We start from the raw sequence: 144,179 nt of genomic DNA on the forward strand, positions 1-144,179 counted from the left end.
TTGTAGCTGGAAACGGCTGATTTTCTCATGGAATTTCTACACAGGCGTACAGAGGCCAATTATCAGCATCCATCACTCCTGTGTTCCAATGGCACTTTGTGTTAGCTAATCCAAGTTTATCATTTGAAAAAGCTAATTGATCATTAGAAAACCCTTTTGCAATTATGTTAGCACAGCTTAAAACTGTTTATTCATGTTGATTAAAGAAGCAATAAAACTGGCCTTCTTTAGACTAGTTGAATATCTGGAGCATCAGCATTTGTGGGTTCAATTACAGGATGGCCAGAAACAAGACCTTTCTTCTGAGAAATGAAGGATATTCCATGCGAGAAATTGCCAAGAAACTGAAGATCTGGTACTACTCCCTTCACAGAACAGTGCAAACTGTCTCTAACCAGAATAGAAAGAGGAGTGGGAGGCCCCGGTGCACAACTGAGCAAGAGGACAAGTACATTAGAGTGTCTAGTTTGAGAAAGACGCCTCACAAGTCCTCAACTGGCAACTTCATTAAATAGTACCCGCAAAACCACAGTCTCAACAACAACAGTGAAGAGTCAACTCCAGGATGCTGGCCTTCTAGGCACAGTTCCTCTGTCCAGTGTCAATGTTCTTTTGCCCATCTTAATCTTTTATTTTTATTGGCCAGTCTGAGATATGGCTTTTTCTTTGCAACTCTGCCTAGAAGGCCAGCATCCCGGAGTCGCCTCCTCACTGTTGACGTTGAGACTGGTGTTTTGTGGGTACTATTTAATTAAGCTGCCAGTTGAGGACTTGTGTGCCAACATAATTGCAAAATGGTTTTCTAATGATCAATTAGCCTTTTAAAATAATAAACTTGGATTAGCTAACACCACGTGCCACTGGAACACAGGACTGATGGTTGCCGATAATGTCAGGTTTTGGCCAGGACTGTTCTGGTTTTGGTCACTAGATGTCCCCATTGCACCTTTTTTGTACCTTTTGTTTTTTCCTTGCTCTAATTATTGTTTGCACCTGTGTGTCGTTCCCTTGTTAGTATTTAAACCCTGTGTGTTCCTCAGTTCTTTGCTCAGTGTTTGTATGTTAGCACCCAGCCCCAGCCTTGTTGTGAACATATWTTTKTCTTATTGGATTTTCCAGAGGTTCTCTGGTTTAGTGCTTGTGTATTTTTGAGTAGTCTTTTGAGGTTTGTTTTTCCCTGCTGTTTTTACCACTTTGTGGAGTTTCTTTGTATTTTGGAGGATTTCCATTTTGTGCCTCTTGGCTTTATTTTTGGACGTGGTGGATTTATATTCTTTGCCTGAAGATCTTGTCCTTTAATTAAACCACCATCTCTAATACTGCTGAGTCTGCCTCATCTTCTGGGTTCTTTTTTATTTTTTTTTAACCATTATTTTACCAGGTAAGTTGACTGAGAACACGTTCTCATTTGCAGCAACGACCTGGGGAATAGTTACAGGGGAGAGGAGGGGGATGAATGAGCCAATTGTAAACTGGGGATTATTAGGTGACCGTGATGGTTGAGGGCCAGATTGGGAATTTAGCCAGGACACCGGGGTCAACACCCCTACTCTTACGATAAGTGCCATGGGATCTTTAATGACCTCAGAGAGTCAGGAAACCCGTTTAACGTCCCATCCGAAAGACGGCACCCTACACAGAGCAGTGTCCCCAATCACTGCCCTGGGGCATTGGGATCTTTGTTTAGACCAGAGGAAAGAGTGCCTCCTACTGGCCCTCCAACACCACTTCCAGCAGCACCTGGTCTCCCATCCAGGGACTGACCAGGACCAACCCTGCTGAGCTTCAGAAGCAAGCCAGCAGTGGTATGCAGAGGTGGTATTCTGCCGACTATTAGTGACTGTTTCTCTCACCGGGTCCTGACAGATAATGGACCCTGTATGCCTATGTAGATATTCCAGAAAATAATCTTCCATTTCCAGCTACAATAGTCATTTACAACATTTACAATATCTACACTGTATTTCTGATCATTTTGATGTTATTTTAATGGACAAGAAATTAGCTTTTCTTTCAAAAACAAGACATTTCTAAGTGACCCCAAACTTTTGAATGGTAGTGTATGTCAAAAATAGACGATTTGAATGCACAAAACATACGTACATACAGTGGGGCAAAAAGTATTTAGTCAGCCACCAATTGTGCAAGTTCTCCCACTTAAAAAAGTGAGAGAGGCCTGTAATTTTCATCATAGGTACACTTCAACTATGACAGACAAAATTAGAGAAAAAAAACCCAGAAAATCACATTGTAGGATTTTTAATGAATTTATTTGCAAATTATGGTGGAAAATAAGATATTGGTCACCTACAAACAAGCAAGATTGCTGGCTCTCACAGACCTGTAACTTCTTCTTTAAGAGGCTCCTCTGTACTCCACTCGTTACCTGTATTAATGGCACTTGTTTGAACTTGTTATCAGTATAAAGGACACCTGTCCACTACCTCAAACAGTCACACTCCAAACTCCACTATGGCCAAGACCAAAGAGCTGTCAAAGGACACCAGAAACAAAATTGTAGACCTGCACCAGGCTGGGAAGACTGAATCTGCAATAGGTAAGCAGCTTGGTTTGAAGAAATCAACTGTGGGAGCAATTATTAGGAAATGGAAGACATACAAGACCACTGATAATCTCCCTCGATCTGGGCTCCATGCAAGATCTCACCCCGGGGGGTCAAAATGATCACAAGAACGGTGAGCAAAAATCCAGAACCACACGGGACCTAGTGAATGACCTGCAGAGAGCTGGGACCAAAGTAACAAAGCCTACCATCAGTAACACACTACGCCGGCAGGGACTCAAATCCTGCAGTGCCAGACGTGTCCCCCTGCTTAAGCCAGTACATGTCCAGGCCCGTCTGAAGTTTGCTAGAGAGCATTTGGATGATCCAGAAGAAGATTGGGAGAATGTCATATGGTCAGATGAAACCAAAAAATAACTTTTTGGTAAAAACTCAACTTGTCGTGTTTGGAGGACAAAGAATGGTGAGTTGCATCCAAAGAACACCATACCTACTGTGAAGCATGGGGGTGGAAACAATCATGCTTTGGGGCTGTTTTTCTGCAAAGGGACCAGGACGACTGATCCGTGTAAAGGAAAGAATTAATGGGGCCATGTATCGTGAGATTTTGAGTAAAACCTCCTTCCATCAGCAAGGGCATTGAAGATGAAACGTGGCTAGGTCTTTCAGCATGACAATGATCCCAAACCACACCGCCCGGGCAACGAAGGAGTGGCTTCGTAAGAAGCATTTCAAGGTCCTGGAGTGCCTAGCCAGTCTCCAGATCTCAACCCCATAGAAAATCTTTGGAGGGAGTTGAAAGTCCATGTTGCCCAGCAACAGCCCAAAACATCACTGCTCTAGAGGAGATCTGCATAGAGGAATGGGCCAAAATAGCAGCAACAGTGTGTGAAAACCTTGTGAAGACTTACAGAAAACGTTTGACCTCTGTCATTGCAACAAAGGGTATATAACAAAGTATTGAGATAAACTTTTGTTATTGACCAAATATATATGTATTAAAAATCCTACAATGTGATTTTCTGGATTTTTTTCTCATTTTGTCTGTCATAGTTGAAGTGTACCTATGATGAAAATTACAGGCCTCTCTCATCTTTTTAAGTAGGAGAACTTGCACAATTGGTGGCTGACTAAATACTTTTTTGCCCCACTGTATATGATGTTTTAAATTAAAGCCATCGATCAAAGTTGATCCTTATTAATTTCTTCCCCTCCCCTCCCACGCAACCACAGAGGTTGCAAGGCGGACACTTGTGAAGAGCGCAGCAGTTGAGGAGGCAAAGAGGTCTGGTTGGATGAAAGGGGGCATTGGAGGCAGGCCCTGCAGCTGTTAAAAAAAGGGAAACACAAATAAACAGGGCTTTTACTGCGTGCAGACACAGAGGCGTAAAGTGAACTCTGTTTCAAGTGTGCGTCAGGGGCAATGGAAGACACATGTGGCGCTCGTGTGCCAGTCGATCCGGCCAGTGGGGCTTTGTTGTTGCCCAAATTAAAAATTCCCCTTGGGAAGTTTATACTCACTCGTAGGCTCCGCGCTCCCGGACTCTGATTTTGCTCCCCACATGTCTCGCAAACCTTTTCATTTCCACTGACTTTGTAGTTTCAATGATTTTGTTTGATTATCTGTCACATCCTTGTAAGGAGGGGGCAGCTGTCGAGTTCAATATCAGCATATGGATAAGCTGTGAATTGTAATGTTTATTTTCCTATCGCTACCTCACTTAGTCATGTATCTTGGAGATTGAATGCCTTGGATTACTGTTTGGAGGTTGTTTTTTTAAGCTACCGTTTTATCTTATGTTCTCTGATCAGTTTTCCCTTCCATTATTACAACATGCCTAGATGGCACTTTTACAAGTGTTAATCCTTTACAATGTTATAGCAACTTTGTCAAGAGGTTCAGGGCCCGGTTTCCCGATAGCGATGGAATTTAGGCTTACGGGTGTTTTAACGATGCATCTTTCCTACAGCGGCCGAAGATGTAACATGTGTTTCCTTATAAAAATGTAAAATTAGCAACTGTACAGAAAGACTCATGTCAAGGCCAAATTGCAGAGGAGGAACTTCTTTATGGCATTAATTCCTTTCACTCCAGAAAAACATCAGGGCTTGATGGCATACCAGTTGAGTTATATCAAACCTTTTTTAATGTACTCAAAGATCCACTATTAGCATGTTTTAATTACTCCTATATTGGTAGACTATCAGATACGCAGCAAGAAGATCTGATTTCACTATTATTGAAACAGGACCCATGTGGTAAGTATAAACAGGACCCATGTGGTAAGTATAAACCCCCTAAAAAAAAAAAGGTTTAAAGATCCAGTCCATTTCAAAAACTGGAGGCCCCTTAGTCTTCAATGTTCTGATGCAAAAAATCCTGGCAAAAAGTATTACGCATAGAACGAAGAAGGTTTTATCAGATATGATTAATCCTGTTTACATTTTTTTTTACATGTACGATACATTGGAGATAATATAAGACAATTACTTGAAACAATAGAACACTATGAAATGTCGAAGAAACCAGGCCTTGTGTTCATAGCAAATTTTTAAAAGGCCTTTGATAAAGTACGACTATAATTTATATATAAATGCCTGGACTATTTTAATTTTGGAAAATATTTTATACAATGGGTAAAAGTTATGTATAGTAACCCCAGGTGTAAAATAGTAAATAATGGTTACTAATCAGAAAGTATTGATCTGTCAAGAGGAGTTAAACATGGTTGTCCATTGTCTCCAAATCTATCACTTCACAGTCTCATTGAGGTTCTAGATCATTTCTCTAGACTCCCTGGACTTAAAGCTAATGATGATAAGTGTGCCATATTATGTATTGGATCATTAAAAGGCACACCTTTTACATGATCCTGTGGTTCATCAATAAAATGGGCTGATGGTGAAGTAGACATACTTGGTATTAATTTCCCCCCAAAACTAAATGAACAACACATTTCAATAGAACGTTAGCAAAATTAGAGAAGATCTTGGAACCATGGGGAGGTCAATACCTGTCTCTTTAAGGAAAAATCACACTGATTAACTCTTTAGTCATATCACAGTTGACTTATTTACGTATTGCGCAGTCTACTCTAGACTAATCCTTTTTGAAAATATATGAGAAAAAAATACTTCACTTTATTTGGAACGGTAAGCCAGACAAAATTAACCGTCCATATTTATATAATGAATACGAGTTTGGGGGGATAAAATGATTAGATATTAAAGCATTAAACCTCTCACTAAAAGCTTCAGTCATACAAATTCTCGTTTTACATTCAATTAGTAAGAATGTCTCACTCCTTTTTCAAAAATGTAATTTTTGCCTTCATCCAGATTATAACCTCTCACTTTTGATTAATTGAAAATGAAACCTTGTTCAAAGTAACACTTTTAATAAAACAAGACATACAAAGCTGGTTTCAATTCTAGTTTCACCCCCCAGAAAAGACAGAACAAATATTTGTCACGGCTGTCTTCTTCCTCCTCGTCCCGATTCCATGGCACATAATTTATGAAATGATACACAAAACGACGCTTGATTTAAAACAACGTTTTTCAATAAAAATTATTCAAAAAAGGTTTTGCCACAAGTATTGAATGTTATGTATATGGGTCATACAGCCATCTAAGCTCTGCAGATTTTGCTGCGAAGAGGCAGAATCATTAGATCACTTATTCTGGTATTGCCCCTATGTAGCTTGTTTCTGGCCACAGGTTCGGGAGTGGCTGAAAAATCACAACATTTACCTGAAACTAACCTTACAAATAGCACTGTTGGGAGATTTGGAAAGCCACAGTCAATCCAAAAACACTATAATATACTCTTAGTAAAAAATATGAATCTTTAATTTACAATCTGTAGATACTATTCAATTAGAAAGAAATGTATGTGAAACCACAGTTGATAAATACGTACCACATGAACATCAAAAGAGGGTAGTTGGTAGAGATTGGTGCAATGGGCTGAGAGCAGCTGAGGGGTGGGTTTAAAAGCCAATGATCTATAATAGTTGTGACTGAAAACACTATATATAATGTATACCGGATGTGTTTAAGCACTATCATCCAGATGTAGTATACATCAAATAACTATATTTTGCTATGTAACTACTGTGTAAAAAAAAAGGCCCATCTGTGTAAAATGTGTGTAGAACGTACATGTAACAAAAAATTTAAAAAAGCTTTACAAACCAAGTAATTTTTCTTCTCCCAAGTGGGATTGGGCAATCGAAAAAAAAAAGAAAGAAAAAAAAACGAATAAAAACTTGTTCCCAAAAACACCACGCTGAGAGAATGGTCGTTGGAGCATGTGTCATTACTGACAGGATCAAAAGAAAGGGAGAGCTGCTCTCAGATCAACTTTATCCATTAAACTCTTACCTTAACATTATAGTTATGTCACAATACTGATGACGGATCAGCTCCTGGAGAGATATTACCACCTACGGCTGCAAACATTGAGTTGCTTATTCTAATGCCTACTCAATAAAAATGCACTAAATCATCGATTTGGCACATCACTGTGCACATGTTAGGCCACACATCATAAAATATATTGAGACAAATTACAGACAGTAGCCTTACATTAGCAGAATAGTACTTAATTGATTGAAATAAAAATATATTTCAATACGATTGAAATAGGCCTATAGCCAACTGTTTATATTTTAATGCAGTCATCTCGGTTTTTATTTATAACATATTTTTTATACGCTGCTTGTTTGTATCAATTGCAAAGTCATTGGCAACTTTGTTCAGAAGTTATCAGCGGTCACAGATAGACGGATAAACCATGTGATTCTATGTTTAGAAGAGATCGTCTGTGTGTAAAGTGACGCAAGAGGGCAAAAAAGCATCTTAAGACACACTTAGCTGTTCTACAAGTGGTCTGAGGCAGGCGTTAGATTACGAGCATTTTTAAGTGCAACGTTATTAACGATGGTTTTTGGAAACAGCTCAGTGATTTAACCTCTCTGGGCTAGGGGGCAGTATCCTGAATTCTGGCTGTCTGACATGCCCAAAGTAAACTGCCTGTTACTCAGGTCCAAAAGCTTAGATATGCATATAATTGGTAGAATAGGATAGAGAACTCTGTGAAGTTTCTAAAACTGTTAAAATAATGTCTGTGAGTATAACAGAACTTATATGGCAGGCGAAAACCCGAGGAAAATCCATCCTGAATTTTATTTTTGGAGGTCACAGGCCATTTCAATGCTAGCCTATGGGATATACAAAAAAATGACCCAGATTGCAGTTCCTATGGCTTCCACTAGATTTCAACAGTCTTTAAACAGGGTTTCAGGCTTGTTTCCTGAAAAACGAATGAGTAGTTGTAGTTTTTCCAAGGTGTCCCTCATTAGAAAAGTAGTCTTGTGGTGCGCGTGAATGAGGTGCGCGCTCTTCGTTATTTATCTTCCCTATTGAACATACTGTTCTCCGTCTTAAATTTGATTGTTTATTTAGATATTAGAGTACCTGCGGATGAATTAGCAACATCGTTTGACTAGTTTGGAAGAACTTTACCAGTAACTTTTTGGATTTGTTTCTATGCATGTTGAACGAGTGGATTACTGAAATCAATGGCGCCAACTAAACAAACTTTTTTTGGATATAAAGAAGGACTTTATCGAACAAAACGACCATTCATTGTGTAGCTGGAACCCTTGGGATTGCAAACAGAGGAAGATCTTCAAAGGTAAGTGATTTATTTAATCGCTATTTGGGATTTTTGTGATGCCTGTGCTGGTTTGAAAAAGTATTTTGATGTGGGGTGCTGTCCTCAGATAATCGCATGGTATGCTTTCGCCGTAAAGCCTTCTTGAAATCTGACAACGTGTTTGAATTAACAAGAAGTCACGCTTTTAAATGATGTCGGACACTTGTATGTTCATGAATGTTTAATATTACCATTTTGTCATTTGAGTTTGGCGCGCTCCAACTTCACCGGATGTTGTCGATTTTGATCCCGCTAACGGGATCGGATCCCTAACAAATAGCCTTATATCCTGGGGTCGAATGGAAAGGTTCTGAACACTGTCAAAATGCCAGATGGACTCCTATCACAGGTGGATGCTTTGAGACAGAGTTTGTAAACAAAGATGGCTGGTTTGATTGAATCAGTCAACTCCATTCTTCTTCAGGAAGCTGTCTTCTCCAGGTAGATGTCAAGAAAAGCCATCGTCTCTCATACCGTAGCTGTTTCACAGACTTGCCATCTTGCAGGGATAAAGTGAGATGAACAGAGCTACTGTCATGGCTCCCCCTGTTAAAGGAAGTACACACCATTCCACCATTCATCTTGAGGGAGTGACTCATCCTTCTGTGTTTTGAGTTAGGTATTTCCATCTTTAATCATTGTCCAATTTATTAGGGTTAACGGGTTTATGGGCCTAGATCGGAAATTCAGATTCAGAAGAGCTTTTCGGTATTACAGCAGTTGGAAGAGTAAGCTGTCTTAAAATTGGATATCAATTGCTAGATATAAACTGATTCAGCTGTCTAAAGAGGCAGGAGTACTTTTAATCTCTCTGTGCAATCTGTTTCATATTCATAAAACAAACACACAAGCAGGAGAAATTGGAACCAAATGTGGGAAAGTGCTCTAAAGAACTCAATTGTTTGGTTGACCCAACTGCTGGGTTGCAGGCCTTAGGTCACTTAGTAGTTATCGTCTTTAAAAACTGCTAGGTTATTGGTGCTGGGTTATTGATGCTGGGTTATTATGATATGACCCAGCGGGTCAGTTKTTCTTGGCCAACCATTAAAGTCAATGTCTTTCCGGTTAATCTGTTCTATTGTATTTTATATCATTTGGTCAGGTTGAACACTGACACTTTTGAAGCTTTTATGAAGTGTGCAAGTTCCTATCTCACTGTAGGATATGTAAATAATAATGTTATCAATTTTGTATTCAAATGTGTAATGTGCAAAAATATTCAGGGCCAATTAAAATGTCCAGTGTACAAACATAAGATGATTGTAACGTCCTGACCAGAGTTCTTATGTGTTGTGCTTGTTTTAGTGTTGGTCAGGACGTGAGCTGGGTGGGCATTCTATGTTGTGTGTCTAGTTTGTCTGTTTCTGTGTTCAGCCTAATATGGTTCTCAATCAGAGGCAGCTGTCAATCGTTGTCCCTGATTGAGAATCATATATAGGTGGCTTGTTTTGTGTTGGGATTTTGTGGGTGGTTGTCTCCTGTGTCAGTGTTTGTGCCACACGGGACTGTGACGGTTAGTACGTTTGTTGTTTTGTATTTTGTCTAGTTTTCTTGTTATTAAATCACGGAAACTTACCACGCTGTACATTGGTCCTCCGATCCTTCTCGCCTCTCCTTGTCTGAGGAGGAGGAAGAGCTAGACTGCCGTTACAATGATGAATAGGAATGACATTTACTCTTACGGGTGGCCCAAAATAATGATGTGAAAGCCACAGCCCTAACATCTCAGGTTATTCATGCAACCCAAATGGCTGGGTCAAGATAACCAAGTGTGTGTTCTGTCCAGTAACAACACATGAACAGTATGGTGTGGTGACTTTGCTGCACATTATCCTAAAGTTAGCCTGTCGTGACCCCTGCGAGTGTGGACCAGGCTGCTGTTTTTAAGCCTCACTCGTTTGCATGGTACTCAGTCTCCTGTGTTATTTTCAACTGAAAAGATCGCCAGAGAGATTCATTGTTATACCTGAAAATAGCCTGAGATATCCAACAGTAACTTCTCCATAAAAACCTCCTTCCCTCTCTCTCACTCATTGAATGTGCAGTAGACTGACGGTTTGGAAGCATTTGCATTTTAAGAACCAACGAGCAAGTGTATCTTATTTATCCATAAAAAAAAGATGGAGGTTCATACCAGAGTCATCAACGATGAATAAAAGGTGCCTGAAGACAAATACATAACATCCTTGTGTCAGAGAAGATTGGGATGGTTGGAATCCTGTTCAATCAAACTTGGCAACTAGGTCTTCAGGATAAACCACTGTTTCCCTTGCGCTTCAAGAAAGCAATTTTGGACAAGTACTAATTGAACGCATGATTTCAGTGTGCAACAAGAAGAGACTGCATATTAAAAGCGTTGTGTGTGCCCTAAGCTGGCATTCTGTTAAATATACGAATATACGACAAGGCCTGGGGCTGGGTACTAAGCTAACATATGGAATTGTCTTAAGATGGTCATACCAAGGATCATTTAGCTATATGATTTGGAATTTTAGGACCCCTTGAAGTATAAGTTTTGTTGTTGTTGATTAAACATTACATTTGGCCTTATTGCTATTAGCCCATAGGAACYCATTGAATAACAAATTCATACATAACAAAACAGATAGCAAAAAAAAATATCAAAAGGAAGTATGTTTTGAAATGTCTTTCCTATATCTGAGAGATATATAAGAAAGATCAGGATTTTTTTGTGGACCAATATATAGCCCCTTTGTTTTGCACTGAAGTACTTCCATATACCAGCTGGRACTGGGCTACCTTCAGACAAGGCTTGTGAGGCTTGTTAGGCTTGTGGGCGTCCTAGAGCAAAACAACCGATATGTATGTGTTTGTGAGAGTCTCGTCATCGTTCCATAGTTAGTTTCTAGCCCAAACTGTTCAGACGCTACAGACAGAAGTTGGCAGATCGCCGCTACCGACTTCAGACAAGTCCTGTGATCTTTGTGGGGGTCATAGATGAAAACCGTGAACACTATCCTGTTCGAGAGAGTCTCATCATCTTCACATAGAGGGGTACATATAGGTTTTGTAGCCCAAACCGTTCAGCCGCTAAAGACGTTTTCGTAAGAAGACCGACGTCTCCTGGTCGGACAAACACATCTGTAACTCRACCACTTTTCACCCATGATGCGGGGAAGGCTGACATCGGTGGATGTGGTGGACTGAGACACAGCCTATGCAGAAACATATCTCTATCTTAAACAGAAAGATGTTTTATGAACATTAGAGTTCCGTTGGGGTGTGGGCATTGACATCCTGGCATTCAAAGCATCTGCAACCTTGCGCTAAACTATAGCTGGTGGTGAACACACAGAGAGGCTACAGCGCCATTTGTGTGTGTGACTAAGRGGGCATTCTGGTTAATACACACGACTTCCCCCAACATGGAGGCACAGATACCAATGTGGAAGGAGGAGACGAAGCTAGAGACTCACGTCCTGACAGACTGACGTAAACCCACCTCTAGCTCATCAACCATGAGTTCACCGCCACATATTGGCTGACCCGTAGAGAGAGAGGAGAGAGAGGTGCCACGTGGATCAGCGCCGTGCAGCCTCTAAATGTAACACGACGGTGAGACGCACTCCCTCGACGCTATCGCCTTCGTGATCTGCTCCAAGGGCCTGCGAGTCCATGACGGTGAGCGAGTGTCAGTGTCAGAGTGTCTGGCTTCCTCCTTATGCAAGCTTCAGCTTGCCCACAATCTGATGTATAGCTCTACTAATCCTAAACTCGTTTGACAGACCGGATGGGGAGCCCTTTGATTCAACTGCGGGCAACAAGAACGTTTCTCGAACTGTATATGATATAATATATGCACGGTGAATAGAACAAACTATTCAGTGCATTCAGAAAATATTCAGACTCCTTCCCTTTTTTCAACATTTTGTTACGTTACAGCCTTATTCTAAACTTAATTTAATAGTTTTTTTCCACTCATGAATCTACATACAATACCACATAATGACAAAGCGAAAACAGGTTTTTAGACATTTTAGCAAAATACTTAAAAATAAACATTGAAAAACATAATTTACATAAATATTCAGACCCTTTGCTATGAGACTCTAAATTGAGCTCAGGTGCATCCTGTTTCCATTCATCTTCCTGAGATGTTTCTACAACTTCATTTGAGTTCATCTGTGGTAAATTCAATTCAATTGACTTGATTTGGAAAGGCACACAACTGTCTATATAAGATCCCACAGTTGATAGTGCATGTCAGAGAAAAAAACAAGCCATGAGGTCAAGGGAATTGTCTGTAGAGCTCCGAGACAGGATTGTGTCGAGGCACAGATTTGGGGAAGTATACCAAAACATTTCTGAAACATTGAAGGTCCCCAAATGAGCCCGGCCAAACTGAGCAATCGGGGGAGAAGGGCCTCATCAGAGAGGTGACCAAGAACCCGATGGTCACTCTGACAGAGCTCTAGAGTTCCTCTGTAGAGAAGGGAAAACTTTACAGAAGGACAACCATCTCTGCAGCGCTCCACCAATCAGTAAAAGGCACATGACAACCCACTTGGAGTTTGCCAAAAGCCACCTAAAGGACTCTCAGACCATGATAAACAAGATTCTCTGATAAACCAAGATTGAACTCTTTGACCTGAATGCCAAGCGTGGTGGTGGTGGCATCATGCTGTGGGGATGTTTTGGGGCGAAGGTTCACCTTCCAACAGGACAACGACCTTAATCACAGAGACAAGTCAACGCAGGAGTGGCTTCGGGACAAGTCTCTGAATGTCATTTAGTGGCCTAGCCAGAGTCCGGACCTGTACCCGATCTAACATCTCCGGAGAGACCTGAAAATAGCTGTGCAGCAACGCTCCCCATCCAACTTGACAGAGAAGAATGGGAGAAATTCCCCAAATACAGGTGTTCCACGCTTGTAGCATCATTCCCAAGAAGACTCGATGCTGTAGTCGAGGCCAAAGGTGCTTCAACAAAGCACTGAGTAAGTGGTCTGAATGCTTATGAAAATGTGATATTTCTAAAAACCTGTTTTTGCTTTGTCATTATGGGTTAGGGTTAGTGTGTGTAGATTGATTACGGGTGTTTTTTTTTAAATCAATTTTAGAATGAGTCTCAAATCAGTCTTATGTAGCAAAATTTGAAATTGTGTTTTTTACATTGGATAAAAGTAGAGACTCAGAGCTACATAATGGTATATCATACACTACAGTTGAGGAACAATGGGAAAGTAATTCTGCTTTGAAAGTTGATAAACTTGTAAACTCACTTTTGAGAAAATGGCCTTTGAATGTTTTGGCACCTACTGAAGGGCTCTTTGTCTACACCCATTCAGCATCGTTGACACCCTCTTAAGCTTTAGCCCCACCCATCTCTTTAAGGGTTGATCCGAGCTGTCTGTACTAACAACAGCAGTCAAGCACCCAAGCTAACTTGCTGGCTACAGACACAAATGAGAGAACAGCTCACTGAACATTACTCGCCCTAGCAGAGCTGGTTAGGCTGTTATGTTATCCAGAGCGTTGGTGACTGCAACTGTGCTGTCAGATTGTCCTTTCGTAAATTCAGAGCGTTTTGCTCTCGGAGCATTCAGAGTGCACACTGGACACTCTGCCCGATGAGTAAGGTTGTTCCGAACATTCTAACCTCACAACGGCAGTCAAGCACCCAAGCTATCTGGCTAACATTGTCTAGCTTGCCTGCTACGTTTACTCGCCCTAACAGAGCTGGTTTGTCTGTTTTCATGTTATCCAGAGCATTGATGACTGTAACTGTGATGCTGGCAACAATTTAAATGTTTTTTTGCCGACGTTACTGACATGGAACATACTCAACGGGTGTTGTGTGTTCGTAAATTCATCAGACAATAGTGGTCTGAAATCGGAGTAGATGACCAGACTGAATTTACGAACGCACCCAAAATGGTTGCTTTCATAGTGGAGACATTTGTTAAAACATGTAGCTAGCAACAGTACCTAGGTAAACAATGAACCATAATCCCAACACGTTACTACCTTGCATGAAGCTGCAGGTAGCTAACCAACCAGGTTCAACGTTAGATAGCTAACATTAGGCTGTAGTTAGCCAAGCAAATGGCTCAGTGGCCAGGGACTTTAATGCAGGGCAACTTAAGTCAGTCTTACCGAAAAATCAGTCTTACCAAATTTCTATCACCATGTTAAATGTGCAAACAGAGGGAAAACAACTCTGGACCACCTTTACTCCACACACAGAGACGCATAACAAAGCTCTCCCTCAACCTCTATTTGCCAAATCTGACCATAAATCTGTCCTCCTGATTCCTGCTTACAAGAAKAATTACAGCAGGAAGCACCTGTGACTCGATCAATAAAAAAGTGGTCAGATGAAGCAGATGCTAAAGACTTTTTTGATAGCACAGACTGGAATATGTTCCGGGATTCCTCAATACATACCCCAACCGGAAGCCATGGATTACAGGCAACATCCACACTGAGCTAAAGGCTAGAGCTGCCACTTTCAAGGAGCGGGACTCTAACCCGGAAGCTTATAAGAAATCCCGCTATGCCCTCCGACGAACCATCAAACAGGCAAAGTGTCAATAATGGACTAAGATCGAAAAGTACCACACCGGCTCTGACGCTCGTTGGATGTGGCAGGGCCTGCAAACCATTACAGACAACAAAGGGAAACACAGCCGAGAGCTGCCCAGTGACACGATCCTACCAGACGAGCTAAACTACTTCTATGCTTCGAGGCAAATAACACTGAAACATGCATGAGAGCACCAGCTGTTCCAGAAGACTGTGTGATCATGCTCTCCGCAGCTGGTGTGAGTAAGACCTCTAAACAGGTTAACATTAACACGGCCGCAGGGCCAGACGGATTACTAGGACGTGTTTTATGAGCATGCGTTGACCAACTGGCAAGTGTCTTCAGTAACATTTTCAACCTCTCCCTGTCTGAATTAGTAACATCACCATGTTTTAAGTAGACCAACATAGTCCTTGTGCCCAAGAACACTAAGGTAACCTGCCTAAATGACTACCGGCCAGTAGCACTCACGTCTGTAGCCATGAAGTGCTTTAAAAAAGGCTGGTCATTAACACCATTGTTCCAGAAACCCTAGACCCACTCCAATTTGCATACTGCACTAACATATCCACAGATGCTATTGCACTCAACACTGCAATTTCCCACCTAGACAGAAGGAACACCTATGTGAGAATGTTATTCATTGACTACAGCGCAGCGTTCAACACCATAGTGCCCTCAAAGCTCATCAATAAGCTAAGGACCCTGGGACTAAACACCTCCCACTGCAACTGGATCCTGGACTTCCTGACGGGCCACCCTAAAGGTGGTAAGGGTAGGTAACAACACATTCGCCATGCTGATCCTCAACACAAGGGGCCCCTCAGCGGTGCGTGCTCAGTCCCCTCCTGTACTCCTGTTCACTCATGACTGCACGGCCAGGCACGATTCCAACACATCATTAAGTTTGCCAATGACACAACAGTGGTAGGCCTGATCACCGACATCTACTGGGAGGTCAGAGACCTGGCCGATTAGTGCCAGGACAACAACCTCTCCCTCAAAGTGATCAAGACAAAGGAGATGATTATTGACTACAGGAAAAGCGGAGCGAGCAGCCCCCATTCTCATCAATAGGGCTGTAGTGGAGCAGGTTGAGAGTTCGAGTTGCTTGGGGTCCACATCACCAACAAACTAACATGGTTCAAGCACACCAAGACAGTTGTGAAGAGGGCACGACAAACCCTATTCCCCGTCAGGAGACTGGAAAGATTTGGCATGGGCCTCAGATCCTCAAAAGGTTCTACAGCTGCACCATCGAGAGCAACCTGACTGGTTGCATCACTGCCTAGTATGGCAACTGCTCGGCCTCTGACCGCAAGGCAGTACAGAGGGTAGTGCGAATGGCCCAGTATATCACTGGGGCCAAGCTTCCTGCCATCCAGGACCTCTATACCAGGCGGTGTCAGAGGAAGGCCTTAAAAATTGTCAACGAATCTAGCCACCCTAGTCATAAACTGTTCTCTCTGCTACGGCACGGCAAGCGGTACCGGAGCGCCAAGTCTAGGTCCAAGAGGCTTCTAAACAGCCTCTACATCCAAGTCATAAGACCCTGAACATCTAATCAAATGGCTACCCAGACTATTTGCATTGCCCCCCCCCCCCCTCTTTCACCAACTGCTACTCTCTGTTGTTATCAGTCTATGCATATTCACTTAATAACTCACAGGAGAGTGTACATGTACATGCACATATTACTTCAATTACCTCTACTAACCGGTGCCCCCGCACATTGCCTCTGTACCGTTACCCCCTGTATATAGTCTCACTATTGTTATTTTACTGCTGCTCTTTAATTACTTGTTACTTTTATTTCTTATTCTTGTTCATATTTTGTATTAACTGCATAGTTGGCTAGGGGCTCGTAAGTAAAGGTTTCACTGTAAGTTCTACACCTGTTGTATTTGGCACATGTCACTAATAAAATTGTATTTTATTTTTATTTTAAATAATAAGATCATACACATAACGTTAGCTAGCGAGCCAGCCAGCTTACATTAGCTAGCTAACAGTACACTTTAATTTGAAATGGAACCACTTTTTGTCAAAATTAGAAACGTGTAATATCTGAAATGTAGCAATCTAGACTATCTTACTCGTATACATCACTCATGGATGGACCCGTCTCCTGTTGGATGCCATGGTTGCCCTTAGTTTGAAGATGTAACCCGGAGACAGGTGTTTTCTCCTTCTCCTAAGCTATCATACTCGAATTCCAATGATTTCAAAACTTGGTCCTCCAGAAAGTGGAGAGCTACAAAAAGTCGCGTTAGACAGAATTACCTAGACATACTGACTAGCTCGAAGACAGAAGCGCTCTATACTGCCGACCAGTCCAAACTCATCTCTCGGCATGTCAGCCCTCTCGTTATCTCAGTCAATCATGGCTAGCGGAAATGTTCTCATCTTTTTCTGTGGCTAAACCAACTAGGCTCATAATTTATTCGTATTTACCGATGGCATACAAGTTTGTTATTAAGACACATGAAAGTTCACATGTTCGAGAAAGCAATTCTCCCAAAATTACCTTAAAACGGCTCTCCTGTGAGGTGGTGACCCGCGACATACACTTAGTTTCCTGAAACGGGTCACAAATGTGGAAAAAGTCAAGGGATCTGAATACATTCCTAATGCACTGTATATGTCAAATACATTCTTGAGCTGTACACCACATATATTTTTAACTTGTAGCTATATAGTGACCCAGGTCTGATCTCATCCTCGCTCTTCTTTTAATGGATGGAAAGGTGAATTAGCCACAGCATGCCAGGAAGTGTTGTGATGAGAAAGCTACCTTGCCCTAGTCAGACAGACCCTCATGCCACCACATTTTTCCAAATCTGGCCAAATAAATTACAGTAAAATGGCACAGTGTGGTAAAAGTTGGATCATCCTGTGTTCCACCAACTGACATGACATGACAGTGCGATATAATTTGCCATAAATGACAGTCGATATAATTTGCCATAAATGACATTCCTAATGGCATCTCGTATGTCTGTTTTCTTTAGACCTTATCACTAAGTGTTACCAAAATAAGTCAATAATGAAGAGTGATTGGTTCTGAATCTTACTCTTTTCATATTATTTTCATGTTGCACACAATGACCTTATACTGGAGATGAAACACCCGATGGTGAAATTACACGTGACATTGATTGTTTTGTGGACAGCCCCTGATAAGGCATTAAAAGGTGAAGCATCTATGTAGTGCTTATGGCAACTTTGTATGCAATATAAATGTATATAGTCTACAAAGTAAAATCTATAAAGCTATATGCATGTAAACCTATTGTAAATAAATCCTTTATTAGTTATAATTTGTTTAAAGTTATTGTCTTATTACCTTGGCATACTGCAATGTTGTTATAATGTCTTTGGCTTATAAGCATAGGCAACTGCTATTTAACCTTCTCCCCGCCGGCCCTTTTATAGAGTCTGACACCCAGTAGACCCGTTTGTAGAGTTGTTTTCTCATATCTTTAGTACGTGAGTGTAATGGTCTCCCCAACACAGATGCAAACAAATCATTGTTGGTCCCCAGGAGGTTATTGGTGCTTTTCAGCACTTTTTAAGTATCAGAGAGCCACATATTTCTTCTCAAAGGAGAAGACCCACAATATATACAGTTGAAGTCGGAAGTTTACATATGCCTTGGCCAAATACATTTAAACTCAGTTTTCCACAAATCCTGACATTTAATCCCAGTTAAAATTCCCATGTCTTAGTTAGGTCAGGATCACCACTTTATTTTAAGAATGTGAAATGTCAGAAACATAGAGAATTATTTATTTCATCACATTCCCAGTGGGTCATAAGTTTACATACACTCAATTAGTATTTGATTGCATTTAAAATGTTTAACTTGGGTCAAACCTTTCGGTTAGCCTTCCACAAGCTTCCCACAGTGAGTTGGGTGAATTTTGGCCCATTCCTCCTGACAGAGCTGGTGGAACTGAGTCAGGTTTGTAGGCCTCTTTGCTCGCACACGCTTTTTCAGTTCTGCCCACACATTTTCTATAGGATTGAGGTCAGGGCTTTGTGATGGCCACTCCAATACCTTGACTTTGTTGTCCTTAAGCCATTTTGCCACAACTTTGGAAATATGCTTGGGGTCATTGTCCATTTGGAAGACCCATTTGCATCCAAGCTTCCTGACTGATGTCCTGAGATGTTAATTCAATATATCCACATCATTTTCCGTCCTCATGATGCCATCTATTTTGTGAAGTGCACCAGTCCCTTCTACAGCAAAGCACAAAAACAACATGATGCTGCCACCCCCGTGCTTCACGGTTGGGATGGTGTTCTTCAGCTTGAAAGCCTCTCCCTTTTTCCTCTAAACATAACGATGGTCATCATGGCCAAACAGTTCTATTTTTGTTTCATCAGACCAGAGGACATTTCTCCAAAAAGTACAATCTTTGTCCCCATGTGCAGTTGCAAACCGTCATCTGGCTTTTTTTATGGCGGTTTTGGAGCAGTGGCTTCTTCCTTTCAGGTTATGTCGATATAGGACTCGTTTTACTGTGGATATAGATACTTTTGTACCTGTTTCCTCCAGCATCTTCACAAGGTCCTTTGCTGTCGTTCTGCGATTGATTTGCACTTTTCGTACCAAAGTACATTCATCTCTAGGAGACAGAATGCGTCTCCTACCTGAGCGGTATGGCGACTGCGTGGGCCTATGGTGTTAATACTTGCATACTATTGTTTGTACAGATGAACGTGGTACCTTCAGGTGTTTGGAAATTGCTCCCAAGGATGAACCAGACTTGTGCATGTCTACAATTATTTTCTGAGGTCTTGGCTGATTTATTTTGATTTTCCCATGATGTCAAGCAAAGAGGCACTGAGTTTGAAGGTAGGCCTTGAAATACATCCACGGGTACACCTCCAATAGACTAAAATGATGTAAATTAGCCTGTCAGAAGTTTCTAAAGTAATGACATCATTTTCTGGAATTTTCCAAGCTGTTTAAAGGCACAGTCAACTTAGTGTATGTAAACTTCTGATCCACTGCAATTGTGATACAGTGAATTATAACTGAAATAATCTGTCTGTAAACAATTGTTGGAAAAATTACTTGTTTCATGCACAAAGTAGATGTCGCAACCGACCTGCCAAAACTATCGTTTGATAACAAGAAATTTGTGGAGTGGTTGAAAAATGTGTTTTAATGACTCCAACCTAAGTGTATGTAAACTTCCGACTTCAACTGTATCTATTTAGTAAGGTCAGAGAGACCTACAAGAAAAGGTTATTGCAGCTCTTGATACTTAAAAAGTGGAAAAACCACCAATGACAAAGTATCTCTCCCAGAAGGGGATATTCTAATGAATGTCCTGATGCCATGTTCAAACAAATATTTTTCACTGACCATAATGATGCCTGGTCAGCAGCCAACGCACAAACCCAGACGATTCACCTATCCCCCATGGGCCCATGCATAGTGTTACTTGTCATCCCCTCTGTGCCTAAGGAGAAAACATTGAAACGCAATGACAAACAGCTTGGCCTAGCTTAATGAATTACACCTATGTACTGCACCAAGGAGTTTTGATCTGTAGAGCACATTTTAGCACAAATCTAGTTTTCTTTTTCCCAGTCAAGGAAAACGTTCATCCTTAAATGTAGTTGTAGTATAGTTCGCTGTTTTCATCTTAAAACCTGGTGTTCTACTCTGAGCTCTCTGCTGGAATGGTTATGTTTTGATGGCGATTTCTCAATGAATTCTAAACGCCCCCTATTCCATGAATTGAACACGTTTCACATCAACCAGTCCCTGGGGTGATTCGTCCTCCCCCGACAATCAGTGGTGGTCTTCGATGGTTTCAATGTGTTGTTTACCATTGTGTATCCTGAACATTGTTGTGCCCGTCCAAGCCAAATCAAGGATAATTGTGAAGAATGATCCACAAAGACAGGAAAACCACAACAGACACCTAGTCTCATGTCACGGCCCCCCGACCAAACATCATTCCAACATATACATTACATCTCTGAATACACCCATTCTCTCTAATCTTCCCCCTGTGATTCTCATAAAACCAAATAGTCTGAAGGGGGGGGGGGTATTTTGGGGAAGTTGAGCCAGCCAGGGTCCTAGTGCATCAGAAGTTCAGGCCAATTCAACATTTGGACGGCGGCCTCCTTTTCGGTCCCGCCCTAGTTGTTTATTAAACATTGAGAAGAAAATACCCATTGGGAAGCAAATTTGCCACATTAATTGGTGTGTTTTTTCTTCCCCTAGTCTCATGAGTGTGACAGTGTGCCCCTGAATGGGCACAATACTTGTGTTGGGTGTTGGGTGAATGGCGGTGAACACGTGCAGGGCTGAAACACTATTGTGTTTTATAGGGGGAAGCAAGAAATGGAATTCCAGAAAACAGAATCACAAAATTGACCATTAGCTTCTGAAGAGATTAGTAAACATTATGTCATCTGAGTTGGAAGGGAGGTGGGCCTTTTGGGTCTAACAGCAGTCCCTTAAAGTGCAATCAAATTTTATTTGTCACATGCACCGAATACAACAGGTTACCTTACTGTAAAATGCTTAACCAACAATGCAGTTAAAAAACAGATTTAAATATTATTACTAAATAAAATAAAGTAAAAAATAAAATAAAAAGTAACAATAAAATAACAGCGGGTACAGGGACCGAGTCAATGTGTGTGGGTACAGGTTAGTCGAGGTAATTTGTACATGTAGGTAGGGGTAAAGTGACTATGCATAGTTAATAAACAGCAAGCAGCAGCAGTGTAAAAACTAAATGGGAGTGGGGGTGTCAATGTAAATAGTCCGGGTGGACATTTGAGTGATTGTTCAGCAGTCTTATGGCTTGGGGGTAGAAGCTGTTTAAGAGCCTTTTGGAACTATACTTGGCACTCAGGTACCTTCTTGCCGTGCGGTAGCAGAGAGAATAGTCTATGACTTTGGTGACTGGAGTCTTTGACAATATTTTTTGCCTTCCTCTGACTAGTATATAGGTCCTGGATGGCAGGAAGCTTGGCCATAGTGATGTAGTGGGCCGTACGAACTACCCTCTTTACGGTTGGATGCCAAGCAGTTGCCATACCAGGCGGTGATGCAACCGGTCAGGATGATCTCGATGGTGTAGCTGTAGAAATCTTTGGGGATCTGGGTACCCATGCCAAGTCTTTTCAGTCTCCTGGGGGGGAAAGATGTTGGACCATGATAGTTTTTTGGAGATATGGACACCAAGGAACTTCAAACTTCCGACCCGCTCCACTACAGCCCCGTCGATGTTAATGGAGGCCTGTTCGGCCCTCCTTTTCCTGTAGTCCAGGATCAGCTCCTTTGTCTTGCTCACATTGTGGGAGAGGTTGTTGTCCTGGCACCACACTGCCAGGCCTCCTCCCTATAGGCTGTTTTATCATTGTCAGTGATTGTCATTGTCGTTGTCTGCATACATCATCATGACCACACAATGTTGTGTCACCTGAAACCAAAGCGAAGCGACACTGTTGTGTCGTCAGCAAACTTAATGATGGTGCTGGAGTCGTGCTTTGCCACGCAGTCGTGGGTGAACAGGGAGTACAAGAGGGGGCTAAGCACGCACCCATGAGCGGCCCCGGTGTTGAGGAWACATGTGTCAGATGTGTTGTTGCCTACCCTTACCACCTGGAGGCGGCCCGTCAGGAAGTCCAAGATCCAGATGCAGAGGGAGGTGTTTAGTCCCAGGGTTCTTACCTTAGTGATGAGCTTCATGGGCACTATGGTGTTGAACGTTGAGCTGTAGTCAATGAACAGCATTCTCACACAGGTGTTCCTTTTGTCCAGGTGGAAAAGGGCAATGTGGAGTGCAATTGAGATGGCCTCATCTGTGGAAGCGGTATCCGAATTGGAGTAGGTCTAGGGTTTCCTGGATGATGGTGTTGATGTGAGTAATGACCAGCCTTTTAAAGCACTTCATGGCTACTGACGTGAGTGCTACGGGGCGGTAGTCATTTAGGCAGCTTACCTTTGCTTTCTTGGGCACGGGAACAATGGTGGTCTGTTTGAAACATGTAGGTATTAGAGACTCGGTCAGGGAGAGGATGGAAATGTTAGTGAAGACACTTGCCAGTTGGTCTGCGCATGCTCTGAGTACACATCCTGGTAATCCGTCTGGTCCCGCTGCCTTGTGAATTTGACCTGTTTAAAGGTCTTGCTCACATCGGCTACAGAGAGCGTGATCACACAGTTGTCAAGATCAGCTGGTGCTCTCATGCATGCTTCAGTGTTGCTTGCCTCGAAGCGAGCATAAAAGGCATTTAGCTCATCTGGTTGGCTTGCGTTACTGGGCAGCTCGCGGCTGTGTTTCCCTTTGAAGTCCATAATAGTTTGCAATCCATGCCACATCCGACGAGCGTCAGAGCTGGTGTAGTAGGATTCAATCTTAGTCCTGTATTGACCCTTTGCCTGTTTGATGGTTCGTCTGAATGCATAGCGGGATTTCTTATATGCGTCCGGATTAGTGTTCCGCTCCTTGAAAGAGGCAGTTCTAGACTTTAGCTCAGTGCTGATTTTGCCTGTAATCTATGGCTTCTTGTTGGGATGTGTACTCACGGTCACTGTGGGGACGATGTCCTTGAGGAACTTATTGATGAAGCCGGTGATTGAGGTGGTATACTCCTCAATGCCATTGGATGAATCCTAGAACATATTCCAGTCTGTGCTAGCAAAACAGTCCTGTAGCGTAGCATCTGCATCATCTGACCACTTCCGTTTTGAGCATGTCACTGGTACTTCCTGCTTTAGTTCTTGCTTGTAAGCAGGAATCAGGAGGATAGAATTATGGTCAGATTTGCCAAATGGAGGGTGAGGGAGAATTTTGTATGCATCTCTGTTTGTGGAGTAAAGGTGGTCTAGAGTTTTTTTCCTTCTGGTTGCACATGTGACATTAGATAAAACAAAAGTGGAAGAGCAAGCCATGGCATTATGTAACATGCCAGATGATTCACCTCCCTCCCACTGTTGTATTTCCTTGATCCAGATTTATTTTATTTTATTGTGCTTAAATAAAATAGAAGTATTGTTATGTTAGAGGGGGAAGTAAATCATTTAAAAGAACCACTGACGAGTCTTGACAAATTCTACATTCCACAATGCATTTCAGTGATGGAGAATACGCTTCGGTTTTTGTGCTGTTTGCTAGAAGTTGCCTCTGTCATCCAAATGATGGGCCTTATGCATGGAGATCCTTGTGAGCTGGACTGACTGCATACCTGAAGTTCAGAGCTAGAATGGACAAAGAGCTCATCCTTGACTGATGGGATATCCCGTCTTATATTATTAAACTACATTTCTATTCTCCATGGTGTACTACAATACACTTTGTAAAAAGCTTCGCTTTGGTTTCAGGTGACACAACATTGTGTGGTCATGATGATGTATGCAGACAACGATCACAGGTTCCACACTGCACATTCAAAGTTAATGTAAAGAAATAGTTCAATAATTGAGTTGTTGTGAATACATTTAATTATAAAGGTATTATTCAAATTGGTGTCCTTACACTATAAGCAGTCTATGGAAAATGTATGACGGCAATCCATGTTTTGGTTTAGCTTTCCTGGCACTTTTTCCAAATGCATTTTTCACAGATCATGTCCAAATCAGCCGGAAGTATTTGAAATTGGTTGTGAAGCTCAACAAAGTCCCGTGTAGATCATTTGAACATGATGCCCGAAAAATGCTAGTAACCGAAAGGTTGCGAGTTCGAATCCCAGAGCTGACAAGGTACAAATCTGTTGTTCTCCCACTGAACAAGGCACTTAGCCTAGAAACACTAGGCTGTCATTGAAAATAAGAATTTGTTCTTAACTGACTTGCCTAGTTAAATAAAGAACAAATTAAAAGAATTATGGCTTACTGTGTGTAGATGCGTGGCTATTTAAAAAAAAAATCTATTTGATTTCAGGCATTACATATACATTTTTATCGCATCCTGGAGGCACCTTCACCCTCTGACTGCTATGTGAATAAAGCCTTAAACGCTTAAACTTAGTCAAAGTAAAATGAGAAAAATACTCAAAAAGAGATTATTAGAAACTGTCATAAATCAGGTCATCCCTGTAACTGAAGAGATTGAAGGAGATGATAACACAATGGAACATTTAGTTACTCTGTAATGACACCAGCTCCGTACCTAAACACCTGTATTTTCTGCCATGTTTTTACTCCTAACGGAGAAATGGCATCTCTTATTCATCCCAGGGACAGGAATTCAGCACAGACAGGAAGAGTAGGGCTGTGGCATGGGTTGAACAGATTCCACAATATAGCAAAAAAAACTCCATGTTTTCAGATGAAAAGGGCACCTCACAGGCCCCAGGGGTACAGGAACGACAGTACAAGGTTCTCGTTATCTACAAACAGCCTGCCAGTCGGTACACTAGGGCAAAGCGGCAGCGCTATTGACGTTAACGAGAGGGTCCCAGCGTGGGATGCCGGGGCTGAAACATCTCTATCTCCTCCCCACTGCAAACCCACCGGAGCACTCACTATCAAAGAGTTGCTCGGGGGTTGAGGGAACCACCGGGCCTCTTAACTCTGACATCAAAGTTATTTAAGCTGCGTTTCCTCCTCAGGCTATTTTCCCCATACAAAGCATTTAGGTCACTGTCTGGTGGATGTAGTTCCATAAATTAATATTCGTCGTGACGTCTATACGTACACACATTTTGGCTTTCTTAAAAGGTGCACTCAGCGAGATGACATTGCACGCACAAAGTAAACACGTAGTGAGTCAAATTCCGCAACAACTAAGAGCGTTGAAGAGAGACGCTAAAGTTATCCGCTATTTTGGTCCCGTACAGGAGCTACAACGTTGTAGCAGTGTGAAGTGCACCCGTGCATATGTGCATGTCACTCTGTGTGACTGTGTGAGAGCGAAGTCTTGCATCGCACTCATCTAAATGACATTTACGTTTGAGTTATTTAGCAGACGCTGTTATCCAGAACGACTTGCAGTTAAATATCTGCGGGGCTGTTCGTTGCAATATCATCTTGATTATGGTGGATAGTAGAATTGTGACGCACATAAGTTATAACATGGCAGGAATTTTATTAGGTGGAATAGACGTGCAATGAAACCTCAAGACAGTTTGATTTGATCTCCACTAATGGTTGCTCCACCTAACATGAGGAATGAGTCGCAAAGTAGAGTGTTTGATTCTCACATTAATCAACCGAACTAAGTTTACTTCTAAAGGTGTGTGTGTGTGTGTGTGTGTGTGTGTGTGTGTGTGTGTGTGTGTGTGTGTGTGTGTGGTGTGTGTTGTGTGTGTGTGTGTGTGTGTGTGTGTGTGTGTGGTGTGTGTGTGTGTATGTACACATATGGCTTCAAACACTACATGCATGTAAACAGTGGGCAATACGTTTTCTGTGACATCACCAACCTGACTTTTTCACCCAGACCACTCTGTGTCCATTTCGCAGAAGAGAAATTCCCATGAAACATGCATTACGCGTAAAGGGAAGCCATGGAGGCTGATTAAAGAAACGAAAAGGCGCGACTTGTTGTGTGGTTCAAAGCGTCGATGATGAAGATGTACTTCAACAGACAGCTCTGCTGTGGTGCTTCACACTGTGAATGACCCCCACACCCCACCCCATCTCCACCCTCCCCTCCTCCTATCTCCATAATTCCCTTTGAAAGTGTAATAAGATCCAAAGATAGTAGCAATATCTTGAATTCAAACGTGGACTCTCACATCACATGCCCCTTAATCAGTGTCCACGCTGTTATGAGTTAGTTTTTTTAAAGAAGATATTTTATTTTCATTGATAGAGATACACGGTAGCTAGGGCACAGATTGGAGAGTGGCAAATATTTTGGTATTTTATTGGTATCCCGATAAGCTGTCGCAAAAGCAGCAGCTACTCTTCCTGGGGTCCACAAAAAACATGAAACATAATACAGAAGGAGATAATACAGAACATCAATAGACATGAACTGCTCAAGGACAGAACTACATTTTTTTTTTTTTTTAAGGCACACGTAGCCTACATACCAATGCATACACACACACTTTCGAGGTAAATAGTGGAGAGGAATTGTGCCACCAGGTGTTGCTTTATCTCTTTTTTGAAACCAGGTTTGCTGTTTATTTTTATTTTTATTTATTTAACCTTTATTTAACCAGTAGGCAAATTGAGAACACGTTCTCATTTACAATTGCGACCTGGCCAAGATAAAGCAAAGCAGTTCGACACATACAACAACACATAGTTATACATGGAGTAAAACAAACATGATACAGTGAAAAAAAAATAAGTCATATACAATGTGAGCAAGTGAGGTGAGATAAGGGAGGTGAAGGCAAACAAATATATGTATAAATAAATAAAAATATAAAAAGGCCATGGTGGCGAAGTAAATACAACACAGCAAGTAAAATAAAACTAAAAACACTGGAATGGTTGGTTTGCAGTGGAAGAAAGCGCAAAGTAAGACAGAAATAATGGGGTGCAAAAGAGCAAAATAAATAAATAAATACAGTAGGTAAAGAGGTAGTTGTTTGGGCTAAATTATAGATGGGCTATGTACAGGTGCAGTAATCTATGAGCTGCTCTGACAGCTGGTGCTTAAAGCTAGTGAGGGAGATAAGTGTTTCCAGTTTCAGAGATTTTTGTAGTTCGTTCCAGTCATTGGCAGTAGAGAACTGGAAGGAGAGGCGGCCAAAGGAAGAATTGGTTTTGGGGGTGACCAGAGAGATAAACCTGCTGGAGCGCGTGCTACAGGTAGGTGTTGCTATGGTGACCAGCGAGCTGAGATAAGGGGGGACTTTACCTAGCAGGGTCTTGTAGATGACCTGGAACCAGTGGGTTTGGCGAGAGTATGAAGCGAGGCCAGCCAACGAGAGTGTACAGGTCGCAGGGTGGGTAGTATATGGGGCTTTGGTGACAAAACGGATGGCACTGTGATGACTGCATCCAATTTATTGAGTAGGATTTTGGAGGCTATTTTGTAAATGACATCACCGAAGTCGAGGATTGGTAGGATTGGTCAGTTTTACAAGGGTATGTTTTGGCAGCATGAGGTGAAGGATGCTTTGTTGCGGAATAGGAAGCCAATTCTAGATTTAACTTTGGATTGGAGATGTTTGATGTGAGTCTGGAAGGAGAGTTTACAGTCTAACCAGACACCTAGGTATTTGTAGTTGTCCACATATTCTAGGTCAGAGCCGTCCAGAGTAGTGATGTTGGACAGGCGGGCAGGTGCAGGCAGCGATCGGTTGAAGAGCATGCATTTAGTTTTACTTGTATTTAAGAGCAATTGGAGGCCACGGAAGGAGAGTTGTATGGCATTGAAGCTCGCCTGGAGGGTTGTTAACACAGTGTCAAAAGAAGGGCCAGAAGTATACAGAATAGTGTCGTCTGCGTAGAGGTGGATCAGAGAATCACCAGCAGCAAGAGGCACATCATTGATGTATGCAGAGAAGAGAGTCGGTCCAAGAATTGAACCCTGTGGCACCCCCATGGAGACTGCCAGAGGCCCGGACAACAGACCCTCCGATTTGACACACTGAACTCGATCAGAGAAGTAGTTGGTGAACCAGGCGAGGCAATCATTAGAGAAACCAAGGCTGTCGAGTCTGCCGATGAGGATGTGTGATTGACAGAGTCAAAAGCCTTGGCCAGGTCAATGAATACGGCTGCACAGTATTGTTTCCTATCGATGGCGGTTAAGATATCGTTTATGACCTTGAGCGTGGCTGAGGTGCACCCATGACCAGCTCTGAAACCATATTGCATAGCGGAGAAGGTATGGTGGGATTCGAAATGGTCGGTAATCTGTTTGTTGACTTGGCTTTCGAAGACCTTAGAAAGGCAGGGTAGGAGAAGATATAGGTCTGTAGCTGTTAGGGTCAAGAGTGTCCCCCCGTTTGAAGAGGGGGTAACCCAGCTGCTTTCCAATCTTTGGGAATCTCAGACGACACGAAAGAGAGGTTGAAAAGGCTAGTAATAGGGGTGGCAACAATTTCAGCAGATAGTTTTAGAAAGAAAGGGTCCAGATTATCTAGCCGGCTGATTTGTAAGGGTCCAGATTTTGCAGCTCTTTTAGAACATCAGCTGACTGTATTTGGGAGAAAGAGAAATGGGGAAGGCTGGGCGAGTAGCAGAGGGGAGGGCAGTGCTGTTGTCCGGGGTAGGGGTAGCCAGGTGGAAAGCATGGCCAGCCGTAGAAAAATGCTTATTGAAATTCTCAATTATAGTGGATTTGTCGGTGGTGACAGTGTTTTCCTATCTTCAGAGCAGTTGGAAGCTGGGAGGAGTGTTCTTATTCTCCATGGACTTTACAGCCCAGAACTTTTTTGAATTTGTGTTGCAGGAAGCAAATTTCTGCTTGAAAAAGCTAGCCTTGGCTTTTCTAACTGCCTGTGTATACTGGTTTCTAGCTTCCCTGAAAAGTTGCATATCACGGGGGCTGTTCGATGCTAATGCAGAACGCCATAGGATGTTTTTCTGTTGGTTAAGGGCAGTCAGGTCAGGAGAGAACCAAGGGCTATATCTGTTCCTGGTTCTAAATTTCTTGAATGGGGCATGCTTATTCAAGATGGTGAGGAAGGCATTTTTAAAAAATGTCCAAGCATCCTCTACTGACGGGATGAGATCAATATCCTTCCAGGATACCTTATTTGAGCAATATGAGATGGAAGGAAGTTTCATGCAATAAGGGTTCRATATAATACTGTACGCTTTGTTGAATTTGTCTGGATTTGGGGACTATGAAAAGACCCCTGGTGGCATGTCTGGTGGGATAAGAGTGTGTGTCAGAGCTGTGTGCAAGTTGACTATGCAAACAATTTGGGATATTCAACAAATTCATGTTTTTTATAAAAAGAAGAAGTGATGCAGTCTCTCCTCAACTCTTAGTCAAGAGAGACTGGCATGCATAGCATTTATATCATTTGATGACACACAGCTGTACATTTCGATGAAACATGGTGAAGCCCCAAAATTGGCCTCGCTGGAAGCCTATGTTTCAGACATAAGGAAGTGGGAGCCTGCAAATGTTCTACATTTAAACTCGGACAAAACAGAGATGCTTGTTCTAAGTCCAAAGAAACAAAGAGATCTTCTTTTGAATCTGACAATTAATCTTGATGGTTGTACAAATCAAATCAAATCAAATGTATTTATATAGCCCTTCTTACATCAGCTGATATCTCAATGTGCTGTACAGCGTTGCAGTTCTTGACACACTCAAACATTTGCGCCTGGTACCTACACAAAATGGCCAAAAGTATGTGTACACAAATTAGTAGATTTGGCTATTTCAGCCACACTTGTGGATGACAGGTGTATGAAATTGAGCACACAGCCATGCAATCTCCATAGACAAACATTGGCAGCACAATAGCCCGTACTGAAGAGCTCAGCGATTTTCAACGTGGCACCGTCATAGGATGCCACCTTTCCATCAAGTCAGTTCGCCAAATTTTTGCACTGTAAGAGCTGCCCCGGTCTGCCCAGTGATGAAGGGCGTAGCACGCAAAAATTGTCGAAACAACGTCCAACTTTGTGGCAACAATTTGGGGAAGGCCCTTTCCTGTTTCAACATCACAATACCCCCGTGCGCAAAGCGAGGTCTATACAGAAATAGTGTGTTAAGATCGGTGTGGAAGAACAAGACTTGCTTGCACAGAGCCCTGACATCAACCTTATCGAACACCTTTGGGCCAAATTGGAACACAGACTGCGAGCAAGGCCTAATTGCCCAACATCAGTGCCAGTCCTCATTAATGCTTTTGTGGTTGAATGGGAACAAGTCCCCTCCGCAAAAAGTCTATTGCTGTGCAATGGCATAGGTTTGCTTTGTTAATTTAGCAGTCAAGCTGCTCTTATTCCCTGATCACAGTCAAGACACCTATTTTATAGTAAAAAAAACATGATGTAATATAACAGAATATTTTTCCAAATCAAAATATTGTCAGTGCAAAGTGGTGACATCTCGCTCGGAACAGTTATACTCAGAGAGTGATCTTTTGAAACACATTTTTGTTAGGGTTACAAACCAAAATGTTTGACTTAGTTTATTCTACTTGTTCTTTGGAATGTTCAAAATGGATTAACAATTCCACATTGAACACTGCATGGTGATGAATTACAGCCAGGACATCTGTTAGGTGAGTAGGCCAATGCTTAATGATACTGATGACAATATGCTCTTTGTTTTTAGCAGCCTAATGTTTTTGCGTATTTTCAGTGTGGACCCTGTCTAAGTTTATGGGGGTTATAGCCTATGCTGACCAAGCCTAAATGGCATGAGCAGTTCGCAAAGTAGCCTATGTAGAAAATTGACCAGACGCAATTATTCCAAAACTGCAGSTCGTTGTTGGAACTCATATTTTCCTACTCCAATCAACCAGGCCATTTTGAATTTGTGATAAAACTGTCATCATTTGGCAAGGAATGTAGCTTGTGTATACCATCAGTTAGATACGTCTTTATAGGCATTTATTTATGGAGGCCTAAGGGGAACGTGTGTGTGTAGGGGAGTGTCGGATGGCAACTGACACAGAGAGGAAAGGGAATTTAGATAGAAGAAGTGTGTGTCATGCTTGGCTTGGTTTAGTTTTTGTTGTGCTCTGCAAATATACAGATGGAACACTAGAGTCAAAGCCAATGAACATTGTCTTCAAGCAAACAGGTAGTTTTACACTATTACAAAAAGCTATCTGTGGTTAAAGATCGAGCTTTGACGCCCGTTCGAGGACTTGAGTACTCAATTACTGATGCCCATCATTCGTCCAGAATTGTCAGCGCTACCACAAGACCGGACATTGGCACACTGCTTCAGAGTTTGAACCCCTCTCACTTCATCTCTTTCCCGGACGTGCCCCCACCACGCGCCACTTCCAGGGATGAAGAACCTTGAGGCCATGGGTTTGCACATGAGCACCACTCTTTTGTCCCATTCTTGGCCCTTTTGTGCCAACCCACTGGGCAGATAATCTTTTTTATTCCTTTATCTCAATCTCACAGGGTACTGACAGGGTTGGGCCAAACGGAAAGCTATGTGTCGACACCAAACAATGCGTCAGCCACTTATTTTTGTGTTTTCCTCGAATTCTCTGAACTTTTCCACAAATCCCTTTAAGGTCCGTAGGCCACCTCACGGGCCACTGAACTCAGAAACCTCAGGCTTAACGGCATGCTCTTTTCTCAGGAGGGCATGAAGCCCCGTTGCCCTCCTTCTCACTGGTTTTGTCTCCCTGTCTCGCTCCATCTCTCTCCATCCTGTCCCCCAAAAGGGGGCTTCCTGAATAGGACTGTCTGCACCGGACCAATCCTTCTGATTTACGACACTCTGAAGCTGAGCCAAGGGCAGTAATGAGTTGGCACTGACTATGTAACTGCTGGGCATTGTGTGTGTGTGTGTGTGTGTGTGGTGTGTGTGTGTTGTGGTGGTGTTGTGTGTCGTGTGTGTGTGTGTTTTGTGTGTGTGTGTGTGTGTGTGTGTGTGTGTGTGTGTGTGTGTGTGTGTGTGTGTGTGTGTGTGTGTACATACATATTTCAATAGAGGGAGAAATCCCTTTGCTTAGCAATGAGTGCTTGAAAACATACCACCGTAAATACAAACTCATGTTTCAACGGATTAATTGATCTCTAATTGAAATAAAAACAGAGAGGTTGGGATAGACTCAAGGGAGAGAGAGCAGTCTGTTGTAAGATGCAACAGAGGACCAGAAAAGGAGAGACCCAAACAGAAAGAGAGGGTTTTTTGTGGTGCGACTCTATGAGGAGCATCTTTTCCCGATAACGGGCAGCGAGAGGGAAGAGCAGATGTGGCCCTGCGGCCGCCCATCGGATCGAAGGAGGGGGGGGGGGGGGGGATAGAGGATGGTGAGGGCATCGATTCCTAACTGCTGAGTCATCAAAAGGCTGAGGGAAACCGCTTGCATCCACACACACGCACACAACCATGTTCAGGGTCCTGTTTCCCCCTCTTTTCTTTATCCCCATCTTTGCTTTTCATTTTGACTTGCACTGAGCTCGCGTTTCTCGGACTGGCCCCATCTTTCATTGAAACCAGACTCAGTCCTTCGGCGCTTTCTCTCTCAGATTTGTATTTTTTAACCATCCGTCTGAAAAGTTGGTACGGAGATTGGGGTGTTATATGGGGCATCGGTTTCAGTCCTGCTCTTGTGGTTTATTTGGACTGTATTGTCTGTCTGGCTCTTATTTTCAGTAATGTCTACATCCAAATAGTCTCTCATGGGGAGGTATGTCACAGTTCCAGCAGACAGTCAAGGTTAGATCAACTGATTTATTTACTTGCTGGGCCGGAAGGAGAAAACCACAAAGTGGAATCAAAGCAGTGATTGATTGACAACCTTCTGGCAGCACCCACCGATTGAAAAATGACTGTTTCAAGTCTGTCCAAAACGTATGTTCTTTTTTTTTGTCACATCAGAACATCAGAAATGCGATCAACCATGGAAAGCATAAGGAAATGGTAATAAATAGAGAGTCCAGGCCTCGATCAGATCCCTCTGAGGGTATGAAGATGTTGGTCTTTCTCCTCCAATGGCTTCTATTCTCTGATGTCCCCTGCGGTTCTTGGCCCACGAGTCCCTGAAGCCCATTGAACAGTGCAGCGACTGATATGTGGTGTAAATACCAGATGACAGATGTTACTTTGATCTGCATACAATAACTCTGCTTTCGGGTTGCTCTAACCGCAAAGTTGCTGTCCTTGTGTTGCATTACTCGCAATTGTTTAACTTCTGGGGTTGCATGTTGTTAGGTTGAAAAAAGCCACTTCCAAAAGGAGAGCCCCTTGGATAAMTGAAGAAACAAACCAATTAAAGAGACATTGCAGAAAGGCAGAGCGGAAGTGGAGAAAGTCAAACTTGCAGGTCCATTATGATATTCTGAGAGAGCAACTTGGCACATATAACAAGGCAATTAGAAWGGCCAGACGGGCTAATTTTTCTAACTTCATCGCTAATAGTCAGAATCAATCACAAGTGTTCTTCTCGACCATTGATGACCTGAGAAACCCTATCCCCCCAAACCCTATGTGAACTTTCCTCCACATCTAAATGTGATGAGTTTGCGGCTTATTAGGCTGGATATCAGTCAAGCAAGACCTGATGAGAAGTTTGATGACATGGGTCCTAGCCTACCACACAAAGGCACTACGCAGTTATTTTCCCTGGTTGACACAGACATGCTCAGGAAAGTGATATCACAATTTAAGACTTCTACCTGCCGTCTATCCTCACTACCTTCTTCAAAACTATTTGAAATGCATATTTACAGAAGTGCAAGCTCTTGTTAATCTCTCCCTGTTCACAGGCACTTCCCCCACTGTACTAAAAACTGCTATGGTGAAATCCCTTTTGATGAAAAGTCATCTATAATCTTCAGCTCTTAGCAATTTTTGGCCAATCTCTAACCTTCCATTCTTAAGCACAATTCTGGGGAAATTGGTTTTCAAACAGCTAAATATTTTTTGTGCCAACTGTATTTTAGAACATCTCCAATCTGGTTGTTTTGCCCACCACAGCACAGAGAAACCTTAGTTAAAGTGGTACATTATCTTAGAGCCAGCAAAGATGCCAAACAGCTCTCTGTGCATGTGGATTTAAGTGCTGCATGACCATGATGTCATTTTGGACAGACTGGAGAGGTGGGTTGTCTCCTCTGGTCCAGTTCTAAATTGGTTTATGACCTATTTAACCAGTCGAGAGTTTGTCGTCACCCTTGGTGAACATATCTCAAAGAAAATAAATAACATGTGGCGTACCACAAGGTTTGATTTTGGGTCCGGTACTGTTCAGTTTATATATGTTACCCCTTGGCAGCGTTATCAGAAAGCACAGCATTGATTTTCACTGCTACGCATATGATACACAACTTTACATTTCTGTGTCACCAGAGGATTTTAGCTCCACAGATACATTATTAGACTGTGCTAGTGATTTAAATACTTGGATGACTCACAACTTCCTCCAGTTCCACCAGACCGAAGTACTTATTATTGGAGCCAAAGCACAGAGAGAGAACATTTTAATTCACAGACAATAAATATTTTTGATTATAATTATAATTATTTTTAAAAACACATCATTGTAGATTCTGAACTCAACTTCAAATCACACATTAGGAATGTGACCAAAATAGCTTTTTACCACCTGATAAACATTGCCAACATGCAGCCGTTTCTATTTCAAGCTGATACAGAGAGACTCATCCATGCTTTTATTACAAGCAGGCTTGACTACTGTAATTCTCTCCTGTCTGGTCTACCAAAGAAAGCCATTGGTCAACTGCTAAACATACAGAATGCTGCAGCACGGGTACTGACCAAGACCAGACAGAAATCACACATTACACCGGTTTTAAAGTCTCTGCATTGGCTGCCTGTGAGTTTTATAATTAATTGTATGATTATTCTGTTGGTTTTAAAAATCAATCCAGGATTGTGCACCCCAATACATATCAGACACGGCTTTTGAGTTATGCACCCAGTAGGTCCCTGAGATCTTATGGCACTGGCCTTTTAACTCTCTCAAAGCCTAAGACCAAGAGGCATGGAGAGGCAGCCTTTAGTTATTTTTCCCACTGCCTCTGGAATAGCCTGCCAGAGAACCTGAGGGGGGCTGAAACTGTGGCCATAATTAAAAGAGATCTTAAAACACACCTTTTGAGCTTTGCTTTTCCTTAGGGTGCTTTTCTAGTCTTTCAGTTTTTATTGTTACTCTTTTGTTTTATCTTATGTTTGTTTCTGTAAAGTGCATTGCTTTGCATTCATGTCTGAAACGTGCTATATAAATAAAGCTTGATTTGATTTAGTCAAACAGAAGGGGACCTTTATTTGAAATTCACTGTTTGGTAACAGATATTTTGACCGAGGGTGCATTGTAAAGGATACTTATCGTTTAATCAAAGACTGGCTCATTGGAGCAATGTAATGTTATCAATGTCATGCTCTTTCCTTGTGATCTGTGTTTAACTAAAACCAGCATTAGCAGTGCTTTTTATGCATCTACATGCTGCAGAGCAAATTGCTCTTTGGTGGTATTAAAGACTGACCGCGATTCAATTGAATTGAGCTGTCAGCTTTTCTCCTTTCAAAAGCAATGTTCCCGCGTTTCGCAGAGACCGCATTCACAGTAAACATTGCATATGTCGGCTCAATCAAATCTTTAAATGGCGCATAGCTGACAAGGCGCAATCAGATTGAATCCTGGCCTAAATGTTCATAACAAATCAAATCAAATTGTATTAGTCACATGTGCCAAATACAACCTTACAGTGAAATGCTTACTTACGAGCCCCTAACCAACAATGCTGTTTTGAAAAATACGGATAAGAATAAGAGATAAAAGTAACAAGTAATTAAGGAGCAACAGTAAAATAAAAATAGCAAGACTATATACAGGAGAGTACTGATACAGAGCCAATGTGTGGGGGCACCGGTTAATTGAGGTAGTATGTACATGTAGGTAGAGTTATTAAATTGACTATGCATAGATGACAACAGAGAGTAGCAGTGGTGTAAAGAGGGGGTGATGGGGGGGGGCACTGCAAATAGTCTGAGTAGCCATTTGACTAGATGTTCAGGAGTCTTATGGCTTGGGGGTAGAAGCTGTTTAGAAGCCTCTTGGACCTAGACTTGGCGCTCCGGTACTGCTTGCCGTGCGGTAGCAGAGAGAACAGTCTATGACTAGGGTGGCTGGAGCCTTTGAGGGCCTTCTTCTGACAGCGGCTGGTATAGAGGTCCTGGATGGCAGGAAGCTTGGCCCCAGTGATGTACTGGGCCATTCGCAATACCCACTGTAGTGCCTTGCGGTCGGAGGCCGAGCAGTTGCCATACCAAGCAGTGATGCAACCAGTCAGGATGCTCTCGATGGTGCAGCTGTAGAAACTTTTGAGGATCTGAGGACCCATGTCAAATATTTTCAGTCTCCTGAGGGGGGGATATGTTTTGTCGTGCCCTCTTCATGACTGTCTTGGTGTGCTTGGACCATGTTAGTTTGTTCGTGATGTTTACACCAAGGAACTTGAAGTTCTCAACCTGGTCCACTGCAGCCCTTCGATGAGGATGGGGGCGTGCTCGGTCCTCCTTCTCCTGTAGTCCCCAATCATCTCCATTATCTTGATTACTTTGAGGGAGAGGTTGTTCTCCTGGCACCACACAGCCAGGTCTCTGACCTCCTACCTATAGGCTCTCGTCATAGTCGGTGATCAGGTCTACCACTGTTGTGTCATCGGCAAATTTAATGATGGTGTTGGAGTCATGCCTGGCCGTGAGGTCATGAGTGAACAGGGAGTACAGGAGGGGACTGAGCACGCACCCCTGAGGGGCCCTTGTGTTGAGGATCAGCGTGGCGGATGTGTTGTTACCTATCCTTACCACCTGGGTCTGCTCGTCAAAAAGTCCAGGATCCAGTTGCAGAAGGAGGTGTTTAGTCCCAGGGACCTTAGCTTGTTGATGAGCTTTGAGGGCACTATGGTATTGAACGCTGAGCTGTAGTCAATGAATAGCATTCTCATATAGGTTTTCCTTTTGTCCAGGTGGGAAATGGCAGTGTGGAGTGCAATAGAGATTGCATCATCTGTGGATCTCTTTGGGCGGCATGCAAATTGGAGTTGGTCTAAGGTTTCTGGGATGATGGTGTTGATTTGAGCCATGACCAGCCTTTCAAACACTTCATGGCTACAGACATGAGTGGTACTATATACAGGAGAGTACTGATACAGAGCCAATGTGTGGGGGCACCGGTTAATTGAGGTAGTATGTACATGTAGGTAGAGGTTGTCATTTAGGCAGGTTACCTTAGTGTTCTTGGGCACAGGGACTATGGTGGTCTGCTTAAAACATGTTGGTATTACAGACTTAGACAGGAAAAGTTTGAAAATGTCAGTGAAGACACTTGCCAGTTGGTCAGCGCATGCTCACAGTACACATCCTGGTAATTCATCTGGTCGTGCGGCCTTGTGAATGTTGACCTATTGAAAAGGTCTTACTCACATTGGCTGCGGAGAGCATGATCACACAGTCTTCCAGAACAGCTGGAGCTCTCATGCATGTTTCAGTGTTATTTACCTCAATGCGAGCATAGAAGTAGTTTAGATTGTCTGGTAGGCTTGTGTCACTGGGCAGCTCTCGGCTGTGCTTACCTTTGTAGTCTGTAATGGTTTGCAAGCTCTACCACATCAGACGAGCATCAGAGCCGGTGTAATATGACTTGATCTTAGTCCTGTATTGATGCTTTGCTTGTTTAAAGTCCTATGGAGACTGAATGAGGTATGCTACAGGTTACAGCTTGCCAATAAACATTATCCATCCTATTTGGTTGTTGCTACTTCCCATAGTTGCAAGCATGGTCTTATCAGACTAGTGTGGCAAACGAGCAAGCAAATGTCATAATGTAATTTTATACAATGGGAAAGTTATAGTTTGTGGGGGTTGATAACATTTTTATTTAGGTGGAAATTCACTTACCCCCCCCTCCCACACAAACAGGGTGCTCAAATTAAGATCCTACATCTGTAACTGTTTCATAGAAACTATAGCTTTAATGCACTGCAACATCCATCCCCACAGGGGTTTGTAAGTCGCTCTGGATAAGAGCGTCTGCTAAATGACTTAAATGTAAATGTAAATGTTGAGCCTCACTTGAGTGACTGCTGTCACCACTGTCGTCTGCTCCTGCACCTGACAGCAGACAACTCTGGTCTGAAGTCACAGGTGAAAGATTGGCCTGTGTATCGATTGACCCGTGTTTTGGCTATTTCGCAGATCAGACAGCGATGGCCGAGTCCAATATGAACTAAGCGTCATTCCGGATGTATTTAATTGCCAATTCTTTTATGTCCTGTTTCCTCTCATCTGCCCCACAAGGAAAAGGGTGCAATTTGATGTCAAACCCAGACTGAGTCACAGAGAGTTAGAGTAATAAGGAGAGAGTGCAAGAGGAAAAATACGTTTTCACATGAAAAATGTCACGTGAAGTGTTCCAAAAACACACTTTTCACATCACATGTGCATATTATGTCAAGTGTAAAATGTTCCAATAACAAATTTTTCAGGAATTGGAATTTGGTTTACTTTCTGAATTGACTGGAACTTAAATGGGATTGACCTCAACATGAATTAGCACACTTGGAATTTGAACTCACAACCTGACATTCCTGTTCACCAACAGATCAGCCACCGATTTGTGGCAAGAATACATTTCTGCCGTTGTCTGGAATCAGGTCAATAATTGTGTGATTATGTGACAACACCAACTTAAAGGTAGCAGTGCTCAGGGACACGTGAAATTAAGGCCTAGATTCAAGCCGATCAAGCATAAAGACGCGATAGTCGACAACCTCATAGCTGGTGTTTTGGTGATGTCAGAAGTGAATCTGCCTTAGAGCTGTCAAATTGGTGAGCGGCTGCTCGTCTGGTCATTGTAAAAAGTCACGCCCGTCCTACTCACGTTTAGAAGTTCAGAATGAGAAAGTGTAGGCTATATAGATTTATATGACATGCTCATTTGCATGACATAAGTATCCTGTTCTAATACTCCGTCTTTAAACATCTTTATTTCCTCTCTTCCTTAATAAAGTAACCGCTGATCTGAAWAGAGTAGATTGGTGTAAGAAGGCTTTCCACTGCTTTCACAAACTACTTGTCACATCAGGGACTTTAAGGAAGTGACAACAAAGGGCGCATTTCAAGATTAATCGCCCTATGTTGATCAAAATGACCAATGGCTGTGTATTCCTGGGGTATATTCACTAAGAACCAAACAGAAGCAAACGGGATGAAACTGGGAGGGACTAACCTGAGCATGTCAAATAAGAAAACATTAGTCAAGATTACAGAAGCATAGCTATAACTCATGAGAATTTGAGCCTGTAGTAGCACAAGAGTGAACTTGCTCAAGACCACCACATTTGGGGTTATATTCAGAGGGATCATGTTTTAAAACAGCAGTATGCAGCATTTTATTGAGAATGTCAATACACACAGACATTAAGGGGTATTTGAAAGAGGAATTGTAAGCACAGTCAATATTATGTTGCCAGTAGCTGCACAGAGAAGAGTGCAGAGAAATCCCATTGATCCTTGTTTACAAGTTGGAACACTGGAATGTGATATTTAATCTTCACCTCGAAAAGACTGATAGGAATCCAAATTATTTTCTTTAATGATTATTTATTTGAGTGTCACTATTTCTATGGATAGGATTGTGTCTTCAGACTCTCTCCCCCGGCAGCGATTATAAGAATGCCGGAGATTTGGGAATTTGATCTGATAAAAATTCAGGGTTCGGAATTCAGTAGCAAATAGGTGAATGAAAGAGGAAAAATGGACAATTTCAAAGAAACACAAGAAATTGTCCAAAGTTCAAGCAACGTTGCGTTTATGTAGTATCTAACATTTCCTCGCACACTGAAATTAAGTCTGAGAAGAGCTTTGGAAAATACTTCCTGTTTTCAGTATGTGGTCTGCTGACACTTTAAGGGGATGGACCAGTTATCCAGCTGGGGCAGCTGTTCATGACATTACCTTTCCCCCCACGGCCCACGCTGCACTGCTCCGGCCTCAGCCAATCGGAACTGAACCGCACCACCATCACTTCCAGTTTTGCGTGTGTACCCCGTTTCCATAGCAGCAGTTGATTCCACCCCCCCATATTTTCTAAAGAAATAACATGCAATGAGATTAAATAAAGGGGGATCTATGGCTTTAACGGAAGTGCTGGGGAAGAGTGAAACGGACAGGAGAGGTTGAATGCATAATACATCTGTGTGGCTGCTTGAGGAATATGGAAGTATTTTAGTTTTCTGCATTTCATATGGCAAGGGGTTCAATTCACTGGGAGTTTCACACATTTTCAGTGTTTTCTTCCATTTCCATTTCCTGAACATGACCCTGGTGTCAACCTTTTTTAGGTAACAATGGGACTTGCCATCCATACCGTTTGGGACATTATCTTGACAGGCAGTAAAAAGTCGATTGAGATCTCTGAGAATCAGCAAGAACGTGAAGCAAGTAGTCTAATTTAAGTATTAAAAAACCTGGTAGTCTACTGTCAGACACTCCACATACCACAGCCTTGAGCAGTCTCTCAAATTTGTTCATTTCTTCCATTATCCATATTTTTAACCATTAATCTTGTATTTTTATTGCAATAACATGCATTGTGTCCTTGTTGTGGCTTCCCCTTCATACGGTAATGAAATAAGCATGTTGTTTTTTTGGATAGGACACACTGGGCCTTGCCTGTTGTGGCTTGTCCTGGCTTTCCCCTTCCTCTCCCATGCTGGTCAAATGGAAATAAAAGAAACACCACAATTTCCACCCCAATAAAAAATGTTCATTCCCCTGCTGAATCCTTGCAGATCCCGAGGGTAGTGTACTCTCTTCCCCAAAGGGGTTACCAAGGGATCATGGTTTGGGAAAGCAGAACTTAACCTCTGGCGCACTCTCTGTACATACGCCAGACCTGGGTTCAAATACTATTTCAAATATCTCAATTACTTTCACATATATTTCAAAGTAAGTCTTCAGACATTTCTTTGGAGAAAAGTAGTTGGATTTTGGAATGTATTTGGAAATACCCTTGGAAAGTATTGGCATGCATTTGAAAATACTCAAAATTAATGTAACGGCTTTCCTCTTCCTCCTCTGAGGATGAAGAGTAACAAGGATCGTGGAACCAATGCGCAGCGTGGTACGTATCCATAATGTATTTTAATGAGAATGAATACGACAGAATACAAAAACTAACAAAGTGAAACAAAATGAAAACCGAAACAGTTCCGTGTGGAACATYCAGACACGGAAGACAACCACCCACAAAATATAACAGAAAACAGGCTACTAAATATGGTTCCCAATCAGAGACAATGACTAACACCTGCCTCTGATTGAGACCCATATCAGGCCAAACAAGAAACCCAACATATAAACACAAAACATAGAATACCCACCCAACTCACGTCCTGACCAACTAAAACAAAGAAATAACACAAGAACTAGGGTCAGAACGTGACAATTCACTGACACACCCATGCATTTAACCCAGGTATTTGACAAGAGTATTTGAAATAAGTATTTAAAAATACTTTCAAATATTAGGCTATTTATAGGAAATTATTTGAAAATACTTTCAAATACTTCCAATAGAAGTTGTTTAATTCTGGCCACATTATTTGACAATACTCAAATACACATAAAATAAGTATTTAAATAACAAACAATCACATACAGTGGGGAGAACAAGTATTTGATACACTGCCGATTTTGCAGGTTTTCCTTCTTACAAAGCATGTAGAGGTCTGTCATTTTTATCATAGGTACACTTCAACTGTGAGAGACGGAATCTAAAACAAACATCCAGAAAATCACATTGTATGATTTTTAAGTAATTCATTTGCATTTTATTGCATGACATAAGTATTTGATCACCTACCAACCAGTAAGAATTCCGGCTCTCACAGACCTGTTAGTTTTTCTTTTAAGAAGCCCTCCTGTTCTCCACTCATTACCTGTATTAACTGCACCTGTTTGAACTCGTTACCTGTATAAAAGACACCTGTCCACACACTCAATCAAACAGACTCCAACCTCTCCACAATGGCCAAGACCAGAGAGCTGTGTAAGGACATCAGGGATAAATTGTAGACCTGTACAAGGCTGGGATGGGCTACAGGACAATAGCCAAGCAGCTTGGTGAGAAGGCAACAACTGTTYGCACAATTATTAGAAAATGGAAGAAGTTCAAGATGACGGTCAATCACCCTCGGTCTGGGGCTCCATGCAAGATCTCACCTCGTGGGGCATCAATGATCATGAGGAATGTGAGGGATCAGCCCAGAACTACACGGCAGGACCTGGTCAATGACCTGAAGAGAGCTGGGACCACAGTCTCAAAGAAAACCATTAGTAACACACTACGCCGTCATGGATTAAAATCCTGCAGCGCACGCAAGGTCCCCCTGCTCAAGCCAGCGCATGTCCAGGCCCGTCTGAAGTTTGCCAATGACCATCTGGATGATCCAGAGGAGGAATGGGAGAAGGTCATGTGGTCTGATGAGACAAAAATAGAGCTTTTTGSTCTAAACTCCACTCGCCGTGTTTGGAGGAATAGAAGGATGAGTACAACCCCAAGAACACCATCCCAACCGTGAAGCATGGAGGTGGAAACATCATTCTTTGGGGATGCTTTTCTGCAAAGGGGACAGGACGACTGCACCGTATTGAGGGGAGGATGGATGCGGCCATGTATCTGTCTCTTATACACATCTAGATGTGTATCTAGCCAGTCTCCAGACCTGAACCCAATAGAAAATCTTTGGAGGGAGCCGAAAGTCCGTATTGCCCAGCGACAGCCCCGAAACCTGAAGGATCTGGAGAAGGTCTGTATGGAGGAGTGGGCCAAAATCCCTGCTGCAGTGTGTGCAAACCTGGTCAAGAACTACAGGAAACGTATGATCTCTGTAATTGCAAACTAAGGTTTCTGTACCAAATCTGTCTCTTATACACATCTAGATGTGTATAAGAGACAGATTCAGTTCTGCTTTTCTGATGTATCAAATACTTATGTCATGCAATAAAATGCAAATTAATTACTTAAAAATCATACAATGTGATTTTCTGGATTTTTGTTTTAGATTCCGTCTCTCACAGTTGAAGTGTACCTATGATAAAAATTACAGACCTCTACATGCTTTGTAAGTAGGAAAACCTGCAAAATTGTCAGTGTATCAAATACTTGTTCTCCCCACTGTACATCAAATGTATTTGAACCCAGGTCTGACATGCTTTGACGACAATATAACAAACAAAGAGGCCCCTGAGATGGTTTTAGGCTAATGGAGTAATTTGTCCCTCTGGTTAGTGTCAAGAAACATTTTAGTTTCCGTAAATTGATTTAACTGTATCTAGCTCGCATATTCCATTTTTTTAAACATTTGTTCACTATGTTTCTTCAGGTTGTACATTGAAGATCTCAGAAGAGCTTCAAAGTGGTGTATGCACATCCAGTGACTTGTAGGAGCAGGGTACAAAATAGATGAACAGATAATGTAACACTGTTGAATGCTCCCGCAGTTGTACTGTGCAACGTTTCAACCCAAAGAAAAATGCGGAATCATTCTGCAGTGTGCATCTTTATTATACATTTTGTCTAGTTGATTGCAAGATCTCGGGAGAGCTCATCATTTCCTCGTAATGGATCGAGATGCAGAACACAGAATCACTCTGGAAAGTTAGCTTCAGGGCCCAATTGATCTAAGGGCCCAGTGTTCCTAAAATAGCATAGCTAGCCTTTAGTTGACAAAACATTTCTTTTGAAAGATTTAACCTAAAAGCAAGATGTTCTTCCTTGAAGCAAATGGCCATTCTGTAGATCTGGTGTTGATTCTCTGCTCCTTAGAACTAAAACGCACTGTGCCTCTGAGGATGTAATTTTTGGGGTCACTGCTTGCGTCAAACATCCGAATAGTTTGAAGAGCTCTGATACCACACAGCACTATTGGATTAATCAGTAACTATCATGTTTTTGTCCAGCTCCATCATTGTCATGTTTTCTGGTCAATGAAGAACTGTTTCGAACTGGGCCTTTCATCACTTCAATGAAAACGTATGCGTATGTTTGAGGCATATTATAGACTAGTTAATGAAGTTTTGATAATCAACGCACAAGGTTCAAATGAATATCCGTCCTAAAACCAACATCGCAGCAATATTGTTGAATGAAACGAGTTGTGTTCATTAAAAGGAACAATCCGTAATTGAAGCAATAATGAAGCTGCTTCTGTTTCGTTCAAACGCTGAGTGATTTGACTGGAGAAATGTAACCACTCTCAATCATAGATAGAGCTATGGATGCAAGGACTGACCATCCAATATATATACTGTAACGATTGTACTGCTCTACAAAGAGAAAGTGCAGACACTAAGACTTTTTCTACTGCAAAATCTGACTTCAYAGTCTTTTCCTATTCAGACAGACAATTTCTGGTACTTCATGATATATTCTGATTGACTGGCTTGATCTTGTGTCAGGAAACAAAGTACCGCATTAATCAGAAAATATACCTGGACATTACAACGGATTAAAGAACTTTGACCAAATTCCTTTTTACTTCACTTTGCCTTTGTAGGGCATTATAGGTTTTAAGCATGTTTTATGGCTATACAGTGTTAGTTTAAAATTACAATGTTTACAAACATTGGAGTAAAACAAGCTTGGGTTCTGATGGAGTTTGACAGTTAAACTAAGTTCATGAGGCTTGAATTTATATTCTCCAACAATCAATGTGTGTATCATTAATGAATAAATRGAAAAATGGATGTTGCAACTGCAGATTTCCACTTTCAGATGCGTTTATATTGTCCTGAATCAGGACGATTAAGTACAGTCACTAAATGTGTGTGTGAATTTTAGTTTGGCACAGTCTGGCCTCATGTCGGAAGCCTCTTTGCCCAATTCCCCCTCTGAATCGGTATTTGTTAAGGGTCGACCAGCTGTCACGCTAACACGTTTGCATATGCCATGGGGGACCAATAATCTTACTGGTATAAATTGCCCATGTCGGTAAAAGTTAGGATACGGGACTCTCTGCAGAACTCAGATGTATATCAATTCATCTTTAGGGCAGGCAATGGAAAACATTTTTATTTGAAAATTTCACAACGTAATCCCTCCATGTATTTGTCCGTTTTCTTCCATTTGCAATACAAATTACCCTGTTGTTTATGTGGGAAAAAGGCTAAGGCCGGGATCCAAACCGAGCCACGTTAGACAGATGACAATTAGCCTTTTAAAGTATTTTCCTCATTGTTTGTGGAGTTTGCATTCATGGTAAACACTGTGGATGATGGCTGAGGTCTYGATTTTCTTTAATACCGGCATTATCGAATGTACTGTATCTAGCGCAGCTGCACCATAGAACGTCTTGGATAGAATACCAGTCTAAACATGTACATGTTGTACAATTCTCTTACAGTTATGTAAGTATTGCCATGTTTAACATCTTACTCGCTGTGTGGTATACTTTGAACTACTTCTAAACTTCTTGTGAATGGGCATTTCATTACAATCAGGATGGAAATATTTATTTTGAATCGAGTTGTTTATTTGGGCACACACACATGAATCTCGATTAATCACAAAACCCCATTACAACCTTAAGCACTTTAAAATCACCTAAATATTTATCATCAGGGTTGGGTAGTAACGGATTACATGTAACAGGGATTATGTAGTCCGATTACAAATATGAAGTAAATGTAATCAACCCGAATTACAAAAGGAAAAAAAAATCCCGTTACAGTTACATTCTTAAAAGCAATTGATTACATTTGAGATTACGTCATCTAATATCTAGAGAAAAAATCATATAACTTTGTCAGAATAGCATGTACACCCTCAAGATTTCTCACATTGTCTTTAAAGACGCTATTGTTCTGCTGATCAACAAGGTTGGATGGCTTCTTTTGCATTCAAACTAGTTGAAATAATAGGCAAAGCTTCCAAAGCATTTCTACCTAGCCTTCTAGTCAATAAGACAATCAGTCGTCTGGACTCCATCGAGATCCTGCTTACTGCTTTGTAGCAGTGCACTCTCTCTCTCTCCATAGCGGGAGAGAAACATGCTTTCTGATTGCACAATAACAAATCAAATACAATCACGGGAAAAACCTGTCTTGAAAGCAGCCACTGTTGTAACTGTAGAAGAGAAGAGGTTCCCTGCTTTCTGTAGGTCTGAATTCTATGTATCAACACACAATTGAACAAAGGGCACTCACATCGGCTATTCAATTTTAAGGTGAGTTCAGGCCTATTCATTACATTTTATTCATAAAATGTACTGATATCAATTAGCCTACACGGCTAACTATCGGTAGCCTGTATTATTTAGATTTTGCTAGTAAGCAACCACTTACTCAGGTGGTGAATGAGCCCCAAATTAATTTAGCCTATGAGATATTAGTGCCCAAAAGATGTCATTTTTTAAAATCTCTATTGAACAAAAAATGATATATAAAAAGAAATCACAGTAAAATAATAACATTTGCATAATTGTCAAACCAAAAGTTAATGACAATCACTGATTTAGGTGGCGCATTACAATATCTATACTCATGCATTCCTGTTTGGACATTACTAAAGAATGTTGAATAATTTTTTWAAATGTGACCGACCGCTCTATTCGGTCTTATGTAGCAAAATTTGAAATTGTGTTTTTTACATTGGATAAAAGTAGAGACTCAGAGCTACAACATGGTATATCATACACTACAGTTGAGGAACAACGGGAAAGTAATTCTGCTTTGAAAGTTGATAAACTTGTAATCTCACTTTTGAGAAAATGGCCCTTGAATTATTTGGTACATTCTGGAGAGCTCTTCTTTGTCTACAATCATTCAGCGGCACTCTTCCGGGTGGCCGGAACTGATTGAATCAGCCCGGAATCAAGTGTCGGATCGGCCCGGGATTAAAATGAATGACTGCCCAGAATCGGCACAAGTACATTGGTCCATTTCCGTCTATCGGAATTCAGTCGACTTTGCCAGCATCTTACCAGAATTTAAATAAATGTATACAAAATTACACGATTTAATGTTAAATATTACTATTATACATGTTATACATACAAATTATACCCYTCCACAAAAAAAAAAATTGGTGTCGGAGGAAACACCACACACCTGGTGACCGTGTCAGCGTGCATGCGCCTGGCCCACCACAGGAGTCGCTACAGCGCGATGGGACAAGGACATCCCGGCCGACCAAACCCTCCCCTAACTCGGACGATGCTGGGCCAATTGTGTGTCGCCTCAGGGGTCTCTGGGTCAAAACCTGCACGGGTCTCAAACCAGCATTTGTAGCAACGCCGTTTGCACTGCGAGGCAGTGTCTTAGACAGCTGCACCGCTCGGGAGGCTCCATCCACAAAGTTTTTAATGCTCATCAATTGCCTTGCACAAAGTATGAAAATACTAAAATATTACATTTAAATGTTAATTGTATTTTTGGATCACAGAAACTATGGAGAAAAAAAAATAATGAAATGTTAATTATATTCCTGCATGAATCTTTAGGTAGCTAACCAACCAGGTTCAATGTTAGCTAGCTAACATTAGGTTATAACTACCAATGCACATGGCTCTGAGATACGAATAATATTACTATGGGCTGGTGTCCCAACTGAAAATGTTAGTATGGAGTGCTGTGACTATGTGCTCACAAACAGAATATAGAACATGTGAATTATAGGATCCTTATGCTATCACACTAGTCCCCAATTTGGAAATAGTCATGTTACTAAATGAAATACTGCTTTATTAGTTGCATATTTTCAAATGTAAAAACATCTGTCTGGGCGTTAGAAATTAATGTAATCCAAAAGTAATCCAATTACATTACCCATTTTGAGTAATCCAAGGGATTGTGTTACTGATTACTTAATCTTTCATTTTCCAAGCAATCCGCCCAACACTGTTTATCATATTGTTATGTTCATGGGTGTTCCACACACTGTAAAAGATGATGTCCTACTATTCCCAAAGGATGGGAAAATCTCCAATGAATTACAGTAAGAGTGTGATTATTAATTACCCATCCCTCAAAGTGGCCAACAACACTTTTTAGTCAATTTTGGGGCTGCATTTGATGTTTCTGACAGTTTGCTGACTCCAAGTTTATAATTTTAAAAGGCAAATTGTGAATATTGCATTAATTTGCCCCTCTCTGTTACACACAACAAGCTTCCATTCCCGCTGTCACAAGGGGATTCATAGCTGATTTAACTAGCTATTATCAGTTGGAGGGCCGTTCAAGTGGATTTTTCCCAGATGTGGTAAACTCCCATTACCCACTTGGTTAAGAACGCACCATAACACCACTAACCATCCACTGTAGAGCCGTATAATATAATACCACAGCCAGATAATATCATAATAAGCACAAGACCTAGACTTTAACATATTGTGGAGTGTTGTACAATGTCTATTTTTMGGGGGGGTTGATGAAAACTAAAATGAAAAATATATAAAAATATCCTCATGCCCTATCTCCACTAGATGTCATAGACATGCATTTCTGGAATATTGTCATGCATTTTAGCCAAGATGCAAATGTAACTAAATGTATTTGAAATACATTTTACATTATGTTAAATATGTTCAACATAAAAAAAATATGTATATGTCCACTGTCAGCAGCTGGAGGGGCTGCTTGGTAAGCAGGCCTAGATGTGGTGGAGTGGACTGTAGCCCACAGCTCCACGCTTCTCTCAGGTGTCAGACAGGGCTTCGGGGCAGGGAAATGCTCTGCCTCATATCTACACTCTGAGCGCTACATTCTATTTATTTTAATTTGTTTGTCCTCCCCAGTCCCAAACTCCCCCCCCCATCCCCCACACAGTTTTATTCCCCTGCCCCTCCTCTATCCTCTCTTGCTCTAAGTCTCTCTCTGTTTCTATGCAATTCTTCCTCTCTCCTTCCCCTCCATCTCTCTATCCCTCGCCTTCTTTCTCTCAGTCTGAGTCATGAGCCAATAGCGGAGGCTTCTGCTGAGAAGAGTGATCACTCATGGGTTCACAGACTCGGTCCCAGATATTTCTCCCAGCCATGGGCCCTCTTCACGGGGGTGGGACACCACAGAGGTGGAGGGCTAAGGAGGAAACGGAGATGACAGTTGAGAAGAAATATCCAAAAAACACATTCCCAGTCTCGCACCCCGGCTCACCCCCAACGCAGTAGCATTTATCAAACAGATAGCCTTGTGTGGGCTTCTGAYAGTCACACGATATTCAGTTATGTTAACCTCTCATTCATACTGTATTTTTTTTCTTAAGTAAGCACCGGTTACAGTTCAAAATTGGCGGCAAATTATGAATTAAAAGCAATGGGTGACATAGATTTTTATTGACAGGTATTGATGAAAAAAACTGAACTATGCTTCACACCCCAAGCTACCCCTCTGCCCCTCTTTTAAAGTAAACCCCATTGGCATGTACTGTAAACATCTTTTAGCACAGGGGCTGCAAATGTACCATGACCAAGATGTCAGTCTTGCATGTTATCATAACAGGCTGTAGCTTTTCCGAAGGCTGCGTAGCTTTCTGAACATATTTGTGGTATAAAAACTTCCACCACCCCAGACATTAAAACAGAAAAAAACGTGTAACTCTCTATTGCATCAATCTGGTGTCTGAGCAGAGATAAAGGACCTCACACAGCATCACGGCCCATAAAAGCCTCCATTTCCCACTTGCCTATGCAGCGCAGTGCTGGAAGTGCAACTGTCTGCCGTCTCTTCTGAAGTCCTGCCATGGGCGTGCTCTGTTTACTGGGAGCTCTGGGAAATGAGGGGTGGGGAGGCAGTTCCAGTCTAAACAGCCAGTCCAGCTGTTACTCTGAGGTGCGTGGGCCAATAAAAATGCCTGATGCTCCTCCCTGACATCACATTCAGCGGGCCTGGTTCATGCTTTGACACCTACTAGCTCGCTCCGTTCGACGCTCCAACAGGTTTACAACCTCATCCGTAGGCGCCTGTTCTTCACTCTCCTCTCTCCCTACTGTATAGCGTGTCGTCACTTTGAGTGGAAAATGGCAAACGTTTTCTCCCAAACACAAGATGTGGCCCAAATGTTGATCCCCTCTTGAACTCTGACAGAGAAATATAGAAAAAGACTTGTGTCTACAGTCTCCTCCGGGGATTTTTTTTGGAGGGCGCACTTTGTTAGAAAGTGCAGTCAAATGAAACGTAGAGAGAGGATAAGGTGGTGGGCTTCCTCTCTTGAACTGTTCAACACAAAGGAAGTGTGTGTTTTTCCAATCACACGAACAGGCTCGGTCCTGGCCTGACCGGACACCCCCTGAATGCTGTAGCAGAAGGAAGGGATGTGAAAGGGCGAGGGCCTAACTGTTTCTTTCAGCCGAAGACACTTCCTATGATCCCTTTTATTACTTCTGGTACCACGAAAGGAACTTACTTTTTGGGCCCCGATCCTTTTTCCTTTGGATTCCTATTATATTTTGTTATGACACAAAGCGTCTCGAGACAGAGGCAGCATGGCCTTAGTTTTCAAGTGTTCAAGCTCTCACAACTGTCAGACCTTGGATATTGTGTGATTTTACAGGGGTCGTCCCATACGACTGCATCCCTTTTGATTTGAACGAAACCTTCCATACATGTTTTCCCATGGTAGAAGTGGCCAAATAGTAACCTTTGCCAAAACATTCAAGAGATAGAGGTGCTCAAAGTTTACCCATTTTGCATACCCCAACCTACCATGAGACATCCATGTCTTCATCACTGAAAAATATATTGAAAAATAAAATTCCTTTAACATCAATTATCTAAACATGTGTGAACTCAGATTTTCTTCATGTTTATATATGTTGTAGCTTCGACCCTATTTTGAATCATCAGATCAGTGGCGTAGCACAATTTTGCAAGGCTGGAAGAAAATGTTGATGTTTTAGAGCTCAGGGATTCTTGAAAGACAGGACAATAAATGTTTTTTTTCACTAATGTTTTTCTTAATTTATTATTTATTTTATTTCACCTTTATTTAACCAGGTAGGCCAGTTGAGAACAAGTTCTCATTTACAATTGCGACCTGGCTAAGATAAAGTAAAGCAGTGCGACACAAACAACAACAGAGTTACACATGGAATAAACAAACATACAGTCAATAACACAATAGAAAAAAATCTATATACAGTTTGTGCAAATGAGGTAAGATTAGGGAGGTAAGGCAATAAATAGGCCGTAGTGGTGAAGTAATTACAATTTAGKAATTAAACACTGAAGTGATAGATGTGCAGAAGATGAATGTGCAAGTAGAGATACTGGGGTGCAAAGGAGCAAAAAAAAWATATATAACAATATTGGGATGAGGTAGTTGGATGGGCAGTTGGAATGCCCATTTACAGATGGGCTATGTACAGGTGCAATGGTCTGTGAGCTGCTCTGACAGCTGATGCTTAAAGTTAGTGAGGGAGATATGAGTCTCCAGGTTCAGTCATTTTTGCAATTCGTTCCAGTCATTGGCAGCAGAAAACTGGAAGGAAAGGCGGCCATAGGGGGAATTGGCTGTGGGGGTAAACAGTGAAATTTACCTGCTGGAGCGCGTGCTATGGGTGGGTGCTCATATGTTGACCAGTGAGCTGAGAAAAGGCGGGGCTTTACCTAGCAAAGACCTATAGATGACCTGGAGCCAGTGGGTTTGGCGACGAATATGAAGCGAGGGCCAGCCAACGAGAGCATACAGGTCGCAGTGGTGGGTAGTATATGGGGCTTTGGTGACAAAATGGATGGCACTGTGACAGACTGCATCCAATTTTATGAGTACAGTGTTGGATTTTATTTTGTAAATGACATCGCCGAAGTCAAGGATCGGCAGGATAGTCCGTTTTACGAGGGTATGTTTGGCAGCATGAGTGAAGGATGCTTTTTTGCGAAATAGGAAGCCAATTATAGATTTAATTTTGGATTGGAGATGCTTAATATGACTCTGGAAGGAGAGTTTACAGTCTAACCAGACACATAGGTATTTGTAGTTGTCCACATATTCTAAGTCAGAACATCCATAGTAGTGATGCTAAACGGGTGGGCAGGTGCGGGCAGCGATCGGTTGAAGAGCATGCATTTAGTTTTACTTGCATTTAAGAGCAGTTGGAAACCATAGAAGGAGTGTTGTATGGCATTGAAGCTCGTCTGGAGATGAGTTAACACAGTGTCCAAAGAAGGGCCAGAAGTATACAGAATGGTGTTGTCTGCGTAGAGGTGGATCAGAGAATCACCAACAGCAAGAGACATCATTGTATACAGAGAAAAGAGTCGGCCCAAGAATTGAACCCTGTGGCACCCCCATAGAGACTGCCAGAGGTCCGGACAACAGTCTGTCCGATTTAACACAGTGAACTCTGTCTGAGAAGTAGTTGGTGAACCAGGCAAGACAGTCATTTGAGAAACCAATGCTGTTGAGTCTGCTGATAAGAATGTGGTGATTGACAGAGTCGAAAGCCTTGGCCAGGTCAATGAATATGGCTGCACAGTACTGTCTTTTATCGATGGCAGTTAAGATATCGTTTAGGACTTTGAGCGTGGCTGAGGTGCACCCATGACCAGCTCGGAAACCAGATTGCATAGCGGAGAGGTACGGTGGGATTCAAAATGGTCGGTGATCTGTTTGTTAACTTGGCTTTCGAAGACCTTAGAAAGGCAAGGTAGGATAGATATAGGTATGTAACAATTTGGGTCTAGAGTGTCTCCCTCATTGAAGAGGGGGATGACCGCAGCAGCTTTTTAATCTTTGGGGATCTCAGACAATACGAAAGAGAGGTTGAACAGGCTAGTAATAGACACAACATTGGCAGTTACATTTTTTATAAAGAGAGGGTCCAGATTGTCTAGCCCAGCTGATTTGTAGGCATCCAGATTTTGCAGCTCTTTCAGAACATCTGCTATCTGGATCTGGTGATAAGGAGAAATGGGGGAGGCTTGGGCAAGTTGCTGTGGGGGTTGCAGGGCTGGTGACCGGGGTAGGGGTAGCCAGGTGGAAAGCATGGCCAGCCGTAGAAAAATGCTTATTGAAATTCTCAATTATCGTGGATTTATCGGTGGTGACAGTGTTTCCAAGTGCAGTGGGCAGCTGGGAGGAGGTGCTCTTATGGACTTCACAGTGTTCCAGAACTTTTTGGAGTTTGTGCTACAGGATGCACATTTCTGTTTGAAAAAGCTAGCCATAGCTTTCCTAACTGCCTGAGTATATTGGTTCCTAACTTACCTGAAAAGTTGCATATCGTGGGGGCTATTCGATGCTAATGCAGTATGCCACAGGATGTTTTTGTGCTGGTCAAGGGCTGTCAGGTCTGTAATAAACCAAGGGCTATATCTGTTCCTGGTTAAAAAAAAWTTGAATGGGGCGTGCTTATTTAAGATGGTGAGGATAGCACTTTTAAAGAATAACCAGGCATCCTCTACTGACGGAATGTGGTCAATATCCTTCCAGGATACCCAGGCCGGGTCGATTAAAAAGGCCTGCTCGCTGAAGTGTTTTAGGGAGAGTTTGACAGTGATCGTTTTACCGCAGACCAATTACGGATGAGGCAGTGATCGCTGACATCCTGGTTGAAGACAGCAGAGGTGTATTTAGAGGGCAGGTTGGTCATGATGATATCTATGAGGATGCCCGTGTTTACGGATTTTGTCACGTTCCTGACCTTATTTCCTTTGTTTAGTCTTTGTTTACTTGGTCAGGACGTGAGCTGGGTGGGTATATTCTATGTTTTGTGTCTCATTGGTTTAGGTGTGTCTGATTGGCCTGATATGGTTCTCAATCAGAGGCAGGTATTTTACGTTGTCTCTGATTGGGAACCATATTTAGGTAGGCTGTGTTCACTGTTTGTTTTGTGGGTGATTGTTCCTGTTCATTGCGTTCTTTGTTTTCACTAGGTTCACATGTTCAGGTCTGTAGCGTCGTTGGTTTCATTTCTGTTTATTGTTTTGTTCGTGTTTAATAAGTGTTCCAATAAATATGGAAACGTACCACGCTGCGATTTGGTCCTCCTCTCTTCCACCTAACGACGAGCGTTACAGATTTGGGGTTGTACCTGGTAGGTTCATTGATAATTTGTGWGAGATTGAGGGCATCTAGCTTAGATTGTAGGACGGCCGGGGTGTTAAGCATGTCCCCGTTTAGGTCACCTAACAGTACGAGCTCTGAAGATAGATGGGGGGGCAATCAATTCACATATGGTGCCCAGGGCACAGCTGGGGGCTGAAGGTAGTCTATAACAAGCGGCAACGGTGAGAGACTTGTTTCTGGAGAGGTGGATTTTTAGAGGTAGAAGTTTGAATTGTTTGGGCACAGACCTGGATAGTATGACAGAGCTCTGCAGGTTATCTCTGCAGTAGATTGCAACTCCGCCCCCTTTGGCAGTTCTATCTTGTCGGGAAAATGTTATAGTTAGGGATGGACATTTCTGGATTTTTGGTGGCCTTCCTAAGCCAGGATTCAGACATGACTAGGACATCAGGGTTGGCAGAGTGGGCTAATGCAGTGAATAAAACAAACTTAGGGAGGAGGCTTCTAATATTAACATGCATGAAACCAAGGCTTTTACAGTTACAAAAGTCAACAAATGAGAGCGTCTGTGGAATGGGAGAGGGGCTAGGCGCTGCATGGCCTGGATTAACCTCTACATCGCCAGAGGAACAGAGGAGGAGTAGAATAAGGGTACAGCTTAAGGCTTTAAGAACTGGTCATCTAGTGCTTTCGGGAACAGAGAGTAAAAGGAGCTGGTTTCTGGGTGCGGAATAATAGATTCAAGGCATAATGTACAGACAAGGGTATGGTAGGATGTGAATACAGTGGAGGCAAACCTAGGCATTGTGTGATGAGAGGTTTTGTCTCTAGAGACACCATTTAAACCAGGTGAGGTCACCGCATGTGTGGGAGGTGGGACAAAAMAGCTAGCTAAGACATATTGAGCAGGGCTGGAGGCTCTACAGTGAAATAAGACAATAATCACTAACCAAAACAGCAATGGACAAGAAATATTGACATTAGGGAGAGGCATGCCTAGCCGAGTGATCTAGGGACAAATGAGTAGCCTGGCGAGCTGGAGACACGGCGATTCAGACAGCTAGCGGGCCGGGGATAGCAGGCTAGCAGAAGGGCGTTAGGGGGGGCGTCGCGACGGAAGACTCTATCGTAGCCCCCTCGGACGGTTACCTCGGTAGACCAGTCGTGAGGGATTGGCAGGGCTCCATGTAGGCAGTAAAGGGTCCAGGCCAATTGGCAAAATAGGTATTGTAGCCCAAGAAATTGGCTGATGMACCTCTTCAGCTAACGGGCCACGGCTAGCAGGCTAGCGGATGGGCCTTCAGGGGACGTCGCAACGGAGGAGCCTGTTGAAACCCCCTCGGGCGGATTACGTCAGTAGACCAGTTGTGATGGATCCGCGGGGCTCCGTGTCGGCAGTAAAAGGGGTCCAGGTCCATTGACAAAATAGCCTCTTCAGCTAGCCGGGAGATGTGCCTAGCACGAGACTAGTTCCAGGCTAATTYGTGCTTGCTCGGGACGGAGACGTTAGCTAGGACTAGCCACTCTGATAGCAGCTAGCTAGCTGCGAATCTCCAAGTGAAAAGGTTCAGAGCTTGCGGTAGGAATCCGGAGATGTGGAGAGAAAGCAGTCCGGTATGCTCTGGGTTGAATCGCGTTGTGCAGACTGGCAGGAGTGGCCCGGGCTAAGGTTAGCTGATGACCGCTAGCAGTGACTAACTGACTACTAGCTAGTAGCTAGTTAGTTTATCTCCACTGCTGGTGATTATTCACAAATGTTTTGTAAAAAACCTACATATACTATGAGGTTGAAATAATACTGTGAAATTGTGAAAATTATGATAATGCTGTTTTAGTGTAAAAGCTGTTTGAAAAACCTACCTGAAATTTCAGCCTGTTTTGTTGGGATGGAGTTTTGACCTGCCTGTTAAAATCACCAGGCAGTAAATTAGATGAATAAGAAAGAGATTTCCAAACCTCTCTGCCTATAACAGCCAGTTCAGTTTTCTCCTCCCAACTCAGCCCACTCCCAAACTGTCCTAGCAAAATGATTGCTCCTGCTAAGAAGCTATTTTTGTATATTTTTTCACATTTAAAAACAATCTCAGAAAGGTACTTAATTGCTAACCAAAAATTATTTGACATTGACATAAAACAACTGCATTGGCCCGTCAAGTAAATCAGGTGTTAATGAAGTGAAAAGGAGACCGGAGTCGGACTTAAAATAATGAATTACAGAGAACACTAATCAGATGGAAACCCTAATTCAGTTCCAGGCTGTATCACAACCGGTGATTGGGAGTCCCATACGGTGGTGCACAAATTGAATTGGTTCTTAACTGACTGGCCTAGTTAAATAAAAATGATGAAATGAGTGGTTTTATGACATCTAAAAAAAGATTGTTGCAAAGTTTACTGTGTATAMTGTTAAATGTAACCCTGCCTCACATAAAGCTTACAGAATTAATAAGAGCGCTGTATTAATTATTTGCATAATGCTCAGCCCTGCTATAGTAGTTCACTAAACTACAGAGTATGTTGTCCATTGAATTTGTTGTCTCTGGCTCTTTTGATATCAGATTCAGAATGACTAATAAAAAGGTTTGTAGTCGTTTGATCCACCTTAGGCCATGAGTGTTTCCAATTCATATGACCCGACAAGAAAGCCCCCAGCCCTATAGTCATAGAACAGAGTAAAAGGGAAGCTATCTATAATAAGTCAAAGCCTACAAATAGGACCCAGAGTTTTACCTGGACAGGTCATGAGATCAGGAAAAACTCCAGGCCCCAGAAATGACATGTACGGATTTCGCCACACCACTTTTGAACTTGTGGTGCCACATCTGGTCTCCACACCTACACTGCCTCACACAGTACACATTTCTAGATCAGGGTTTCCCAAACTCGGTCCTGCCCCCAATGCATGTTTTGGGGTTTGCCCTAGCACTACATAGCTGTTTCAAATAATCAACCCATCATCAAGTTTTGATTATTCTAATCAGCTTTGTAGTGCTGGGGGAAAAACTAAAACGTGCACCCAACCGGGGCCCCAGGACCGTGTTTTGGAACCCTGCTATAAACCTGAGTTAGTGAGGGCTCAAGCTCGTAGCCCAGAGAGCTCTCCATCTCACCCTGTCCACCACAGTTTGCAGACTGTCTTCTTGGCTTTGCTACCCCTGATGAATTGGGAACACAATGAAATGGGAGTATGAGATGCATGAGGAATTGGGGAGCATTTTCACTTCCCTTGGGCCACACACACATCTTGGGAGAGTACTTTAAAACGTTTTGTGTTAGCTTTGGACTGTCACTGACTGTTTTGTAATCTATAGCAACCCCCTTATATATTTCAGACAAAGTCTCTCCATCCCCTCTCACAAACATACTCAGGGGGTATAGAAAGTGATAAAACAGCCATGCAAACTATCTTAAGCAACTAGTTTTCCTTCTACCGTTGTGCCTGTCCACGTACATCATTTGTGTGGACAGTTCAAGGGTAGCTCATGCTGGAACAGTCAGACGGACACAGCCTCCAAGAATGAAAACACAAAATCGGCACAGCACATTTCCAATCAGAATTTTCTTAAATGATATGTGACCGTATCAAATAGTGTTGAAGCACCACTTTTCAAAGTGTTGATAAACTAGCACTGAGTGAGTTGGGTCCCTAACACCACGGGTGTTGCAAAATTCTGACTGAAATGAACACTGTATTAGAATCTTATGCTGTAACACTTTATCACTCTTCGGGATTGAACACCTGTTTTGTTACAGTAGCTGGGTGTTGTTTAAACACTGTATGGTGTAAAGCCTTTTTTTCCAGGGTTCATTTCAAGTGACTTCTAGGAGGTACCCATGACAGTTTTGCTAGTGACAGAGACATGATTCTTGGTTTCAATGCCTAATTGTCCTGTAGTCTTCAACAAGTGATTGCCTACGTGAGTATTTATCCTACATACTTATTTATACCCTAACGCAGTGGTCTGAAACACCTGGATGGCATGCCACATTGGCAAGTAAAACTATACTGATTTGCAAAGTGTTATAATTCAGGAGAATCAGGAGGACTAGAAAAAGGAGACTGCAAAAAGCAGGAGAACGGGAAAACCGCTGGTTGACTTGGAAAAATACAAGACGAACTGGCACAGACAGGAAACACAGGGATAAATACACTGGYGAAAATAAGCGACACCTGGAGGGTGTGGAGACAATCACAAGGACAGGTGAAACAGATCAGGGCGCGACAATTCTAGAAAATTTGATCGTGATGGGCATGGTTTTGATCAAAGTGACGTGTATGACTTTCAGGCTCCTGCACTCTAAATAATGTTTGGTTGTTCGGGAGATATAAAAAAGCAATTTCAATATTGTTTGAGTTTCTTTGTGCATCACCAAGTTAACTAGAGGATTTTACTGCAGCACTGCTCACTGGATCCAAGTTTCTTGACATAGGCATTTCAAAGAGCTGTCAGTCAAGGTGAGCTCATGAATATAAGCTCCCCGCCCACTCAGACTGTATTTTCTAACTTCCTGGTAGTTGGCAATGAGAGGAAATAACTTTTTTCTCTCAACTTCTGAGCATTTCTATCTCCCCAAAATATTATGGGTGATATTTTAGTCACTCAAAAGGCTATTTCACATGGGAATCAGAATGACTGTTCATGACCTTTAACACTGTTCTGGTGTCTATATGGGTCCACAGACTCCACACTTTCAGTGTTGATTAAACACTCTGTGTTATTTATTTTTAACACTGAAGAATTTGCTGTGTAAGCATACAACTTGCTGTTTGCAATGGCCTTTGAATTGCTCTGCAGTATTTTTACGTATCATAACATCAATTGCAGCTTTCAACCATTTGCATGGAATGTTGAAAGTGTCATGCAGTAGTTGAGCATCACAATTTATTTATACCTATTTTATTATGTACAAAATATCATTTGTTAATTGCTTTGACTTGATTATGTACAGCTGGGGCAATGGACATTCAGGATAATGGCCATTTACAGAATGTTCAGATTGAATGCATTGTGTAGATCAAATATGACTGTCAGATTGTTATTTCATTTAACTAGGCAAGTAAGTTAAGAACAAATTCTTACTTGCAGTGACGGACTACCAAGATAGATTGGAATAGTACTCAAGCATGTGTGTGATCTAATGATTGTATTTCTATCTTTAACATGCAGTTCCAGATACAGCCCTGCCATTAGTTGAAGGGGGCCAATCCAATAGTTTCTGAAAATAAGTCACTTCCTGAGATCTGTATTCAAATAGTTTTAAAAAGTAGTATTATTTGGGGATCTGTATCCAAATAGTTGTAGTCTCCTCCAAAGTAACTATTTGTTCCCCCGGAAAAAAATAGTTACTTTCCACAAAACATAGTTACAATTAAAAGTCCGGGCTCTGGCTGGGCCACTCAAGGACATTCAGAGACTTGTCCCAAAACCACTTCTGCGTTGTCTCCACTGTGTTCTTGGGGGCCTTCAATGCTGCAGACATTTTTTGCTACCCTTCCCAAGATATGTGCCTCGACACAATCTTGTCTCGGAGCTCTATGGACAATTCCTTCGACCTCATGGCTTGTTTTTTTTCTCTGATATGCACTGTCAACTGTGGGACCTTATATAAACAGGTGCGTGTGCCTTTCCAAATCATGTCCAATCAATTGAATTTACCACAGGTGGACTCCAATCAAGTTGTAGAAACATCTCAAGGATGATCAATGGAAAAAATATGCACCTGACCACAATTTCGAGTCTCGCAGCAAAGGGTCTGAATAAGTATGTAAATAAAGTATTTCTGTTTTGTCTTTGTCATTATGGGGTACTGTGTGTAGATTGATGAGGAGCATTTTTATTGAATCAATTTTAGAATAAGGCTGTAACAACAAAATGTGGAAAAAGTGAAGGGGTCTGACTACTTTCCGAATGCACAGTATGTGTGATTGTGGATTCCAGTGAGTGTACATTGAGCCTGTGTAAGAGAGTCAGTGCAAAAACCACAAATAAATAAGAATAAAATATCAATTGCGAGTCAACTGCTTTAGCCGTGTGTGCCACTGAGAAGTTTTTTTGGGCTACCGATTGCGCAGTGGTCGAAGGCACTGCATCTCAGTACTTGAGGCGTCACTACAGACACCCTGGTTTGATTCCCAGGCTGTATCACAACTGGTCGTGATTGGGAGTTCCATAGGGCGGCACACAATTGGCCTAGCGTCGTCCGGGTTTGCCCGGAGTAGGCTGTCATTGCAAATAAAACTGTGTTCTTAACTGACTTGCCTAGTTAAATAAAGGTCAAATAAAAACATTTAAATGTTGTAAGGACCTCATTTATATTTTTCCTATAAAAGCACATGAATGTGTGTGTGAAACTGATAAACAAAAATGTGGGATTTTGTCATACATGCGAAAACTTGAAACTGTTTTCTAACATTACTAGTAGCTAGTAGATTAGTCAAGGATGCATCAGTGCAATATTGGCACGTGACATTTTGTTACAAACCAAAAGTAAACCTTGAATTTGTAGGTTTAAAATATCCCTCTAGTGGCCAGTGTTTACCTATTTTAAGAAATAGTTGGTGGATATAAAGTCTAAGATACTTCATAGGCTGATGAAGAAGTTGCGCAAGGATATCATCAGTACCACCTGTTGAGGTAAGCACAGGGCTAACCTGTGCCATGTTATTTGATGGGATCAGCTACAATTTAGCCTTTGTCACATGCGAGTACATCGACACGTTTCATTGGCTGATGCACCTTTTGTGCGTGCGAACCCATTTAACTTCAAATGCTTGCTTATGTTCACAAGTATGGCCCCCAAGATTTTTAGACCCACACATTTGCTGTTTGATTGGCTACTCCTCTCAAAAGTTAATGAGCAAAGCACGTTGCCACTACACACTATCATCTTTGATGACAAAGGTAAGACAAACTGATGACTCAATAGACAGGTAGCTATTTATAGTATACTGAACAAAAATGTAAATGCAACATGCAACAATTTCAAATGTTTTATTGAGTTACAGTTCATATAAGGAAATCAGTCAATTTAAATCAATTCATTACGCCCTAATGTATGGATTTCACATGACTGGGAATAAAGATATGCATCTGTTGGTCACAGATAGGGGCATGGATCAGAAAACCAGTCAGTATCTCATGTAGAGCGACACATCTCCTTCGCATAGAGTTGAACAGGCTGTTGATTATGGCCTGTGGAATGTTGTCCCACTCCTCTTCAATGGCTATGCCAAGTTGTTGGATATTGGCAGGAACTGGAACCCACAAACATGCTCAATGGGTGACATGTCTGGTGAGTATGCAGGCCAAGAAATGACTGGGACATTTTCAGCTTCCAGGAATTCTGTACAGATCCTTGCGACATGGGGATGTGCATTATCATGCTGAAACATGAGGTGATGGCGGTGGATGAATGACATGATAATGCGCCTCAGGATCTCGTCATGGTATCTCTGTGCATTGAAACTACCATTGATAAAAAACAATTGTGTTTGTTGTCCGTAGCTTAACCCATCCGCCGCAATGGGGCACTCTGTTCACAACGTTGACATCAGCAAACCGCTCGCCCACACAACGCAATACACATGGTCTGCTGTAGTGAGGCCGGTTGGACGTACTGACAAATGCTCTAAAACAATGTTGGAGGCGGCTTATGGTAGAGAAATGAACATTAAATTATCTGGCAACAGCTCTGGTGGACATTCCTCCAGACAGCATGCCAACTGCACGCTCCATCAAAACTTGAGACATCTGTGGCGTTGTGTTGTGTGACKAAACTGAACACTTTATAGAGGTCTTTTATTGTCCCCAGGAAAACATGCACCTGTGTAATGATCATGCTGTTTAATCAGCTTCTTGATATGCCGCACCTCTTGACAAAGGAAAAATGCTCACAATCAGGTATGTAAACAAATTTGTCCACAAAATTATACAGAAAAAAGCTTTTTGTCCATATGAAACGTGTCTGTGTTCTTTCATTTCAGCTTACGTAACATGGGACCAACACTTTACATTTCTATTTTTGTTCAGAGTATATCCACGCTGGAAAATCTATGAATTGCCACAGCTGCGCTTGCTTGCGTCTGTGAATGGGTATGTATATTTGTCTGTGTGGCGTCGTCCCCTCTCGTGTTARCATTCTCTCATTGATTGTTCTTCTGAATCCACCAATAATCGCGCACAAACGTGCACAAAAACACGCATACAGCTGAAGTTGGAAGTTTACATACACCTTAGCCAAATACATTTAAACTCAGGTTTTCACAATTCCTGACATTTAATCCTAGTAAAAATTCCCATGTCTTAGGTCAGTTAGTATCACCACTTTATTTTAAGAATGTGAAATGTCAGAATAATAGTAGAGAGAATTATTTATTTTAGTTTTTATTTCTTTCATCACATTCCCAGTGGGTCAGAAGTTTACATACACTCAATTAGTATTTGGTAGCATTGCCTTTAAATTGTTTAACTTGGGTCAAACGTTTCGGGTAGCCTTCCACAAGCTTCCCACAATAAGTTGGGTGAATTTTGGCCCATTCCTCCTGACATAGCTGTTGTAACTGTCAGGTTTGTAGGCCTRCTTGCTCGCACACGCTTTTACAGTTCTGCCCACACATTTTCTATGGAATTGAGGTCAGGGCTTTGTGATGGCCACTCCAATACCTTGACTTTGTTGTCCTTAAGCCATTTTGCCACAACTTTGGAAGTATGCTTGGGGTCATTGTTCATTTCCAAGACCCATTTGCGACCAAGCTTTAACATCCTGACTGATGTTAAAGTTGCTTCAATATATCCACATCATTTTCCTGCCTCATGAAGCCYTCTATTTAGTGAAGTGCACCAGTCCCTCCTGCAGCAAAGCACCCCCACAACATGATGCTGCCACACCTGTGCTTCACGGGTGGGATGGTGTTCTTTGTCTTGCAAACCTGCCCCTTTTTCTTCCAAACATAGCGATGGTCATTATGGCTAAACAGTTCMATTTTTGTTTCATCAGACCAGAGGACATTTCTCCAAAAYGTACGATCTTTGTCCCCATGTGCAGTTGCAAACCTTAGTCTGTCTTTTTTATGGCAGTTTTGGAGCAGTGGCTTCTTCCTTGCTGAGCGGCCTTTCAGGTTATGTCAATATAAGACGCATTTTACTGTGGATACAGATACTTTTGTACCTGTTTCCTCCAGCATCCAGGTCCTTTGCTGTTGTTCTGGGATTGATTTGCACTTTTCACACCAACGTACGTTCATATCTAGGAGACAGAACGCGTCTCCTTCCTAAGCGGTATGACGGCTGCGTGGTCCCATGGTGTTTATACTTGCGTACTATTGTTTGTACAGATGAACGTGGTACCTTCAGGCATTTGGAAATTGCTCCCATYGATGAACCAGACTTGTGGAGATCTACATAAAAATAKAAATAAATCCGTGGTGCCCCAAGTTACTAATGAGTTCATTCTTACATGATTCATTTAATCATTAAACATAGTTKATTAATTTGATAAAATAACCGTCATCACATTAATGATAGTCACATCACAACACTGTGCAACAGCAATTTTTGTCAGAAAATCTGTCTTCTCACGAAAACACTTGTAGCGTCAGAATGGGCCTCGTCTGAAGTCGGTACCACCAACTTCTGTCTGTAGTGTACAAATGTGCCCCTTCTATGCAAAGGTGTTTTGCTCTAGGATGCCCTCAAGCCTCACAAGACTCTGAAGAAAGCCCGGTACCAGTTTAAAACATTTATAGAAGTAGTTTATTGCCAAAAAAGGGCTTAAATATCAGTAAAAAATAAATAATTTGCTGGTCTTTCTTATATCTCTCAGATATAGCACACACACTTTCTTGGTGTGTATATGTGACCCACCGAAAGTGTTTAACTAAACCAAAGTGTTGACAAACTAACAACCCGAGAGTGTTGGTCTTCTAACACCATGGGTGTTGCAAATTCCTACTTGATAACACTGTATTAGAGATGTTGCTGTTCCACTTTTTTTTGTGTACTGTTACAGTATTGTTTGGGGGGGAATACCCACCCATGACTGTGTTTGTTAGTGACAGATACAGATATGGTTGCTGTATTCATTACAGTCCTGYAGTATTCACCAAGGGACTGCTTAAGTGAACTTGTTTTTAGTTAAATTATACCTTATTATACATTTCTCAAGGTCTTTAATTAAGGCCTAACTACCTTCCACATCATGGTCTGAAAATCCTGGTTCATGGGACATGTCACACCTGCATGTCACAATACACTGTTTTGTGAAGAGATCGTTACTAAAATCCCAAAGTATCCCTTTAAAGGAATTTAACTTAACACCGTCGAGTAACAATAACACCGCACGGTGTTGATTCCACTGTATTTCAAATAACTCTTCATTTATTCACTGCTGGTGGTGTCAATTTCAGTCCCAATGGTGTTAACCCCAATAGAATCAACACTCAAACATAACACTCAACACTTTAAATAACAATGCCTTCTAGGCATCACTGAACTGGATTCATTGTTGTATCGGCTTCCGTAAGTGCACTTGTTTAACGGATCTCATCCCTTGTGTTATTTAGATTTTAACACTTTCAAATTTGCTGTGCACTATATATATTAAGTTCAACTTGATCTCACAACCAAGCACCACATTTTCCAAATTCCAACAGCATGAGAAATGCTCATATTCTCTGAATTGCAAAACGGCTGACATTTACATCCAAGGTTAGATTTAGGCATGCAAGTGAGTGGTTACCAATGAATTGTCTATTWCTCCTCATTGTGATAACGGTCCGATTTAGATAGATGGATGCGTAGACCATGACAGACAGACAGACAAATGCCTTGATCTAGTGATCAGAGACACTCAAGGCTGCCTATATTGAGAATAACAAAGGAAGTGAGATGAAAAGGTTCTACATTGATTGGCGAGTTGTGCTTCCCACGCATCTGGGGGATTGTGAGTTTGTGACTCGGGGGAGTGAGGCTGAGTGGAGATAAAGGCCAGTGCAGGTGGTTCATCCGGAAACAGTGCGCTTCACAAGCCAAAGCTCTCTCTGCCCATGTCACTCTCATCTATCCACCACATCATTAAGAACCAAGTGAGGACAGGTACGTTAAAGCAAATAGATCTTCTGGGGCATCTTACGAGGCTCTTGTAAATCCAAACTGTCAACAAGGTTTGAACCCTACCTCCCTATTAAATTGCCACATGCTCACGCATGAAAACTCAGAAACACAGCTACGAAAACACACAGTGCCTCAGACGAAGCTTGTGTCTCAGAGATACCTCTGAGAATCATCAGGCAAACTGGTCAACACGTCCCTGTTGTGTGTGTTTTAACAGAGCTCTGTTTTAGACAGTTTTGAGTGGGGAGGCCTCGGTGCACTCTGCCCCCATAATAAACCTGTAATGGCAGACACTGGGGGCAGGCTTCACCCTCTGCACCTCACTGCTCTAGTATATGAGGCCGGAGGAACACTTTCTTTCCTGTGGGTTGCCATGGCGCATATCCTGTCGGTCACATAAGTCGGAGGGGATATTGCGTCTGTCACATGAATCAAAACCCAGAAAATATTGTAAAACAAAATATATTTTATTTATCTAGATTGGAAGTGTGTGCTTACTAGGTACACAACAGTAAATCATGCATTGTTTGGCCTCGCTATATAAACCAAGTGGGTAGCATACTTTCATTTCTCAACTAACTCCCATGTAATGCCCATCCCTTTACTTTGATTGGCTCATCTAGTGGAACCGTATTCATGTTTTGTGTGACTTTGATTTCACTACTGTATTTACTCCTACCTAAATCCATCCAATTCATATTTCTCTTCCCAGTTCTGTTTCTCTATATGCCCGTTACAAAGGAGGAATTGTGTAACAAATTATTGAAGTTTTAAGTTAAATGATGATGGCCGCCTGACTCTATAGAGGGGAAGGTATATTTGAAATGAAGCTGCCAAAGTGGACGTTGGTTTTGAAAAAAGCTATTTTAAGTGAATACATTTGTCTTGTTGCTGAACTGTCCTTAATTTCTCTACTGCAGAGGGATACTAAAAGGGGGGCCTCACTGATTTGAGGTCAATGGCGCCAATCTGGAGAAGCACGACAAGCTAGCCTGGGGGGCGGAGTGTAACCTTAGAGGTCAGGGGTCATAATGATGTGGAATGCTCAAGTTGCAATGCAAAACGTAACATAAACAATTCATCTAAGTACATGGAGTGTTTGAGAGTGTGTTACGTAAAAGGCACTTGCAGGTTTTTGTGCTTTTATAAGAAACAGTTTACATTAATATCAGTCCGTCTTCTCAATGATCATACAACGAATTTGCCCCCCTTTGTAATAAATATCATACATTCAAATCAGTCATTCTAAATACTAGTACTGTCATCCAGTTTATCTTGTATGGAGAAAGTGAAACATCAATATTAGTTTTTCACTGTATTACATAAAACAATGTTACTCAGTTCAATGATAGCGTCTGCATTACCTTGTGCGTCACTGGAAAGCAAGAATAACTCACAAGGTGTTTGTTGGTAAGTACAGCCACGTGAAAGCCCTGTCATCTTGCTGGTATAGGCTTTATTCATCTTTTGTGTCTTTTATCTGTTACATCGTCATACCAGATCTGTCGCAGATGAATGCATATTTTTCTTGGAGACTCCCTTTTGTGAGGGTTGCAATCTGGGATGAATCCATGGAATCCGTAGACGACGCTCACCTGTCACTTCCAATGTTACTCCCAGGCCCATCGCTTCAGGCACCTGGAGGCGTGACACAGGCAGAGTTTTCTGGCTTTGCTCCTGCATATTCCTATATGACTTTTACACAKGCTAGGCTTCTACTCGAGGACGAGGACATTGAAACTGTAAAAGTTGAACGGCTCGATTCTTTCCCAGTGGGTCAAACTGGTTGCTGTGACATCCTGGTCACGTTGTATACTGGTTGTAAAAGGACGTTTTACCCACTGGGTTGTTGCTCACGTGAAGGACTTGAGAGCAGGGAGAGGGCTCTAATTTCTATCTATTTGGTGTCTTTTGAAACACAAGTGTCAACCACTTACTGATCAGTAAGTTACACCGATTACGCAAATCAGAGCTATCGTGTTAATTGATACATCACACCCCGTCAAATCCATCCAGTGGTGACTTCAAGATATACGTTGTTGATATTAATAGCATTTTACAGAAGTAAACACTTAGACAGCAATGTTTGTCGTCAGTGCTCAGTGCTTTTTTTTAGATGATGCCTCCAATGTGAGTCATCCAAGTTCCTGATCTGCAGCCTTCCACCGGTACCCTCTGTACTTACTCACAGTTGAGTAAGCAGACTGACTGAATCCACCGATGACATGAGGAGACKTTCTAAGCCATGATCCGGTTTGTGTTTGATTGCTGTGGCTGTTTGTGGATATGCAAAAACAGCTGTTTTGATTTAAATATGAATATTATTAAAACATACAATCTACTTGCAGTGAAGCCGCTCAACATTTACATTACATTCAGTCATCTAACAGATTCACATCCGTTTATGGCACTATTTACATGTGTGATGGCACTATTTATATGTGTGTGCACGTGTGTGCGTTTGAATGACAGTGTGTGTATATGCATGTGTACACGCGTACAAACACCTTCGCGGCATCAGCCTCAGACAAAGCGTTAGATGTAACAATGTTGCCCCTGTGTCATTCAAACATACTTTTTGTTTTGTTTAATTTTGACTTTATTTTTGTACTTTTATCTTTGACCGTCATTCTATCCCACACCCAGTAACTCCTCTCCCACTTGTCTCCAATTCTACATCCTTTCCCTCAGCCCATCCCACCTACAGTGTCTTGCAAAAGTTTTCAACCACCTTGGCTTTTTACCTATTTTGTTGCATTACAACCTGTAATTTAAATAGATTTTTATTTGGATTCCATGTAATGGACATACAAAAAATAGTCCAAATTGGTAAAATGAAATTAAGAAAATGGCCTGTTTCAAAAAAATACTGAAAAGTGAAGAGTGCATATGTATTCACCCCCTTTGCTATGAAGCCTCTAAATTAGATCTGGTGCAACCAATTAACTTCAGAATTCAGATAATTAGTTAAATAAAGTCCACATGTGTGCAATTGAAGTGTCACATGATCTGTCACATGATCTCAGTATACATTCACCTGTTCTGAAAAGCCCCAGAGTCTGCAACACCACTAAGCAAGGTCCACCACCTGTCTCTTATACACATCTAGATGTGTATAAGAGACAGGTGTACTTTTTTGCATGTGTGCACTAGTTCGTTATAGCTTCACGATCGTTTTTTGTTAGTTTGTTAGTGTGTCGTGTTCTTTCATCTTCTTTAATAAAGAGAAGATGTATCATTATCACGCTGCGCCTTGGTCCGTCTCTCCACACGATCGTGACACAAGCAAGGGGCACCATGAAGACCAAGGAGCTCTCCAAGCAGGTCAGGGACAATGTTGTGGAGTACAGATCATGGTTGGGTTATAAAAAAATATCAGAAACTTTGGACATCCCACAGAGCACCATTAAATCCGTCAGTAGCCTTCTAGGCATCACTGAACTGGATTCATTGTTGTATCGGCTTCCGTAAGTGCACTTGTTTAATGGGTCTCATCCCTTGTGTTATTTAGAGGTTTACATCTTGCTCTTTTGTTTGTGTGGAGTAAATAAAATAAAAACTTTCTCCAATCATTTGACAACATCATAGAATAACCAACCCTCAGAAATGGAGACAGCAGGAAAGATTGAGCTATCGACCATTGTAGGGACAGTCCAGCATCACGAGGACTGTCTCTCRAGACTCAYCAGCGCCATCGACAGCGTGCTGGCAACCATCCTGCACTTGGAGGGGAATGTGCAGTCTCTCCAGTCTCCTGCACCGGTTCCGGCACCAGCCCCCACACCACTACCTGCGTCCGTCCCATCTGAGCTGGCCAGCGGAATGCCCCTGTCCCTCCCGGAGCGCTTTGACAACGCACCAGCGAGATGCAAGGGGTTCCTTCTTCAGTGCGACCTGTAKCTCGCTCGCTATGCCGAGGCTGTCTCCGGGAGAGGAAGGGTCCAAGCAGCTGAGCCCCGCCCAGAGGAAATACGACGTRGGGGACCGGGAACACTTGGCGGTCAAGAAGGATCCCTCAGGTACTGCTGCTCATTTCGTGCACCAGCTCTGGAGGTCTACATCACCGGCCTTCTAAGCGTCACTGAACTGGATTCATTGCCACCAACCCCGGACTGTCTTGTCTCATTACGCACACCTGGTTCCCATTCCCSCTGATTAGTATGTTATATATGTGCCCTCTGATCCCCATTGTCCTTGTCGGTTATTGTTACCATGTCCGTTGGTCCTTTGATTACCTGTGCTGTTGTATCGGCTTCCATAATACGTGTTATTGTGCACTTGTTTTACGGGTCTCGTCCCGTGTATTATTTAGAGGTTTACACCGCGCTCTTTTGTTTGGATGGAGTAAATAAAACTCCCTATTACATATTCCTGGGCCTGTCTCTAATCATTGACAACGTGACAGTATGCCCAACATATTCAACATTTGGTTGGTGGCAAGAATTATGTACAATAATTTTAGCTGAAAAGCACAGTCTTGAATCTTGCATTGTTTTATACAGTACCAGTCAAAGGTTTGGACACCTACTCATTCAAGGGTTTTTCTTTATTTMTACTATTCCTACATTGTAGAATAATAGTGAAGACATCACAATTATGAAATAACACATATGGAATCATGTAGTAACCAAAAAAACTGTTCTACAAATCAAAATATATTTGAGATTCTTCAAAGTAGCTACCCTTTGCCTTGATGACAGCTTTGCACACTCTTAGCATTCTCTCAACCAGCTTCATTAGGAATGCGTTTCCAACATTCCTGAAGACTGTTTGGACCATATAGATTGATGTACTAAATCAGTTTTTCATCCACTTTCATATTCAAAAGGATCCAACTTCCTGACTATTTGCACATTCAGATTGACATTTGGTTAATTAATATCATCACATCTTGAGTTCCTTTGTCTGTGACATAATTCACCACCCCATTCCTTTTTCCACACAACTTCATCTAAGGATGTAAAGTGAGTTTTCTGTAAACAGTATATGTTATATTCCTTTCCCACATAAGGACTGATTTTTCTTTTTTATAATCTGCTAAACTGTTACAATTATTACTGGCTATTTCACCCCTTACTGTAACTAGATACTATTTCCAATCTCAGTTGACCATAATTAGTGCTTGTAAAGTTACTGCCAGAGGTCAAAATTAGAGATTTCAAATGTCTGATTGTTAGAATTCAAGAAACATGTTCCAGAAATATTAGTTTTATTCCCTTGCCTGTTTGCCTGTGAGCCAATGCCACTTATGTTTTAAAAAATGTAGTCAAGATATGCGTGTAGTAGATCTGAGTAGGTTCATGTGTGTGATATTGTAGTGTGTATGATGTCTGGCTAAGAGTAGGACTGTGTGATGTCAAAAAAAAAGAACCCAGCCAATGTGCATGGTTGAGTGTCTATGTCTGTAACATGAAGTAAGTACAGGCTTAATATTCAGGATGATAATTGTAATCCATATATCACCATCATAGCTGCTTCATAATTACAGAAAACATAATTTTCATAGAAAAACACATCCCAGCATTTCCATAGCAATTCACATGATTATGAAAGAGACCTTGCATGACTATAGAGAAGGCTTTACTACAGTCCAACTGTATCCCGTACTATGTTATTTTCCCCCAATGTCCCTGTTCTGATATCTTCCCATTGCTTGTTGAAAACATAGATAAATGTGGTGAAAAAGACATACAAAAGAGAGACTGTAACGGCAGCCTTCCTCCTCTTCGTCTGAAGAGGAGGTGTAGCAGGGATTGGACCAAGACGCAGCGTAGCTCGTGTTCAACATGTTTTTATTAAACAAGACGAAACTGTGAACACTTACAAATAACAAACGTGTGGCAAACCGATACAGTCCTAGCTGGTGCAGAGAAAACACAGAGACAGGAAACAACCACCCACAAAATCCCAACACATAACAAGCCACCTATATATGATTCCCAATCAGAGACAACACAAAACATCTGCCTCTGATTGAGAACCATATTAGGCCAAACATAGAAACAGACAAACTAGACACACAACATAGAATGCCCACCCAGCTCACGTCCTGACCAACACTAAAACAAGCACAACACACAAGAACTATGGTCAGAACGTGACAGAGACAAACAAAAATTTAAGCAATCCCTAGCTGCTGGGCTGCTCTGTCCTGGCCTTGGGGGTCTGCCGCACTGTTGGTTGTCACTCTGGCCTTGGCCTAAGACATCTGAAACCAATAATGAATGTTTCACTAAGATCCTAAAGCTGAGTGGGGTGTGTTGGGGCACTGCAGGGCCATGGACCTCTAGGGGCAGGACAAGGTGACCCAGATATATTGTGTTCAAGTAAAAATAGCTCTACTGTACTATTAGGCCAATGATATGACTTACATGGAGGGTGGACTGTTTCTGTGTTAATGTGTAGGTATGTGTGTTTTATAAAACTTTTGTTTTCCAAACTTTTCCTTGAGACATTAAAAAAAGAAAACATGGGAAGGAAGTTGCGTTGGGGAGAGAATTGAGAATTTAGTTATTGACTAGACTGTGGTGTGCAGGTGGCTCGGGCTGGCTGGGCTGTCTGGCTGAAATTTGATTTGGAGGATGTCTTAATAAAGACAAAAGTTTTTGTACTTTATTTGTAGCAGTTGATAATTTGTTAGGCTACTGGTTAAGGTGCAACACAATATTGATTACTGAATTATCATTCATTCGTCTTCTCAATCACTTAAACATATTTAATAATAATCTCTTTACTAGCTTGATGACTGGGCATGTTTTTCTTACTTTATGTTCTAAATAGAGATGACTAGAAGGGCCATGGGTTACAATAAATTGTGTAGAAATGCAGGAAATTAGCTTGAGATGCCCCCAAAAATGTGAGAATCACCAGCCACCCCCACCAAGTTATGTCCCCCCCACTTCTAAAAGTTGTGACCCTGATCAAGACACCTGCTGGTAACTCTTAACTGTTTACGGCAGCTCATGAGGTGTCCTAAATATCTGTCAACTAGGTGTGACACTTATGACTGAAGAGGCTTTATGCAAAGCTGTTATTTTTACCCATAAGAGTAGGAGTAAAATGTCTCTGCTTTGTGGATATGGGCCCTGTTCTTTTGTATGGGCTGTGTCTCAATCGACCGCATCAGCCTATGTCGGCCTTCCGCATCTGCGGTGGACAGCAGCAGAGCTACAGCGCTGTTTGTCAGGCTAGGAGAAAATCAGTCTTCTCAGGAAAATGTCTGTAGCATCCGAACAGTGGAAAGATTAGACTCTCACGAACATGATGGTGTTCTCCATTTTGCTCTACGACCCCCACAAGACCAACTGTACCTCCAATGTGCCAACTTCTGTCTGTAGTGTCCAAACCATTTGGGCTACAAAATATTATGACCCCACTATGAAAAGGGTAGACTCCCACAAAAACAATGTGATTTATATCATTCTTGCATGTTCCCTTATGGAGGTATTGACAAGTAAATATGAATCTTTAATATAAAGCTAACTACAATGCAGTCAATCGAGTGAAATGATAGGCCATTTATTTGTAGCTCTGAAATTCCCCAAACAGAGTTCCCAGAAAATGTTTGAGGGAAAAACAGCACTAAGTTAAATAATGGTAGCTGGAGGCCAGGAATGTGTTGTGTATCTATTACTGATTTGTGAACATGCACTGGGCTCTCTTGTGTTATTTTCTTGTCCATTTATCATTTCATCATGACATCCATTAGATCAACATATAGATGAGTAAAATGTCTAGCTCTCCATTTTTCCTTTTCTTTATATGGAACTAAGCACAACTATGTTTGGATTGTATGGATGTTATTGTTGTGAAACATAGTAACGCCCACTCAGCAACCGGTGATGTGGTATTGTTTTGACAGGACTTCTGATTGCTGATGTATTGCCTTCTTTCGCTCTCTTCCGTTCCTTGTTTTCTTTTTTCTGTTTGTTGTGGCTGTGTGTCCAGGCTGCTCCCTACTTGTGGTGGAAACAGTGGGAGGATGCTTCCTGACATTTTGACCTGGGTGTGATGTATAGAAAAATAGTAACAAGTTGTACCCAGGGTGTTCATTAGTGCAGGCTAAATAGTCCCTTCCAGTTTCAGTCAGCTGTCTGCTGTTTCCATCCAAATGAGCAGGGCCCAGGTTCAGCTGTCACACAGGTACTCTCAACACAAACCCTAGTGGCTGTATGGAGGCACTACATTAAGACTAACTATGGTTGCTATAAGGCAGGGGTACACCAAATAAAAATGTGATTCACATTTATTTTTTAAAATATTTCTTCACATTTTCAAACAGTCCATTTATATTTTCTAACGGGGCTATACATTTGGGTGAGGTTTTTTTCTCACCTGAGTAGCCTCGTTTCATGCCAAAAATAAAATTAAACCGTCTAGTGTTCAGCGAAATAAAAACACAATGTCAAACTCAGGTAGCCTAGTCGAATAATTAACATCCAATCACATAAACTGTTACTCCCTCGTGGGAATTCCACTAATGGACCGTATGTAGCCAAACGTAGCTGCTGCTCATTCCGTTTGCTCGAAAATGTATCAATGGTTAAAAAAAGTCAGGCCCGCATAGACATACCAACTCTACCAGCAGTACCACACCTGCATCTGTTGACAACACAAGTTATTCTGTTTCCACGAGCACATCCAATGCTAGAATCAGTAATTCTACATTTGTTGTTAGTCCAGCTAGCATGGACACTGACTGTTGTGAATCTGATGCAGCCGAAGAGCTACTTCCCCCTTACCCGGGAAAGCACCTAACAACAGACAGGGAGGCGCAAATATGATGAGAACTACATTGATTCGGGGTTAACTTATATTGGGAGTAGTGCCTTTCCTCAGCCACAGTGTGTTATATGTACAAAAGTACTATCTCACAACTCAATGAAAACTTCACTGTTGCGCAGACATTTAGAAACAAAACATGACAATTTGAAAAATCAGCAACAGGAGTTTTTTGGACGAGAATTAAGACAACTTTCGAGTATTAAGACATGTATAAAAGCAACAGATACCATTAATAAGAAGGGGCTAGAAGCGTCTTATACAGTATGGTGAGCTACCGAGTGGCTAGTACAGGCAAGCCCCATACTATTATGGAGGACTTAATTCTTCCTGCTGCCATGGATATGGCTGGGACAATGCTGAGGGAAAAGGCAAAAAAAAACGATACAGGCAATGCCTTCATCAAACAACACTGTTTCACTATGCATCAGTGAGATGGCAGGAGATGTTTTGAAACAATTACTGCTTCGCATACAAGCCAGTGAATTGCATGTGTTACAGCTGGATGACGTGGCGGACCTGGCACAGCTCTTGGTATTTTTATTTATTTATTTTTTATTTCACCTTTATTTAACCAGGTAGGCAAGTTGAGAACAAGTTCTCATTTACAATTGCGACCTGGCCAAGATAAATCAAAGCATTTCGACACATACAACAACACAGAGTTACACATGGAGTAAAACAAACATACAGTCAATAATAGAGTAGGAAAATAAGTCTATATACAATGTGAGCAAATGAGGTGAGATAAGGGAGGTAAAGGCAAAACGAGGCCATGGTGGCAAAGTAAATACACTGCTCAAAAAAATAAAGGGAACACTTAAACAACACAATGTAACTCCAATCACACTTCTGTGAAATCAAACTGTCCACTTAGGAAGCAACACTGATTGACAATAAATTTCACATGCTGTTGTGCAAATGGAATAGATAACAGGTGGAAATTATAGGCAATTAGCAAGACACCCCCAATAAAGGAGTGGTTCTGCAGGTGGTGACCACAGACCACTTCTCAGTTCCTATGCTTCCTGYCTGATGTTTTGGTCACTTTTGAATGCTGGCGGTGCTTTCACTCTAGTGGTAGCATGAGACGGAGTCTACAACCCACACAAGTGGCTCAGGTAGTGCAGCTCATCCAGGATGGCACATCAATGCGAGCTGTGGCAAGAAGGTTTGCTGTGTCTGTCAGCGTAGTGTCCAGAGCATGGAGGCGCTACCAGGAGACAGGCCAGTACATCAGGAGACGTGGAYGAGGCCGTAGGAGGGCAACAACCCAGCAGCAGGACCGCTACCTCCGCCTTTGTGCAAGGAGGAGCAGGAGGAGCACTTCCAGAGCCCTGCAAAATGACCTCCAGCAGGCCACAAATGTGCACGTGTCTGCAAATGTGCTCACAGCCCAACACCGTGCAGGACGTTTGGCATTTGCCAGAGAACACCAAGATTGGCAAATTCGCCGTTGAAGGCAGCCAATCCAATAGTTTCTGAAAATTGGTAACCTGAGATCTGTACTCAAATATAAAAAATAAAAAAAATGTTTTCTTAGATATGTATTCAAATCGTTTAGAAAAAGTCATCACTTTCTCTGATTTTTATTCAAGTAGTTTTAAAAAGTTGTCACTTTCTCAGATGTTTTTTCAAGTACTTTTAAAAAGTTGTCATTTTTTGGGATCAGTATCCAAATAGTTGTAGTCACCTCCAAAGTAACTATTTGTTCCCCATTTAAGAAGACTTACTTTCCACAAAGAATATGTAAAGCTATAGTTATCCCAGGTCTGAGACAGTGCATATGTTTTTCCACTAAAATGACTAAAATGGTCCCTTCAATGTAAAGTGTGACAAGCTGCACTGTGAAACACAATAATGTTGATTCAGGAGAGGATATGAGAAACTGCAACGAGTCTGCGAGTTTTGAAATCTGATTCCCTAGAACAAAAACCCCATTGAAACGTTATTCTCTAGGAAACCGCTATAGTGGAAATAATATCTCCCTTTTTCCCAGGATAATTGGAAAACCATCCTTGTTTACTTTGGTAAATTGATTGGGGACTGCCTGGTTTCAGGATGTTATTGAGTGCAACCAGACCAGATCACATTCTTGTGATCCTCTGTGAGGTGGAGAGCTCATCATGACTCAAGTGTGGGCCCAAGAGTGGGCCAGAGTAGGAGCGCTCTCCAGAAAGTCTAGACGTAATAAAGACCAGGGATTTAGGGCTGGATTCAATCCGTATCGCCGAAGTATCACGGAAGATCCATGTTAAAAATGTAAATGTCATTTCCTATTGAGCTAACATATGCAGCATTTACTGTGAATGCAGTCTCTGCGACCGCGGGAACATTGCCTTTAATTGTCTATTGCGCTATAAAACGGATCGGATTGAATAGAGCCGTATTTATATATATTTATTTTTTTATTTTTATTTCACCTTTATTTAACCAGGTAGGCTAGTTGAGAACAAGTTCTCATTTGCAACTGCGACCTGGCCAAGATAAAGCATAGCAGTGTGAACAGACAACACAGAGTTACACATGGAGTAAACAATAAACAAGTCAATAACATGGTAGAAAAAAAAAAAAAAAAAGAGAATCTATATACAATGTGTGCAAAAGGCATGAGGTAGGCAATAAATTGAATAATTACAATTTAGCAGATTAACACTGGAGTGATAAATCATCAGATGATCATGAGCAAAAAGGAGATACAAACAGCCACCCCTTCACATGTCATATGAGTTATACCACAAATGGGCCCTTTTCGATGTTTCCTTGTCATAAGGATAAGCTTTTCTTTAGTATGGGCCTCCTCTCTGAGCCTGGTTCCTCTTTAGGCTTTCTGTCTTTTAGGAGTTTTTAATGGTCAATATGCATCTCTTTCTGCTTGCTCTTTGGGTTCTAGGCTGTGTTACTGTAAAGAATGTTGTGTCAACTGCTAATGTAAAAAAGGGTTTTACAAGGGCATATGATTTGATGAATTGATTAAGGAGACCAAGGGCTAGAATGTTCTAGCTGGAGACAGCCCTTTGCCTTCATTCTGATGGTCAGAGTGGTCTCTCTTATAAAATACATTTCATCTAGAAAGATGTGTCGGCATCGAGTAATTGTCTCTGGCCCCCTCCCAGTTAGGGGGAGTGATGAGCTCTACAGCAGAGTCTCACAACTCAATCGCTGGTTGAAAACTGTTTTCTGCCCCTCCCAAATGATAGAATTTGTAGATAATTGGCCTGGCCTGCTGAGGAGTGACGGACTCCATCCTAGCTGGAGGGGTGCTCTCATCTTATCTACCAACATAGACAGGGCTCTAACTCCTCTAGCTCCACAATGAAATAGGGTGCAGGCCAGGCAGCAGGCTGTTAGCCAGCCTGCCAGCTTAGTGGAGTCTGCCACTAGCACAGTCAGTGTAGTCAGCTCAGCTATCCCCATTGAGACGGTGTCTGTGCCTCGACCTAGGTTGGGCAAAACTAAACATCGCGGTGTTCGCCTTAGCAATCTCACTAGGATAAAGACCTCCTCCATTCCTGACATTATTGAAAGAGATCGTGATACCTCACATCTCAAAGTAGGGCTACTTAATGTTAGATCCCTCACTTCAAAGGCAGTTATAGTCAATGAACTAATCACTGATCATAATCTTGATGTGATTGGCCTGACTGAAACATGGCTTAAGCCTGATGAATTTACTGTGTTAAATGAGGCCTCACCTCCTGGTTGCACTAGTGACCATATCCCCCGTCACCCGCAAAGACGGAGGTGTTGCTAACATTTACGATAGCAAATCTCAAATTACAAAAAAAAAAATGGCGTTTTCGTCTTTTGAGCTTCTAGTCATGAAATCTATGCAGCCTACTCAATCACTTGTTATAGCTACTGTTTACTGGGCCATGTACAGCGTTCCTCACTGAGTTCCCTGAATTCCTATCGGACCTTGTAGTCATAGCAGATAATATTCACATTTTCGGTGATTTTAATATTCACATGGAAAAGTCCACAGACCCACTCCAAAAGGCTTTCGGAGCCATCATCGACTCAGTGGGTTTTGTCCAACATGTCTCTGGACCTACTCGCTGTCACAGTCATACTCTGGACCTAGTTTTGTTCCATGGAATAAATGTTGTAGATCTTAAAGTTTTTCCTCATAATCCTGGACTATCGGACCCCCATTTTATTACGTTTGCAATCGCAACAAATGATCTGCTCAGACCCCAACCAAGGAGCATCAAAAGTCGTGCTATAAATTCTCAGACAACACAAAGATTCCGTGATGCCCTTCCAGACTCCCTCTGCCTACCCAAGGACGTCAGAGGACAGAAATCAGTTAACTTCTTAGGTATAGGGGGCGACATTTTCACTTTTGGATGAATTTGTGCCCAAATTAAACGGCCTCGTACTCTGTCCTAGATCATATGATATGCATATTATTATTACTATTGGATAGAAAACACTCTGAAGTTCTAAAACTGTTTAAATTATATCTGTGAGTAAAACAGAACTCATATGGCAGGCAAACTTCCAAACAGGAAGTGAAAATTCTGAAATGGGTCGCTGTGAAAGGCATCGCCTATTCAATTGCCTTATATTTATGGATCTGTATGCACTTCATACGCCTTCCACTAGATGTCAACAGGCAGTAGAACGTGGAATGAAGCATATAGCTTCATGTGGGACCGGATGAGAGCCTTTGGAGTGACAGGTCAGGCAGATTGCCAGTTCTTAGCCACGCACAGAGGGAATGTGATGTCTTTGTCTGCACTGCGTTAGATAGACATGAAGAAATGCTCCGTTTGGGACGTTATTGGATATATATGAGAAAAACATCCTGAAGATTGATTCTCAACTGAGTTTGACCAGTTTATTCGATTTGTAATATCAATTTTTGAAGTTTTCGTTCATTTGCGTAAAGTTCGATGGACACGTGAACTGCACATGCTAGCCAAAGTTGCTAATTCGACAGAAGTAATGGARATTATAAAACAAAAAAACTATTTGTTGTGGAACTAGGATTCCTGGCACTGCATTCTGATGAAAGATCATCAAAGGTAAGGGAATATTTATGATGTAATTTCGTATTTCTGTTGACTCCAACATGCGGAGAATGGCTGAGCGCTGTCTCAGATTATTGCATGCTGTTTTTAAATCTAACACAGCGGTTGCATGAAGAACCAGTGTATCTTTAATTATATGTTAAACATGTATCTTTCATCAAAGTTTATGATGAGTATTTCTGTATTTCACGTTGCTATCTGTAATTACTTTCGCTATTTTGGAGACATTTCTGAACATGGCGCCAATGTAAAACCACGATTTCTGGCTATAAATATGCACATAATCGATCAAAACATAAATGTATTGTATAACATGATGTCATATGACTGTCATCTGATGAAGTTGTTCAAAGGTTAGTGATTAATTTTATCTCTATTTGTGGATTTTGTGAAAGCTATCTTTCCTGTGAAAAAATGGCTGTGTTTTTTGGGATATGGTGGTGAGCTAACATAAATATATGTTGTGTTTTTGCTGTAAAACATTTTAAAAATCGGACATGTTGGCTGGATTCACAAGATGTTTATCTTTCATTTGCTGTATTGGACTTGTGATTTCATGAAATTATATTATATTATATCCCTGTGGCACTAGGCTAGGCTATGCTAGTCAGCGTTTTTGATGACAGTTATCCCGGATCCGGGATGGGTGTTCCAGAGAGGTTTTAACCACCTAACTGAGGAACTCAATTTAACCTTGTGCAATACCCAAGATGCAGTTGCACCCCTAAAAACAAAAAACATTTGTCATAAGAAACTAGCTCCCTGGTATACAGAAAATACCCGAGCTCTGAAGCAAGCTTCCAGAAAATTGGAAAGGAAATGGCGCCACACCAAACTGGAAGTCTTCCGACTAGCTTGGAAAGACAGTATTGTGCAGTATCGAAGAGCCCTCACTGCTGCTCGATCATCCTATTATTCCAACTTAATTGAGGAAAATAAGAACAATCCAAAATGTATTTTTGATACTGTCGCAAAGCTAACTAAAAAGCAGCATTCCCCAAGTGAGGATGGCTTTCACTTCAGCAGTAATACATTCATGAACTTCTTTGAGGAAAAGATCATGATCATTAGAAAGCAAATTACGGACTCCTCTTTAAATCTGCGTACTCCTCCAAAGCTCAGCTGTCCTGAGTCTGCACAACTCTGCCAGGTCCTAGGATCAAGAGAGACAATTAAGTGTTTTAGTACTATATCTCTTGACACAATGATGAAAATAATCATGGCCTCTAAACCTTCAAGCTGCATACTGGACCCTATTCCAACTAAACTACTGAAAGAGCTGCTTCCTGTGCTTGGCCCTCCTATGTTGAACATAATAAACGGCTCTCTATCCACCGGATGTGTACCAAACTCACTAAAAGTGGKAGTAATAAAGCCTCTCTTGAAAAAGCCAAACCTTGACCCAGAAAATATAAAAAACTATCGGCCTATATCGCATCTTCCATTCCTCTTAAAATTTTTAGAAAAAGCTGTTGCGCAGCAACTCACTGCCTTCCTGAAGACAAACAATGTATACGAAATGCTTCAGTCTGGTTTTAGACCCCATCATAGCACTGAGACTGCACTTGTGAAGGTGGTAAATTACCTTTTAATGGCGTCAGACCGAGGCTCTGCATCTGTCCTCGTGCTCCTAGACCTTAGTGCTGCCTTTGTTACCATCGATCACCACATTCTTTTGGAGAGATTGGAAACCCAAATTGGTCTACACGGACAAGTTCTGGCCTGGTTTAGATTTTATCTGTCGGAAAGATATCAGTTTGTCTCTGTGAATGGTTTGTCCTCTGAAAAATCAACTGTACATTTCGGTGTTCCTCAAGGTTCCGTTTTAGGACCACTACTGTTTTCACTATATATTTTACCTCTGGGGATGTCATTCGAAAACATAACGTTAACTTTCACTGCTATGCGGATGACACACAGCTGTACATTTCAATMAAACATGGTGAAGCCCCAAAATTGCCCTCGCTAGAAGCCTGTGTTTCAGACATAAGGAAGTGGATGGCTGCAAACGTTCTACTTTTAAACTCGGACAAAACAGAGATYCTTGTTCTAGGTCCCAAGAAACAAAGAGATCTTCTGTTGAATCTGACAATTKATCTTGATGGTTGTAAAGTCGTCTCAAATAAAACTGTGAAGMACCTCGGCGTTACTCTGGACCCTGATCTCTCTTTTGACGAACATATCAAGACTGTTTCAAYGACAGCTTTTTTCCATCTACGTAACATTGCAAAAATCTGAAACTTTCTGTCCAAAAATTATGCAGAAAAATGTATCCATGCTTTTCTTACTTCTAGTTTAGACTACTGCAATGCTCTACTTTCCGGCTACCTGGATAAAGCACTAAATAAACTTCAGTTAGTGCTAGATGCGGCTGCTAGAATCCTGACTAGAAACCAAAAAATGTGATCATATTACTCCAGTGCTAGCTTCCTACCACTGGCTTCCTGTTAAGGCAAGGCTGATTTCAAGGTGTTACTGCTAACCTCCAAAGCATTACATGGGCTTGGTCCTACCTATCTTTCCGATTTGGTCCTGCCGTCCATACTTACACGTACGCTACGGTCACAAGACGCAGAACTCCTAATTGTCCCTAGAATTTCTAAGCAACAGATGGAGGCAGGGCTTTCTCCTATAGAGCTCCATTTTTATGGAATGGTCTGCCTACCCATGTGAGAGACGCAGACTCTGTCTCAACTTTTAAGTCTTTACTGAAGACTCATCTCTTCAGTGGGTCATATGATTGAGTGTAGTCTGCCCAGGGTGTGAAGGTGAACGGAAAGGCCTCTGGAGCACGAAATCCCTTGCTGTCTCTGCCTGGCCGGTACCCTCTCTCCACTGGGATTCTCTGCCTCTAACCCTATTACAGGGGCTGAGTCACTTGGCTTACTGGTGCTCTTTCATGCCGTCCCTAGGAGGGGTGCGTCACTTGAGTGGGTTGAGTCACTGACGTGATCTTCCTGTCTGGGTTGGCGCCCCCCTTGGGTTGTGCCGTGGCGGAGATCTTTGTGGGCTATACTCGGCCTTTCTCAGGGTGGTTGAAGATATCCTCTAGTGGTGTGGGGGCTATGCTTTGGTAAAGTGGGTGGGGTTATATCCTTCCTGTTTGGCACTGTCCGGGGGTATCGTCGGATGGGGCCACAGTGTCTCCCAACCCTCCCAGCCTCCAAAATGATGCTGCAGTAGTTTATGTGTTGGAGGGCTAGGGTCAGTTTGTTATATCTGGAGTATTTCTCCTGTCTTATCCGGTGTCCTGTGTGAATTTAAGTATGCTCTCTCAAATTCTCTCTTTCTGTCTTTCTTTCTCTCTCTCGGAGGACCTGAGCCCAGTCCACCTGGCCGTGCTGCTGCTCCAGTTTCAACTGTTCTGCCTGCGGCTATGGAACCTGACCTGTTCATCGGACGTGCTACCTGTCCAGACCTGCTGTTTTCAACTCTCTAGAGACAGCAGGAGCGGTAGAGATACTCTTAATGATCGGCTATGAAAAGCCAACTGACATTTACTCCTGAGGTGCTGACTTGCTGCACCCTCGACAACTACTGTGATTATTATTATCTGACCATGCTGGTCATTTATGAACATTTGAACATCTTGGCCATGTTCTGTTATAATCTCCACCCGGCACAGCCAGAAGAGGACCTGCCACCCCTTCATAGCCTGGTTCCTCTCTAGGTTTCTTCCTAGGTTTTGGCATTTCTAGGGAGTTTTTCCTAGCCACCGTGCTTCTACACCTGCATTGCTTGCTGTTTGGGGTTTTAGGCTGGGTTTCTGTTCAGCACTTTGAGATATCAGCTGATGTAAGAAGGGATATATAAATTGATTTGATTTGATTTGATCTCAATGGCGCAAACGTGATTATAGTTAAGATTGTTTTGCTATTAAAAACTGTTTCTAGCAAAGTTGATCAGATAGAACATCTTGTTTTCATCAAATGGTATTACTATGAATTGTTGAAAAATGTATAAAAAAATTGATGCAATAGTTATATGGGTCTATGGGTCTGTTCTATTTTTGCACTCTTGATCTGATTTGATTTCTTACAGATGATGAGACTGATTTAAGTTAAATAATTACTGCCCTTATCTCGACAGTTGCAGACTGTGGAAATAGCTGTTTCATTTTGGCATGTATTCAGTGTTTCAATCTGTCCTTCATTAAATGAATCACTGTAAACAAGCAGAGTATTGTTCTGAGTGGGTGTGGCTCTGTGAAGTAAATAACAGACTTGCACAGACACTCTAGCCAAGCTAATTGTGGTCTGTTTGTGATGTCAAAGGCAAATGTAAAATGTCTCGAAATGGTGCCAGGAGCTACAATGCCTTCATAAAGTATTCACACCCCTTTACTTTTTCCACATTTGTTTGTGTTAATGCCTGAATTTAAAACTGATTAAAATTAGATTTTGTGTCGCTGATCTACACACAATACCCCATAATGTCAAAGTGGAATTTGGTTTGTAGAAATGTTAGAAATAAATACAAAATGAATAGCTGAAATGTCTTGAGTCAATAAGGATTCTACCCTTTTGTTATGACCAGCCTAAATAAGTTCAGGAGTAAAAATGTGCTTAACAAATCACATAAGTTGTATGGACTCATTCTGTGTTCAATAATAGTGGTTAATATGATTTTTGAATGTCTACCTCATCTCTGTACCCCACATACACACGTACCTGTAAGGTCCCAGTATTCAATTTCAAACAGACACAAAAACATTGTTTCTATAATATATAGAACTTTTCTCGCAGCTCTGGTATTTAAATATTTTTTGAGGCCTTGCTCAGATAATTCTGTGGCAGCACAATGACTGAATGATATACTGTATGTGAGGCTCTTGATCATATCTTTGATCATGACACTGGTGAGGAGGAGAGTGTCCTTGTTCAACTTTGACACAAAGTAGTCTGTGATAGATAGCACAATATGTTTCATCTGAGTATTTGTTATAGTCAAAATAGTCCATACAGTATGCTTTTTTTTAAACTGAAAAACGAGTTGTATGAGCTCAGGTCAATGAGACCTACAGGCAATAAATAGCAAATAGAAATTCAAAACTTGTAATGTTGACAAGAACTTAAGTTGATAAAAAAATCTAACAGAACATTAGGTTATAACATATGGATTATTATGGATTTATATTCAGCTATACTGGGGTGGTCATTTTGGACTGGGAACAGAGAATTAATTAACATGAAACGAACAGGAGGGATAAGAACAAATTATTATTTACAATGACGGCATACCCCGGCCAAACCCTCCCCTAACCCGGACGACACTGGGCCAATTGTGTGGCGCTTTATGGGACTCCTGATCATGGCCAGTTGTGATACAGCCCAGAATCGAACCAGGGTATGTAGTGACACCTCTAGCACTGAGATGCAGTGCCTTTGACCTCTGTGCCACTCGGGAGGCCAGTACTTCACTGTTGGAGCTAGGAACACAAACATTTCGCTACACCCGCAATAACATCTGCTAAATATGTGTATGTGACCAATAACATTTGATTTGATTTAATTTTGTTGACAACATACACCATTACTTGATGATTGACAGCATATTTACTTCCCTGCCACACCATCAGGTCAGTTTGACAGATTAGCCACAGTTAGCTAATGTGCATTTTACAATAACCCACTTGCAACTACTTGACAGTAAGATAATGAAAATTAAAATGAACTTCCTTTCAACCAGCTGAAATTAAGTTACTGGAGCACAGACACTGCTTAACAGTGCAGCTATTATTGTTTATGTTACGAGCTCTTACAAAGATTTTAGAACTGACAGTGTAAAAGAGGTGCTCAACCTTAATCAACATAATGATAAAATCACTTAAACTGGTACAGCATTTCCACTGACGGTTGGCACAAATAGAACATATTTTAGACCATTCTACCAAATATGCTAATAAGCCCCGCTAGCACATTGCACAGACCTACATTTCAAAGTGCATCAATGATTGTACCTTGTATTGAATATATTGAGTAGAGAAATGTACCACTATACTAGATTATCCGTACCTCTGAAGGTATGTTATGTCTACCTTTGACCTTTTTGTACACCATGGAACAACACTGTACCGTAACCATACTCGTATTACCAGTCAAAAGTTTGGACACACCTACTCATTCCAGGGTTTTCTTTATTTTCACTATTTTCTACATTGTAGAATAATAGTGAAGACATCACAAATATGAAAACAACACATGGAATCAGTGTTAAACATATCAAAATATATTTATATTCTTCAAAATAGCCACCCTTTGCATTGATGACAGCTTTGCACACTCTTGGCATTCTCTCAACCAGCTTCATGAGGAATCCTTTTCCAACAGTCTTGAAGGAGTTCCCACATATGCTGAGCACTTGGCTGCTTTTCCTTCACTCTGCGGTCCAGATGAGTAGGTGTGTACAAAGTTTTGACTGGTACTGTATGTTCTTGGTACAGTAACAAATAAGTACCTGGCGGCACTGCTGAAGAAAGTATGCACTCCCGACCAAAAGGTTGCAAGTTCAGATCCCAAGAGCATTAATGCACACTTAATGTCAAGTGTCCCTGAGCACTGCTACTTTTTCGTAGGTGTTGTCAGACAACAGCACAATTATCGACTTGATTCTGGGCAACAAAGCTTTTAGCAAAGTGCAGAAATATGTTCTTGTCAATAAGTCTGTGGACAATCGCTGTCATGGCCACAGACCTGGTGGCGTAGCAGGAAATTCAGGTTGCTGGCATCTCAGAAGTTCTGAATTCAAATCTCAGGTGAGGTTGCATCCCAAGTGTGCTATCCAGGGATGACGTCAATTCCATTTAAATTGAAGTCCATTTGAAAATAATTGGAATTAGAATCAGAATTTTGAAAGGTACATGTTTGGGGTAGAGATAAAATAACTGGAGGTGTGGTGGAGGTGTCTACAGATATGCTGTATTCTGACCTTGACTTAATTCCCTAATAATTCCATCACCTTTAGGCGTGAGAAAACCATAAATAAGGTCGAGCACCTGTCAGTTCCAAGTGAAAAAACATATAGTCCTGTATTTCCGGTTGAAATAACACCGTTCTCCATTCATCAACATAACATGTCTTGTGACCCCTTTTCCACAGTGAAGTAGCCTATAAATAGCTGAGCCGTTATTCAGCATTTTCATTGCATGTCCTCATAATTTGCAGAGAAGCAATTTGGAGACTCAAGGCTTCTGTAGCGCCAAACCTACCGAGTTGATTTATGCCCTTTAGAATGTTTTAATTACATGTTCGGGCTTTTCTAAAAAATGTGTTTTTACAATTTGTATTAAATATTAGCCACCATCGGGAGCCACCGTCAGCAATACCCACATACATTTATAACTGTCACTTTAGTGTTAGTGTTACTTACCTAAACCTAAGTATTTTTTAAATCTACCAATTGGCACTGAAACAGAGAATAATGTGCATATATTTATATGGCTTTCGTTCATTGATCCCTAATATTCTTCACCCATTCTCTCAATATCTTCTTGTGAGTCTCTCGAAAACAATTCAAATAAATGGTACACCGTATTTAAAAGTATGGCTTAAGATAATTGCATTTGAATAATAGCTCAAAAGCCCCATGTTTTGAACGCATGTTTCATCCTGCAGCAAGCCTAGGAAACTATTTTGATCAGTAATGGGTCTACTTTCAATAGAATACAAGGTCCAGCAAGGCAGGGAAGTCACTGGGTGTATTTTGTTAAGATGTATTGGCGTTAACAGATTCCATTGGATTATGGGCTTCTCCTGATTGTGAGATGCGCTGCCTGTCATGGTCTCCTGGATCATCATCCTCTCAAGTGCACTCCAGACAATTCCTATTGCAATTTGAAACATTTCAATCACCAGAATAACAAATGTAATCATGGCCACACATTTCTCTGGCCCAGCCAATATTGAAATCCTGGCGCCGCTCAGGCTGTGCTGCTGAGAGAGAGCAGTAGTAAAAGTTGTGGCAGACATGCACAGTCTTTCATAACACAGAGCACCAAGCCTGAAACCCGCCCGGCCCGAATCAGTTCTCATAAATTGTATAAGACCGGGGCCGTCAGGTTCGGGCTGAAAATGAGAACTCTAACACACATACACCATCCAACTAGTTTTATTCCTTTAAATGTCAAGTGCGCTATAACACGGATCGAGTGTTGATCAGATTGAATTCCGGCTTAGAATCTGTCCAGACAGAGAAAGTTTGAAAAACGTTACGATTCATAGTTATCTGAATCACAATTTAACGCCACTTAGTATGACGAAAGAGTGATTATTTGAGGGGGAAGCCTAATAGGGTAACACGCCCTGGTGAGATATGCACCATATGAATAATCCCAGGGGGAGGCCCAATGACGTCACACCGGCTGGAAAGACTTGGGACTGTCTGGGCACAGGCTACTCATATTTGGAGTCATCATGAGCTAATACCAGTAGGTGGTATCTAAAAAGGGAGTTGTGGTAAACAGAAGCCTGGCATGTTTTTACCTGCCCCATGGCAGTGTGTAGCAAGCTATTAGAGCTCACATCCAACACATTGTATTCTCTCCGGGGATGTTCTTCAGTTATGACAATGTCCGTTGATTGAGTACCAGACATTAGTGACAGACCGCTGGGTCTGAAACACTGAACGAGATGGGTGATCAGTCACACATGCAAGTATGTGACATAACTCCCGTTGACGGCAGGGCCGGTATAGGCTCACGCTCTCCCTGTGTTTAATGATGGCCTCGAGGCACTCCTGCAAAAGAGGGGGGGGGGGGGGGGGGGGGGGGCTGGAGTGCAGCGGCCCGCCCATGCCACATGCTGACACACACAAACACCGCACTCTCCCAGACCAAATATAGCTCAGCCCCGCTACTTGACCAATCCTGCCCTCTTACCCCACGAGTGACTGATCCCCGCTAGCAGATGAAGCGAGCCATGTGATAACACAAAACACAACATGTGACGGCCTGGAAACCGGGGGGGGGGGGGGGGGGGCTGGAGTGCAGCGGCCCGCCCATGCCACATGCTGACACACACAAACACCGCACTCTCCCAGACCAAATATAGCTCAGCCCCGCTACTTGACCAATCCTGCCCTCTTACCCCACGAGTGACTGATCCCCGCTAGCAGATGAAGCGAGCCATGTGATAACACAAAACACAACATGTGACGGCCTGGAAACCCACCGGAGGACACACAGACCGACAGACAGACAAACAAATGGCCAGACGGTGTATCTTAATGTGTCTTAATCACACCAACATTCCATTCCACACACGCAGTTCACCCGCAAGGTGATCCACAATGTGTCTGTTTTGGAACATGTTCACTCAGGATGGTTAGTGTTTCACAAGAGGAGTTTGGTGTTAGTGTAACGAAACAACCCAGCAGTCTTCATGGGTTTGGAAAGTGATTCCTGTTTGTTTTTCCACGATGATTATTACCACCCAATGGACAGCCATTGTTTTGAGGGTGATTATTCTGCGGTTGACCCTGTGCTGCTTCCACTGTACGTGTGCGTGCGTGTCTGGGTGTTGGGAATAACATCAGCCAAAATACACATTTACGATTCACAATGGACAGTCAAATTGGATTCTATTCTAATCTAACCAGTCAGACACGGGATGGCACTTCACAACATTGACCTCTGTAGTTGAAGACGGAGGTCAACCTCATCTGGGATCTTTGACCTGAAACTCAGCTTCTGCCACTCAACTCTGAGCGTGTCGGTAGCAATTTGTCTAGCTTCTCTTTTGGATTCTTACTTTTTATAATGATCAGCTATGGCTAAAACTGTATTTCAAATTTACATCGTAACAGAGTCATAATAATGTCATTACTATAAGATGCACAGCTTCTACCCCCAAGCCAAAAGACTCCTGAACATCTAGTCAAATGGCTACCCAGACTATTTGCAGCCCCCCCCCCCCCCCCCCTCTTTACTCCTACTCTCTGTTGTAATCTATGCACTTTAATAACTTTACCAACATGTACATACTACCTCAAATAACCAGTGCCCCAGCACATTGACTCTGTATCGGTACCCCCCTGTATATAGTCTCGCTATTGTTATTTCATTGCGGGTCTTTAATTACTTGTTACTTTTATCTCTTATTCTTATCTTAATTTTTTTTTACTACATTGTTGATTAGGGGCTCGTAGGTTAGCATTTCACTGTAAGATCTACACCTGTTGTATTCGGCGCATGAGACTAATACAATTTGATTTGATTTGTAAATGAAGTATTACCCTGTCCTATGTGCAGAGGTGGCTCCACAGGTTCAAAAGTGGTGTGGTAAAATTTGTACGTGTCTTTCCTGGGGCGTGGAGTTATTTTCTAATCTCATGACCCGGATCAGGAAAAAATCTGGGTCCTATTCGTAAGGCCATGACAAAATATTATTTGTTATAGATAGCTTCCCTTTTCATCTGTGCTATGACTATGGGCTGGGGTTTTTCTTGTAGGTTCATGTGAATTGGAAACACTCCTGGCCTAAGGTGGGTCAAATCCTTTCAAACTACTACAAACCTTGTCATTATTCATTCTGAATCTGATATCAAAAGAGCCAGAGACAACAACTTCAATGAACAACATACTCTGTAGTTTAGTGAACTACTATAGCAGGGCTGAGCCTTATGCAACGAAAATGTACAATGTCTTTAAATATACATTTCACTCTCTAGACACAATGTTAAGCATGTTAAGAAATGTTAAGACAGGTTAATGTCAAACTCTTTTAATTTTATGTCATAAAACCTATTATTTGTTRATTTGATTACAGTGTTCTTCTGCAATTATTCATTCTGTAAGCAGGGTTACATGTAACGCTAATCACAGTAGACTTTGTAGCAATGCAGGGTTGGATTTAACACTAGATTTTGTAACAAAGTTGGTTTTACGTGTAAGTCATTAAACCACTAACCTTGTGTTGTTTTCCTGGTCTCCATCTGGCCCACCTGAAATATGTTCTTCTTGTCTGTGTAGACGGCTCTGAGGTGGAAATGTGAACTTTTTAAACTTCTAGGACAGTGAAATTTGTCCCCAAAACATTTGGGATAGCAGGAATCAAGTTAAGACCCAGATGCAGACGTGTTGAATAGACAATGGTTTAATATTTCAATAGGGGCAGGCGATAGACAGGTCAAGGCAGGCAGGGGTCAGAAAACCAGAGGTGGGACAACGGTACCGGACGGCAGGCAGGCTCAGGGTCAGGGAAGGCAGAGGTCAACAATCCAGAGGTGGGGCAAAGGTARAGGTCGGCAGGCAGGCTCAGAATCAGGACAGACAAGGGTCAAAACCAGGAGGGCGAGAAAAAGAGAGACTGGGAAAAGCAGGAGCTGAGAACAAAAACGCTGGTTGACTTGACAAACAAGACGAACTGGCAACGACAAACAGAGAACACAGGTATAATTACACAGGGGATAATGGGGAGGCAAACAGGAGACAAAGGGCTTCGAGACATAGGTTTGACTCTGGACACATGAAAGGTGAGATGTATACGAAGGGTACAGGGCAACAGAATACATACAGCAGAGGGGCTAATAATCTTGGAGATGGGAAATGGGACAATAAACCGGGGGAGAGTTTGTGGGATTCCACCTGGAGGGGCAGATCCCGGGTGGATAGTCATACCTCCTGCCCGAGACGATACCGGGGACCGGGGTCCAATAGCAATCAGGCTTGTCGTTGATACCTGGAGGTGGTCTTGAGGAGGGCTAACCGGACTCTCCTCCAGGGACGATGACAGCAGGGGACAAACATCTGGGCATAAGGTATGCCAAACTCTTCCTCCTGCTCAGGGAAGAGCGGGGGCTGATACCCCAGGGAACACTTAAACATAGATAGGCCCGAGGCAGAGCAGGGAAAGGTGTTGCGGTGTACTTGACCCACACCAGCTGCTGGCTCCAGGAGGTGGGTTTGGCGGAGACCAGGCAGCGCAGTGTAGTCAGGATCCTGGTTGGCTCGCTCCGACTGGCCATTGGACTGGGGGTGGAACCCAGAGGACAGCATGGCCGACGACCCAATGATGGCGCAGAACGCCTGTCCACGGGCAGTCCATGGATCCGGAAGATGTGCTGCACCATGAACTGGGCCATCTCCTTGGCCGAGGGTAGTTTGGGGAGAGAAATTAAATGAGTGGCCTTGGAAAATCGGTTGACCACAGTCAGGATGGCAGTGTTGCCCTCAGACGTGGGGAGACCCATGACAAAATCCAGGGATATGTGGGACCAGGGACGGTGAGGGACAGGCAGTGTTTGCAGAAGACCAGCCAGAGCTTGCCAAAAAGTCTTATTCTGAGCACAGACCGTGCAGTAAGAGACAATCGCGGCGACATCCGGAACCATTGTAGGCCACCAAAAGTGTTGTCGCACAAAGGCCAGGGTTCGACGGGAGCCCGGGTGACAGGTAAGCCTGGAAGAATTGGCCCACTCCAGGACCGCAGAGCGGACAGCATCAGGCACAAACATCCGATTATATAGGGGCCCCCCCAGGGTTCGGCTGGGAACGCTGCACCTCCCGAACCTGTTTTCCTATACCCCAGTTGAGTGCCGTCATCATGCACGGGGTGGGAAGGATGGTCTGGGGCTCCGGGGTGGTACCCATGGGGCTATAGTGATGGGACAGTGCATCCATCTTGACATTCTTGGATCTCGGGCCGGTACGAGAGGGAGAAGTTAAACCGTATGAACATCAGGGCCCATCTGGCTTGCCTGGAGTTGAGGCACTTGGTGGTGCAGAGATACACCAGGTAATTGTGGTCGGTCCACACAATGATTGGGTGTTCCGCCTCCTCCAGCGCCATCTTCACCGTGAGAAGCTCACGATTCCTCACATCGTAGTTATTTTCCATGGCGTTGAGGCGGTGGGAGAAGAAGGCATAGCTTGAGGTCCAGGGCAGAACGCTGGGACAGGACCGCCCCCACTCTGACATCAGAAGCATCGGCCTCCACCACAAACTGACGGGAAGGGTCTGGATATGAACTGTGGTGAAGCAATGTTTGAGGTCCCAGAAAGCCCAGTCAGCAGCTGGAGACCATGTGAACAGAACCTTGGGCGAGGTGAGTGCGGACAGGGCGAAAGCCAGGTTGCTGTAATCCCGGATAGAGGCGATAGAAGTTGGCGAACCCCAGGAAGCATTGCAGCTGCACCCTGGAAGTAGGCTGGGGCGAATCCACCACCTCTCACCTTCCCGGGATCCATTTGCACACTCCCTGAGGCGATGATGAAACCCAGAAAAGGGATGGTGGAACGATGGAACTCACACTTTTCTGCTTTTACAAACAGCTGGTTCTCCAGAAGGCGTTGGAGAACCTGTCAGACGTGGAGCACGTTATTGGGTGGAACGAGAGAAGATGAGGATGTCTTCTAGGTAGACAAAGACGAACCGGTTCAACATGTCACGGATAACATCATTGACCAGAGCCTTGAACATAGCAGGGGCGTTGGTAAGGCCAAATGGCATGACCAGATACTCGTAGTGACCACTGGCCGTGTTGAAGGCGGTCTTCCACTCGTCCCCTTCCCATATCCGCACCAGGAGGTAGGCATTCCATAGATCCAGCTTGGAAAACACAGTGGCCCCCCGGAGCGGCTCGAATGCTGAGGAGATTAGTGGTAGCAGGTAGCGGTTCTCCACCATTATGTCATTGAGACCCCGTAGTCAATGCATGGGCGCAGAGTCTTGTCCTTCTTCTCCGCGAAGAACCCTGCGCCGGTGGGAGAAGAAGGACGGATGAATCCCGCAGCAAGGGAGTCCCCAATGTAGGTCTCCATCTCCTTGGTCTCTGGTCCCGACAGAGAGTACAGTCATCCCCGGGGCGGAGTTGAGCTAGGGAGAAGGTCAATCCCACAGTCATAATTTCGGTGTGGCGGGAGCGAAGTGGCCCAGGCACCCGTTCACCAGTTAATGAAGGGATTGTGTTGCCGGAGCCTTGAGAATCCGAATACCACGGCAATCAGAGTGGACTTGATGAGCAGGAACTGGATAGCCTCGCTGTTGTTCCCTGACACACTTAGGTTGATGGGAGTGGTGTTGTGGGTGACTCAGCCTATAGAGCGCCCGTCCAGTACGCTAACGTCCATGGGAATGGAGAGGGGCTGAGTGGGGATGTTCAGCTCGGACGCCAGGGTAGCGTCCAAAAAGCTCTTGTCTACCCCAGAGTCAATAAGAAGCTGGAGAGATTTGGACTGGTCTCCCAACAGCAGAATGGCATGAAAAGGGGTGCGAGCAAGGGAAGCAGGAACGTTCTCCATATGGCCTTCCAGAAGGACAACGATCTCTGCAGCACTCCACCAATCAGGGCTTTATGGTAGAGTGGCCAGACGGAAGCCACTCCTCAAAAAAAGGCACATGACAGCCCACTTGGAGTTTGCCAAAAGGCACCTAAAGGACTCTCAGACCATGAGAAACAAGATTCTCTGGTCTGATGAAATGAATACCAAGGGTCACTTCTGGAGGAAACCTGACAACACACTACGGTGAAGCATGGTGGTGACAGCGTCATGCTGTAGGGATGTTTTTCAGTGGAAGGGACTGGGAGACTAGTTAGGATCGAGGGAAAGATGAAAGGAGCAAAGTACAGAGAGATACTTGATGAAAACCTGCTCCAGAGCGCTCAGGATCTCAGACTGTGGCGACAGTTCACCTTCCAACAGGACAATTTAAGTCATTTAAGTCATTTAAGTCATTTAGCAGACGCTCTTATCCAGAGCGACTTACAAATTGGTGCATTCACCTTATGATATCCAGTGGAACAACCACTTTACAATAGTGCATCTAACTCTTTTAAGGGGGAGGGGGGGGGTTAGGAGGATTACTTTATCCTATCCTAGGTATTCCTTAAAGAGGTGGGGTTTCAGGTGTCTCCGGAAGGTGGTGATTGACTCCGCTGACCTGGCGTCGTGACAATGACCCTAAGCACACAGCCAAGACAACGCAAAAGTGCCTTCGGGACAAGTCTCTGAATGTCTTTGAGTGGCCCAGCCAGAGCCCGAACTTGAACCCGATCAAACATCTCTGGGGAGACCTGAAAATAGTGGTGCAGCCTGACAAAGTTTGAGAGGATCTGCAGAGAAGAATGGGAGAAACTCCCCAAATACAGGTGTGCCAAGCTTGTAGCGTCATACCCAAGAAGACTCAAGGCTGTAATCGCTTCCAAAGGTGCTTCAACAAAGTAAAGGGTCTGAATACTTATGTAAATGTCATATTTCAGTTTTTAATTTTTAATACATTTGCAAAAAAAAATCTGATTTGTCATTATGGGGTATTGTGTGTAGATTGATGAGGGAGAAATAAGGCTGTAAAGTAACAAAACTGGCAAAAATTATACTTTTCCGAGCACGCTGTTCATACACTATGTTATACCTCGTGCCCCTGCACATCGACTTATTACTGGTACCCCGTGTATATAGCCAAGTTATCGTTACTCACTGTGTATTTATTCCTTGTGTTATTTTTTTTCTATTATTTAAAACATGTTCTCTCTCTAGTTGGGAAGGCCCCGTAAGTAGGCATTTCACTGTTAGTCTACACCTGTTGTTTCCGGAACCTGTGATAAATAAAAACTCTTTCCATAGTGCTCCCGGATATTCAAATGAATATGGAACAGAGATGAAGGGGAGAGGACAATCGAAGTGATGCAAGGAGGAGAGAAGTGAAGAAGTGAGGACAGGAGGAAAGAAGAAGAGAGAATAGGATAGACATTAGCAAAGGAAAGGCTAACCAAGGACAATAGAAAGGGGTAGCTGAAATGAGAAGATAATGAAAAGAGAGGAGAAGAAAAATGAGGATAGCTAAAATAGGGAGAATATGCATGGCAAATGGAGAGGAGTATTAGACAAGAAATAGCACTCTCAAAACAGACAAATTTCCCACAGTTGCAAGCCAACTTTTCACATTTATCTTACACAACACACTTGAATGAGACAGTTGAAAACAGGCACAGTGATTGTGGTCAGTGTCACAAATGTTGCCTTTTCTTTGATATCTGGTAAGAGATCTCCTCTTGTTCCCCACATTCTTGAGGTGTGTGTGTGCATGTGCACGTATCTGAGTATGTATGCAAGTAGTGTGTGTATATCTGTTAGGCAGACGTAAACAAGGAGTCCGAGATGAAATCCTGAGTTTAAACTGACCGTAACAGTATTTCCAGTTGCTCCCATTATGAGCAATTAGCCTGAATCTCTTCCGCTAACACATTGTTTCCATCCACAATAACATGGCACGGACGTTAAATCAGTGTCTTCCTCCCTATCTTTCCTTAGACACTTTTTGTTCACCCCCTGGCATTGGCAAAAGGACAAATTATAGCAATGCGTTTCTGCCCGAGGCGCATAAAACCCAGCCTTTTTTGCATTCAAAGATTTGCACATTTTATTTTTAACGAGCATGCTTTACCAACCACAAGTCTGTACTTGAGTGAGAACAGGGGCCACTTTTTTTTTTTTACAAATACAATATAACATTTACAGTACACTGGACCAGTGTAAATACCTTATGATTGCACACTGAAATGAGTGTTGCAAAGCAGCGTGCAGGCTGTGTATAAGAGCGTGTGTTGCATCCATTCAGGAGCAGCAGTCACCTTGAAGTCCTCAGTTTGCGTTTTCACTTTACCATTTGATCTGTGAGAATTGTGAGATCTATGAGATTCACCCTCAAGATGCATTAGATCAATTCAGATGAGACAGTTTTCCAGTTTTGATATATAGACTACCGAATATGAAGTAAACAAAGTGAATCTTAAACATTTTATGAACTCACACTTTGCGTGCTATGCTCAATTTCCAGGGACTTAGTGCTCTTCAATCTGTCAGCTACCATGGAACCCCAGCCACAYCCCCCCTCACACACGTCATTACCGGGACGGCGAGAGCGTGTGGCCTCATCACAGGTCAATGAGGGGTCGAGTGGTTGCAAGGCATTATGGGCCAATCACGCTGCTGAGTCAAAACAACACAAAACTCTTGAATCATACGTGTCATCACAGTGGAGTATTATTGCGCCTATCTTCTTTCTTCTCTCTCTCTCCCTCTCTGTTTCATTCCCTCTATCTCTCACTCTGACCACATCCTCCTCGGACCTGGGAACGCCGCTGGGCAAACTGCCTCATGGGAATGAAATGGGCCCACTCCTGGCCAAACAGCCTGATAGCATCTGACATCTCTGGGCTGCCTTATTGGGAACGTTGTCCTGTTCCTGTTGTCATACGCTGTGTGTGTGTGTGTGTGTGTGTGGTGTGTGTGTGTGTGTGTTGTGTGTGTGTGTGTGTGTGTGTGTGTGTGTGTGTGTGTGTGTGTGGGGGGGGTGTAGTCTGGTACAACGAACATTACCCTGAGAGAAAAGCAGCGTGCTGGCGGCGTGCGGTAGGCAGTGCCGACAGACTGGGGATCCGGACTAAAGTCTGGAAGTTGCGGTGTCTGGTGACGGGGCCCTTAATCAGACCTCTGCACACCAGCAGCACAGGACTATTATGGTCGCCAGCAGATGGGATTTGAGTGGCAGCTGCTCTCGGCAGACACCTGTTTGACTGAGCAGCCCTATTTAGGAGCCACACTGCTCACGCCAGCTGGGGAGATGCCTAGAAAAGGTGGCCTAAAAATTGTCCACTCACTTCAACCTGGATAGGCTACCACACCTATCGGGAGTTTCACTCGGTGGTCGAAAAATGCTAAAGGAAATAATTCCCCTGAAACTGGCGACATGGAACATCAGAATTCTTTGGACACTGACGATAATAGCGATAGACCCCATCGGAGAACACCTTGCTGCATAACTAATGTGCAACAACGTTGACATTGCTGCCCTGTGAGACCAGGTTCCTGGATGAGTGAGACCAGGTTCCTGGATGAAGGTCCCCTGAAAGAGTGAGAAGGCTACACCTTCTTCTGGAAAGGTTACCTTCTGGGTGGACAACATCAGCACTGTGTGGGACTGGCAATTAAGAACAGCCTTTTACCCAGCCTCACCAAAACACCTGTCGGCATAAGTGAAAGACTCATGTCTCTCCGTATACCCCTAGCAAAGATGCACTATGCTACTCTTCTCAGTGCATACGCACCAACGTTACCATCTGAAAATGAGGCAAAGGACTACTTCTACCAGTTACTAGATGACGCCCTCACCAAGAATGACAAGATCTTTCTGTTGGGTGACTTCAACACTAGGGCGGGACAGAACAACAGGATATGGAGCGGAGTGCTGGGAAGGAATGGTGTTGGCTAGGTCAATGAGAAGGGCCTGAGACTGCTAACTATYTGCCGAGCACAATCTCCTTGTCATTAACACCCTTTTCCAGCAGAAGAACAAATGTAAAACAGCAGGAATGCACCCACGTTCCAAACACTGGCACCTGATCGACTACGTCATAGTGAGACGTTCTGACTAGAAGTCAGAATTATGATTTTTCAACGCCGATACCGATTATTGGAGGGCCAAAAGAAGCCGATACCGATTAATCGGCCGATATGTATTTATTTATTTGTAATCATGACAATTACAACAATACTGAATGAACACTTATTTTTAACTTAATATAATACATCAATAAAATCAATTTATCCTCAAATAAATTATGAAACATGTTCAATTTGGTTTAAATAATGCAAAAACAAAGTGTTGGAGAAGAAAGTAAAAGTGCAATATGTGCCATGTAAGAAAGCTAACTATTAAGTTCCTTGCTCAGAACATGAGAACATATGAAAGCTGGTGGTTCATTTTAACATGAGTCTTCAATATTCCCAGGTAAGAAGTTTTAGGTTGTAGTTATTATAGGAATTATAGGACTATTTCTCTCTATACGATTTGTATTTCATATACCTTTGACTATTGAYTGTTCTTATAGGCACTTTAGTATRYCCAGTGTAACAGTATAGCTTCCYTCCCTCTCCTCGCRSCTACCTGGGCTRGAACCAGGAACARATCGACAACAGCCACCCTCGAAGCAGRGTTACCCATGCAGAGCAYGGGGYACAACTACTCCAAGTCTCAGAGCGAGTGACGTTTGAAACGCTATTAGCGCYCAKCCCGCTAACTAGCTAGCCATTTCAKATCGGTTACYCCAGCCTAATCTCGGYAYWTGATAGGCRTGAAYTCATAAACAGCGCAATGCTTGAAGCATTGCAAAGAGCTGCTGGCAAAATGCACGAAAGTGCTGTTTGAATGAATGCTTACGAGCCTGCTGGTGCCTACCATCGCTCAGTCAGACTGCTCTATCAAATCATAGACTTAATTATAACATCATAAGACACAGAAACACGAGCCTTAGGTCATTAATATGGTCGAATCCGGAAACTATCATCTCGAAAACAAAACGTTTATTCTTTCAGTGAAATACGGAACCGTTCTGTATTTTATCTAACGGGTGGCATCCATAAGTCTAAATATTCCTGTTACATTGCACAACCTTCATTGTTATGTCATAATTACGTAAAATTCTGGCAAATTAGTTCGCAATGAGCCAGGCGGCCCAAACTGTTGCATATACTCTGACTCGCTAGATAAACTAGTAATATCATCAACCATGTGTAGTTATAACTAGTGATTATGATTGATTGATTGTTTTTTTATAAGATAAGTTTAATGCTAGCTAGCAACTTACCTTGACTTCTTACTGCATTCGCGTAACAGGCGGGCTCCTCGTAAGGCATTGGCGTTGGACTAGTTAACCGTAAGGTTGCAAGATTAAATCCCTGAGCTGACCAGGTAAAATTCTGTCGTTCTGCCCCTGAACAAGGCAGTTAACCCACCATTCCTAGGCCGTCATTGAACATAAGAATGTGTTCTTAACTGACTTGCCTATAAAAAAATCGGCGTCAATCGGCGTCCAAAATTACCGATTTCCGATTGTTATGAAAACTTGAAATCGGCCCTAATTAAATCGGCCATTCCGATTAATCGGTCGACCTCTAGTTCTGACACTAATAATGTCCTGCTGACAGATGCCATGAGGGGTGCAGAATGCTGGACAGATCACCGTATAATACTGGCTAAACACCAGATGAGAATATGTCTCCCCAACGCCTGCAGAAGTCCAGTAAGAGGCCTCTGCACCGTACCCGGTTTGAGAAAGCAGCAGTAAGGAACGAGTTCCGTCACTCTCTCGCTGAAAGGCTGAGGGAGACTGAACCTGTTCTGAGTGCAGAGGACCCCATGGACCAGAAGTGGGCATCTATTAGCTCAGTGCTAAATCAGGCAGCAGACCACTCCATTGGCTACAGAGGTAGGAAACTTCAGGACTGGATCAATGAGAACTCTGACACCATGACAACCTTACTGGACAATATGCACAAAGCGCACAAGTATACTTTCAACAGTCCCCCATCTGCTACCCTCCTCCAACAATGGCGTGCATCACGCAACCTTGCGTGCTCTGCAGAATGCATGGTGGACGAATAAGGCACATGCACAACTTCTATAAATCAACTAAAGCTATCTATGGCCTGAGAAGTCGCTCCATCACCCACCCACCCATCCCTATAGTATACTACAGTGTACTACTGTAGTGTTTTTGTGAACATGACGGAAGTATAGTATAGTATGCACTGTAGTGTTTTTGTGGACATGACTAGAGTATACTACAGTATCACTGTAGTGTTTCTGTGGACATGACTGTAGTACACTAGTGTCCACTGTAGTGTTTTTGTGGACATGACTGTAGTATACTATAGTGTCCACTGTAGTGTTTTTGCGGACATGACTGTAGTACAGTGGCGAACCGTGACTATAGGACCTAGGCCTGCAGAGGGACCAAAAATCTTCCACTAAATATCAAACAAAAAAATCTAGAAAATAACAGAAAACATAGCATGACTTAATGGGCCCGACATATTTTCTGTAGGCAGACCATTCTAGTTCTAGTGAAGGAGGAGCAATACGTTTTGATGACATTATGAATTAATCAAACAGCCCTGGCCGAGCTTTGGGCTCCAACACACACAGAGACAGAACCGGCATGGACACAACATGACACACAGCATAAAATAATGCACTGTTTACAAAACTTATGGTAGCCAACACCACTATCACACTATCAGTAATAGTGACAACAGTGTCACATCAAAGGTGACAGGCTCATGGTGCTGAAAGGACTTCAGCCGTAATACCTGTGCAGTCTATGGCGCTGAAGGAGAGACAATTTTGGTCAAACACATAGACATGGTTGATAAACAGGCAAAAGCAGTCACACACAGCATTTAATATTGTTAAAGAATAAGCAGCCCATTTACTCCAGTAGGCCCCATGAAATCATACCAATACAAAAGCACAACCAMTTACTTTCCAAAATTAAATGAACAAACCAGCTTTTACTTCCCATTCTAAACATATTTTATCACGTTTATCACACTAACCGGTGATCTAAAGTTAAATTCAACAATGTTTCACAGTCATTATTTTCAAAGAGATAGCTAACAGCAAGCAAGCTGCAACAAAAAAAGCAAAAATATAAAATTGTTATTACAATTGTCACATCTAAACATTAGACAGGTTCTTGGCCCATTAAAGGGAAACAGTACAAAGGCAGATATAATGAACAAGCAACGTTTCTTAACCCTTTCACACGTACCATCACATGGGTGTGATCATTCTACAGTAGTCCCTGAAGCGTACGATCACACATGTGTGATTAGAACGCTTATTTAGAATGGCCAGATTCGAATGACACAACAATCAGCAATTGAGCTGGCCACACTTTTTTCAGAAACTATTTAAACAAACACAGTCCTTACAAAGTTATGTCCAGAATGTGAGCAGTTTATTTTTGGAAGCAATGTTCAGATATTCACAGAAGTATCTATAGCATAACACAATCATTCAAACCGGATGATGTGGGCTACATTTGTCCTAGCGCTAACTGAGGAAAGACTGACGCAACACAAGCAGTCATATTTTATAACTCTCAGCTGACATAAACTACAATATGAATTAGCTAATAGCAGTTACTATTTATAATTAATCACATCACGGGTGAGCTCACCATTGATTGAAATAATMTAATAAAACACTTTCTTGAAATTAACCCGACGATGATTAGTTTCAGCTCTCCACCATGCTTTTTTTCCTCACAGAAACCAAATAAAAGAAAACAAGATGAATTTGGTCTGTTTATAGTATGCATGTTGAAGGGGTGTGTCATCTACCATCGTTCGCATCCCACCATTCACTTCCTGAAGTTCTCAAAACATGAGTGAATCCTTACTCACCTCATTTTGTTATAGAATCTTTGGTCCGAGAGACGATTACGTGAAACCCAGAATGCATTGTATGTCAACAAACATGGCTCCACACATAGCTGGAATTAGCTTAGCTCATCATAATCAGTACAACCGTCAAAAAAGTATTTTACACACATAATATGTGCCCATTACAATCTATGCAAGAATCGGAATGCATGATTTATCACCGGTACTTGAAAAACGTGAATAAAACAGAAAATATATCAATATTTACCACAAAAAAAAATATGAATATGATTTATTGATACAAATGGCGCGTGCAGGCAGTCAATCAAATAACCTCTCACTCCCACTCTGAGCCATTCAGTGTTGTTATGTATGTAGCTAGTGAGCTAGGCTGTAGCATAAGCAGTGTCTTTCAAAAGGAGACAGCTCACAAATGCGGAAATTCTGGAGATTTTTTWAAATTCTGACAATGAGTCTGAAAGTCAGGAATCAGATTCTGACAGTGACAGTGAGGAGCTGCCCCCCAGCCATTGAGAACCCTGAATCTGAGGACCCCTTTTCCACTGACAAAGTCCCAGTTCCCTTTGAAGATGCTGGTGGTGATGGAGGCAGACCGACAGTGGATGAAGTACAGGAGTTCTGTGGTAGTTGGAAGGCTGCCAGCCATTTCACCCCTCCTGGCCCTGCTGTTTGCTTTGATGAGTCCCAGTCTGGAGTGCAACGCCCCTTGCAATTTCCATCTGAGGCAGAGTGCTTCAAGTTGTTTCTGACAAAGGAGCTGGTGGGAGACATAGCAGAGACCAATCGCTATGCCTTGGAGCTACAGGAGAAGAGAGAGCCAGGAGTGGGGGGGGCAACCACAATTAGTGAAATGTATACCTTCCTGGTGACAGTCCTTCTCATGGGGATAGTAAAGAAGAGCACAGATCCTATGTTTGCAACTCCCTTCTTTGCCACCCTCTTTTCCCAAGACCGCTTCCTAGTTCTGCTGCGATGACTGCATTTCATCAACAATGCTACTGCCATCCTAAATGACCAGTTATACAAAATAAGAAATGTCAACAGCTGGCAGTAAAGTGGCATGACAAACGAGACATCCATGTCCTCTCCACTGTCCATACAGCAACCATGTCGGCCACAGGGAAGGTGGACCACCTGAGGGGGAAAATAAAAATGAAACCAGACTGCGTGCTTGACTATAACCTCAAAATGGGAGCAGTGGATAAGGCGGACATGATAAAGAGCTTTGTGGAATGCACTCAGAAAATGACCAAGTGGTATAAGAAGATATTTTTCCAGGGTAGCTTCAAAATGCAACAAGCCAATACTTCTTTGACGCAATTAGCATTGTTTTACAGAGCTAATAGAATAATGTAGCTAGCTACATAAGCTACACCAGCACGATTGACTATAACACCATAAAGGTTTGAGGGCAGCGCGGATTAAATGTACTGTTGCGTAAAAATCACATTCTGGAATGGAGAAAACGTTCTAACATAACGTAGATAAAAAAAACTCACACTGGAGCAACCGTTAGAGATATTTGGAACTCACGCTTGAAAGGGTTAAAGGGCAATGAGGCCCTTTATCTACTTCCCAAGAGTTAGATGGACTTGTGTATACTATTTGTCTCTGTGTTCAGTTTGAAGGAAGTTATATCCCGAAGTATCCCTTTAAAGCTTAGAGGATTAGYCTTGCTTGTTTGACACAGATAACACACATTAACAAGATTACACCAAAATGACTTAGATCTGTAACTTCCGCTAGATAGCTTCCTGAAATTCAACACTGCTTTCACAGAGATTCAGTTGACCAAATTCACAAGGTGACAAACAATACTGTACTGCTGATGGTAGAAAAGAAAGAACAGTTATCCATTGACTTTATATAAATAGATATTTTAGAAAATACAAATGACTTTACTTAAAGACAGTCACTTTATTGGAGGGCGCTGGCAATTAACTGCCTGGACCTCAAACCAGCAAAGCCTCTGCAAAACTAAAGGATGTTATTGCAGTGGCTAAACATAATAAACATCTTGAATATTGTCACATGGATAAAGATGTTCAAACTCAACACATAACATTCAGAATAATCGACCACACCCAAAACATTTCAAGACAGCATGGTCACAAAAATGGTTGGTCACAGAAAGAAACCAACAGCAACAGCAACAGCAACAGCAACAGCAACAGCAACAGCAACAGCAACAGCAACAGCAACAGCAACAGCAACAGCAACAGCAACATCAACATCAACATCAAATAAACCCAAAGGGCCTTGACAGTACAAAGCACTCAGCAGAATATGACCAATAGGTGCTTTTATACATCTCCTAAATGTCCTCCCCTAATAAGGGTGCCCAGGGAAACATCGACCCATATTTTGGTTCCTAGCCTGTCACACAATATTATTTTCTTTCAAGATTGTAACTGATTGAGGTTATGGTGATGCCTCTCTACTTGCTCTACTCAGACAATCATAAATACAATATATTGTATCATCAAAGAGGATAACTGCAAATACTTAGAATATTAATGATTGTCTGAGTAGAGCAAGCCACTATCTGGGTATGTATTATTGGTTGTCTGATTACTGTTGAGGTTCTTTCTTTTTCTACCATCAGAAGTGCAGTATTGTTTGTCACTGTTTTTGGTCATCTTGTGAACTTGGTCAGCTGAATCTTCGTGAAAGTACTGTTGTATTTCAGAAAGTTATCTAGTGGAACAGATCTAAGAAGTCAATTTTGTGTACACTTGTTAATGTGTTATTTATGTGTCAAACAAGCAAATCTAATCCTCTAAACTTTGCTTGCTCTTTATATCTGCCTCTGTACTGTGTCCCTTTAATGTCTAGAACCTGTCTAAAGTTTAGATGTTACAATTGTAATACAAATTGTAGATTTTACTTTTTGCTAAGGTGTTTGCTAAGGTGGTCCATAGCTACTCAATCCGTATCGCAGAGATACAGTAAGTTTAACAGGCTAGAGTCAATTTCGTCTATTTGTTTTTGTATAGGTTGTATTTTCCGACGTCCTGAAAAATACATCAGTTATTGTCTCCTTTTTTTTACTCTGCCTGTAATTGTTAACTTTCTGCAACAAACAATTAACTCGCAAACAAGTTTGCGCACCTGCTCTCCTTCCAGTCAAAGAGTGAGCGTGGGCAGGAATAACATTTGCCTTCGCCCAATGAATACTACAGTGTGTAGATTATGGTATTGTACAGCATACTACAAAATTCTATAGTAAGCACTACACCTGAATCAAATAAAATCACGTGTCACATGCTTTGTAAACAACATGTAACGGCAGCCTTCCTCCTCTTCGTCTGAAGAGGAGGAACCAAGACGCAGCGTATTCCGTGTTCAACATGTTTTAATAAAGAGACGATAACGTGAACACTATACAAATACAAAATAACAAACGTGGCAAAACCGAAACAGTCCTATCTGGTGCAGAGAACACAAAGACAGAAGACAACCACACACAAAACCCCAACACAAAACAAGCTACCTAAATATGGTTCCCAATCAGAGACAATGACTAACACCTGCCTCTGATTGAGAACCATATCAGGCCATACATAGAAACGGACAAACTAGACACACAACATAGAATGCCCACCCAGCTCACGTCCTGACCAACACTAAAACAAGGAAAACACAAAAGAACTATGGTCAGAACGTGACACAACAGGTGTAGACTAACAGTGAATTGCTTACTTACGGGCCCTTCCCAACAATGCAGAGAGAAAAAAATATATTGGAAAATAACACAAGAAATAAATACACAATGCGTAACGATAACTTGGCTATATACACGGGGTACCAGTACCAGTGCGAGTTGGTGTGCAGGGGTATTAGGTATTTGAGGTAGATACTGTATAAGTAGGGATAAAGTGGACAAAATAGATAGGCAACAGGATAGATAACAAACAGTAACAGCAGCGTATGTGATGAGTCAAAAGAGTTAGTGCAAAAAGGGTCAATGCAGACAGTCTGGGTATTAACTATTTACCGAACTATTTAACAGTGTAGAATATGTGTTCTTGACGGTAGAAACTGTTCAGGGTCCTGTTGGATCCAGACTTGGTACATCGGTACCGCTTGGTGTGCGGTAGCAGAGAGAACAGTGTATGACTTGGATGGCTGGAGTCTTTGACCATTTTTAGGGCCTTCCTCTGACACCGCCTGGTATAGGGGTCCTGGATGGCAGGGAGCTTGAACCCAGTGATCTACTGGGCTGTACTCACTACCCTCTGTACTGCCAAGCAGTTGCCATACCCTGCGGCGATGCAGTCAGTTAAGATGTTCTCCATGTTGCAGTTGTAGAACTTTTTAAGGATCTGAGGCCCCATGAGAAATCTTTTCAGCCTCCTGAGAGGGAAGAGGTGTTGTCGGGCCCTCTTCACGACTGTCTTGGTGTGTGTGGACCATGATAATTCCTTAGTGATGTGGACACCGAGAAACTTGAAGCTTTAGTACACCTGTGATGTTTGTGATGTTCTAATGTAGTGTACTTGTTGTTTGTAACTTGTTATTCTATCTTGTATCTTGTAATTGTATATTTTATTTTATGTCCTCAGAACACCATTGAAAATGAGACCCTGGTCTCCGTTGTACTCCCCTGATTAAATAAAAGTTAATAATAACTTTTATGTGTCATAGACTGTTCTCTCTGCTACCGCACGGCAAGCGGTACCGGAGCGCCAAGTCTAGGTCCAAGAGGCTTCTAAACAGCTTCTACCCCCAAGCCATAAGACTCCTGAACATCTAATCAAATGGCTACCCAAACTATTCGCATTGCCCTCCCACCCCCTCTTTTACACCGCTGCTCTCTGTTATTATCTATGCATAGTCACTTTAATTAATAACTCTACCTACATGTATATATTACCTCAATTACCTCGACTAACCGGTGCCCCCGCACATTGACTCTGTACCGGTACCCCCTGTATATAGTCTCGCTTTTGTTATTTTACTGCTGCTCTTTTATTAGTTGTTCCTTTTATTTCTTATTCTTGTTCATATTTTTTTCAACTGCATTGTTGGTTAGTGGCTTGTAAGTGTAAGCATTTCACTGTAAGGTTGTTTTCGGCGCATGTGACTAATACAATTTGATTTGATTTGATTGGGGGGAACCTCCGAGGAAATCCCGGGCATGAGCTCCCCAAGAACACAGCACATTAAAATCAAAACAGCATCAACAAAGCTAGAYGCTAGCAGTAAAGCTAGCTGGCAGTCCAATCGATAAAAAAAATATTATGTAAGCACTACAGTATGTTATTGAGGGATACTACACTCTGTAGCATAGAATTCTCCACTATACTACACAAGTCTATAGTAAGCACTACACAACCGAGGGGGATATTACGGTGAAATATAGTATTCTCCAGTATAATACAAAATTCTAAAGTAAGCACTACATGACTGAGGGATACCACAGTGTGTAGTATAGTATTCTACAGTAGAGTTCAGTTTATTACAGTTTAGTTGGTACTATTGCAGCAAACTGTAGTATTTTTAAGTAGGAATATCAGAAGATTGCCTGTCCTCTGCCTTGCACTGTGCCCTCACAGCCACTTACCACACAATGAAAAACCCTGTTTGATGACATAGCACTAGTTTAAAAAGAGCATGTTAAACTTCTTGACCTAAAAGGTAGTGACTCAAACTGATTCTATGGTGAGGTTGGGCAACATCTGGCAAACGTGACGTTTCTCTCGATGAAGAGGTATTACACATATCCAAATGTTTTACCGAAGCTGAGCTGAATACATCACCTTATTTGGGGGAATTAGTGTCAGAGAGGGCAACAGACCCCTTGGGAAAGGTGAAGGTCACCTATTTGTTTAATAGGCAAAGGATGTAATGGCCTTAGCAATGAGGACATCTTCTTTGCATTTGTCATACAATAAAAATATATAACAACGTCAGGCATGAGTTATCATTGCTTGGCATAGACGAATGCCGTGACTGACAGAAACTTTATCAATGAGTGTCTCTAAAGGGCCATGGGCAAGGCAGCCATATCTAGACTATGTGAGCATCTATATGCAGTTGAAGAAATTGATGAGCAGTCTACACCGCAAACCCAAAACTGTTTCTGTGAAAGTTCCCAGAACATTTGTTAGGTTGCGGCAAATGTTCTCATAACACAAAAACGGTCCAGTTGTGCTGATGACGATACAATGTTTGTATAAAACATTCATCTGACGTTCTTTAAAGGTTCACAGAATGCTTAATTAGGTTGTGGGAACCATCTGGTGGGAACATTGTGGTGACATCAAAAATGATATGTTCCCAAAACACTAAAACTGTCCAGTTGTGCTGACATTCAGATAATGTTTATATCAGGGAGCGCAAAACATTATTTTGATGTTGCAAGACGGTGGACAACCTTTCTGGGTTCATTAAAAGTTCCCAGAACATTTCATTAGGTTGTGGAAAAAGTGTGGGTACACAAAATCTGTCCAGTTGTGATGACAGTCTTACAACGTGGTACTCTTAGAGTGTTATTCCTATTTCCCCAYAATGATAACATTTAGTTTTAAACAGTCCATGGTGTTTTCTTTTATGTATAATCTGACTGTTAAGGAAGTCAGTCATACAGCAATCCATGTGGAAACACATATGGCAAGTATTTGGAATCACACTACAATGTATTAATCATGTATTCTACCAACATAGTTTGACCGTATTTTGTATATAGTCACTAGCAGGGCTCAAACCTGTGAGCTTTGGAGAATTATCCCTGGAGTTAATTCACTGTGTCACCGGAATAGGACTAACGCCTCGAACACACCTACAGCGTCATTGAGCAGAATGGTAAATCAAATCACATTGTATTGGTCGCATACACATATTTAGCAGATGTTATTGCGGGTGTAGCGAAATGCTTGTGTTCCTAGTTCCAACAGAGCAGTAATATCTAACAATGCACAGCAATACACACACATCTAATAGGATGCAGAATCATCATATGTCTGCAGCAAATGTTTAACATTCACCTTCTTGCTACCATTTCTGTCACGTCATCTACGCATACAATTTGAGGCATACATTCGATAAATCCAACATATGCACCACACAGAACACACTGCAACTGCCTCTGCAACGCAATGCTGCAAGGCGAACACAGCGTTCCACTGGAAATGAATGTACTTCCTGTGTGCCAATACGCAATGACGCTGTAGGTGTGATCGAGGCGTAACACAAATATAAAGCTGTTTACACCTTTACTCTGACTTCCCAGTTGGAGTATTTGTCTTTGCAAAAGAGAGTATAACTAAACTTGAAAAATAAGCATCCTCTATTATTTATTTCTCTACCAATCTTCTTTATATACTGTACAGTTCGGATGTTATGACTTTTATTTTCCCTACAAACTTGATTTCAGAAATCGTGTTCAATTATTGCCTGGCAGATTGTGGTGAGGTTTACATAGATGTGCATRTGCACTAATGCTGTGTTCACGTGAGAGTCGGAACTAGGAAACTCTGAAATGTTTGACTTGCTAACTGTTTGAACGCGGCACGTGTACCACTGCAACCGGTTAACGAGTCGGAAATCTCCGAGTTTCGACTAGCACGCGAACGAGGGATAAGATATAGAGCCGAAGTTTGGATCATAATTGAAGGATTTCAGTACAAAGGGAAATCCATTAGAAACAATCGTGTACCTGGTGGCGCAGAAGACTAAGTAGCCTGCGGGAACTGAAGATGGCAAATCGCAGGTTCCAATCTACTTGATTAACATTCTTTAAAAAAGCTATATCTATTTTTGGACAATACCCTAATATAATATAATGATATAAGAATATTACAAATGCCATTTGTTTAAAAGTATGGAAACTTCAACTGAAGTATTTAGAACCATCATGTCATAATGTCACACTATAACCTTATGAGACTATAGTAGGTATATTCCCTGCTAGTTGTTATGGGTGTTTTGAATAACATATCCATGTCACACCCTGATCTGTTTCACCTGTCTTGTGATTGTCTACATCCCCCTCCAGGTGTCGACCATCTTCCCCATTATTCCCTCTGTATTTATACCTGTGTTCTCTGTTTGTCGTTGCCAGTTCGTCTTGTTTATCAAGTCAACCAGTGTTTTTGTTCTCAGCTCCTGCTTTTCCCAGTCTCTCTTTTTCACGCCCTCCTGGTTTTGACCCTTGCCTGTCCTGACTCTGAGCCCGCCTGCCGACCTGTACCTTTGCCCCACCTCTAGATTGTTGACCTCTGCCCACCCTGACCCTGAGCCTGCCTGCCATCCGGTACCGTTGTCCCACCTCTGGTTTACTGACCGCTGCCTGCCTTGACCTGTCTATCGCCTGCCCCTGTTGGACTATTAAACCTTTGTCTATTCYACACGTCTGCATCTGGGTCTTAACTTGATTTCTGACAATCCATCAACATTAGCAGAGCTTTACAGTAATGTTTTCRCAGAACCACTTCTGTTGGTATCACATTTTGTTGCAGCAGTATGTTCTAAGAACATTACCGGAACATTGTGTTATTACATCCCCTGGCAACCTAATGAGGGAAATGTTCTGTGGTAGTTTTTACAGATGTTGTGAACAACATTTTGGTGAATGTTAGGTGAACATTCCAAGGATATTTCATTTCAAACAAAATATCAAAAATATTATTTCAATGTTAGTGGGACATTACGATCCTCATGTGAGATCAAACCCYAACTAGAACTTAATGGGAATGTTAGCTAATGTTCTGGGAATTACCTGGGCTGTTTCTTGTTATCAATACACATCATTGGTWGTTAGGCCTATACAGAATCTTAATTTGACCTGCAGGAGAAATGTTCCTGTGCAGCAGAAAATTAAAACATGTACCTTGTCTTCAGAAAGTATTCACACCCCTTTTCACACTTTTTCCATATTTTGTTGTGTTACAGCCTGAATTTAAAAAGGATTAACTTGAAATGTGTTGTCACTGGCCTACACACAATACCCCATAGTGTCAAAGTGGATTTTTTGTTGTTGTTGAAATGCAGGAATGTCTTAAGTCAATAAGTATTCAGCCCCTTTGTTATGGAAACCCAAATAAGTTCAGGAGTAAAAATATGCTTAACAAGCCACATAATAAGTTGCGTTGACTCTCTGTGCAATAATAGGGTTTAACAGGATTTTTGAATGCCTACCTAATCTCTATACCCCACATATACTGTACAATTATCTGTAAGGTCCCTCAGTCGAGCAGTGAATTCCAAACACAGATTCAACCACAATGACCAGGGAGGTTTTCCAATATCTCGCAAAGAAAGGCACCTATTGGTAGATGGGTAAAAAAACAAACATTGAATATCCCTTTGAGCATGGTGAAGTTATTAATTACACATTGGAAGGTGTATCAGTACACCCAGTCACTACAAAGAAACAAGTTACAGAGTTCAATGGCTGTGATAGGAGAAAACTGAGGATGGATCAACAACATTGTAGGTACTCCACAATTACTAACCTAATTGACTTGAAAAGAAGGAAGCCTGTACAAAAATATTCCAAAACATGCATCCTGTTTGCAACAATGCACTAAAGTAATGCTTCAAAGAATGTGGTAAAGCAATTAACTTTTTGTCCTGAATACAAAGTGTTATCTTTGGGGKAAATCCAACACAACACATTACTGATAGTGGTGGCTGCATCATGTTATGGGTATTCTTGTAATCGTCAAGGACTAGGGAGTTTTTTAGGATAAAAAAGAAATGTCATGTAGGTAAGCACAAAATCCTAGAGGAAAACCTGGTTCAGTATGCTTACCACCAGACACTGGGAGATGAATTCACCTTTCAGCAGGACAATAAGCTAAAACACAAGGCTAAATCTACACTGGAGTTGCTTAATGTAACGGTTCTCGTGGGCTGAAGGAAGAGTGGACCAAGGTGCAGCGTTTAATGTGTTCATGATTTAATCCCAAAAAACAAATCGAACAAAAACAACAAACAGGAGAACGAAAGCGAAACAGTTCTGTCTGGTGCAGACACAACACAGAAAACAACTAACCACAAAACACAGGCGGGAAAAGGCTACCTAAGTATGGTTCTCAATCAAAGACAATGATAGACAGCTGCCTCTGATTGAGAACCACCCGGCCAAACACATAGAAATAGAAAACATYGAACAAAAACATAGAATGCCCACCCCAACTCACGCCCTGACCAACCAAAATAGAGACATAAAAAGGATCTCTAAGGTCAGGGCGTGACACATACCAAGAAGACAGTGATTGACTCTGAGTTACCGAGTTACAGTTTTTGACTTAAATCTACTTGAAAATCTATAGCAATCCCTTAAAATGTMTGTCTATGAATTTGACAGAGCTCGAATAACAATGAAAATAATAATGGGCAGATGTTGCACAACCCAGGTGTGGAACGCTCTTAGAGACTTACACAGAAAGACTCACAGCTGTAATCACTGCCAAAGGTGCTTCTACAAAGTATTCACTCAGGGGTGTGACTTATGAAAATTATTAGATATTTCTATATTTCATTTTCAATAATTTGCTAACATTTCTAAAAACATGTTTTCACTTTGTCATTATGGGGTATTGTGTGTAGATGTGTGAGGATTTTTTATTTTATATCCATTTAGATTTTAGGCTGCAACACAACAAAATGTGGCATAAGTCATGAGGTATGAAAAGGAATGTATTCAGGGTTGTAAATGCTTCTAAAGTTTGTAATTTTGACTTACAACAAAAATGTCATCAACACATACAAAATGTCCATTAATTATAATRAACATAGTGTTTCACATTTCCTGTTGCTGCAGAATAATTTTCCTGCTGTGAGAAACTGGTCAAATTAAGATCCTATACCTGGGTAGGCAGTGRTCACAGGCACTACACAAAAACAAMGTCCCACAAACAACAGGTGGGAAAAGGCTGCCTAAATATGATCCCCAATCAGAGAAAATGATAGACAGCTGCCTCTGATTGGGGCCTGACAAGGAGTATTGAGGGAATGTTCCCTTTTTGTTGTTATAGGTGTCTCGGATGACATATCCGTTAGCAGAATGTTCCAGAAATGTTTTCTYAGAACCAATTAATTGAATCCAGATATGACTGCTGAAGAATGTTTAGGGAACGTTATAGGAATAATTGTCATAACTTCACACTATAKCTTTATGYGAGCWTTGTGGGAATTYTGGCATTGTGAAAATATTCCCRGCTTGATATTATGGGTGTTAGCATYAGAACATTAGCAAAAAGTTCCAATAATGTTCTCAGAACCATTTCTATTGATACATTTTGTTTTAAAAACATTACTGGTACATTGTGTTATTACATTACCTGGAAACCTATTGAGAATATTTCATCGAAGACATTTTCAGAAGATTTTTTAAATTAACATTCTTTTAATGTTTTTGGGATGTTATCATCCTAATGTTGGATAAAAGCATAATGGGAATCTTAGCTAATGTTCTGGGAATGTTCCCCTTTTGCTGGGTATTCTTTTTTATTCTCATACCTCAATTGACAACTGTGTACTGTAGCCTATTGGAAGGTTTCCAAAGCTCTTCCTCAGTGGTACTTCGAGAGAGAGACCCCCCCCCCCCCAAACATTTGTGCAAGGATAGCTCTTCATCCACGGTCGGCCAGACTAAGTCATCTCCTGTATCAAATGTACACATATTTTCCTCTGACAGGGTAAAAAAAAATGCCCGTAGAAACCCATGCTTAACTTTCCCGTATGTTAATTTAATTACCTGAACCACATAATGTCTTCAGCAGCACTTCCTTCACAGAGGATATGTTGGAAGGGCAACCCCCCAGGTTTCCAAAGCAACTAGTAAACAGAGGCATTGCGATGAAGGTCAGAATGCCTCTGCAGAGGATTCACACGTGAGTCTGGGCTTGCATGGTTGGACATTGCCTGTTATTTCTGCTCAAATAGTTTACTTCGATTTTGAGACCGCTCTACCAGTCTCACTGTACTACTAAGGAAATGAGGGCAGTGAAGATACCAGTAGGAAATATTGAGCATGAATATGTTTAGGGATTTCTTTTCATGGAGAGGAATGCCAGTCCAAAAACGAGATCCTCTTGATTTATCTGTGCAACAGGGACGTGCACAAAAAGTGCTCTACCTGTGCAGAGAACTATGCCCTTCCAGTGTCCTTTTCAGTGGCAGTAAAATTTCCCCCCAAAACATTTTTTGTTGTTGTTCTGAACCCACTTCCCACAAGTCGTCGTAAAATTCTTATCTATGCTTCAGAACCAAAACATTGTGCATCTTGATTGTTGACCAATGATCAGTCATCAGCTTTGGCGCACAAAGGCAGGCATGCACATCCAGATTAGTAACCAAAAATAACTAGATTGCTTCCAGTTTTGCTACCGGTCAAAAGTTTTAGAACACCTACTCATTAAAGGGMRTTTCTTCAATTTGACTAATTTCTACATTGTYGAATAATAGTGAAGACATCAAAACTACGAAATAACAAACATGGAATCATGTAGTAACCAAAAAACTGTTAAACAAATCAAAATATATGTTATATTTGAGATTCTTCAAAGTAGCCACCCTTTGKCTTGATGACAGCTTGATGCACAATCTTGGCTTTCTCTCAACTAGCTGCATGAGGTAGTCACCAGAATGCATTTCAATTAACAGGTGTGCCTTATTAAAAGTTAACTTGTGGAATTTCTTTCCTTCTTAATGTGTTTGAGCCAATTAGTTGTGTTGTGACAAGGTAGGGGGGTATACATAAGATATCCCTATTTGGTAAAAGACCAAGTCCATATTATGGCATGAACAGCTCAAATAAGCTAAGAGAAATGACAGTCCATCATTACTTTAAGACATGAAGGTCAGTCAATACGGACAATATCAAGAACTTTGAAAGGATCTTCAAGTGCAGTCGCAAAAACCATCAAGCGCTGTGATGAAACTGGCTCTCATGAGGACCGCCACAGGAATGGAAGACCCAGAGTTACCTCTGCTGCGGAGGATAAGTTGCTTCACAGAGTTCAAGTAACAGACATGTCGATTTTACTTTACTTTAAAGTAAAATGTATTTACTTTACATTATTGTCCCCATGGGGAAATGTTGTTGCAGTGTCATGTCATGTAAATAACAAAATAAATTGACAATATAACTTTCARAACAGTTACATACCAATAAAAAGAGACTAGCCGATAGGAACATTATCCCAAGCTATTTAGGAACGGATATCACACCTGGCACAAATTATTGTCTAGTTCTGTTTTTCCTGCTGAGGGGTGCCCTATACCCGCACCCAGAGGGCAGTAGTTCAAAGTCCGGGTACAGGGGGTGGCTTGGCTCTACAATTATTTTGTGAGCCTTGCAGAGGGCCCTGACCTTAAAGATCTCCTCCAGGCCTGTCTGTTGACTTCAAGTTACTTGCTTGCTGTGCTGATAATCCTTCTCAGCATATTTCTCTGGCTGACAGTGSAATTGCCAAACCAACAAACAATACAAAAAGTTAAAATACTCTCAATGAAAGATTTGTAAAACAGAGTCAGTATAGTACAATTAACATTAAGAGATCCCAGCTTTTTGAGAAAGTACAGTCTCTTTTGACTCTTTTTGTAGATCAGGTCTGTACATTTACTCTACTGAAGCTTATTGTCCAAGAGGACACCCAGATATTTGTATTCCTCATCAACTGTTCAGAGGAGACTGTGTGAATCAGGCCGTCATGGTCAAATTGCTGCAAAGAAACCACTACTAAAGGACACCAACAAGAAGAAGCGACTTACTTGGGCCAAGAAARACGAGCAATGAACATTAGACCGGTGGAAATTTGTCCTTTCGTCTGAAATCCAAACTTTWGATTTTTGGTTCCAACCGCCGTGTCTTTGTGAGATATGGTGTGGGTGAACGGATGATCTCCGCATGTGTCTTTCCCACCGTAAAGCATGGAGGAGGTGGCGTTATGTGTGTGGGGGTACTTTCCCGGAGACACTGTCAGTGATTTATTTAGAATTAAAGGCACACTTAACCAGCATGGCTACCACAGCATTCTGCAGCGATATGCCATCCCATCTGGTGTGGGCTTAGTGGGACTATCATATTTTTTTTCTCAACAGGACAATGACCCAATGCCTGCTTTTCCTTCACTCTGCGGACCGACTCATCCCAAACAATCTCAATTTGGTTGAGGTCGGGGGATTGTGGAGGCCAGGTCATCTGATGCAGCACTCCATCACTCTCCTTCTTGGTAAAATAGCCCTTACACAGCCTGGAGTTGATTGATTTTGATGGGGATTGTTCTATATTATGTTTCTTAAATTGATGTGTCTGTCAATAGATTCGTTTTTTTATCATGCATTTATTATGAATCACTTATATTTAAGTGATTTGTGCTTTAAKGTGGCTACATACCATTATGTACTTTTAAGGCCAGGCATCACACCCTTATAGGCTTATTCTTTACCCTTAATCATATAATAATCAACTTTCACCAGTTGAATCTTACAATTGTTCTGAAATATTGTATTAAAATATGCATTTAGGCTATATCTCATTAAATATGTGCATATTTGCATATCATGCAAATCCATTTTTTCAGGACACTGGATGAAGTCAGACTCAATATTTTGGTTTCATTTTGTTAAGACACTCCAGGACCAGACTTGTACAGAACGAATTGTGGATAAATACTTTTTTCATCCCTATATCTGTAAAATACAAAATATTTTTTTGGGGGGGAACATTTACTGTATCAGAAGAAAAGTCTAGCATACATATCAACAATTCATACAAATGTAATTCCCTCGGTACAAGTCTGGAGAATATATCTAATTATAAGCAGACACAAGTTGGTGAATGTCGATGCTTATGAACCTGAGAAAAATGAGTTGTGTGGGAAGAGTCAGACATTCGGGAAATGGTAGTTAAAGACAAGTACACTGAATTTAAACTACCAAACGCCTATTTTGGCCATATTACCAACTCTTCAAAGCATACTAGTGCATTGTACATGCACTTCAKATTTTATGCAATAGAATATAACATTCTCTCTAAAATATAAACACAGSTACTGTACAATAAAAATGTGTACTGACACCTAAAATGAGTACAGGCACCATTTTTCATTCCGCTTCAAGCACTGATAATTGGGACTGTGCATGAGACAAAGCAAATGAGTGCATATATCACTGGATACTTAAACAACACCTGTGACGCACAGCGTTGCAAATCCAAGTGGGCCCTTCACGTGATGATATAGGATTTGACTCATCATCTTCAGCCCCAGAGGGATTTGAAGAGGCATGACACAATGGTTACATGATGAGATATGGATAAGWGCAAAATCCTTTTTGTTTGATAACTGCCAGCCACGRACCGATTAGGACGTCACCAGCATACAAATAATACCCTTGATATGTGTTGGAAATTTGCATCAAGCTCATCACCGTGCACTTAACCACCATGTGAAGTTCATCAAAACTGATTTAATCATGCTTTTCCATGTCATGGGCGGAGGACAACACAACATATCATTCATTGCGTGTTGACCTTAACACGATGGTTATTATATCAATCACTACAACTGTCTTATACTCTTCGCTGTCACCATGGATATAGGAAATGTCTTACCGTCTCCATGCGGGCCCGTTTCACTAGGTAAAATTGTACCAGTGCCCCCATAGGTCAGTGGTGTCTGAGCTATTTACCTTAACATGGTCTGTTAGGGCGTAACTCATCTTATGTGCCCAACAAAGGAGCATATAAATTCTTTATCATAACAGATCCATCTMTTATTGTGGGTCATTACGAATGAACGTTTTGTCAATTTATGACAGTGTTATTCTCTCTTCTTGGGGTCGGCCGTTCCAATGTGGTCGGATCCCCGCGGAAACAGTAGCGGTTGCAATCGCAGCCTTGCAATGAATATAATGAATTCTGAAATATGGGACTGGGCTGCGATCAAACAGTGGGAACATACAGCTCTTCCTCCGTCTTCTACTCTCCCCAAACAGGTTCAACATTTTGAATTGGCATCTTACGAAACTTCAAATCTAAATAAGTTGAAACATCTGTTATAGGCCTATATCTGGATGTGAGTCTCCACATTTGACCTGCGATTGTGATATAAGGCTCTGGGGCACTCAAATGTCAAAGTTATGGTTGAATGTGTAACTATGTCCAAATGGTTTTTGGAAATTCTGGCGAAATCTGTCCCGAAGCCTAGCGCTTTGCCATCTGGCTGCTTCGGGCCCTGAGAAAGCCCTTATTCGCTGTGGCAGCTGTCTGTGGCAGCTTCCTTCCAATAAAGATGTCTACCTTCTCCCAGACCAGGAGCACTACTCCAGATGCATGGGTCTTCCAGGCTCCATCAAAAATCCCCAGGACATTCCCAGTACAGCAAAAGAGCGCGTTGTATAGAGAATAAGAGGAGATAACAGGGAGTGAATGTGTATAAATCCAGCCAATAAATCAACGTCAACAGTTATAATTTCAGTCGTATGTTTGTAATTCTCTTTGTACCTTACTGCCCAATCAATTCAAATTGTATTTGTCACATGCGCCGAATACAACAGGTGTATACAACCTTACCGTGAAACGCTTATTTACCAGCCCTTAACCAACAATGTTGTTTTAAGAAAATAAGAGTTAAATAAATATTTACTAAATAAACTAAAGTAAAAAAAAGTTACACAAAATCACAATAGCGAGGCTATATGCTAACAGCAAGTAGCAGCAGTGTAAATAGTCTGGGTCGCCATTTGATTAATTGTTCAGCAGTGTAATGGCTTGGGGGTAGAAGCTTATTCTGCCCTCGCAAAAGAGTCCCCTTCTTAAGCTTAGCAGATAGATAAACTCGGTGCAGCTACTGTAGTGTTGAAGGAGGATTTATTTCCACCGCTTCATAGGTACAGTAGTAGTGACTGAAATGAGTAAAACTGAAATATAGAAAGAAAAGAACAATGAGTATGACTTATTGTATGCTAGCTGATTACTAGACTAGCTGATTCTATATAATAACACAGCATGTATTTGTATACATGTCCATGAACATAGAAATATGCAGAATAATGCATTAAATCGGATGTAAATGATTCCCCAAACCATGACAGATCAAATGCACTAAACAGATATCCATGTGTCTATCAAGAGGATTCATACATCGCATTAAAACGATCATCCGTACAAAATATCATCATGAATTGAATGCGAAATCTGTTATGATTATTTTTACTTACAGACAATGGTTCTACAAAATGATAGCAAGAAGGATGGAGTTTGATAACGTCTGCAGCTGCATCAGTGTGACTTTCACCATTTTGGAACATAAACAATTCTTCTTCTACATGGTTCAGCATATTAAACAAACAACACACATCAACACAGGACAGGGGCCCCAAGTGGTCAACAATGGAATTTACACAATAGCCAAAAGGAACTCAAACCCAACTACAGGGGCCAGAACAAGCTGTTGGGGAGCCTTTTGGACCTAAACTTGGCAGTCTGGTACCGTTTGCCATGCGGTAGCAGAGAGAACAGTCATAATGACAAAACAAAAACAGGTTTTTAGAAATGTTAGCAAATTTATATCAAACAAAAAACAGAAATAACTCTTATTTATATAAGTATTCAGACCCTTCGCTATGAGACTCAGGTGCATCCTGTTTCCATTGAACATTATTGAGATGTTTCTACAACTTGATTGGAGTCCACCTGTGGTAAATTCAATTGATTTGACATGATTTGGAAAGGCACACACCTGTCTATATAAGGTGCCACTGTTGACAGTGCATGTCAGAGGAAAAACCAAGCCATGAGGTCGAAGGAATTGTCCGTAGAGCTAAGAGACAGGATTGTGTCAAGGCACAGATCTGGGGAAGGGTTCAAAAACATTTGTGCATCATTGAAGATCCCCAAGAACACAGTGGCCTCCATTATTTTTAAATGGAAGAAGTTTGGAACCACCAACACTCTTCCTAGAACTGGTCTCCCGGCCAAACTGAGCAATCAGGGGAGACGAGCSTTGGTCAGGGAGGTGACCACGAACCTCTGACAGATCTCCAGAGTTCTTTAGTGAAGATGGGTGAACCTTGCAGAAGGACCACCATCTTTGCAGCACTCCACCAATCATGCATTTATGGTAGAGTGGCAGACGGCAGCCACTCCTCAGTAAAAGGCTCATGACAGCCCACTTGGAGTTTGCCAAAAGGCACCTAAAGGACTCTCAGACCATGATAAACAAGATTCTCTAGTCTGATGAATTCCAAGACTGAACTCTTTGGCCTGAATGCCAAGTTTCACGTCTGGAATAAACCAGGCACCCCTCATCACCTGGCCAATACCATCACTACGGTGAAGCATGGTGGTGGCAGCATCATGCTGAGGGGATGTTTTTCAGTACAGGGACTGTGAGACTAGTCAGGATCGAGGGAAAGATGAACGGAGCAAAGTACAGAGAGATCCTTAATGAAAACCTGCTTAAGCACGCTCAGAACCTCACACTGGGGGCGACGGTTCACCTTCCAACATGACAATGACCATAACCACACAGCCAAGACAACGTAGGAGTGGCTTCGGGACAAGTCTCAATGTCCTTGAGTGGCCCAGCCAGAACCCGGCCTTGAACCCGATCAAATATCTCTGGAGAGACCTGAAAATAGCTGTGAAGCGACACTCCCCATCCAACCTGACAGAGTTTGAGACGATCTGCAGAGAAGAATGGAAGAAACTCCCCAAATACAGGTGGGACTAGCTTGTAGCATCATACCTTAGAAGAATTGAGGCTGTAATTGCTTCCAAAGGTGCTTCAGCAAAGGTGCTTCAACAAAGTACTGAGTAAAGGGTCTGAATACTTGTTTTTTTTTATTTTATACATTTGCTAAAACTTATAAGAACCTGTTTTTGCTTTGTCATTATGAGGTATTGTGTTGAGATTGATGAGGGGAAAAATCTATTTAATCCATTTTAGAATAAGGTTGTAACTTAACAAAATGTGGAAAAWGTCAYGGGAACTGAATACTTTCCAAATGCACTGTACCATTAATGAAAAGTACAGATTTGCATCTTATAATGATGAAGCTTGCTTCTACTGTATAAAGTTCAGGTACTGGAAAACCTGCTGTTGAGTATACACGCATTCATAAACGAGCAACGGGCCCTTAATAGTCGCGTCAGAGGGTCCCCGAATTAGATTGTGCACTCTTTCACCTCAGAAAGAACACTACTAATATGTCAAAAACTGGACTATTCTTTTAATATCGGACAAATATGACACAGGTTGTTCTTTGCACAAGACATTTATAGAGTCAATTGAATATACCAATGAATTTCAATGACGCACACAACCCTAACAAGTAGCTGTTTGGTGACACTGTACCTGTTGTTTGGCACATAAATGCCAGGGTCATGGCCCATCACTCTTCTCCGATGATGTGCTTTTCTACTTTCACCCACGTCATTCAGTGCAGAACAAATGAATGAGAAGGGCAAAGGCTTTTAGCACCTCTGCTATATACAAGTGATGATGCAGGATTTTGCAGACTGTAGTGAGTTTTGTAAAATTCCACAGCGTACTGTTTGGAATGATTGTTTCCCTGAATGTATCATCCTTACRGACTCAAATTGGCATGGCTATCCCTTATGGAAAAACCACATGAATTTCACCACGTGGACACATGAGACCTCATGTCTCATGTAATTTTATATGAAGTTAATGTGATAATATGTGAAAACCTGTGAGGCAACATGTCATAATATGAATCTTCACATGACATCATTTGAACACGTGAAATCAATGTGAAATCAATGTGACAACATMGGGATAGTAAAATTTCAATGTGTGATATCATYAAACTACACYTGACAAAATTTGAGCACAAGTGTAAAATTGAATTAAGAATATTTTACTAGAAATGGCATAATTGATGTTAATTCAATTTAAACAGTCATGGTCCACTYCATCTTTTGTCTAGTTGCYTAAAAAATATGGTAAATCTACAAATTACTGTATTTTTACAAKTAAATTAAGGTGTTGTGCACAATATGATGCTGTATGTTTGGGTCTCAACCTCACTTGGGATTTGAACATACAAACTGTTGGTTGTTAGCTATCTGAAGTTTCTTCGGCACCACCAGGTCTGTGAACATCTTTGAGATTGGCTTTACATTTATTGCCAAGAATACGTTTCTGCACTTTGCCTAAAGTTGCAGTAAAATAAAAGTAAATACAGCATTTACAACAACTTGGTGTTATTTCTATAATATGACAGTATGCTGCTCTTTACTGACTTCAATTGCTATGGTGGCGTAGCAGGCAGATTGGAGCGCTGTGAACATGGAGGTTGTGAGTTCAAATCACAGTTGAAGAAATGTTGAATAATTATTATTGTATAAATCAGCATACAAAATGTAGTTTTGTATGTCAATGTTCAAAATATATAACTAGAAAACACTGTAGTTATTAGTAAGGCATCAAATGTGAAGATTTTCTTATCCACATGTGAAAGTTATGTGATCATATGTGATAATCCAAATGTATAACTTCATGTGAAATATGATCAAGTGAAGTCTTCAAAAAACACATGGGCTCTATTTTTGGCTGGTGTTAAGGTGGCGTTAGTGTCAAATGCACATTAGTTTGCAATTTTGTCATGAAAAAACTGTCGCACTGGCATTTTCCAGCTCTAACACCAGGTTCGGCAATTTACCTGTCTTATATCAGCTCGCCTGCGCTCAGATGGGAGTGGTGGAAATATTTGAGGTGTGTCCTTAAAAACATGTGCTATTTTCAGGAAGCACTACCTCCTGAGTGGCACAGCAGTCTAAGGCACTGCATCGCAGTGCTAGAAGCATCATCACAGACCCGGATTCGATCCCGGGCTGTGTCGCAGCTGGCCGTGACCGGGAGACCCATGAGGCAGCCCAGCGTCGTCCCGGATAGGGGAGGGTTTGGCCAGCCGGGATGTCCTTGTCCCATCGTGCTCTAGCAACTCCTTGTGGCGGGCTGGGCGCAGGAACGCTGACTTTGGTTGGCAGTTGTACAGTGTTTCCTCTGACACATTGGTGCGGCTGGCTTCTGGGTTAAGCAGGCAGTGTGTCAAGAAGCAGTGCATCTTGGCAGGATGTGTTTTGCAGGACGCATGGCTCTTGAACTTCGCCCCTCCAAGGTCAGTAAGGGAGTTGCAGCGATGGGACAGGACTGTAACTACCAATTGGATATCACGAAAAAGGGGTAYAAAATATAATACAAATAATAATTTCATGCAGCACTGATAGGAATAGTTTTAGCGGTAATGCAGTTACTGTAGTTATGGCATGAATTTCGACAGTGGAAACACAGCCTATCCAACTGTGACGCACACTGCTCAAATGTGCATGGAAGAAGAGTAGCTTAACAAACTATAAAGGACTAACATTAGAATTGGAGTAGAGTAGATTCCAAGGCAATACATAAAAGACCGTTAATACACAACTTGAAGCAACCACAAAATATTTTCCGATATACTGTAGGCCTACCGTAGGCGACATGAGTATAACTAGTGTTGAGTAATGTGCTGTGAAAAACGTGGTGTAGGTCTTATTTATTTAAAGAGCATTTTGAAGTTAGAAGCAATAGGATTTGAAGCAATAGCCTACACGCTGTGGTCAACTATTTTAGCACCGTTTCACACTGCTCTGAGACAAGCATGGGGACTGGTCTTGATAAATCAATGAGATTTTAATTTTCACTGAATCTCCGTTTGGGTATTGGTGGACTATAATTATACAAGTAGTGTGTGGAAATGTTATGCTTTTAGTACTGTAGCCTACTCTCGACCATCACGTTGTACAGCGCCATATTTTTCCATCCTAACAGAAACCCCGAGGGTTTTTTGTTTTTCTTAGAATAGAAACACCATAATATTAACTTCWTCAGGATCAGTGGGATGGTTGAGCTAACGTAGGCTAATGCGATTAGCATGAGGTTGTAAGTAACAAGAACATTTCCCAGGACATAGACATATCTGATATTGGCAGAAAGCTTAAATTCTTGTTATTCTAACTGCACTGTCCAATTTACAGTAGCTATTACAGTGACATAATACCATACTATTGTTTGAGGAGAGTGCACAGTTTTGAACTTGAAAAGTTATTAATAAACCAATTAGGCACATTTGGGCAGTCTTGATACAAAATTTTGAACAGCAATGGAGTGGTTTATTGGATCAGTCTAAAACGTTGCACATACACTGCTGCCATTGAGTGGCCAACAACTAAATTGTACCTGGGCTGGAATAATACATTATGGCCTGTGTCTTGCATTTCAAAGATGATGGTACCAAAAAATCAAAAAAACTGTTGGTTTTTTTCTTTGTATTATCTTTTACCAGATCTAATGTGTTATATTCTCCTATACTCTTTTCACATTTCCACAAACTTCAAAGTGTTTCCTTTTCAAAATGTACGAATAATATGCATATCCTTGTTTCAGGTCCTGAGCTACAGTCAGTTAGATTTGGGTATGTCATTTTAGGCGAAAATTTTAAAAAAAGGGGCGGATCCTTAACCACTCTAGGGTATGTGGGACACTAACGTCCCACTTGGCCAAAAGCCAGTAAAAATGCAGCGCGCCAAATTCAAATAAATTACTATAAAAGTCAATCTTTCATGAAATTACACATGAAAGACACCAAATTAAAGCTACACATGTTGTGAATCCAGCCAACATGTCTGATTTCAAAAAGGATTTATGGCGAAAGCACACCAAACGATTATGTTAGGTCAGTACATAGCCACAGAAAAACACAGCCATTTTCCCAGCCAAAGATAGGAGTCACAAAAAGCAGAAATAGAGATAAAATTAATCACTAACCTTTGATGATCTTCATCAGATGACACTCATAGGACATCATGTTACACAATACATGTATGTTTTGTTCGATAATGTGCATATTTATATCCACAAATCTCGCTTTACATTGGCGCCATGTTCAGAAATGCCTCCAAAATATCCGGAGAAATTGCAGAGAGCCACATCAAATAACAGAAATACTCATCATAAACTTTGATGAAAGATACATGTTTCAAATAGAATTAAAGATACACTTGTTCTTAATGCAACCGCTGTGTCAGATTTCAAAAAGACTTTACGGAAAAAGCAAACCATGCAATAATCTGAGACGGCGCTCAGATATAAAAAACATTTCTCCGCCATGTTGGAGTCAACAGAAATACGAAATTACATCATAAATGTTCCCTTACCTTTGATGATCTTCATCAGAATGCACTCCCAGGAATCCTAGTTCCACAATAAATTGTTGTTTTGTTCGATAATGTCCATTAATTATGTCCAAGTAGCTACTTTTGCTAGCACGTTTAGTACACATGTCCAAACGCTCGCATAGGTCCAGGCGAACGTCGGACGAAAACTTCTAAAAGTTATATTACAGGTCGAAAAAACTTGTCAAACTAAGTAGAGAATCAATCTTCAGGATGTTGTTATCATAAATATTCAATAACGTTCCAACCGGAGAATTCCTTTGTGTCTACAGAAGTAATGGAACGCAAGGCGATATCATTTGGAACGCGCATGACCAGGAACTGGCAATCTGCCAGACCACTGAATGAAACACCTCCCATCCGGCCCCACATCACAGTAGAGGCTTCATTCAATGTTCTACAGACTGTTGACATCTAGTGGAAGGCGTAGGAAGTGCAAACAGATCCATATCTTACTGGGATTTGAATAGGCGATGAGTTGAAAATCGACCAGCCTCAGAATTCTCACTTCCTGTTTGGATTTTTTCTCAGGTTTTTGCCTGCCATATGAGTTCTGTTATACTCACAGACATCATTCAAACAGTTTTAGAAACTTCAGAGTGTTTTCTATCCAATAGTAATAATAATATGCATATATTAGCATCTGGGACAGAGTAGGAGGTAGTTCACTCTGGGCACGCTATTCATCCAAAGTGAAAATGCTGCCCCCTATCCTAGAGAAGTTAAGAGGTTTAATCAAATAAATTAAACAACATTTCTTAAAATCAGTCCCATATACTATGTTCTTACAAAAAAAGGTTTTAAATTCTCTAGTACACTATTGAAGGCTATCAAATGCTTCTCAAAGATGCCCTCTGATGGTCAAAGTTGCACTAACTAGTATTAATGGTAACAATGGCTGACACTTAAATTACGTGCCATAGAATTCTGCGGCACCATGCAAGCTGTGCTGCAGTACGCTGCATCTTTTAAAGGACGAACCACTATATTTACCCATGAAGCACGTCGAGGCTTGGCCAGTTAGGGGCCAAGCCTCGACACACCCACAACTTGTTTATTCATCAAATCCCAGCCCGTTTGCACCAATGTCAGCATCTGCGTTGATAATTGTATTGTGAAAATAGCAAAAAAAAATCTGACACACACCCGAACCTATAGCGCTACCGCCCAGTGCTTAGACTGACCATTGCGTTAGGTTTGTTAAAACAGAGAAAATGGTTTCACATGATTTCACATGTGAAAATCCACATCACATGTGAAGTGTTCCAAAAACTCATGGTTTCACATGATTTCACATGTGCAAAACATTGTGGTATTTCCATAAGAATAATGGTTTTGCTGTTGGGAGACTCCAAAAAGCTAGCAAGCTTCCCAGTAATTTGCTCTGAAATTGTTTTCACTGTTTAATGGGCATTACTTGTCGAGATTGTTCTCAAAAACAATGTGTCTTGCTTTAAATTCAAGGACTTTCTTTAACAGTGCACACTTTTCCAAGTTAAATCATAGACGATGATCGGAACTCCTTGTTGAATAGAGAAGTGCTTCTGCTTCAGTGTTTTGTTAACAGTCCACTGGAGTTTTCGTAACACAGCATCATTGACACTAGCAGACCATCCCTGGCTCACTATCATACGTTCCTTGTGTACTCCCATGCATATGTGTACGTGCGATAGTTCAAACTCATGTATCATTTTAATGTGTTTAGACTTAAGCACATCAAAACAGATTCTCATTTCCATGTAAGGGCTGCCAAATGATGTAATCGACTATGGATAATAATTTGTCTCGAAATGAATATGTCTGGAATTGTGTAATGGAACATTAGATGCTGTGACTTAGAAGTATGATGACAAAGAAGGAAAATATAAAAACGTTACATGCTATGGATCCAATTGATTTCCTTTTCTATCTGCCTGAAGTCCTATTTACATTTGTGTTTGTTTTCCCTCTATAGATACTGTATGGAAAACAGCAGTCTATTTACTACATGGACAGATTTGAACTTTGGGACAAATGCTACGAAAAATTGGAAGATTAGTATTAAATTGATACTTCAGGATTTTGGCAATGAGTCCCTTTATCTACTTCCCCAGAGTCAGATAAACGTGTGAATAAATGTGTATGTCTCTGTGTCCAGTATGAAGTTAGATGTAGTTTCGCGAGCCAATACTTACTAGTGCAATGACTGGAATACTATGGGTATCTGCTACCATGCTAACACCTCTAACGTCCTTCATACTGGACACAGAGACATAAAAAGTGTATCCACGAGCTCATTGGACCCTGTGGAAGTAGATAACGTCCTTCAACGCCAAAATCCCGAAGTATGAAAAATGAAAAACAACACTTTAAACTCAACTCCTAATAAGAGATAGATGTGGCTGCGCAAAGAAAGAGGAATCCTAACTGTGAATGAGATATCATTTATTTTGGCCCCAGTCTTGTAGTTTTCTCACTTTGCCTATCAGAGGATTAGTGATGTAGGTCTCAGACATTGAAGTAACGTGCTAGCTGTATCCCTCTCATGGGAATGAAATCCTCAACTTTGAAGTCATGCTTTATTAAGAACATAATCCTATTTTGACGGCTCTCTTGAACAAAAGTGTAAAATGATAGCGAATCAGGAAATTAAAAAGTCTGCACACAGGTCCTGGTCCCGGGAAGGGGGCTAGAGTTGGGAGAAGCAACACCTGCTTTTAAGTAGCAGGAAATGGACACTTGAAAATAGTCAAATTKATCCATAAGAAAACCTGTAACGTTATTTTATGGCCAACATTATATTAKATAAGAAACTAATGTACTTACAGCAAAGAATTCAACACATTTGATAACTAGCTGGCACAAATTCCACATAGTGACACTGGCATTAAGGAATCTCAAAGTGTAATTGCCATGTCATCAATAGGTCCTTATAATAAGTCATGTCCTTCATTTAAAATGGTTGAACCAGGTTGATGAGGTCTTTACGGATCCACCTGTACCCGAGATCCGATCCGGGAACCGAGCAGGTCCGGATCCAGAACTCTAAATAATGCCATGGGTCCGGATCTGATTGTCATGGYTCTSAGGTATGTGTAATTTTAACTGACATGACCAGAAGTCCCCATACAGATGAGAGAGAGATAATTTTTTATCATTTATGCTGCTGAACTTTCCTTTTTTGATTTGAATTTTCACGAGAGTGGCCCGTGTAACTTGCCAATCATAAGTCATCAAAGCGGCAACAGGTTCTAATTATAGAAAAAAGTTTGTAGATAACTAATTAATGGAGGAAGATTGAATTAAAATGATAAAATGATGTTGTTTGTAACTGTATAGGACGAGAAAGCTCATACAGCCTCAATTAGCCTAGCTAGCTGGTTAGCTTAACTAGCTTCTGCCTGTTTGATGCAGTCAAGACCAGTGGTGTAAAGTACTTAAGTAAAAATACTTTAAAMTACTACTTAAGTAGTTTTMGGGGGTATTTGTACWTTACTATTTATATTTTTTACAAATTTTACTTTTACTTCACTACATTCCTAAAAAATATAATGTACTTTTAAGCCAAGTACTCGTAACATTTTAAATGCTCAGAGGGACAGGAAAATGGTATAATAATCATCCCTACTGATGATCTGGTGGACTCACTAAACACATACAGTATGCTTGGTTTGTAKATTATGCCTGAGTGTTGGAGTGGGCCKCTAGCTATTCAAAAAACAAGAAAATTGTGCCGTCTGGTTTGCTTAATATAAGGAATTMTAAATGATTTATACTTACTTTTGATAATTAAGTATATGTCACCAATTACATTTTAGACTTTTACTTAAGTAGTATTTTACTGGGTTATTTTAAATGTTGAAAAGTATGACAGTTGGGTTCTTTTTCCACCACTATTCAAGACAGGTACTACYTAATCATTTTGGATGATAAATAACCTAGCTATGGCAGCTATTACTCAACTATACCGCAAGTCGGCTTGGTTGGTTGCTGTCTGAGTCACTCTCTCTCTCACAGTAGCCTACACACACAGCACAGACCCTGCTAAAGCATCACCTCTCTATACTTCCTCTCCCTCCTGCTTTATCAGCTCTYGTTAATAAAGTAGCTTAAAAATATTTTTACGCTTTTCTGCTACATACCTCACTCGGATCGGGAACGGGTCTATACGGAACGGGTCTAGTTGTCATCGGGTCCGTTCAGAACGGATCTCTATATTTCAAAATAGATGAGAACGCCCCAGGTCCATTCACGGGTCCAACTTTTGGACCCGTGAAGGCCTCTAGAGAGAACCCTTTCAAGGAATCTTCTATTGTTTTAAAATAACGCTTTGAATAGTACAGAGTTTAAAATAATTATTGCTTTGCTGTGCAAGAGCACATCAGAGTACAAGACCAACAAATAGACAGTGCGTGATGGTGAATTCAATTTTTACCCATTGTTGCTCTGCCAGGATTATCATTAAATGGCGACGAATGGCAAACGCCTGTGGTTTTTGTGCCAATGTGTGCTCTGGATCCATTTGGGGAAAAATATGTTGGAGCCTTCGGGCTTTCATCGCGCTGGGACTGCGTGATTGATGGTCCTTGGCTGGTTCACTGTCGAACCTGAGAGCACCACATGAGTGTTTGTGTTTATATTTCCAAAACCTGCCGCTCTTATCCCTCACACAGCTTCTTATGTCAGCTATCAGTGCCACAATCGCAAGTAACAAACGGGACACTCTGAACCTGCAGCCTGAAACTATGTGTGAAAGTGTGTGTGTGTGTGTGTGTGTGTGGAAAGAAAGGAAGAGAGAGAGTATGTGTGGGGAGGTTATTGTAAAGATAACGAAGGAGCCATAAAGTCTGAGTGGTGTCGCTCTAATTTGACTAAATAAACAAAGAAGTAAGTGTTGGATTTAGAAGCCGCTCTCACTCCTATATTGTTCGATTTGCACCCAAAAAAGAATCAGCCCACAGCGACAGTTTTGGCAATATTCCCTTCTCAGCCTTGAAACCAACAGTCCGCCTATGATTATGCTGGATCATGAGTTTGCTGCCTCAAAACCATKTTTTTTTCCAAGGAACAAAAATCATAGCAGTATCGCTTTTCTTTTTCCCCCCCTTCAAATCAACACTTCTAAATGAGGCTCTCTCCCGCTGGGTGCTTGGCAGTAGATTAAGCTCGCGCCAGCCTTGACATAGCTCTCTCTCCTGCCTCGCCATTCCCTGGAGACGCTCCGCACAAAGTTACTGTTGGGCCAGGGTCAGCCGCTGACGTCGCCCCGTTGTTGAGTCTCTCAGCACAGGGTGAGGACAGGGCCACTGGCAACTATATCAGCTTCACCTGATAGCACGGGGGGCAACTCAGATGCCAGTCTGTGTGTGTGATGGGGTATCTGCTCACATGTCCAGCTCTGCAGAGCAGAATCAGGGTAGCAAACGCTGGCGAAGTCATTACCTCTATTGCCCCTTGAAGCTCATTAAGAGCCCACTGCAAGTGTTCAAAAACTCTTTGAGTGAACAGGTTTCTTCCCAGCAACTTCAGAGTTGAAATTGGAAAGATACATATGATTTGTGACCAGGATGTTGATTATCCAACAAACCCTGACTCATAATACTTATCCTATATGTTAAGCATGATGGCGTATAATTGTCCAATTTGTGTTATTAAATTGACCTTTCTGTAAATCCAATGCACATCTGTAATAATAACCAATGGAGGATGAGATGTTGAAGCCAGTCTATATAAGTCTATATAAGACCTCTAAGGCAAACGAAGAGAGTTGTCCTAACTGCAGGCAAGAGGGCTGTTTTCATTAGTGCAGGCAACAGAGGGCTGTTTGGAAAAGAAAGGAAATTAATTTTGTTTAGTTTTGTGTTGCAGAAATTCCTTATTGAARATGTGAACTTTCATGTGCCTTAATTACAAACTTGTATGTGATCCGCAAATATGAACTATGAACTATTTTCAAGTGTGAAAATTTCAGCACAACATTCAAGTGCATTTTTCCCCTACTTGTCTCCTTAGTGGGATTACTTTCCCATGTTTCCATCAACTACAGTGRATTATATACCATTTCTAAGCTCTGAGTGTACTTTTATGAAGTGTAAAGTTTTGATAAGGTTTGTTTGAGCAGGGGTCCCTGGGCAAMAAAAGTTTGAAGACCCCCCYTACTAGACAGTAACAGGTATCTGCYTTGGCCTAGTGAAGTGGTTCCCAACCAGAGGTACAAGGATCCCTGGGTGTACTTGGACTATCCACAMGGGGTACTTSAGTTGACCCATGAGACCATAAGTTCACTGGTAAAATGCACATGAGGGGTACTGCAGGGGTACTCCGGGCAGAGCAAAATTCAGATGGTGGTACAGTAAGCAAAAAAGGTCCACTGGCCTAGTGGACTGTTGGAAGTTGCCATGGATATAAAACAACAAGCCATCCAGTTTATCCACCATTCTAATAAAGCCTGGACAGTGCGTAATTCACTAGAGTTTAAATGCAATTGTGAGATCACAGAAAATCATGGTGGCGTACATAGTGAGGAAGGCGTCATGTGACGGGAAAATGGCAGTATACCTGGCCTGTTCATCATGGAATGATGTCTGAGTGGTAGAGAAAATCTCTGTTTATATTTTTGAGTGTTACAACATTGTTAATAATGAATATATACAATACCAGTCAAAAGTTTGCACACACCTACTCAGTCCAGGGTTTTTCTATATTTGTACTATTTTCTACATTGTAGAATAACAGTGAAGACATCAACACTATGAAATAACACATATGGAATCATATAGTAACCAGAAAAGTGTTAAACAAATCAAAATATATTTATATTTCAGATTCTTCAAAGTAGCCACCCTTTGCCTTGATGARAACTTGGCATTTTTGGCACACTCTTGGCATTTTCTCAACCAGCTTCATTGGGAATGCTTTTCCAACAGTCTTGAAGGAGTTCCCACATATGCTGAGCACTTGTTGGCTTTTCCTTCACTCTGCAGTCCAACTCATCCCAAACCATCTCAATTGGGTTGAGGTCGGGTGATTGTGGAGACCAGGTCATCTGATGCAGCACTCCATCACTCTCCTTGGTCAATAGCCCTTACACAGCTTGGAGGTGTGTTGGGTCATTMMCCTGTTAATAAACAAATGACAGTCTCACTAAYCGCAAACAAGATGGGATGGTGTATTGCTGCATAATGCTGTTGTAGCCATTCTGGTTAAGTGTGCCTTGAAATCTAAAAAAATCACTGACAGTGTCACTAGAAAAGCACCCCCACTCCATCACACCTCCTCCTCCATGCTTCACAGTGGGAACTACGCTTGCAGAGACCATCCGTTCACCTACTCTGCGTCTCACAAAGACATGGCGGATGGAACCAAAAATCGCAAATTTGGATTTATCAGACCAATTCCACTGGTCTAATGTCCATTGCTCGTGGTTCTTGGCCCAAGCAAGTCTCTTCGTCRCATTGGTGTCATTTAGTAGTGGTTTCTATGCAGCAATTCGACCATGAAGGCCTGATTCAGAGGAGTCAGACCATGAAGGCCTGACTCCTCTGAACAGTTAATGTAGAGATGTGTCTGTTACTTGAACTTTGTGAAGCAATTATTTGGGCTGCAATCTGAGGTGCACTTAACTCTAATGAACTTATCCTCCGCAGGAGAGGTAATGCTGCACTTGAAGAAACTTTCAAAGTTCTTGAAAATGTCTGTATTGACTGACCTTCATGTCTTAAAGTAATGATAGACTGTCGTTTCTCTTTGTTTATTTGAGCTGTTCATACCATAATATGGACTTGCTCTTTTACCAAATAAGGCTATCTTCTGTATACCAACCCTACCTTGTCACAACTCAACTGATTGGCTCAAACGCATTAAGAAGYAAAMAAATTCCACAAATGTACTTTTAACAAGGCACACCTGTTAAATAAAAATGCATTCCAGGTGACTACCTCATGAAGCTGGTTGAGAGAATGCCAAGTGMYCAAAGCTGTCAAGGCAAAGGGTGGCTACTTTMAAGAATCTCAAATATAACATATATTCTGATTTGTTTAACAGTTTTTTGGTTACTACATGATTCCATATATGCTATTTCTGAGTTTTGATGTCTTCACTATTACTCTACAGTGTATAAAATAGCACAAAGAACGAAAGACRCTTGAATGAGTAGGTGTGACCAAACTTTTGACTGGTACTGTATATAAACAAGTCCATTTGTGGAAGTTGTTGGCATGCCTAAACTTGTCCTAATATGTGCAAATACGCACGTACAGTATATACATAAAAATACARACACATATAATTTGTGCAAAAGTATCCGTAGTGAGCTGCTGATGGAATCACAGAATAATTCATGTGAGACAGTGTTGGTCTACAAGCAGTTTACAAGCAGACCTTCAAATAAATCAAGTGTCCCCTAAACATTTTGGCCGGGGACAATCCCAAGTAACCAATGAAGTGTAATAAATGTCATGTTGCAAAAGGTACAGACAAGAACCACGTGCCTCTGAGACCAGCGGGAGCGTCCTACTGGGCAAAAACTGGTTGAATTAACGTTGTTTCCACGTCATTTCAACCAAAAAACTAAAAGTGATGACGTTGAAACAATGTGGAAAACTGATTGGATTGAAAGCAGTCATCAGCATAAGGGAATTTTAAACCTAAATCCAATGAGATGGTGAATCATTTTTTTATTTCACTTTGAATTCCCGTTAGTTGACAACTCAACCAAATGTAAATCAAAACTAGACATTGAACTGACTTCTGTGCCCAGTGGTGCGCAGCCTGTTGAAGGACATGGCCTGGCGATTAAGTGTTCTAAGAGAACAGTCCTGCGATAAGAGTTGTCTCCATTGGATACTGAGATTACATGGATACAGTGTACATCCAAACTCATACGAACACACACCTCAGAGGCTTCCTGCAGCTCGGATCATTGTTGCCAATGAAGAGGAAGTGTTCTGTTGTTGAAGGCTAAATGGAGAATATACACTGATAAGGTTCATATCGCCCCAAAAGAGGACCGAACACGTTGCAACTTTGTTGGTGATGATGTCAAACTGCGAATTGGCTAACTTCTCAGTGGATGAACAGTGCTAAGTAAGGAGATAATGACATTTAGTAATGTTTTGTATTCTTCAATTGCATAACATGCTAAGTTATGTAGTCAAGTGTGATCAAACGCACATCCTTTAGTGGGGCCTAAAAAAGACTGTATGAAAGAAATAGAGCCTGCACACTCGTAAGCTCCACCACCACGCACCTTTATGAATAAACAAACAACGTTTCACCCCTGCAAGGATCTTCGTCAGGTCTTTGGCCAATCCCACAGATCAAGATGTGCAAGTTGAGGTACGTTGGGAACCTTCTGACATGATCATTTGTTTTTCTCTTTCTCCTCAATGTTTCCATCCAATCCAGGACACCAGAAGTAGCTTCGTGCAATTTTCTTAATTAATGAAAACCATTCCACAATGACCTGAGTGTAGCTGTTGCAACACTGGTTTCCTCGGTGAAAAAGGAATGATAACTCTCCTCACTCACAGCAGACAACCGGACTGTACTGACAGCTAAGTTCTGGAAAGGTAAGGTTTTCAGTTATGGAGCATCCCCTGCAGCTTTACCTTTGATAATGATGTCTATAACTCCAGATAACACCGGGTCAGGTAATGGTAGCCTGGAAAGCCAATCTGCATTGCAGTGCAGTTTTGACTTGCGGTATTTGATGTCATTAGTGGGTGCTGACAACAACAAAACCCACCTTTGAATTCAAATCAAATGCAGGTGCAGCAAGCAATGCAGGTGTYGAAGCACGGTGGCTAGGAAAAACTCCCTAGAAAGGCCAAAACCTAGAAAGAAACCTAGAGAGGAACCAGGCTATGAGGGGTGGCCAGTCCTCTTCTGGCTGTGCCGGGTGGAGATTATAACAGAACATGGCCAAGATGTTCAAATGTTCATAAATGACCAGCATGGTCAAATAATAATAATCACAGTAGTTGTCAAACGACGGGGCAGCACCTCAGGAGTAAATGTCAGTTGGTTTTTCATAGCTGATCATTAAGAGTATCTCTACCGCTCCTGCGGTCTCGAGAGAGTTGAAAACAGCAGGTCTGGGACAGGTAGCACGTCCGGTGAACAGGTCAGGGTTCCATAGCCGCAGGCAGAACAGTTGAAACTGGAGCAGCAGCACGGCCAGGTGGACTGGGGACAGCAAGGAGTCATCATGTCAGGTCGTCCTGAGGCATGTCCTAGGGCTCAGGTCCTCCGAGAGAGAGAAAAGATAGAATTAGAGAGAGCATACTTAAATTCACATAGGACACCGGATAAGACAGAAGTACTCCAGATATAACAAACTGACCCTAGCCCCCCGACACATAAACTAATGCAGCATAAAAACTGGAGGCTGAGACAGGAGGGGTCAGGAGACACTGTGGCCCCTTTCGATGATACCCCCGGACAGGGCCAAACAGGAAGGATATAACCCCACCCACTTTGCCAAGGCACAGCCCCCACACCACTAGAGGGATATCTTCAACCACCAACTTCCATCCTGAGACAAGGCCGAGTATAGCCCACAAAGATCTCCGCCATGGCACAACCCAAGGGGGGCACCAACCCAGACAGGAAGATCACGTCAGTGACTCAACCCACTCAAGTGACGCACCCCTCCTAGGGATGGCATGAAAGAGCACCAGTAAGCCAGTGACTCAGACCCTGTAATAGTGTTAGAGGCAGAGAATTCCAGTGGAGAGAGGGGAACCGGCCAGGCAGAGACAGCAAGGGCGGTTCGTTGCTCCAGAGCCTTTCCGTTCACCTTCACACTCCTGGGCCAGACTATACTCAATCATAGGACCTACTGAAGAGATGAGTCTTCAATAAAGACTTAAAGGTTGAGACCGAGTCTGCYTCTCTCACATGGGTAGGCAGACCATTCCATTAAATGGAGATCTATAGGAGAAAGCCCTGCCTCCAGCTGTTTGCTTAGAAATTCTAGGGACAATTAGGAGGCCTGCGTCTTGTGACCGTAGCGTACGTGTAGGTATGTACGGCAGGACCAACTCGGAAAGATAGGTAGGAGCAAGCCCATGTAACGCTTTGTAGGTTAACAGTAAAACCTTGAAATCAGCCCTTGCCTTAACAGGAAGCCAGTGGAGGGAGGCTAGCACTGGAGTAATATGATAAAACATTTTGGTTCTAGTCAGGATTCTAGCAGCCGTATTTAGCACTAACTGAAGTGTATTTAGTACTTTATCTGGGTAGCCGGAAAGTAGAGCATTGCAGTAATCTAACCTAGAAGTAACAAAAGCATGGATTAATTTTTCAGCATAATTTTTGGACAGAAAATTTTGGATTTTTGCAATGTTACGTAGATGGAAAAAAGCAGTCCTTGAAACAGTCTTGATATGTTTGTCAAAAGAGAGATCAGGGTCAAGAGTAACGCCGAGGTCCTTCACAGTTTTAGTTGAGACGACTTTACAACCATCAAGATTAATTGTCAGATTTAACAGAAGATCTCTTTGTTTCTTGGGACCTAGAACAAGCATCTCTGTTTTGTCCGAGTTTAAAAGTAGAAKGTTTTCAGCCATCCACTTCCTTAMGTCTGAAACAGTCTCTGAATTCTGCTTCTGCAAGTGACAGAATTCCAGTATGTGATCCAAAGATGRTCATCAGCGGATGATGAGCTGTGAGAAGGGTGAACTTCCTCCCGTACAAATACTGGTGAAACGTATGCACTCCAAAAGCGATGCCTAGGGCTTCACTTATATCTGTGTGTAGTTACTTTCTGCATTGTTCAATGTCCTCGATGTGAAAGAGATCGGCTTCTCTTCACCGGAAGGCATGATATGGGACACGATTGCTCCCACACCATATGGAGTAACATCACAAGCCAGTTGGATGGGCAATAACGGGTCTAAGTATGTTAGTCCCTCAGATTTCAGGAGTGTTAAATAGCTTTCAAGAATGCCTCCTCACATTGTTTTGTCCATTTACATGCTTTGTCCTGAAAAAGCAACTAATGCAGCGGCCTCAGCTTTGTTGCTATGCTCGGGATAAAGCGTCTATATTATTTGGGCTCACGTTCTGTGGAGCTGGAGCATCCAAGACAGCCTTGACCTTGGATGGAGCGTTGTGAAGGCCCCGTCGCGTCGAGGATGTGTCCGAGGTATTCAACCAATGAGTGGAAGAATGCACATTTGTCTTTTATGAACTCGCAGTCCGTAGTCCTTCAGTCTCTGTAAGGTCGCATCCAAGTTCTGGAGATGGTCCTTTTCATCCTTTCCAGTAATGAGGCTGTGATTGTGAGTCCAATAGGGCGGTGCACAATTGGCCCAGCATCATCCGGGTTTGGCTGGGTAGGCCGTCATTGTAAATAAGAATTTGTTCTTAATTAACTGACTTGCCTGGTTAAATAAAAATGTTTTTAGAACATAATTAAACTCAGTGCTCTTATAGTTTCTTTAACACAGCAGCAAAGATTGTCACTGAATCTCCCTCTTCCTGATTTCTTTTGTGGAACCTAAACCATTCAACAATAATTAGTGGTTTTGGTGAAAAGTGTCCTTTCAGTATTTGGCCCCATAACACCAAAAAAAATGTAGGCACCATTTTTTCTTTATCAATGTCAGTACTACGGAAAATAAGTTTTAAACTTGAAAAAATATATATTGTTCGAGACAGAATAATAACAGTGGGTTCAGACTTGATTTCCGCCAATTTTGTGTTATGTCTTGTTGGTTTCATAACCAAGTCTTTGTAACAATTCAATAATGATGAGACGAGAGACAGGGATGTGATCATCACAACATTACATAATACCGATGATGCTCTGCGGCACAACCCCAACACATATTTTTTTCAATGTTTTTTTATGGAACCATATTAAAAGTTACCTTGGTATCTAACCATTCTAATTTCACTCTACTGGCTCCATTTGTCTGTGCAGCATGTGTAARATCCTGAAGACGAACGTTGTCGGGGAAATGACCGTACCAAGGTGCAGCGTGGTAAGCGTACATTTCTTTTTATTTTAAAATTCGCCAACCAAAACAAGAAACAACAAAAACGAACATGAAGCTGACTAGGGCTATACAGGCCACTAACACAGACAACTACTGTCACGCCCTGACCTTAGAGATCCTTTTTATGTCTCTATTTTGGTTTGGTCAGGTTGTGAGTTGGGGTGGGCATTCTATGTTTTGTGTTTCTATGATTTTTTATTTCTATGTTTTGGCCYGGTATGGTTCTCAATCAGGGACAGCTGTCTATCGTTGTCTCTGATTGGGAACCATACTTAGGTAGCTCTTTTTTCCACCTGTGTTTGTAGGAAGTTGACTTTGTTTAGGGCACATAGCCTTTGAGCTTCACGGTTTGTTTTTGTAGTGTTATTGTTTTTGTTCGGCGTAATTTTTATTCAACAAAGAAAATGTACGCTCACAACGCTGCACCTTGGTCCTCATCTTTCAATAGCCGTGACAGAACTTCCCACCACCAACGGACCAAGCAGTGTGGTAGAAAGGAGGAATGGACATGGGAGGACATCCTGAACGGCAAGGGATCCTGGACATGGGAGGAGATCCTGGCCGGAAGGGATCGRCTTCCATGGGAACAGGTGGAAGCATTAAGGAAGGCGGAGGCAGCGACGAAAGCAGAGCGGCAGCGTTACGAGGGAACACGGCTGGCAAGGAAGCCCGAGAGGCAGCCCCCCTTTTTGGGGGGGGCACATGGGGAGTGTGGCTGAGTCAGGTTGGAGACCTGAGTCAACTCCCCGTGCTTACTGTGGCGAGCGTCGTACTGGTCAGGCACCGTGTTATGCGGTGGAGCGCACGGTGTCTCCAGTGCGCGTGCATAGCCCGGTGCGCTACATTCCAGCTCCCCGCATCTGCCGGGCTAGGGTGAGCATCCAGCCAGGAAGGGCTGTGCCAGCTCTGCTCTCCAGACCTCCAGTGCGTCTCCTCGGCCCAGGATATCCTGCACCGGCTCTGCGTACTGTGTCTCCGGTGCATCTGCACAGCCCAGTGCGTCCTGTACCTGCGCCCCGCATCTGCAGGGCGAAAGTAACCATCCAGCCAGGACGGGTCGTGCAGGCTCCTAGCTCGAGACCTCCAGTGCGCCTCCACGGCCCAGTGTATCCGGTGCCTCTGCCTAGGACAGGGCCTCCTGTATGTCTCTCCAGCCTGGTGAGTCCTGTGCCTGCGCCTAGAATTAATCCTCCTGTGTGACTCCCCAYCCTGGTGAGCTCTGTGGCAGCTCAACGTACCAGACTGCCCTTACGTTCTCCTCCCTCAGTGATGAACTGGCACGAAGCCTCTAGTGATGATCCAGTCAAGAAGCCTCCAGTGATGATCCATGGCACGAAGCCTCCAGTGATGATCCATGGCAAGAAGCCTCCAATGATGATCCATGGCAAGAAGCCTCAGTGATGATCCATGGCACGAAGCCTCCAGTGATGATCCATGGCAAGAAGCTTCCAGTGATGATTCATGGCAAAAAGCCTCCAGTGATGATCCATGGCACAAAGCCTCCAGTGATGATCCATGGCACGAAGCCTCCAGTGATGATCCATGGCATGAAGCCTTTAGTGATGATCCATGGCAAGAAGCCTCCAGTGATGATCCATGGCACGAAGCCTCCAGTGATGATCCATGTCAAGAAGCCTCCAGTGATGATCCATGGCACGAAGCCTCCAGTGATGATCCATGGCAGAAAGCCTCCAATGATGATCCATGGCAAGAAGCCTCCAGTGATGATCCATGGCACGAAGCCTCCAGTGATGATCCAGGCAAGAAGCTTCCAGTGATGATTCATGGCAAAAAGCCTCCAGTGATGATCCATGGCACAAAGCCCTCCAGTGATGATCCATGGCACGAAGCCTCCAGTGATGATCCATGTTCCTATGCAAGAAGCCTCCAGTGATGATCCATGGCCCGAAGCCTCCAGTGATGATCAATGGCCCGAAGCCTCCAGTGATGATCCATGGCAAGAAGCCTCCAGTGATGACCCATGGCACGAAGCCTCCAGTGAGGAGTCATTGCACGAAACCTCCAACAAAGGCCTCCAGTTCGGAGCCTCCAGCGAAGGTCTCCAGTCCGGAGCCTCCAGCAAAGGTTTCCAGTTCGGGGCCTCCAGCGAAGGTCTCCAGTCCGGAGCCTCCAGCGACGTTCTCCAGTCCGGAGCCTCCAGCGACGTTCTCCAGTCCGGAGCCGCCAGCGACAGCTTCCAGTCGAGGGTCCCCAGTCCGGGGTTGGCGACGAGGGTCCCCGCACCAGAGGTGCCACCAAAGTGGGGTGAGCCAGCGGTGGAGCGGMGTCTGCGTCCCGCACCTGAGCCGCCACCGTGGATAGATGCCCACCCAGACCCTCCCCTATAGGTTTAGGTTTTGCGGCCGGAGTCCGCACCTTTGGGGGGCGGTACTGTCACTCCCTGACCTTAGAGATCCTTTTTATGTTTCTATTTTGATTTGGTCAGGGCGTGAGTTGGGGTGGGCATTCTATGTTTTGTGTTTCTATGATTTTCTATTTCTATGTTTTGTCTATCTATCTATTGTTTTTAGATGGTCATAACATGGTTAATTTGGCTATTTGATTTAGAATTTTAGGACCTCTGTAGGTGTAAAGAAATATATATACAAAAAATGTATGGTTCTCAATCAGGGACAGCTGTCTATCGTTGTCTCCACAAAAGGAAATAGGTCAGAGGCTGTGGTTTAGTTGGGTTCAAGAAGTGGTTTAGATATCTATGTCTGAAAAACTAAACCATTCTGAGGATTAAATTGACAAATATGTCTTGACTGCATATACAGTCTTATTGCGATGATGCAGTCTTATCCTGACCTCATCATCATTACAAAAACTCCCTCATAGTTTTGTTTACACTGCATGAAAAGTGCAAAAGCTATGACAGAAAATTCGGACATGCAAATTTGTGTTGTCGGGAGATCGCAAATGCAGTTGATCAGGTGTCGTTAATCCTGCAACACTGAGTTCCATTTTTTTTCGTGCACAACCTAACAATCATGAAAAATCATTGTGAGTTAGACGGCAGCAACATTGTCAAAATCCTTTAATTAAGCCTTTCTTGTTCCATTAAGGTAACATGTGGAATTGTTTTTAGATGGTCATAACATGGATCATTTTGCCATTTGATTTAGAATTTTAGGACCTCTGTAGGTGTAAAGAAATATATATACAAAAAATGTTGATTAAACATTGAATTTGGTCTTACTGTTCATAGCCCATAGAAACGCATTGAATAACATATTTATACATGGCTAAACAGAAAGGAAGTTAGTTTTGAAGTGTCTGTCCTACATCTGAAAGATATTTTTTATACCCATATTTAACCCACTTTTTTTTGGTACTAAAATAAAATTAGCCTAATGATGATTGAGGTTTCTACATGCAACAGTCCGAAGATCAAATATATTCTGATAACATATACTGACTGCATACACTGAGTGTACAAAACACACATTCCAGATATTGAGTTGCACTCAATTTTGCCATCAGAACAGCCTCAATTCGTTGGGGCATGAACTCTAAAAGATGTCGAAAGCATTCCACAGGGATTCTGGCCCATTATTGACTCCAATGCTTCCCACAGTTGTGTTCCAGAGCTGATGTCTTAAGATGGTGGACCATTCTTGATACACACGGGAAACTTTGAGCATGAAAAATCAAGCAGTATTGCAGTCTTGACACACACAACCGGTGCGCCTGGCACCTACTACAATGGCCCGTTCAAAGGCACTTAAATCTTTTGCCTTGCCCATTCACCTCTGAATGGTATACATACAAATCCATGTACAATGGTCTCAAGGCTTAAAAATCCTTCTTAACCTGCCATCCCTATTCATCTACACTGATTGAGTGGATTTAACAGGTGACATCAATAAGGGACTATAGCTTTCACCTGGATTCACCTGGTCAGTCTAGTTCATGAAAAGAACTGGTGTTCCTAATATTTTGTCCACTCAGTGTATGTTAGAGTAGACCAAAGAACAATATTCCATATTCAGTAGTATGAGACTGCAGGCTGATTGTGCTGAATGGTGGCACATTATTCTCACTAAAATCTCCACAGTCTATGCAAAATAACGATGTGCTTTGATTGATACGAAATATAACTGGAAAAACACAGATTACATGTAGATCTATAAGGCAGCGAACAAATGGTTGACAGCCATTGAGCAGCTGTCGTAAAAGTGTAACATTAGTTATGATTGGAAGTAATAAACCTAATCTTGAAAGTATTGGCTGCTGATTGGAGGACAGTCTATGTCAGCTTAGAAGAGCTAAGGTTTACAAAAATTACTTGTCTGTCGTTTAGCGTCTTTTGTGTATTCCTGTGTTAATTAGCATTAAAAAAACGTTGCTTTTCGGTACAGAACATATCTAATCTCACTCAAAGTTCACACCTCCTTATGTCCACATCAGTCATGCATATACCACCCACACACACGCACGCAAACACACCAACACCACACACACACACACACACACAACAACAACACACACACACCACACACACACACAACACAACACACACACACAACTTTAAATTCAAACAAGGATTACAACATTCAATAGTCACAAATGCATAGACGCAACACACACATACACACCTTTTTTTTTACACACTTCCCAAAATACATTCCTAAAACTTACCCTTTGAATGTTCTTACACCTGTTATGTAAGTTTCATTGTATTGTATTGTCTTGCCAGTGTTTGGGAAGTAGCGAGCGTGAGTGTGTGCTGCTTTGTATGTGTGGGTATGGAGGAAGAGAGAATACAATGCTTTGAACAAGAAGTGGAGGATGGTGGATTGCACTGTTTGAGGTTGACTTTCACCACTAGCTGTGTCACACCAGCAAAGAACTTGCACAACAAACCGGTTTAAGCGTCTTACATGAATGATCATCAAAAGGCTGTGTTCCACAACTTCTGCTCACCCAAAGGGAACACCCTTCTGTGGTTTTGCTGGCCCTCTGATCCTCAGCTATTGAAGTATGATCATCTGCAAGCCATTTTGGTGTCCCCCTTCTCATTAAGTGGGGGGGCTCTATTTTTAAACAGTCTGCCTGACACACAGCTTTATTTCATCTTGACAAAGACCAATTGGCTGTCTTAGAGTTTCTTTCCACTTTGAGAAGAGGAATCTGTGAGTCCGTCTAATGTTATGCGTTGTGTGAGTAGATGTGTGTGGTGAGCCCCCCCCCCCCCACACACAAACACATACATCACATTGCGTGGTTAGTGGATAGGAAATACAAGCGTGTCCTCATGGCTAGGCCATTCTTTCCTAGCCATAACCCTGGTGTCTCGTGTTTCGGCTCTTGTCTTACCTCATCAATGTAAACTGAGCTGGCTGAGAGTCTACTCACGAAAGACACCATATGTCTGTGAGTAAGTAGTCATGCAAGCTTTTGTTCCAAAAATATGCTCTCTTATTATCTGCCTGTCCTTGGTTTTCATGTTGCTCTCATTGGTTTTGTGTGAATGGGTTTACCAATGTCTTAACCCAACACCAATAATAATAAATAAAATGAAACAATCCGTGGAAAAGCAAAGCTGTTCTGTTGGTTTCTCGAGACTAATTCCCTAATTGTGTGTGTGTGTGTTGTGTGTGTGTGTGGTGTGGGGTGTGTGTGTGTGGTGTGTGTGTGTGTGTGTGTTGTGTGTGCGCAGGCGCGGCTGCGTGCGTGCGTGCGTGCGTGCGTGTGTGTGTACTCATGCACAAGGTCAAATATACTGAATTATACTGGACTGAACATGCATAGAACACCTTTTCAGAAACTGCACAAAACCAGAAACAACACATTTCTGTTTTAGTGTACATCCTTTTAACTTTAATGGTGAAGTGAAACAAAGAAAATACTGCAAAATAAATTAGATAAAAAAACGTTGCCACAAGCACATTTTGGATTTGTACAACAAAGCAATGCAACATATTGGTATTTGCATTTCAATATATACAGAATAAAAAATATAGGTTTTATTCTAAGTCCACTTGTTTCAGTGTCAATTCTTTTGTATTGATAAAAGAAAATGAAAACAAATACAACCACTTTTTTTCTATTGATGCTGTATGCATTAATGCACACTGTAAGGTACATTAATGTGTTTCTTAAATTAGTCTATACTCCAAGACAACACTTTGTGMGGGAATATTTTGGTAACATTTATTTTACAGCCCATTTTAAACTGGTACACTTTACATGGTATTAACTAAGAAACTATGCCCAATGGATACTTCTTTGTACTTCTAAACTATCAACATTGAAATAGATATCCATAATACTGGTAACTCACTGCTTTAACTAGTACCAAATGTTACATATTGAAGCTTGCGTCAATGAATCTCAAAGAAGATAAAGTATAATTACTATGTAAATAATTAGCTGGTAAAAAAGCAGGCAGTAAAAGAAAGTGTTACCAAAGTTTCTAATTGCTTCCTTTTAGACATTGGACCATGTACAATGTTGTATGAAGGCAAGCYAAGGAAACCAACTCTCCAAACAGCCCAAAAACGTTTGCTTGATG

The 144,179-nt window shown here is 42.0% G+C and overlaps 1 protein-coding gene across 1 annotated transcript in view; it reads right to left on the minus strand.

The window, feature by feature from the left end:
- Positions 1-143,478: 143,478 nt before the first annotated feature.
- The window catches only part of LOC111973192 (inhibin beta A chain-like), a 14,466-nt gene continuing 13,765 nt past the window's right edge, over positions 143,479-144,179 (minus strand). Inside the window, exon 2 of the mRNA XM_024000469.2 lies at positions 143,479-144,179. This exon is cut by the window's right edge and continues 2,962 nt beyond it. The gene's annotated coding sequence lies outside the window, so the exon portion shown is untranslated.

The sequence above is a fragment of the Salvelinus sp. IW2-2015 genome, linkage group LG14 (assembly GCF_002910315.2).
Source record: "Salvelinus sp. IW2-2015 linkage group LG14, ASM291031v2, whole genome shotgun sequence".
Classification (NCBI taxonomy): Eukaryota; Metazoa; Chordata; class Actinopteri; order Salmoniformes; family Salmonidae; genus Salvelinus; species Salvelinus sp. IW2-2015.